A 128,689-nucleotide genomic window follows, 5' to 3' on the forward strand; every position below is an offset into this window, starting at 1 on the left:
GGAAAAAAAAAATAAATCAGTTACTGCAGTTTAATGTCTGTAGGAAAGGACAGGGATGCTCCAGGCAATACACAAAGCAGGGAAGGGGACATCCCTCTCCACAGGGCAAGCTGCCATTGACACTGATCATGAAAAAAAGAAGAGAAGATGGATGTGGGGAAGGTGACGGTGAGCAGTGGGTTTACAGAAAGGCTTGCCCAGAAATGGGTCGTGCTGCGTAGAGACAGAACAGCTGAAATAAGTTGAGAACATTTTGTTTCAGGTTTTATGGGAAAGGCAGATTCTTGAGGAAGACTGTGAAGGTGAGAATGTGCAGTTACTAGTCTCCCCTTGTGGCCTTTTCAACTCTCCAGTGTTATTTTAAGTCCTAGACTCCCGTGTGAAAATGCTCCCATGAGCAGCGCTTAATTTGCAAGTCGTGCCACATAATACGGATTTCCCATACAAATGCAATCAGTTCTCAGCTCTCATGTGAAAGTCTTGGCTTGTCCTGTATTTTGATAACAGCAACAGCTTTTTTTCTGGACTTCAGCAGCCTGAAGAGCTGAGCATCCAAAAAGGGGATCTTAAGTACATATGCATAAATCACTGCTGTGCTCTACACTGAGCTCACCAGGCTCCTTGTGCGCACAAGCAGTGACTCTGTGTCATGGGCCAGAGAGTTTAAGCAGCCTCACTGCCTTTGCACATGCACATTAAACCTGACATGCTGGGTTTGCATGATCTTTGCAGGGCTGCACGTGGGAGACTTACCACTTCAAGGCTGCAGAAGCCACCAGTTTAGCATCAGGGCGCAAAATCCTCCAAAGTGCTGTGTACAGTCTGGAAAATTCTATCCCGATTCTGCTGCTTGGGGAGTTTCATTCATCTGCTGTGGCTGCAGTCTGGCCTGGCTCTTTCGGCTCTCTTATAAAGATACTATCGGAGTGGTGAGAATACTTCATAAAATTGCGTCTTCTTCCCTGAAAATAAAAATAAATATCCTTCCTAAGGAAGAGAAATAACCAAAAAGCTCCTCACCACCTGTCACTGTCAGGGAGTAAAAATGCATGCACTTAAATATGTTTGAGGAACTTGCAAGTGAAGTAGTCCTTCTGAGTAGATGTGTCAAGCCTGGCCTCTTATGAATGGATAAAGGCAGGGAAATGCCCCCGGGGAATCCTGCGCTACTCGGCGCTGCGCCCATTTATCAGCATTGGTGGACCTTGTCAACGCTGAGAAATTTGCTGGAGGGAAAAGATAGGGGCCAAAAGAGCAAAGAACAAGAAAAACCAATATAGTGACTCAGAGTAGCTCCTATTCGGGGTTACTCCTGGTGACTGGAAGTGAAGAATTGTAGCTGTGATCCTGACCGTGCTCCCTACTGTGAAATCGAGATTAAACCCCCCCAGCTCTGTCAACAGGCTGACATCTAGTGGAGGTAAAATAAGGGACTGCAGAACTCAGCCTAAAATCATCTCTCTGAATGACTATACCGAGTTCATATTATTCACTGCAGCTGTTCAGTTCATTTAATTTGTTAATTACATGCGTGAAAAAGAAAATAATTTCATGAGTGCATCTATGAATCTTTATCGTAAACTGAAATCGCAGGAGAGGGTAGGGAAATTTGCAGCATTTCATCTAGCCTACACAGAAATAAGCTCAGGATCTAATTAAATCGCATAAAAACAAGACTTAAAAGGTTTTCTGTACTTAAGAGACTGTGTCAGCAGATAAGCTTTATAAGATGAGGGCAACAGGACTGGGATTTGTGTCTTAGGTGTTAGAAATCAAATACCTACAAAATCTGGTTTCAGAGAATGTGAGAAAGTCAGTCACCTTACAAAGTACTTTTTTAGAAGATGCTGTTGGTAACTCAGAAGTTGCAACATACATTCTGCCTCTCTCTCTAAAGACAAAATATATCCAATTATATGAGGGAGCTGTTAGAATGACAGACACAGAACTGAGAAATAATGGGGTCAAGCTTCAATTCTCCAGAATCTTTTTATTTAGGCTTTTTTTTTTTCCTCCAATTTTTGCAACTACAAGAGGAGTTTAATACTAATGAGAAAAGAATAGTGAAAATTAGTGAGTATTAATTTTGATATAATGATATGAAACAGCTGAAGATCAAGTTACACATTTCAGGTGTTATTTTCCTAGAATTTTCCTACCCCACCTTTATATTCCTTTGAAAGAAACACGTAACCTAAACTTTGAAAAAAGAGAACAAATATTGCTATTAAAATAACATCTTCAGAAGTTGTGGGTATGAGGACATTTTATTGCCTTTTAATTTCAAAACTTAACACACCAAAGAAATATCTGATGAAACTGATGAAACTGTTATACCTGTGGACCTGAAAAAAAAGAAAATTGTATTTCTTCTAAACCAGTATGTAAAGGCTGTCCAAAAAAAGCTCTTCTAATTATGTATGTGAAGGGAAGTTTTGATCCATTCACGCTTTATATGTTTCTCCCACAACATCATGTCAGTAGACTAAAGTTAAGTGGTACATAGATCTATTTTTTTTGAAACTTCCTAACTTCCTTAAGCAGCCACAAATATAAATGAAATCTGATAGTTTCCTTCTGCTGATTATAAGATTCGGCTTCTGCTGAAGTCATTATTTGTATTTACATGAGAGGATTCTGATTTTCTGATTTAAAACCCCCGGGACTCTCTAATGACTGGGAGAGTAATGCTATGGAGCTATGAATTTCCCAGCTCATGTGGAGACAAAGGCAAATTTTGAAGGAGGAGGTTGCCCATCTGTTCACCTGTGCAGTGTCCTCCTTAAGCCCCAAACTCATATAAATAAAACCAGCCCACTCTCTCTGCTTCTGTCTGCCACACACTATCCCCTACATGGGTTTTATTAGCTTCTCCCCACATAATTTACAAGCCTCTGGGCGTGCCTGGTACCTCAATAACACCGCGTGCAGTTATTAAGTAATATAAATTAATAATTAAAATAAATATTAACTATTAGTGCCATGCAAACACAGACATGTTCAAGACACTGTCAGGGATAGGCGAGCCTGCTTTTTGATCTGAGCAAGTGCTGATATTCACCAAATACAAACACCGGTTTCACTGGAGGGGTAAATAAGGAGAAGACACAGTGGTTGAGTCAGAGGTGGAACCTCGGTTGGCAAGAACTGGCTCTGGGAATGTGTTAGTCTAAAGCCCCTCGTGGCTTCTCTCTTCTCTTTTCTCCTTGTCCATGATTTCTGTTACCTGGGACTCTGCAACTGTGCAAGACTCTGGGTCTTTCCATTAGCCTTGGGAAAACACCTTGTCTCCCTTTCTGGGTTGTCTGGTTCAGAGGCAGGAGGAGAAGGGGAATAAAGCAGAATATGGCATTCGTGTCTGCTAGGTTTTGGTTTTGTCTTTGGTTTTGTCATCCTGCACTGATGAAATATCCATCTTTGCCCGTGGGGTGACCTGGTATCGCAGGCTCATCGCACCCCTGGGGCTCTGCTCAGGGATAACAGGCATTGGGGTTCACGCTGTTGACGGCCCGGGTAGCTGCAGGATGGAAAGCAGGATGAGCTATTTCTTGAATAATGAATAATTAATGCAAGATAAGAGGCCTGAACTCGGTGGGCCACAATCTCTGCTCTGCTGCTTTTTCTGTTTTATGCCAACGTCATCAAAAGCCAGAGACGTTATCTTACACAACATCTCTTGAGTTGCTTTCCCACTGTTTTGTGCCAACGTCATCAAAAGCCAGAGACGTATCTTACACAACATCTCTTGAGTTGCTTTCCCAGCTAGAAGCTCCATCCAACTGCACCTGGTGGAACTTGCCAAAGTAACGTCCCCTTAACCTCCTGAAATGTGATTTATACCGGCGCACCCCTGACTTCTGAACACAGGCTGTAGTTTCCCAGCACCATCACACTCAGTTGGGCAAAAGAAGAGTCACTTGGTAAACCAACAGCAGGTAATAGAGTCAGTTTTTCCTGGAAGACAAAGGTTTCTAAGACCATCACGTTAGGCATGGTGTGTACCTTCATTCCTGAAGCAAGGAGTGCCTGTACCGAGGAATCTGTTATAAATCACATTTTTAGTGAGACTGGCAAAGCTGCATAACTCTGGCCTCGGGGAATCTGTCTAATTTGTCAGCTAAAATTCAGTCTCCTGATGGAAAACTAGTCCATTCATGCTTCGTGAAGGCTAATTACCCATGGAAGGAATCTGCTCAGGGAACTGTCAGCAGTGATGTGGTGTGGCACCAGCACCCGTCTCGGAGCTTCCCAGGGAAGGTTGGTGGAGTGACCCCTTCTCCTTGTGCCGTGCCTGAGCTGTGGAGCCACCTCCCCCATCTCTCCTCTCTACGTGCACGTCCCTCCACGGCATGGTCACCAGGATGTCCCCAGAGAGAAGCATCCCAATGTGGTGCTTTTGCAGGGAAACTCCTTCTTGCTCCAGTAGCAGGCTGTTCTCTGTGTCTGGAAGTAGCGGGAGTTTGCTGTAGTCAGGAGAGCCTAAAAGAGGCAAGATTTGCAAGAAAAAAGGGTGTTTTCTTAGACGTTAAGAAAGTTGCAGAAACCAGAGGAGTTCTTATGTACCCGTGTCCTTCAGCAGGTGTTTACAAACTGGCTGTCACTTACGTTTCAAGACAGAAGGGAGGCAGATAACATAGAGCAAACAGAAGCTTTCAAAAATAATCCTGAGAAGAAACACTACTAAAATTCTTAATAATTCAGTTTTGTGACCATTCACATACACTGTGAACTGGAAAAACTGCAGCATTGAGTAAACTGCCACAGATTTAATACTTCTCATATCAGAGAATAATTTTTTTTCCTCTACTGGACTAATGAAAGTAGTTACAAAGATTTTCTAGCAACAGATGATAGTTTAAATCCATTCCATAGTGTTAGGCATGCAGCGTATTCTTTTTCTTCTGGGAAATAATTCTGTGTTGTTGATCTTAAACTTTGATGAGCTAACTACCTCTAGCTCTATTTGTCCCATCTTAGTAGCATTTTTAAATGACTGTGTTTTAGCACCACTAAATAGCCCAAACTTTGAGTATGTCACTAGAATAGTGATTAAAACAGGAAAAGATGTTGGAACAATGGTTGGATCTTGGGATAAAAATGATCATTCACAATTACTAGCAAGCATTAGAAACTAGAGGTTTAGTACTTCTCAATGCCAAGTCATGATTCTGTAAGAAATATCTTCAATTGACTATTTAACTTACTGTAAGAATTATTCATCATGCAGTTATGAACAAGTCTCCTGGACTGAATTAATTGTATTAAACAAGGAAAATAGGGTATGAATAAGAAGATAATTGCTCGCAAAACAGTTATGTCCAGCCCCAACCTATCTATATCTACTTTTTCACTTGTTATTATGAAAAGAATTAATTAAAAAGTACTGTTCACTGCAATTAAAAAGTATAATGCACATGGACCAAGTAAGCCTTAATTCAGTAGGGTGCTGAAGCCAGTGGAAGTTTGCAAGAAACTGAGCAGTCTTGGGATGACTAGCATTAAAATAATGCCAGTGTTTAAGTTTCTTGATGTACCAAGGCCCCTCTGTTCTGTTTGACTCCATCAAGTTTGTGTTTTTTTTCTATTAGACGGCATCAATAAGCAGTCTCTTCTCAGAGTGCTGTGTAGAAAAGGGAGCATAATTGTCTGAAAAGAGGCCTATTAAGTGTTTGCTTTTAAATCAAAGAACACTTTTGAAATATTAAATAAAGAGGGACTACAATATATAAGTCACTCCAACCCATCTTAAAAATACTGATGCACATTAATGATTTACTTTGGGCTTATACATCTATTTGCTTTCGTATTCAAAACACTGCATCGTTACCTTGGTAACCTCAATATCTCACAGAATTTAGCTTATTCTCCATCTAAAGTACACCCTCTTAAGGAAATTCATACAGGTTCTCATGAGAGCACTTTTCCCTTTTCTCCCCATTGTTTGTAAAGGAAGACATAATGGTTTGGTTTTGTCATGAATGGGCATTTTTGTATTTTCTTCCTCCCCTCTCCCATCCCATTAATGAAAGCTGAGATTTAAACCCGATGGCACATTCAGCTGGTGTTCACTGTTTTAACAACGGCCCCGGTCTTAAATGAGTTGGGCGTCTTTACTCCCATATTGATGTGTTGCAAAGAGCCTTTCTAAGAAATCCCTCTTTGTGTTTTAGAGGATATCTTTGTTCTCAACAAACTGGCTCTTCTTATATCCCTTTAAAGAAGGGGAATGCAGCTCTGTTCTGTTACGCAGGCTCTGTTCTGTTACCCCATTTTACTGGGGTGTCACTAATTGGGACATATTTCAGCTCTTCCTACCATTCAGGGCCCTTTCAGCCCTTGGTACGATGGCAAACATCACGAAGAGGTTGCCAATGAGCCTCTCAGTCCCACTTCTGCCCTGTGACATGCCCTAGCAGGTAAACAAGGATGTGGGGGAGAGCAGTAAAAACCCTCTGGGAGACTGTACCTCTCAGAAGCCAAAGATGACTTAAATCACCTTGAAATTGTCTGGCCTCCCTCCTGCACTGGTGGTGGTTGCCAATGACCCAGCTCAGGGACTTAAGCCAGGAGAACATGATGGCTGCAGACTGATGTTGGAACTGACAGCTCTGGGAAAGGGGCAGCCCCGCTTTGCTCGAGGTGTCTGTTCCTACCCTTGCACCGTTGTTTGAGGTCTAGCAGTCACCCAGCAGAAGAATGAGCTGATTCAGAGGGCTGATCCAGCAGGAAAGCTGGAAGCCAACTACAGGACTCTCTGCCCTCCTTCCTCTTGCCCACTCTTGGTTGCCAGTGTCCCACACCTCCTCATCTCCCATGCAGCCGTGCTGCTGCGAGTGTTTCTGCAGCCACACATCCATCTGGGTTGGTCACCTGGTTGGCTTGGTTTTGCCACCTTCTTTCCATAGAGATCAGTTGACCACTTTTGCCACCTTCTTTCCATAGAGATCAGTTCCTGACACTGGTCCACCATGTGGTGGCTCAACACTCACCTTAACACAAGGGAGAAGGTGGGACCCTGCAGGAATGAAGGGCAGGGACCAGGAGAGGGCAGAACATAGAATCATAGAATTGTAGAATGGTTATTAGGGTTGGAAGGGACCTCAAAGATCATCCAGTTCCAACCCCCTGCCCTGGGCAGGGACACCTCCCACCAGACCAGGTTGCTCAAGGCCCCATCCAGCCTGGCCTTGAACACTTCCAGGGATGGGGCATCCACAACTTCCCTGGGCAACCTGTTCCAGTGTCTCACCATCATGATTAACTGGCATTGCCACCCTTCCTGCAAAGCATGACGGGGCTGATGATTTTGGGGAAGCAGGTCAGAGCCGGAAAGCACGATAAACTCTGCAGTCCATCCTAGGCAGATGGCCACCCATACTGGTATGACATGGTCTGGAGTTACAGCAGATCTAGCCCAAACTAGACCCTGAGCAAGCACAACCCTTCCTGCAAAGCATGACGGGGCTGATGATTTTGGGGAAGCAGGTCAGAGCCGGAAAGCACGATAAACTCTGCAGTCCATCCTAGGCAGATGGCCACCCATACTGGTATGACATGGTCTGGAGTTACAGCAGATCTAGCCCAAACTAGACCCTGAGCAAGCACAAGCAGCTCCTGGACTGGAAAATGCCACCTGCATCCCTTCTGTCCTCTCCTGGCACAGGCCAGCGTGGGGCTGCCCACACCTGTCTGAGCATGGGGCAGAAAGATGCCAGTCAAGGGAAAACTGTGGAAAATAAGGTCCAGGGGAAAAAGGTTCCCAAGAAGGGGTGGATGAACAAAACCCTACAGCATCCCCTGAGCAGGTATAGCTCAGGCATAGCCACGTGCTGGCCCACAGCACTCCGCGAGTGCCCGAAACAGCAAGAAGACTTGTTGAGCACTGTGGTTTACATGACAAATCAATGTTTGTTCCAGATGTTGATTTTTTTAATGAAGAAGATTTATTCAGAATGATGTGGGAGAAATGAAAGAAGTAAACGCAAGCTTAAAGCTTCAGAAAAGTTTAAAAGCTTGTTACTCAATATTATTTGCTTGCTGCGTAACATCATCACTCATTGACCTGTGGCAAATAAAAGAGTTGAGCTGACAGCAACTTCCAACGTACTTCCTCAAGCCAAAGTTCTCAAAAATACCTTCTTTTTAAAGTTGTATTTCAATCTCTGTCCAATAATCTCTCTCAAGAGCACCATCCTGTTTGTCTTTTGTATTTAAGAATCTTGCTAAGCGGACTTCACCGTAAGGTAGATTATTTTGTTTAACAAGAGTAAAGGGAACAAATTCCAAAAGAAGCAAAGCCAACCTGCTTGTATAAAGGCAGAAAAACTCTTGCCTTGATTTTTTTTTTTTTCCTTGGATTTATAAAAATGTCTCGTTAATCACTGCAGGGGTTCTGAGGGAAAAAGTGTCTGAGATCCCTACGCAACCATGTAACCTGGACACACATGAAGCGGAAAAGAAAAGATTGACTGATTTAATGATTAAACAAAAAGAGGATGTGTAAATGACTGAGGAATGTGTCAGGGAAACATATTAACTCCACTTTCTCAATGTGTCTGCCTTTATATTCTTAATAATTCACTTAAAAGAGATGCTCAGGTGGACTATCTCAGTTAGCTCTCACTACCATTAAATGTTTAGAGACTTTAGCTATTTCAATCTCAAAAAACTCAATCAGACTATTTCCACCTTTTGACAGCTTATAAATCTATCTGTTTCAAAGCTGATCAAAGCTTTCCAGGTTTTGGATGTTGTTATCCTCTTAAAATGTTGAATTTGGATGAAATAAAGTGTGGGGTTTTTTTTTTATTTTTCATTAAAAGCTTTGCAGTGTTTGAATCATAGAATCATTGAATGGTTTGGGTTGGAAGGGACCTCAAAGATCATCGAGTTCCAACCGCCCTGCCCTGGGCAGGGACACCTCCCACCAGAGCAGGTTGCTGAAGGCCACATCCAGCCTGGCCTTGAACCCTTGAACCCCTCCAGGGATGGGGCAATGGGGGTTTTTTATTATTTTTCATTAAAAGCTTTGCAGTGTTTGAATCATAGAATCATTGAATGGTTTGGGTTGGAAGGGACCTCAAAGATCCTCTAGTTCCAACCCCCTGCCCTGGGCAGGGACACCTCCCACCAGAGCAGGTTGCTGAAGGCCACATCCAGCCTGGCCTTGAACCCTTGAACCCCTCCAGGGATGGGGCAAACAACAAACAAACAAAGACGTGTTCTGTAGCAAGGTTAATCTGAAACGGTGTGATAGAGTGGTTTGGCGCCTGAAGCAACTAATGAGCTGCAGAAGGCTTTGACTTGATGGTCAGCAGTTCAGATCTCACCCAAGCTGGTAGCAGCCAGGCTCCCCAGACAGAGACTCTCCTGTTCTTGGGTGTCTTTCACAGGGTATTGTGGCTTTCTCACCGTGACCCCAACATCCAATACAAATAACACCTCCCTGCCTGGTAGCTTGCCTGAGACAGACTGGTCCTGCACCAACACAGCCCATAATTGACAGGGACATCCAGGGACACCTTATAGCAGCCTTTCCATATCTGAAGGGAGCCTATAGGAGAGCCAGAGAGGGACTCTTTATAGTCAGAAGTGTAGTGAAAGGACAAGGGGTAATGATTTTAAACTGGAAGAGGCAAGATTTAGATGAGATACCAGAAGGAAATTCTTTGCTGTGAGGGTGGTGAGGCACTGGAACAGGTTGCCCAGAGAAGCTGTGGCTGCCCCATCCCTGGAGGGGTTCAAGGCCAGGCTGGATGGGGCTTGGAGCAACCTGGTCTGGTGGGAGGTGTCCCTGCCCAGGGCAGGGGGGTTGGAACTAGAGGATCTTTGAGGTCCCTTCCAACCCAAACCATTCTATGATTCTATGATTCTAAGTGGTGTCAAGGTGTACCTGTCAAGAGTTGGTGGGATCATAGAATCATAGAATCATAGAATTGCCCAGGCTGGAAGGGACCTCCAAAGGCCATCTAGTCCGACCCCCCCGCAGTCAGCAGGGACACCCCCAACTAGACCAGGTTGCCCAGGGCCTCGTCGAGCCTCACCTTGAATATCTCCAGGGATGGGGCCTCAACCACCTCCCTGGGCACCCTGTTCCAGTGCTCCCCCACCCTCACAGTGAAGAACCCTCTCCTAATCTCCAGTCTAAATCTGTTCCCCTCCAGCTTGAAGCCATTGCCCCTCGTCCTGTCACTGCAGGCCTTTCTAAACAGGCTCTCCCCAGCCTTCCTGTAGGCTCCCTTCAGGTACTGGAAGGCTGCTATTAGGTCTCCCCGGAGCCTCCTCTTCTCCAGGCTGAACAACCCCAGCTCCCTCAGCCTGTCCTCGTAGCAGAGGTGCTCCATCCCCCTGATCATCCTTGTGGCCCTCCTCTGGACCCTCTCCATCAGGTCCATGTCCTTCTTATATTGAGGGATGTAAGAGGGGAAGCTGTGGCAGCAAGTTAGAAGGGAGAAGCTTGAAGTGCGCTTTCCTCCTTGCCTTACCGGTTTGGAAATGGAGGGGTGGGGGAGAAGGTAGTTTCTGTTTGTGGTGCACGTTTTCCTAGCCCAGCTTAGCTGGAGTACGCATGCTTGGGGTTCATCCTCACAAATGCCATGTCAAAGCCCTGGGCCAATACAAACACCAAGTCTGTCTTCAATATATATAGTGAAAAAAATCATTCCAGCGCACTCCAAACTAGAGTGTGTTTGCAGAGAGAGGGAGTGGGAGACGTGGGAGGGAGAAAACGAGGAGGGCTCTGGTATAGCTGTAGCTGAGTTATGCTGGTCTCTGCCCTTAGTAGGTTATGCTGAGGAAAGCACAGCTATTTTTCCTAGCTGGCATGCTTTAGAGTTGATTTTAATTTAAAAAAAAAACCCCACATACATATTCAAACGCAGCAGGTCAAAGATCTTGAAGGAATGTATCTTAATTCTGTAGGACAGGAGTTTTGACAGGACTGTGTTGGAATTAAGGTACCAGCAGGGCCCTCAGTTTCAGGGAGATAGAGGTGCTTTATGCCAGATGCCAGTGTGAAACATCCAGTGTTCATTCCTGTTAAAGACAGGTTAACAAATATCACAATATTTGTTGATTTTTTCTATAAAATATTCCCACGTTATAAAAGTCTGCAAAACCACCTCTCCCAAACCCAGGTGTTGGTAAAAATGTGCAAACCTCACATTTAAATAGGCTGAGATCTTGAATGTTTTCTAGCTTTCTTGCTCGTGGAGAACCAGTCATCCATGAAGCAGAAATGGCATGAATAGAATAAAATAAAACAAGAACTTTGCAAGGAAGGCAGCAACTGAAATGGATCCCGACGAGTGTTTGATCACAGCTGAAGATAGGGGGAAAAGAGGAAAGTTAACTTTGTTTGCAGGTGGTCAGTCACTAAAAATTAAATTGAAAACAAAAGAGACCATATAAATTAATAAATTATGCATGGCAATTAGTTTGCCAAGCATAAATCCATGCAGTTTTCACTGGGAATAAAGATCCCAGTCTGGTTTCCTGGCCCGGTTCCAGATAAGGTAATTATGTTGTGCCTACTTAAATTTCCCCTTCAGTTCAGCATGATATATGTGTCTTCCTCTCCGAAAACTGTTGTCTAACAAATCTAAAGCCTGCCACTTTCCTTTCGATGGTGGATAGCTTGGGGTTTTGCAACCGTACTCTTTTTACCTCTACCCCAGTAGGTTTCATGTTTCTTAGCCTGATAGCATTAAAAAATAGATCTCAAGCCATGGCGTTGCTAACTCCTAACATTTCTGAGATTTTCATACAATTAAATATTTTAATGCCCTTGAGTGAAAAGTTTCAGCCATGCCACAAACACACAATTTAGACCAGAAAGGGCACTGACTTTACCCAGCCTCCAAAAGCTGCTGTGTGTTTTTATCATGAGTTAGGATCCAATTTTCAGTCAGGCTACCCTCAGCAGATACAAACCTTGCATCTTAATGCTTCCCTGTGGGCTGGGGATTATTCACACGTGACTTCAAGTTTTGGAGCAAGCTTAAAAACATTTCAAAAGCAGCGGAAGGCTGTTCCTGCAGCTCCACCTTTTGGGAGCTGGGGATCAACCAGATTGCTTAAATCAGTTATTATATAGAAAAGGGCTTAACCTTGTTGTATTTGTGGGTTATTTCGTACTAGAAAAGGGCTTAACCTTGTTGTATTTGTGGCTGACATTAATCTCTAAAATAGAAAGAATAAAGCACCTTGGAGGTTTTAAAGATGTGTTGATTCCTCACACAAAGCCCTAAAATGCATTAGGCTGGAGGTATTTTTATTCTGAGTAGCTTCTGAAGGCTGCTCAGTATCATCAAGGACCCCGGTACATATACTTCATCGTCATCAAAATGTTTTCATTTGGCCTTTGTGCTTGAGATTCACTTGAAATCATTGTGCCAGATTGAGATGTGGTGCGAGTAGGCCATGTCAAATATAACAGGTCCACATCAAATTCAGTCCTATTCTTGCACGTTTTGAGTTGGGTTTGGTTTCTAATCCTCCACTTGCACACTCACAAACGATCACAACCTGGAGACTTCATGCAGTGAGGTGCAGTGTATCTGTAGCACTGTAATTTCTGTTCTCCTGTGGGAGGTCAAATTATCTGGTACCCTTTAAAGAGGGCCCAGCACACGCAGGAGGAGGAGTTGATACTCTGTATTGATGGGCTGAAGACACTTGAAACCTGCAGAAAGCAACTTGGATCCCAGGAACTTCCAAAATGCGCGGATCTCGACTAGAGAACAAGTCTACCTCTGCTCTACAAGCCTATCCCCCTCCTGCCAAAGGGACTGATCTGGATCCCACTGGAAGTTATGGCATAGACTGCTTCCACTGGGACTTGAATCAAGTCTGCTGTGAGTTTTAAGATTAAAAGATACTGTGGCAGCCAAGAGTGACCTTCAAGAGAAGAGAATCCCCTCAGAATAAATATCCTGAATTGCTGGTTCCAGAAAGTGAAGGGATGAGTGAAAAAAATTAATAACTCGCAGATCAACAGCATAAAATCCTTTTTACCTCTTTTCACTAGTCTGCTGTGAATTAAATTGCTTTGATGAATATCATGCGTGTATTTGCCTTTCATCACTTTTCATGTCCTAAGCCTTGCCCCCAGACTCAGAATCTCTGTTTCAGACTGCTCCATATTATATGTGCACAGGAGCAATTTAGCGTATATAATGATAGGCATGATTGTTAAATTGGTTCCCAGTGTCTTTCAGGCTGCGTCCCTGCAGAATTGCAATTAAACACTTGACAAACCACAAGGCTCTGCTAATCATGCTTTGAAAAATCTCTGATGGCAAGGATGGCAGTCTGCCTTCCTCCTCCACTCAAAGACCAAGAGACCCGGCGTTACTAAGGCTCTTCTTAAAAATAGTCTTTTTCCCCTTTGGCTCAGTGGTTCATGTTTCAGCTGTAACATTCTGCCAGAGTTTGCTATTGCCATGTAACAATCTCCTCTTTGTTTAGCCCTGCTACCTCATTTCTCTCTATTAGTCTTTAATCCCTGTCAGGGTTTCACCTTTGCAACAATGAGGTCACAGCTCACGTTGATTGGGAAAGGAAATCCTGATGATTGTTGCCGACAGAAAGCTGATAATGCTGGTTTGGGCAGCAATAAATTCTCAGTCTCTAAATGAAGACTAATCTTTGAGCCAGAAATCACCTCTTTCAGGAGTTTTTTGGGCCTCATTCACAAATATTTTCCCATGCTCAAGCTGCTTGACCTTTGGAGCACTCAATGCACCTATGTTATTGTGCAGAACTGTTTTTCAGGGATCAAAATAAGCAGCCATCTATCAGTGAGAGGCAGGTGAAATTATGAAATAAATCAATGATGTTATCCTCATCGGGAATGCAGCACTCGGAGCCCTCTGTAGCCCCTGCAAGTCTAAGTGCAAAACTGGTATCTGCTGCTGAGCAGTTCTGTCCTGTCAGCATTTTTATTCCTCCAAATAGCTGTTGTTGCCTGGACCAGCTTGGTTTTGATTTTTATTTTTTCAGGACAAAACTACATCATGGGGAGAGATAAAAAGAGGTGAGCAGGACTGTTGTTGCCTGGACCAGCCTGGTTTTGATTTTTATTTTTTCATGGGGAGAGATAAAAAGAGGTGAGCAGGAGGGGTTTGTGCTCCTAAATTCATCTTGCTGACCCAATGAGCGATTCAATATTGTTCTTAAATAACCCTGAGCAATGCAGATGCTGCTTTTACACCACCATAAATGCTGTCTTTGGTGTGGTTCACCACTTTAAATCAAGTATGGCCATTCAACGGGCCATTCTCTGCTGCAGTATCCATTATATGTATAAACTCCTTGCACCTCCTGCAACGACACAGCAACAGGAAAGTTCATCAATGGTTGAATAAGAACAACTGTATTGGAAATCCAAAAATTCAAGTAATTGACAACACTATGAAAATTTAACTTCTGCACATTATGTTGTCTTTTTGTTCCTGCTGCAGTTCCCCAAAACAGATGCACACTTCAGCACACTACAATCTAACCTACTCTTAGGGTCTTATCTACCTACCAGAGCTTCAGTGTTCCCAAATACAGCTTTTTTTTGTGCATTAATTCACTCCTGGACAGCAGTATCCAGGCTCAACACTCCAAGAAATGAGAAGCTGGTGGTTGAAAGTTTCAGCTCCCTCTCTGCCAGTCCAGCCTGGCTAGTGTTTCTGTCTCCGCAGCAGGCTCTACTCACTCCTTTGATCAAAATAACCCTGGACTTTGGCTTCAATGCAGATTTGAACTTTACAAATTGGGTCTCCCCCAACTAACAAAGTGGGTATTTTACTCCCTTTCCTGCTAGCGTTAACAAAACTCCCTGCTCCCGTGCACAGCTGGTAGCATTTTAGTCAGGCAATCCCTATGTAATCTATTATAATTTTTTTCTTCCTTCCACAGCGTGTCGGTCTTCCCAATGGTGAAAATCCACTATTGCCTGGCCTTAATGCTCTCTGAAGATGGGCTCCAGCCAAAGCTCCGGAGGGCAGCAATTCAGGTGCCTGAAGGCAGATGTGCAGGGCCATAATAGATGGTTGAGTCTAGCCCAGATACCCTCAACAGGCTGGCAGATGTGATGAAGGAGCCTGTGGAAGATACACACCTTTCCAGAGGGGCAGGCAGAGCCCAGGCAGGCCGTGATACAGCCTTGAAAAAGATCTCAGCTAATTTCAGAGACCTGAATCATTCCTGCAGCCTGTCCAGGAAACATCATACCATCAGAGGGGGAGATTGCTTCTGTGCTCATCAGGTGAATGGATAAGTAAGTTTGCCCCATACATTATCAAGGGTCAAAAATGGATCATTACACGATGGTATAGAAACCAGCACTTCAGTGTTTATACTGACATTCCCACCTTTGCAAGGACAAACATCAGTATGTTTTTATTATAATCCTTATGCCTACAGGTAACTACTTTAGGTATCTCATACATGTCTGCATCTGTCTGCATGTATCAGATTTTCCAATCCTTTTGTCAACTAAATCTATTGGCCTGTGGGTTAAACTCTTCAGAGGAGAAAGGGAAGCTTTGTTCCTTGAATTGTTTTGACTTCAGGATTCTTTCCCATCTTGGTTTAATGAAAACTCTAACATTAGCTACGCTGTGTGCAAGAGAATTTCTCCTTAGAGGAATTTGGCTGGACCAAGACTCTTAAACCTTTCTCACATCCCCAGCCAAGAAACCCTCTTCAGGCATCTGCAATCCCACTTTCTGTCAGGGACAGCTCAGGAGCTCGATGGCAGCGACAAACACAAGGGCTGCAGGTCAGACCAAATATCTAGTTCTCTGTCTCAGATCACAGAGGATAAGCAGATACCTGGGAAATGCTGAGGTAACCTCAGCCCATGGTCCAGGGAAGCACCCTTCTTGGAAAGCAGAGGCTGAGGAGCAAGCACACGTGAAGGGGAGACCCAAACATCTCCTTGGGGCTGAGGGAGCAGTAAGGAAGCAGAAAGGGTAAAAGCAGGAAAGCAGCTGCAATACAGAGAGCACCAGCAGAGGTGGTGGCCTCCTTAACTTGGTTTCTGTTACCTGCCTTGGCTGAATAAGAGTGAATTTCCTTAATTGCAAGAACATTATGTCTGCAAGGCGTTGGGCTGGATAGCCTGGCTCTTATTTCTGTCCTTTATTTGTATGCCCCGGGATGTTGGCGAGACAAAATATTGCATAAATGCATGGGTAAAAAATGGGAGATGCGTGTGGAGATATGCTAATTGTTGATGGATAAAGTCCCAATAGATGGCACTTATTTCTCCTAGACCAGATCAAGCTTCCTTCCATGCATTGCAAGCAGCTTTTTGCATGTATCCCTTTACAAGCAGCACTTAACAATAAACACACTATCTGCTTTTCCTACAGCTCTGTTGCTAAAAAGAACGTGTATTATGGTTTTAAAGTCACTTTTTTTTTTTTTGACATCTTACCTTTTTCATATCAGTGTAACATGAAAGCTGAATTAAAAACGAAGTAATCCTGATATTGCTGCAACATACCTAACTCATCCAAACTGGCATTCAGAATGTTATCACAAGGGAAAAATAAGCACATCAGGACATGGAAAGCCCTTTAGGGAAGAAAAAAATGGGATGTCAACTACAGTGCTATTATTCTGAAAATGCCATTTTAATCTAGTTACACAACTAGAACTCACTAACTGAAGTCACCACAAAGCTTTCTCCAGCTCTGCACTGAATTTATTATTCCCATTTCAAAACATAATTGCTTAAGGTAAAGTAACCACACTATTATTGTCACAGCTTTGTGCCTCTGCAGCTAGATAGGATACCTTTAGTCTTTCTCGAGCAATATAGCTGAAGGCAGACTCTTGCAGAAGAGGAACTTCAGTGCCACAATTACATGACAACCTTTGGGACTGAGAATTGCCTCGGGTTTGGGAAATTTCATATAAATAGGTGGTCTTTCATGAAAAACAAGGTTAATTTCATCAGTACTTTAAGCCCATTGGCTGCAGGCATTATTCCTTCAAACCCCATTTTCCATTCTAAGGTTTCTTCTTATCTTTTTATCATCTCTTTTTGTTCAAAGGTTGTGTAACAGTTAGGAGCAGGTTCCCTGCAGAATACTTGGCCTATCCTAGAGGCATCCTGTAATGAGTCTCATCTTGGGCCTGAGAAGAGAAGGGCCTGGCCCAACTGACAAACTGGGTTTTCCAGGGAACCTCGTGAAGTTTTAGCATCTAGCATATCCCGTAGCAAGGAACCCCACAGCTTAATTACCCATTGTGTGAAGAATCCCCTCCTCCTTGTTCATTTTCTGTGTAACTTCTGCTAATTTTGCACCTACTAAACACCATCCAATCTTTGCTTGCCTATTACAGAATCACAGAATCACAGAATCTTCTAGGTTAGAAGGGACCTTAAAGATCATCTTGTCCAACCATCAACCTGACTGACAAAAATAGACACCCACACAACAAACAAGGAGCATCATCACTAAACCAGACCTCCCAGCACTACATCAACCTGTCTTTTGAACACCTCCAGGGATGGTGCCTCAACCACCTCCCTGGGAGGTGTCAAGTTAATGCTGAAATAAAACATACTATCACATCTACTGTCATTTTCATAGTAGCTAAACAAGTCACACATAAATGAATGTAGCATAGCAATATTCCTGATACAGCAGGAGTGAAAGGATTATCTGCGTTTCAGTTTGCACCTTAGTGCACTTCTGAAGGTGATCTCCTGGTGGTACCCCACCTTCTGTACTTTGGTTTATACTGCGGAGAGGTCAGAGAGCAACAGCTGGATTCACACTGGATGAAATGAATTCAAGATGCACATCAAGAGGGCTCCTAGTGTGCTCCAGCCTTAGGGATATTCAGTACTAAGGATCAGACTAGACATTTTTTTGGAAAAAAACAACTTTGTAGGGTTTGTGTGTGTGTGTGTGGTGAGCATCAGCTCCTGACCTTCAACCATTTCAGTGTCCAGATCTGATCCTTTTCTGCTTCACTGCTTGCTAGTGTAGACAAAGCCTATTTGCTCAAGGCCATAGAGAACATCAAGGGCAGAAAAGATAAAGCTCAGCTGTCCCGAGCTGCTTCTGACCTCTTCAAGATAGTTAACACAATTAAGTGTGCAGTTATTAATTGCCGCTTCTAAACATCTCAGGCCTGTATATACTATATACTTATAGCCTCGTATCAGGGTGCACATCTGATCTGTCACCAGCTGCAGTCAGACAAGATGTGCCCCCATCACATGGGCCTGTCCCTCTCTGCTCGCTTTCTTTCCCACTGAAAAGTGCTTTTATTTCCATCAGTGAGCTCCACAGTGACCTGGGACAATTCCACCCACCGCCTTCTGACAAACCAGCTCAAGTCACGGATGATGATATAACTTGACTAATAACAGGTCAGCAGTGCAAATACCACGAGGCCAGAAATAATATAGCGTGGCGATGACAGTCTGTTGGTGCTGAAAGGATAAGTGGGCAGTATTACTTTTCAAATGAGATTTATTGACCGTGAGCTGAAGGTGAAGAGACTGCAAACCATTGCATCAGTAGACTTTCTTCCACTGCTTAACAAGTGATCGTATGCTCTGCTGTGTAGGTGGCTTACAGTTAGTGGTATCTTACAGAGTATCAGCAATGCTATTCCTCAGTCCCAGTTGAAGAGCCAACATCATTGTCAATTTGCTTCAAGTTTCACATACATAATCTCTAGTTTAAATTTAAGGGTGGGCAGCAGGAAAGTGCCACTTGACTTTCTAGCAAGTCCAATATATTCATTCCACGTTATTCATGTTCTAGTCAGGAAAGAATGGTATTTTTAAAAAAAATGCCTTAGCACATACTTTCTTATTTGTTTTACAGCCAAATATTGAGAAGATTAAGGATTAAAATTAAAGATTAAAAAAAGCATTGACATACCTAAATATCACATACAGTTAATCTGTCTTGACTCTTATGACAATCTCACTAGGCATCTGGAGATCTTCAGAAATCTGGCCATGTGGAAAATGGTTTTGGATCCACAAAGCCTATAAAATATTTGTTGGGGCTTTCCCCCCCCCTACCAAGAGTTTCCATTTTGGTAAATAAAAAACGGGATTGATGTGTTATAGAGGGTCTAATGCATTTAGGTAGAAGAGTCGAACAAAAAGAAAACAGAGGTTGGGGAGAGAGAGATAGAGAAAGAGGTCCAGTCATTAATGAAATTCTCTAGTCAAAACTAATGGCAATTGACTTTCAGAAAGCAAATTCAGGCCATGAACTGCAATTGGAAGAAGAGAATAAAAACATATTGTTGGAACAACACATATGTGTAGTATAAATTCAGAGATGGATGCTACTCAGTTATTTTAGCATGTGGCATTTATGAGCCAAACCCAGGGCTGCAATTACCTGAGTGCTCCTTATTTGACTGAGAATTAAGTTTTATATAGCTTTTACTAGCTGCAGAACAGAGTGGTGCTTGTTTACATCAACGCTGTAAGTTTAGACAATATTCCAAAGAAATACCAAAGAGCGTGGCAGCTACTAAAGAGCTGGGGAGGGCAAGGAGGAAGAAGACTTGTGTATGCATTTAGAATTGCAGAGGAAATTAAATAGGCAGAACATAATTGCCAGGTTGGTATTTAGCCTGTAAACAGGCTATAATACACAAACTCCTCCGTCAAAAAAATATGATGTAAACTCGTTAAGGTACAGCAAATAATTGCATTCTTGGATTTCCTTTAGTCTCACATGTGTGGGACTTAAAACTTTGAGTGAGGCATCTGTGGTTTGAAGCTGATTTGTTGAACTTACCTGGATCTGATAGTTGCCGACACAGCACTGTAAATTAGTCACGACTAATTTGATTATAGCTATGTTTTATCTCTTCTTTTTTCATTATGACATCCTGTGTCTCAGAATGAGCACTATCCTCATTGCATTTACCCCATCTTTGTTTACTTTTCTAGGTGTTTGTGACCTAGAGCAGAAGTGAACCCTGTTCCCTTCATCTGAGCTGTGAGCACAGAGAACATTCAGACTTCCAGCCATTTCACAACCACTGTTAATAAAGATAGGAAAAGAAGTATTTTTAAATGTCCCCCCCACTCTCTGGCCCCATCAGCCTCTCTCCCAGTCTGGGGATCTGTCAATAGAATAACATTTTTTCAGACTCCTCTTTTTGACTGAAGTCCTCAAATTCCAGTCAAATGGAGCAGAATAGGACAATTTAGAGTTTTGCATTTAAAGCTCAGACCAGTTTCTGTAAAGCGACCTTGATACTGAAGTGAATCCAGTTCAATAGCCTTTTTTGAGAGGATTCAGTTACAGACCCTTGCTGGCACTCTGGTAAGGTGCACTGGACAGCAGAGATTAGAGATAGAATTGAGTTTCTTCAAAGACAGTTTCCTCTGTCAAGATACTGATGGTCTTTATTTACTTACAGCATACAGTTTATGTAGTTTCCTATATTGTTCTATTAATTATATTTTTATTTTTGTAAAATGTGTCTATGCGTATTTTATATGTATATTTTAAAAAATATTATTTTAATTAAAATATGCAAGTTAATTGAGACTAATAGAGAACGACTTAAAAGAAGATGGAGAATTGCTTCACTCCAACTCCATAGGTAAATCATCCTGAACCATAATATCTGTGTGCTTTCTGTGAATGATGGCAGGGGGGGATAAACAGTAATTTAGCTCTGCTTTTTCCTACATAACAGAAGAATAATAGGATTTAAACTTCCTAGTTACTAGTTCCTACTGAGAGTGCCACAAAGATGAATCCCAAGAGACCCTCAGAGGTACTTCACACAAAGGTCTCCCTGGGTGCAGCTTTTCCACAGACTCATTGTTTTTTCCTGCCAAGAATCAGCCAAGTAATAGCACCTCTCATTCATCCATTGGAGTTTGTGGTCTATAAATAACTCATTATCTGATTTACATACAGGTAGCTATCAAATGCTCTTCTCTCTCTGAGCAGTTGCACTGATACTATCTGGCAGCCACTCAACCACCGAGACGTAAATCCACTGGGCTGAAATTAATCAGGTGAAGAAGGGGGAAAGCAAACCCCTGAACTGCCAACTCTACCCCAGCTCCTACTTCAATCTTTCTTTCTGCCTACGCTCTTCTTCCATTTTGGTAGTTCTTAGTCGAACATTTTCCACTTTTTTTTTTTTTTGCCCAGTCAGTTCACAGTCTGCATTTTCCATCTGCCAGCTAAGTAAGATAATACTGAAAAATCTTCCCTTCCAGATTTCCTTCATTGCTTATAGACACCTTCCTCTACTGATAGCATATGCTTTTGCTTATCCTCTCTGACGAGCGTGGTGAGATGACATAAACCAGCTTTTTTTTTGGTCTACATAATTCTGTGTTCTCCTCTTACCTCCCTTACATTAAGCCTCATTTTCCCTTTTAGAGTAGCTTGTAAACAAATGGTTATGGAAGCCCATCAGCGTGAAACTCCGCTGGCTTTTGTTTTGCTGAATTCAGTGGGGAATTTCCTGTTGACACAAACAACTGGATCCAGTCCTTTTCATAGGCCTGCCTTTTAAGCCTGTCCAGGTCCCTCTGGATGTAAACCAGCTTTTTTTTTGGTCTACATAATTCTGTGTTCTCCTCTTACCTCCCTTACATTAAGCCTCAACTAGCTTTTTTTTTTGGTCTACATAATTCTGTATTCTCCTCTTACCTCCCTTACATTAAGCCTCATTTTCCCTTTTGGAGTAGCTTGTAAACAAATGGTTATGGAAGCCCATCAGCGTGAAACTCCGCTGGCTTTTGTTTTGCTGAATTCAGTGGGGAATTTCCTGTTGACACAAACAACTGGATCCAGTCTTGCATAAATAATGCCAGCTCTTGCCTATTGGAGACTGAGAAGAGCACCACCAGTTTAATGATGCCAACCTCGTGCCTCCCCACCAGTGCAGGCCTCAGGAAGGCTCAGTGCTTCAGGGTGCCCTGGACCTGGCACTGGGTAGGGTTCAGATCCTGAAATCCAGGCAGTTAGTGACAGCCTAGATGCCCCCCACTCTCCATCCTCTTCCAGAAGGGTGCAGGTCCCAAGTCACATACGGATGTCTTGGACACTGAGACATTTAAAAATGGAGAGGAGACTGAATCCCACTTGTCAGGTCCGTGCTGATAGGTGTATTTCAGACTGAACATCCACCTTCACACACCTGGAGGGGAGCAGAACAAATTCAAACAAGACTGTTTTGCTTACCAGCCCACCCGGGGTCATCGTGACAGAACTGGGTGGGCTGTTTCCATGAAGTTTCGGGTTATGATTTAAACTATTTCCACAAGCTGTCTTAAGATCTTTTTATATAGCTAAAGCTACATATTAAGATAAACCAATTAACAACAATTTTTGTTCTCCCGTGGAGCCTTGCATTTATTAAAAAGACATCAAAACGTGGATTTTCGAGGTACCCATCTATGTAGTCTTCATAGACAGAAGAAATGGGTAATACATGGCGTAAAGAGGCGAAACATTTGCCCATGGTCTCTTTATAATGTTGGATGCCTGAAAAAGTATGAACTTTTTATTAAATGGAATAGACACCAATTTAGGCTTTTAGTATTATTGCCAGGAGATTAAATAAAAATCAAAGTGTCCTGACCCCAGTGCAGTCATGGAGAGTATTTGGATAATATTGCTCTAAATAGCTTGGGAATCCCTCCGTCAGGCCTCCTTGGCTTGCACTGGAGAAGCCATCCAGACCCATGCCCTAGCAGCCAAACAGATATTAAGCCAAGTCTGGTACCATAAGCACAGTCAGTTGGAAGTGAGCAGAGCCAGCATGGTTACTCTGCATACTTGGTGTTGCATAGAAAGCAAAGACACAATGAGCCCTTCCTCTTATCAAAATCACATCCCTCCCCTCTGGGCTGCAAGCACACATTGCTGGTTCACATTGAGCTTCTCATCAACCAATCCCAAGTCCTTCTCCGCAGGGCTGTTCTCAATCCATTCTCCACCTGAGCTGTATTTGTGCTTGGGATTGCCTGGACCCATGCGCAGGACGTTGCACTTGACCTTTTTGAACCTCATGAGGTTTTCATAGGCCTGCCTTTTAAGCCTGTCCAGGTCCCTCTGGATGGTATCCCTTTCCCTCCAGCATGTCAACCGCACCACACAGCTTGGTGTTGTTGGCAAACTTGCTGAGGGTGCACTCAATCCCACTATCTGTGTCTCCAACAAAGATGTTAAACAGCACTAGTCCTAGTACTGGCCCCTAAGGACCACTCATCACTGCTTGCTACTTAGACATTGAGCCATCGACCAGAACTCTTTGAGTGCAACCATCCAGGCAATTCCATATCCACTGAGTGGTCCATCTGTCAAACCCATGTCTCCAGTTTAGAGACAAGAATGTCATGAGGGAGAGTTTCAAATGCTTTGCGCAAGTCCAGGTAGATGATGTCAGTTGCTCTTCCCTTACGCATCAACACTATAACCCCATCATAGAAAGTCAGATTTTTCAGGCATAATTTGCCCTTAGTGAAACCATGTTGGCTGTCGTCAATCACCTCCTCATTTTCTATGGGCCTCAGCATAGTTTCCAGGAAGATCTGCTCCATGATCTTGCTGTGCACAGAAGTGAGACCGTGGAGCCTTGCATTTATTAAAAAGACATCAAAACGTGGATTTTCGAGGTACCCATCTATGTAGTCTTCATAGACAGAAGAAATGGGTAATACATGGCGTAAAGAGGCGAAACATTTGCCCATGGTCTCTTTATAATGTTGGATGCCTGCAAAAGTATGAACTTTTTATTAATTGGAATAGACACCAATTTAGGCTTTTAGTATTATTGCCAGGAGATTAAATAAAAATCAAAGTGTCCTGACCCCAGTGCAGTCATGGAGAGTATTTGGATAATATTGCTCTAAATAGCTTGGGAATCCCTCCGTCAGGCCTCCTTGGCTTGCACTGGAGAAGCCATCCAGACCCATGCCCTAGCAGCCAAACAGATATTAAGCCAAGTCTGGTACCATAAGCACAGTCAGTTGGAAGTGAGCAGAGCCAGCATGGTTACTCTGCATACTTGGTGTTGCATAGAAAGCAAAGACACAATGAGCCCTTCCTCTTATCAAAATCACATCCCTCCCCTCTGGGCTGCAAGCACACATTGCTGGTTCACATTGAGCTTCTCATCAACCAATCCCAAGTCCTTCTCCGCAGGGCTGTTCTCAATCCATTCTCCACCTGAGCTGTATTTGTGCTTGGGATTGCCTGGACCCATGCGCAGGACGTTGCACTTGACCTTTTTGAACCTCATGAGGTTTTCATAGGCCTGCCTTTTAAGCCTGTCCAGGTCCCTCTGGATGGTATCCCTTTCCCTCCAGCATGTCAACCGCACCACACAGCTTGGTGTTGTTGGCAAACTTGCTGAGGGTGCACTCAATCCCACTATCTGTGTCTCCAACAAAGATGTTAAACAGCACTAGTCCTAGTACTGGCCCCTAAGGACCACTCATCACTGCTTGCTACTTAGACATTGAGCCATCGACCAGAACTCTTTGAGTGCAACCATCCAGGCAATTCCATATCCACTGAGTGGTCCATCTGTCAAACCCATGTCTCCAGTTTAGAGACAAGAATGTCATGAGGGAGAGTTTCAAATGCTTTGCGCAAGTCCAGGTAGATGATGTCAGTTGCTCTTCCCTTACGCATCAACACTATAACCCCATCATAGAAAGTCAGATTTTTCAGGCATAATTTGCCCTTAGTGAAACCATGTTGGCTGTCGTCAATCACCTCCTCATTTTCTATGGGCCTCAGCATAGTTTCCAGGAAGATCTGCTCCATGATCTTGCTGTGCACAGAAGTGAGACTGATCAGCCTGTAGTTCCCCAGGTCTTCCCTTTTCTCCCCTTTTTGAAAATGGGGGTTATGATTCCCCATTTCCAGCCAGTGGGAACTTCACTGTACTGCCACAACTTCTCAAATATGATGGATAGTGTCTTGGCAACTTCATCCGCCAGTTCCCTCAGGATCCATGGATGAATCTCATCAGGTCTCATCTCCTACACCTGGTCATCTCCTACAGTTGTGTTGTTCCTCGTTTTCCCAGTCCCTGCCTTTGTCTTCTGTGACTTGTCCAGGTCCATTCTCCACCTGAGCTGTATTTGTGCTTGGGATTGCCTGGACCCATGCGCAGGACGTTGCACTTGACCTTTTTGAACCTCATGAGGTTTTCATAGGCCTGCCTTTTAAGCCTGTCCAGGTCCCTCTGGATGGTATCCCTTTCCCTCCAGCATGTCAACCGCACCACACAGCTTGGTGTTGTTGGCAAACTTGCTGAGGGTGCACTCAATCCCACTATCTGTGTCTCCAACAAAGATGTTAAACAGCACTAGTCCTAGTACTGGCCCCTAAGGACCACTCATCACTGCTTGCTACTTAGACATTGAGCCATCGACCAGAACTCTTTGAGTGCAACCATCCAGGCAATTCCATATCCACTGAGTGGTCCATCTGTCAAACCCATGTCTCCAGTTTAGAGACAAGAATGTCATGAGGGAGAGTTTCAAATGCTTTGCGCAAGTCCAGGTAGATGATGTCAGTTGCTCTTCCCTTACGCATCAACACTATAACCCCATCATAGAAAGTCAGATTTTTCAGGCATAATTTGCCCTTAGTGAAACCATGTTGGCTGTCGTCAATCACCTCCTCATTTTCTATGGGCCTCAGCATAGTTTCCAGGAAGATCTGCTCCATGATCTTGCTGTGCACAGAAGTGAGACTGATCAGCCTGTAGTTCCCCAGGTCTTCCCTTTTCTCCCCTTTTTGAAAATGGGGGTTATGATTCCCCATTTCCAGCCAGTGGGAACTTCACTGTACTGCCACAACTTCTCAAATATGATGGATAGTGTCTTGGCAACTTCATCCGCCAGTTCCCTCAGGATCCATGGATGAATCTCATCAGGTCTCATCTCCTACACCTGGTCATCTCCTACAGTTGTGTTGTTCCTCGTTTTCCCAGTCCCTGCCTTTGTCTTCTGTGACTTGTCCAGGTCTCCTGTTTCCTTCCAGAGAGAACCCACATTTCCCCTAGTCTTTCTTGTAACACCAACACACCTGCGCAGGACGTTGCACTTGACCTTTTTGAACCTCATGAGGTTTTCATAGGCCTGCCTTTTAAGCCTGTCCAGGTCCCTCTGGATGGTATCCCTTTCCCTCCAGCATGTCAACCGCACCACACAGCTTGGTGTTGTTGGCAAACTTGCTGAGGGTGCACTCAATCCCACTATCTGTGTCTCCAACAAAGATGTTAAACAGCACTAGTCCTAGTACTGGCCCCTAAGGACCACTCATCACTGCTTGCTACTTAGACATTGAGCCATCGACCAGAACTCTTTGAGTGCAACCATCCAGGCAATTCCATATCCACTGAGTGGTCCATCTGTCAAACCCATGTCTCCAGTTTAGAGACAAGAATGTCATGAGGGAGAGTTTCAAATGCTTTGCGCAAGTCCAGGTAGATGATGTCAGTTGCTCTTCCCTTACGCATCAACACTATAACCCCATCATAGAAAGTCAGATTTTTCAGGCATAATTTGCCCTTAGTGAAACCATGTTGGCTGTCGTCAATCACCTCCTCATTTTCTATGGGCCTCAGCATAGTTTCCAGGAAGATCTGCTCCATGATCTTGCTGTGCACAGAAGTGAGACTGATCAGCCTGTAGTTCCCCAGGTCTTCCCTTTTCTCCCCTTTTTGAAAATGGGGGTTATGATTCCCCATTTCCAGCCAGTGGGAACTTCACTGTACTGCCACAACTTCTCAAATATGATGGATAGTGTCTTGGCAACTTCATCCGCCAGTTCCCTCAGGATCCATGGATGAATCTCATCAGGTCTCATCTCCTACACCTGGTCATCTCCTACAGTTGTGTTGTTCCTCGTTTTCCCAGTCCCTGCCTTTGTCTTCTGTGACTTGTCCAGGTCTCCTGTTTCCTTCCAGAGAGAACCCACATTTCCCCTAGTCTTTCTTGTAACACCAACACACCTGTAGAAGCTTTTCTTGTTGCCCTTTTTTCTCCTCCTTGCTTCAGTAGGACCATTTTCTCCATTTCACTAGAACAGAACTGACTACCATGGAAAAGAGGCTGAAGCAGGTGCTTCCCAGTCTGTCTTGCCAACCTGATACCTCCGTGTTTCAGAGGAGACAGGAGGGTGAGTTTTACTGCAGACATATTGGAGAGGACCTGCCCACCAAACTGCTCTTTGAACTGCTCATTCTCCCTCCTGTATCCTTACAGAAGGGCTCCTGCAGAGGCAACCTACTAGACCAAGCATCAAGTACAAAACCACCAATGAAGCACAGATCTCTGGATCCAACATCAGTTGACCCCTTGTGCCTGTTCAGAGTCCTTCTGCTGCTGTCTAGGTAAGCCCACCTCTGGCCTAGATGTGGACCTCTTGTAGCTTCTCTCTAACCCTGTTTCAGTAAACTGTTCATCTGCAAATCTAGGAAGTCTTGTGGGTTTAGAAAAAAAGAAAAAAAAGCTCATTTTGTCAGTGCCCTTCAGTGAGAGCAATCTTTCAGCCACCCACACCTATCAGATGTGTTTGGCCAGACATCAAAAACACAGTCAAGCCTGAAACACCAATGATTTCAGTCTAACTTTCGCCTAGGAGGAGCTCGGGGAAGCCCACATGTTTTCAGACTGCATTAATGCCCACTTCTTGGCTTGCTAAGAGAGATAATTTCCTGGGTCTATCTGTCTGTCTCATCCACATAACATTCTTCATTGGGTCTCTGTCTGAAGAACCTCTACAAAACATACTGGCTTAGGGGGGTGGAACATCTCATTTCAGTTTTACTGACACAGACATTGGCAGCTGAAATACTCTTTCCATGTTTACACCTGTTCCACATCTGAGAAACTTAAGGAGGGGGAGGCGGAATGAGGGGTCAGGTGCAAAGCTTACCCAGGGTAGGGGTAAAAAGGAATTATAGTCATGAACATTTATAAAGAGATCAGCAGCCAAAAGGACACGAGTTGGAAAGAGCAGAGTTGTCTGCATGAGTTGAAGAGACATCACTGAAATAACGTGTGTACTCACAAGGATAATTCAAGACAAAATGAAACTCACTATTAAAGAAATCCCAGTTTACAATGACCTGTGACCTGATGGAGTCTGATAAAAAAAAAGTATGAAATTTAGTAGCTGCAAATGAGGTCTCTATTCCAAAAGAGGTGACGTGCATCCTAAGTTGAGGGCTACAGAGTCCATTTCCCTTATGTTTTGTGCAGTTGTTTTCCAAAGTACTTTTTCATCTGTTGATACCACAGATAACCTGATGCTTCCTGGTAGAGCTGGACAAACGGTCACCAGCTCAATATGCACAAACGTACAGCAATTTTTCCACTTTGGAAGGGAAAAAACATTCTTTTCTAATTTCTAAATACTAGACAGCTGGCCACAGTTAAAGCACCCTCTAGTACTTTCTGGTTAGCCTTACTTAAACACATATTTGTAATTTTCAAAACCTAAACTGTAGTTACGGAGTTATGATGGTATCCATTACACTGGTGCCTTTTTATCATTATTACAACTTCTGCCCAAAATGTTGGCAGTATTAAGACAATTCAGCAGCATGTAATTTAACTTACCTCGCATCCAGAGTTGAGGGTGGTCCCTCTGATCAGGTCCGAGGTCACCGATGGGGCAGGTTCAGAGAAAGTTGCTCCTGCCTTTGCCAGGGTCAGTCTGAGTAGGGGAACCTAAAAGTATTTCTCTTTTATCAGCTCTCTCCCACCACGACTGTGTGACCTGCACCACACCTCACTCATGTGAGGACCATCAGCTAACGGCATAATGAAAGAGCTAATTACCACCTGAGTAATCAACCTGCAAAGGTCATTCTGCGAGAATTGTGGTGCTGGACACAACCGCTTTTCTTTCATTTAATTTTTTTTTATTTTTAGTTTAAATGGGGTGAGGGAATCTATTTCCATCAGAGCAATGCCAACGCTAGCCTTAAGCTTGGTGTTGATCCTAAAATGACAGTGCTTTGCCCTCATGGGGTCTCAGACCCCTTGTGCACTGCTAAATCCTGCATTGCACCTCTGCACCAGGTGAATTGTCACCTACTGGGGGGTGACCTGCTCCTCTCACCACAGAGCGAGCTCCTTCAACCCAGTCACTGCTGATGAAGCAAAGGGGAGCGAGTTGTGACTGCTGTCTACTTGATCCTCGTGGTCGGTGGCTCAGTGAAGTTATGAGGTTACTAGAGGTTACCACTAGCAGATGTGTAAGTGAAGAAATGGAGGGGCTGGATGTGATATACCCAGTTACCAGAATAGCACCGAGTAGCCCAGAACCTTAATCATCACTTTTTATCACTAGCAAACATCATTTCGGCATGAGCTGGGGCATAACTCAATGATATAATCATAACAATTCCAAGTTGTTCATAGTTACCTACGTGACATTTAGTTAACCTAGTTCAGGGATGAAGTGCAGCTCCAGAGAAGAGCTGTTCTTGTGGTTTTGGACCCCAATCCACCCAGAGAGCAACCAGCACTGCTTGCAGGAGAGGAGTTCAAAGTCCCAGGTCTTCTGATGGGACAAGCCAGCTCTGCCAGCTGTCTTTCAACAGAGGCAGACCCAAATTGTTTTCTACGGACCTGATTGTAGCATGAGTTGGTGAAGAAGCCATGCGATTTGGTGGCAAGTGAGAACACGCTCTCAGTAGGACGTGGGAATTAGTGTGGGGAACCTGTGTCTGGAAGTGGTTCAGACCCCATGAGGTGGCTCCTCACACCCCTGACCCACTGCCCCTTGCTGCAATTTGTTAGTCTGGGCCCATGATAAGGGATTACCCCTTTGCTTCAGCGATACTGGCAAAAGTGTCACCTGGGACCAAAGCTTGCAAAGAGCATGGTGGGTCCCCCCAAAGGGCCATGTTTGCAGATGCAGGGAGCTCAGTGACCCCCTGTGTGGCCTCTGTCTTCCTATAGGGAGTGACAAAATACCATCTCAAATGGGAATATCTTATAGAAAAGGGCTTTTGAGTCTTCTCTGTTGCCCCATGCTTCATGTTGCCTCTCGCACCTTGAAGTAATGAGGTAGATGGACTTAATTGTAAAAAAAAAATTTAAAAGCAGGTGGCCATAAACTGTCCCATGCAGGTGTCCACCCTGGCATAATCTGGATGTGACACAGAGTGCCATGGTAAAACATTCAGGGTATGAAAGCATGACGTGCCTCTCTCTGTCTGCAGTGACCCCAGGATAGGTTTTCTTTCTGTAGCTCCTGGAGATCTCTCTTTGGGGTCCGGTGGACATGTTTAACTTCAGTTGCTCAGTTACAAGTAAACACTCAGTGCTGGAAGAAAAAGAAAAAGATGGATGCAGGGAGTGAAAATAAGGAGAGGGAGAAGAGAATCCAATAAAGGGGAATGGAGAGAGGGAAAAAAAAAAAAAAAGATGAAATAGGATAAGGTGAAAGCAAAAAAAAAAAAGGGCTCATTACAGAACAGATAGCGCATTCTTAGCCACAGCAGGAATGAAAAATCTTTCATCAGATCAATGATTTTGGAGACTTGGTGGGTGTACTTTATGTCTCTCTTGTCTCGTAGCAGCAATTTCCACGCAGCCTCACACCTCTTGCGCTCACCACAGGCAGCAGGGAACAAAAGAGGCTCAGAAAGCAGAAGTGCTGTTGGGAAGGGCTCTGGCATTCCTTGCCGTGGCCGAGCCGGGAGGATTGTTCGGCGTCAGACCAGAGGGGTAATTTGAGGGAAGGGCGTCCTCCACAGGCACGCGGGGCCGCCCGGGGAGCCCCAGCCGTGACGATGGGCAGAAGCTGAGGTGGGCAGGGGGCAAGGGAGGGTGCAGGTCTGCCGACGGCCAGGTCTGAAACCTCAGCCAAACTCGGGACCCTGAGATATAAACCAGATTCTGGTCCCTCTCATTCTTTCTCCTTAGGAGAAATGCTATTTCCTAAGTGCACGCTGGCCAAGCAGAAGTGGCTCTGGCAGTTTTAGCAAAACTGCCCTCGCTTTCAGCCAAGAGAGAAGAATCAAGCGCTATTTTTGAGGGTGACTGACTGCATGCCCTTGGAATGAGCATCCTTGGGAGACCTCAGCTGACATCTTTTAAAGAGCTAGCAAAAAAATCCCAACTGAGAGAAGCATTTTATTTTTTTTTTTTTCCTTTCAGATAGAATGGCCTTTTCTACAACTCTAAAGGAGTATGTTTAGTTAGTTCTGACTGGCTGTTAAATGCTAGTCCAATTGCCAAATTTGCAAATTTGCAATTGCCAAAAAGCAAAAGCAAAGTGGTAGCCAGTGGACCCAAACTCGAATCATGCGATGGAAAACAAATACTGTTCAAATGAGAAGATACACTATCAAGACAGTAGGTATGGCCACAGTAGAAAAAAAAATGCAGAATGCTTTTATAAGCAGATTTTCATTTTCTCAAAAAAAAAGAAAGAAAATAATATTAAGGAGCACACTTATTTGTATTAATTCTACTGAATTCCAACAGCTTTGTCTTAATTTCTGCTTGGAACTCCCTCAGATTCATTTTGAATAAAAAAAAAAAAAAGTTGCTCTGCTGACCATCGTTTGCTTATTTTGAGATGTACAAGATCATTATGCACAAAGTAGATAAAAGTGCAGTTTTTCCACAGCTTGAATATTTTTCCTGCTGTTCTTGCAAATAGTATCCTTGCAATTCACTAGCAAAAAAAGTTAAATCAAACAGATTGGAGGAGAGGGGGGGACACACCAAACCATTTTCTACATTAACACTGACTTTTGCACTGATCTAATACAGCACGTGGATCATATACAAAAGACAAGATCATTTTCCAGACACTTTACAATCTAATTTAGACAAAGACAAAATGCAGACAAGGGACACACTTAACTGCAAGCAAACCACCATCCCTCAGCCATTTGGCCATTTCCGTAGAGGAAGAACGAGCAGTGTTTGCATTCACAAAAGCTCTCTGAAATAAGTCACTGTCCTGGGTTGAGAGACACAGGACTAATTTTTTTTCTAATGCTGGGGAAAATTGCACTTCTAGAAGACTCTAGTGTCTGAATTTGTGAAAATATTTACTTCATAGCCAGCCAGGCTCTGCGGGATTCAAGGTTAGTGTTCTTGAGCCTTGCCGGGCACAGGGACGAGGAGGAGAAAGGCCTGGGCATTTGACCCAGGCTGCCAACAGGATTATTTCATACCATGAATGTCACATTCAATATAAATTAGAAAAGTTTGCTGCGTAGCTCTCTCTCCCTTGATGGCGGTGGGTCCAGACAACTCCTTGCCCCGGTGCCGGAGCCCTGAGGCCTTCCCTTCCTCCTGAAGCCATTGCTGGCAGTGTCCGCCATTTGCTGTCCCTGCTGGGAGGGCACGGCTTCTGCTGAGAGAATGGGCTGGGGATAATTCTTGGATATCTTAGATCAGTGTCGGGATTCATACTGGTTCCTTAGTATTATTGTTAATTATTTGTCTTAGTCTATTAAATCTATTTATATTTCAACCCTTGTGTTTCTTTGTGTTCCCCGATTCCCCTTCCCGGGTGGGGAGGGGTCATTGGGTGATAGAATAATTGTCTAAATGACAATAGATTGTTATGAGTTTTCTCAAACCGTAACAGTCACGGAGACATTATGGAAGGGGAATTACTACTTGAGAGCATGTGGAGGAATCTGTGCTCATCTGACATGGATGGCAAGGTCGGACCCTGAGCCCTGGGACAACAGTCTGTTGTGGGCTGTGGGTTGTGAGCCCTGGGACTTCTCATGGAGGCAGTCCTCCCCATGGCCTGGGCTTGGCCTTGGTGCTTCCAGCAACAGCAATATGGGGTTACCCAGGCCAGGATTTGATGTCTTGGATTCAGCTGGCCAGTAAATGCATCAAACTGTCAACTAAGGTTATTGTCGTGTTCAAAAAAGATATAATCTGGCAGTATATTTAATGGGGATGTGTCACGCTTACTTCTGATGAAATAAATTTTTATCTAAGTGCCTCTAAACCTGGAGTGTAACAGGAAAAACTCAGAATGAGCTTCCCCTAGCTCATCTGTTGATAGGAATTACTCCCAACTGGATACAAGCTAGCCTTCGCTAGTTTGGAATATACATGACATTAAAATGGCTCTGTATGTAACATACCTGATTGCAAAGTAAGCTGATGCTTTAACTTCCAGGACTACCTGCCTGGGAAAGGCCATCCCACAGGTAGCATATCTGGGGTGAGTTTCTTGTCCCATGGCACTAGTGATCTCGCTAGTGTCAAGAGTCAAAGTCGAGTCGTCAGGCTCAGATGGGCAATATAAAGCCAATATGGTCATGGCATGAACACCTTCTCCATTCCAGCAGGTGGGAATTGCTCTTCAGGCATCAGCACAATCATTCACAGGACGTTCACAGAGGCTATCATTCACAGAACACATTTCTAAGAACCCATGCTCCTTTTTAATCTGCCACAGCTGGCACTTACTATCTTCTGCATCAGTAACACTTTCACAAACAGGCCAAAAATACAAACACTCATTTAAAAAATGAAGGTAGCAAGATCGCAATCATTCACAGAACGTTCACAGAGGCTATCATTCACAGAAAACATTTCTAAGAACCCATGCTCCTTTTTATCTGCCACAGCTGGCACTTACTATCTCCTGCATCAGTAACATTTTCACAAACAGGCCAAAAATACAAACACTCATTTAAAAAATGAAGGTAGGAAGATCACATCACTGATGAGCAGAGCGTGTCCTCTGTGTTCAGTGAAATGAGCAGTGTATTTAATCATCTCCTTACACTCGCTCCTGGAAGGAGTTGTCTTCACAGTGGTACCTACGTACTACCTGATACAAGGCAACTGATGTTGCATTGGTGTCTTTGTGCCACTCTTCAGAATTAGCTATTAAATAACAATTGCATCCACTTCAGTTACCAGTATGCATGTGTTTAACTGGCTCGAAATACGGGCTGTCATCCCCATCCACTTGCTAATTCAACCACAGATCATTACAAAGCGTTACTGTATTTAATCTGGAAACTGTCTCTGTTTTAATTCCCTTATACCAGCACGGATGTAAGAACGTGCAACTGCCTCAAACCTGCTTCCGTAAAAAGTGCAGTCTGTCACGTGTCGTTACCCTGGTGTAACTCTGTAACAGTCACGGAGACATTATGGAAGGGGAATTACTACTTGTCATGGAGACATTATGGAAGGGGAATTACTACTTCAGAGCATGTGGAGGAATCTGTGCTCATCTGACATGGATGGCAAGGTCGGACCCTGAGCCCTGGGACGACAGTCTGTTGTGGGCTGTGGGTTGTGAGCCCTGGGACTTCTCATGGAGGCAGTCCTCCCCATGGCCTGGGCTTGGCCTTGGTGCTTCCAGCAACAGCAATATGGGGTTACCCAGGCCAGGATTTGATGTCTTGGATTCAGCTGGCCAGTAAATGCATCAAACTGTCAACTAAGGTTATTGTTGTATTCAAAAAAGATATAATCTGGCAGTATATTTAATGGGGATGTGTCACGCTTACTTCTGATGAAATAAATTTTTATCTAAGTGCCTCTAAACCTGGAGTGTAACAGGAAAAACTCAGAATGAGCTTCCCCTAGCTCATCTGTTGATAGGAATTACTCCCAACTGGATACAAGCTAGCCTTCGCTAGTTTGGAATATACATGACATTAAAATGGCTCTGTATGTAACATACCTGATTGCAAAGTAAGCTGATGCTTTAACTTCCAGGACTACCTGCCTGGGAAAGGCCATCCCACAGGTAGCATATCTGGGGTGAGTTTCTTGTCCCATGGCACTAGTGATCTCGCTAGTGTCAAGAGTCAAAGTCGAGTCGTCAGGCTCAGATGGGCAATATAAAGCCAATATGGTCATGGCATGAACACCTTCTCCATTCCAGCAGGTGGGAATTGCTCTTCAGGCATCAGGATTCCTTGTTCTAAAGAGCCTACCTAGCAAGCTACACCTAATGCATACATATACACACAATTTTCTTATGCAATATGGATTAACACCACCAGAAAATACAGAAAAGTCTTGTGTCAGCATCCCTGCAAAAGCCTTTTATGGAATACTAAATCCAAGCTGCTGAAACATTGCAAGAGGCAATCATTCACAGAACGTTCACAGAGGCTATCATTCACAGAAAACATTTCTAAGAACCCATGCTCCTTTTTATCTGCCACAGCTGGCACTTACTATCTCCTGCATCAGTAACATTTTCACAAACAGGCCAAAAATACAAACACTCATTTAAAAAATGAAGGTAGGAAGATCACATCACTGATGAGCAGAGCGTGTCCTCTGTGTTCAGTGAAATGAGCAGTGTATTTAATCATCTCCTTACACTCGCTCCTGGAAGGAGTTGTCTTCACAGTGGTACCTACGTACTACCTGATACAAGGCAACTGATGTTGCATTGGTGTCTTTGTGCCACTCTTCAGAATTAGCTATTAAATAACAATTGCATCCACTTCAGTTACCAGTATGCATGTGTTTAACTGGCTCGAAATACGGGCTGTCATCCCCATCCACTTGCTAATTCAACCACAGATCATTACAAAGCGTTACTGTATTTAATCTGGAAACTGTCTCTGTTTTAATTCCCTTATACCAGCACGGATGTAAGAACGTGCAACTGCCTCAAACCTGCTTCCGTAAAAAGTGCAGTCTGTCACCTGTCGTTACCCTGGTGTAACTCTTTCTGCTCCAAAAGTCAGCTGGTGCCACGCTTTTCATGCCGTCCCGCATCGCACGAGGCAGGGGATTTCAACAGGGCTGTCTTCCAACAATGTGCCCTTGGGGCCAAGGAGGCCAATGGCATCCTGGGGTGCATCAAGAAGAGTGGGACCAGCAGGTCAAGAGAGGTCATCCTGCCCCTCTGCTCTGCCCTGGGGAGGCCCCATCTGGAGTACTGGGTCCAGTTCTGGGCTCCCCAGTTCCAGAAGGACAGGGAACTGCTGGAGAGGGTACAGCAGAGGCTACAAAGGTGATGAGGGGCCTGGAGCATCTCCCTTATGAGGAGAGGCTGAGGGACTTGGGTCTTTTTAGTCTGGAGAAGAGAAGGTTGAGGGGGGATCTGATCAATGCTTACAAATACTTAAAGGGTGGGTGTCAAGAAGATGGCACCAGTCTTTTTTCAGTGGCGCCCAGGGACAGGACAAGAGGAAATGGGCACAAACTTGAATCTAAGAGGTTCCACCTCAACATGAAGAGGAACTTCTTTCCTGTGAGGGTGGCAGAGCCCTGGAAGAGGCTGCCCAGGGAGGTGGTGGAGTCTCCTTCTCTGGAGATATTCAAATCCTGCCTGGGCAAGCTCCTGTGCAACCTGCTCTGGGTGGACCTGCTTTGGCAGGGGGTTGAACTGGATGATCTCCAGAGGTCCCTTCCAACCCCATGTGATTCTGTGTTTGCAGCACTGAGTGACTGCATACCTCGCAATCACTGAAGCAGTCACGAACTGTATGGGTTTTGCAGCACTGAGTGACTGCATACCTCACAATCACTGAAGCAGTCACGAACTGTATGGGCGAAGTGGAGACTATAATATGTTTCGTGGGCCCATCTCAAGTGTAGTGTGATTTTTGTGGTTGAGACAGGAACACATTAATGCTGCACGAGCTCCAAAGAATGGACGTATTGACAGCGCTGGCAAGCAATTTGCCATGTTGGAGCATTACAGTCAGTCACAGCTGATTCCAAGGGTTACCATATGCTGTAGTTAGGACAGCTACCCTGGAAAGGCACACAGTATTTCTCTCCAAATCACAAAATAACTTTTGCCATCACAGCACAAGCTTATCCAGCTATTGTATGTGGAAGGTACTGATCAGAACACCCTTAGGCAACTTGCTTGTTCTTCATTGCTATTGTCCTTAGCTGTCGTGCCCTTCTTCTGTAGAAGGAGTAACTATGCAAACACTATGCTATTTTGCCTTCTCTATCTGCTGATAAATTACAGATCCATCAGGAATTGATATTTAAACTGAAGAAGTAGGAAGTAGATCAGTATATCAGCAAATTCATCTGAAATAGTCCTGGTTTGTTATTATTTTATTTGACTAAGGCAACGGCCCCAATTAGTCAGAACTGTCTTAAGTACACTGGATGCTTACTCAGGCGAACTGTCCTAATCCCACTAGAAATAACTCTGAGGCAGTTTTTCCTGCCATAAGACATGTCCAAGAAGCAGTCCCTGTAGCACACAAGAAGTCTTCTCATCTATGCAGGATACCTGACTTGGCCGAACAACCTGAGACCTGATGCTGCTCCCGTTGGGAATCTGAGTAGCACCTGTGAGCCTTCGCTCATTCGAGTGATTTTTGTCTCTCCATACTCATCTAGTGTCAAATTAGACAGTTTATCAGGTAATTTGATCCTATGTCGTATCTGTAATTGCTTGTTATTATTACTCATTCTTTTAATGGTGTGTGATTGTTTTTCCAAGGCGCATGATATCCTTCTGTGCAAATAACTCTTAAAAAAAGAGCAAACTAATGAACACTCAGCAGTCTGTACTTGTTCTCATTGTTTTCTTCTAAATACTCATTTACTTGTGGTTCTGTTTCCCCACAATTAAAATGATTTGAACTTAGATCTAATCAATCCAAAGAAAGCACAGTATAAGAAAAGCCCTCAAAGTGAGTGGATCTCGGTGACAATTTCATAAGCGCATTCTCCCACTTGAACAGCTTTAATGCTTTGCCAATGAAAACTCCAAATAGTTTTACTTTGTCCCATTTGCAACAAATGAAACTTCATTGTCACAGGTTTGGATGAGACAAATATTTAATCTTTCCTATTATTACTGAATTACCTAGTTTTTCTATGCTGATCTATTAAATGTTGAGACACGTCACACTGACCATGGCATTAAGCACTCTTTAATTTTATTATACACAGAACATAAAATCATCTACTGGATCAACGTTCTCATATGACATCAGGATTATTTAAAAAGCTGCTTGCAATTTGCAAAGATTATTTGGGACAATGTAGGAAAACAGTTTTCCAGGAAGTAGTGGTAATCCTTCTTCTATCCTATTTTTACTCAAAAATGCAGGCAGAAGAAGGGGAGAGGAGTGTGTGTGGTGGTGTGTGGTTTCTCCTTTACAGAAAGAAGTTTGTAAATTAGTTTGTTCATCAGTTGATCCTAAAATTAGATTTCTGCTGTCCCAATGTTCCTTCCACTGCAACTAAATACCACTTACAGAGCAATAAAGGATCAAAATTACAGTCTAGAAAATCAGATGGAAACAGTTTTTGTATTTTTGGTACTATGGCTACTTACTTTTCCTACACTGGCAACTTGGCGAGGAGAGTCTTCTGTCCTCTTTTTCTTGGACTTTGTTTACATAATAAAAAGTTTTACCTTCCAATCTAAATCAGAATTAAATAGGCTAGTAATACCTGAAGTCAACAGTATCTCTTGTACTTTGGAGTTTTCCAACATCTCCATTAGTTAGTTGAATGATGAAGGTCCCGTGCCATAAATACTACCTGCTTCGTAGCACTTTTCAAGCAAATATGTAAATATTTATTGAAATGGTGAGAACTGTAGAGGTGGCCACTAACAAGACTGAAGATGTTTTAAGCTGATGGCAGCCTGAAAACCAGGCTATGTATGGGGTTGGGATGCTCTGTAACTGTGGAGGGGACAAACACCTTCAAGAAGGTATCCTTTAGTCAAATTCTAGTTATGAGAATAGGTTATCATAAAATCTTCATTGAAGGAGTGAGAATGCTGCAGGCAGACAGGTTTTCCTGCCACAGAGAATGGAATGAAGACTCCCGTATGTACACAGTCAAGTTGTTATGGTCTTTTATTTGCAAAGATCAGAGGGGTGGGTCTTTATTAGTCTTATTCAAAGATCATTCAGGTCGATGGAAAGATTTCCCTAAGCTTCAGCGGCTTTTATATAAAAGGAAGAGACACATACCTAGTGCCAATAATGACCAATGAAACAGTGGAGACTGTTTTGAGTGGGGAATGTGTAATATATAACAGAACTAATTTGCTAATTCATTAATTTACAGGAGATGTATTTTTGTATATTTTATGATTTTTCTGGTAAGCAGAAACCATAGCATACATTAGAGTATTTCCCATCTGACTTACTTTATTTCCTCATATCTTAACAAACATAACAAACTGAAACATGGAGATATTTATTTTCCGTTCTGTAATAAAAAAAGATATGTTACTTTGGTGCCCGGAAAATACATTAAACATTCATTTATTTGTGAGTTTCATTATATTATTACATATGGCTTGGCTTGGTGCATAGGAAGCATATAGTTTAACATGCTGATTTTATTACCAATTTTTAAAACACATGGAGCTTTACTCTCTAACAGATAGCAGATACAGGTCTGAGTTTCCCATGTATTGCTGAGTATGGATGAGATTGGAATTTAATAAAACATGCCTTAATTTCAATGAGAGGTATTTGTTTAATTAGAATCAAACATAATCTTACAATCAAATAATAAGTACAAAAAAAGGAGTATTTTTTAATATGTGCAATAGCTTGCTAGTCTCTTACTATTTCTAATTCCTTTTGCACTTCCTCTTATGGCCGTAGCTGAATGGTGCTTTTTTTTTTTTAAATATCTAAGCTAAACTTTTCAGACATCATTAGCAAGTCTGGGTGCCTATTCAGAGTTATCCCACTGGGACCCAAAAAGCGAATATTTGGCACTTTCTGACAGTCTGATTCCATCAAGGTAGTTAATATTGAGGTGAAATTACTAACCCTTACCAAACTTCTTCCATCCAAAGATACCATATATTCATCCCAATGAACTCTGACATCTACGTTGTTCCACATCCTCAGTCGCTCTGGTTATCCAGCCAAGGAGCAATAATTAAGATCTGCCTAAACATTTAGAAAAGTTTTAATTTTCACTAGGCAGCCGAGCACTTTTACACACTACTTATTTATACAGACAACTACTACAACAGGCTCACTTAATTTGCTCCACCCTATGTCTAATCAACATAATAGCTTGTTATTTGTCTTAAACTATAAACCAAATATTTAAAAATAAAACAAAAGAACACTATTGGGTTTTACAAACAAGTATATGACATAATAGCTTGTGGTAATGGTTTAGGTTGGAGTGGCTGGCTTGCCTGGGGATTTAAAGGCGCTCTCAGAACCAGTACTCGGAGACAAAGATGTGAACGTTGACAATGTTACGATGAGACACCACTCCACCCATGACGTAGTTCATCTCCAGTTTCAGGATGGCATGGAAAGGTCCAACAATGGGCCTCACCTGGCGAACTACACCTGTTGAGATAGAAAGAGGTTGCTGAGATTAACAGGGCTTGGATGAGCTACACCTCGCTCCACTTCAGCAAGAGAAAAAACTCCCCTTCGTTTTCAGTATTGCTGATGGAAAGTTATTTTATCTATTGGATCTGTAAACGCCTTGCAAGGAAGTTCACACAATAAGAATAGAATAAAACTTTTTAATCAAAATATCTTGTAGAAGATCTGGAAAGAGCACTAAAATGTTGCTAATGGCAGAAAAGCTATACATTCTGAAATATAACTTTTTTTTTACCTTTTATTCAGAGCAATAAACTCTTTAAGAAGTCCATGGCACTGCTTTTTTATGCAAGACACAAGGAGACTTGCCCTAGGTAAGCCAGCACACACATTGCCCTGAGGAGCACATAAGCACACACACCTGGGAATGCCATGCAATTTCTGGTACCGGGTTGAAAATCACTTTGCATTTGGAACAGTAGAGATTATTTGTAATGGCAATTATGATGCAGCAATGTAATCAACGCTTTCCTTATAAATATGTGATAACAGTAATTTGTAAATTGACAGTGTGTTGCATCACGGATGGATAACCCCCACTGGAAGCAACTGGAATAAAAGCTGGCAAGTTTGATGAGGAAAGGGGGGCCATCACACTGTCTGTCCCTGTGTCATTCTTCATATGGATGGTGGCCATTCCCTCCCCAACACCAGGGCTTGATAACAAGGAAGAAAGTGGTAAAGGAGAAGTGAGCTGTGGGCTCTGATTCTTTGGTTTGTTTTACACAGAGGAACCCCAGTGCTGGGACGCAGCAGGACGGGGACTGCTGGGGTCTGACTGGTGAGATCCTCGGGGGAGTTGCAGGGCAGGGCTTCTCCAGTCAGGGCATGTCCCACCACCCCAGCCAGGCAGCTTGGCAGGCCAGGAGGCAGCTGGGTTCAACCAAAGGCCCAGATCACTGGGCAAGTTAATGGTGATGACACAGGGATAAAGTCAAACTAGGACGGCAACTTATGGCTCAGGTGCAGAAGAAGAGGGCCCACAGCTGTGGTGGAGCTGGGGACCAGCTCTCTTCCAGCAAAGCTCAGGCAGGGACTGAAGCTGAAATGGGTCTCCAGGCATTGGGGCAGGGTGTGAGGGAGGAACCTGGGGAGGCCCATCTGGGCCATAAGGTCTTATCGGTGCCTTGACGCGATGTGGCTAAACAGAATAGTGTCACAGCTTCAGACCTACATGAAAGAAAGTCAACGGGAGCTTTGCCATTGACTCCAAAGGCTCAGGATCCGACTGTAAACATGTTCTCACTTCACAGTTATTTCTTAGGCCCAGTGTTATCAGAGTAGGGAGCTACCAAACGGCTCACATCTGAAAGGATGTACCCAAAAGGTCAAAAATCACGTAAACCCGAGGTCAGTCAGCAGGCACTGGGAGTCTGGCAGAGACCCCCTCCTCAGATCCCTCCTCCTAACAACTGACTTAGCCTGGCAAGGCGTTCCCATTCAGAGGGAAATACTCAGTGTAAGAAAGGATTATTTAAGATGTATTCCTTCTGTATGCTGGGGGTTATGTTTCACAAGCAGGCAGCACACCAGCTGGGCTCTGATTCTTTGGTTTGTTTTACACAGAGGAACCCCAGTGCTGGGACGCAGCAGGACGGGGACTGCTGGGGTCTGACTGGTGAGATCCTCGGGGGAGTTGCAGGGCAGGGCTTCTCCAGTCAGGGCATGTCCCACCACCCCAGCCAGGCAGCTTGGCAGGCCAGGAGGCAGCTGGGTTCAACCAAAGGCCCAGATCACTGGGCAAGTTAATGGTGATGACACAGGGATAAAGTCAAACTAGGGTCAGGTGCAGAAGGAGAGGGCCCACAGCTGTGGTGGAGCTGGGGACCAGCTCTCTTCCAGCAAAGCTCAGGCAGGGACTGAAGCTGAAATGGGTCTCCAGGCATTGGGGCAGGGTGTGAGGGAGGAACCTGGGGAGGCCCATCTGGGCCATAAGGTCTTATCGGTGCCTTGACACGATGTGGCTAAACAGAATAGTGTCACAGCTTCAGACCTACATGAAAGAAAGTCAACGGGAGCTTTGCCATTGACTCCAAAGGCTCAGGATCCGACTGTAAACATGTTCTCACTTCACAGTTATTTCTTAGGCCCAGTGTTATCAGAGTAGGGAGCTACCAAACGGCTCACATCTGAAAGGATGTACCCAAAAGGTCAAAAATCACGTAAACCCGAGGTCAGTCAGCAGGCACTGGGAGTCTGGCAGAGACCCCCTCCTCAGATCCCTCCTCCTAACAACTGACTTAGCCTGGCAAGGCGTTCCCATTCAGAGGGAAATACTCAGTGTAAGAAAGGATTATTTAAGATGTATTCCTTCTGTATGCTGGGGGTTATGTTTCACAAGCAGGCAGCACACCAGCGCCTTCCCAGAGTCCCAGCCGAGCTCCTGCAGCAGTCCCCTACCAGCACATTGGCTTGAGATCTGATGGGAGAGATAAATGTTTGCTTATGCAGCCTGTCAGCACCTTTTGCTAAGGCAGTGATGACATTACAGTTTTGTCCTGTTTAAATACCAGCTAATATCTTCAGCATGCAGTAAAATTGCAAACTTTTCACCACATTCACTTCGCTTGCCATATTTGATGAATACACTTTTTAAGCATCCTTCCCCCTACAATTTATATGTACATACATATATAGAGTTATATATATATATTTTTTTTTAGTTTTCTTGGCTATTCTCCTTCACCTTGTAAAAATGACTGGGCTTGGCAGACGATATATTGAAAAAGAAAAGCCTTGCTAAAATTGCCCTCCCTTTAGGGTAGCATTTAAAGCATTTTGCTAATGACATATCACATTATTGCAGGCAGTGCTTTAACTGACAACCACGGAAACACACAGCATTGGAATCACTCCGTATTGGCAAGCTGTTTAACCCACCCTGTTAGCGGCTCCTGCACCGAGCCTGAGATGGCAAAGGTTCCTGTTTCCATTTAGCAATCTATTTACAGTTGTTCTACGCTTTCTTGCTCTGCTCTGGTAGAATGTGCTCTAGTCTAGAAGTGGGATTACAAATTGTGGTTTTTTTCTGACATGATGCAATTCCACTCAAGGTGGTTTATGCCACAGTATGGCATCTACCCATATGTTATTGATGTAGCATTCAGAGCAATTAGTGACTTTCTCATTCTTGTTTGGATGCCTTCTGCTAATAAGCAATAAAACTGGAACACTCATTTTCCAGGTGGAATGGGAAAGCACACTGTGATCCATGTGGCAGTACTCTTCCACACAGTTCTTTTGCTGCAGTTTTAAAATCAAGCCTAATAATGGTCTGAGAAGCTGCACATATTAAGACAGCTATATTGATGCAAGAAATTGAAGGAATGTACAAACACAATACTCTCACAATATTTATTCATCCAGTTTGTTGTGCCAATGTCCTAGATGGTCCTGAAATGGCCACCAGTACAAAAGAACTATTTCCCTTCCTCTCCTATTAAATGAAGAGGATGTTGCAGCCAGATGGGTTCGCACTACAGCATGTGTATAAGGATTTCAGTCATTCTAAATGGGCAGAAATTAAAAAAAAAAAAACAAGAAAAAGAAAAAAACCTTGAAATGTTTTGCTGGACAAAAGATACGACAGGTTTTCAGCTCTTGGCAGATTTATTCACCGAGAGCTTTCCATTTTTTTTTGGTGAAAAGTGCTAAAATGGAAAGCCTGGGCATTTTTCTCCACCAAACTCAAGGAGAAATGTGGGTGCAAACCATGCAGCAGCAAAGCTGCTCAGACCCTGAAAACCTGGATACACATTGATCCAATTCCCAGGGATCCTGTTGCAGTGGTCCTAGGGCTTGTGTCAGAAACGCTGTTAAAGGCTACCTGCCATAATGTGTCACTGCTTTCTGTGTCCCATTCTCTAATGTCTTGTGCCTTTCGTGTCAGGTAGGAGGGAGGCACAGCTATTCTGTACCCAAAGAAGGCCACTAGTGCCCTGTGCCTACTCTCACAAACACATGGCTAAAGAAAAAGCTTGAGACTCGAGCCTGGTACGTGTAATTCACATAACATGGCTCAATGAGTCAGTCAGCCTTGAAATGTTTTGCTGGACAAAAGATACGACAGGTTTTCAGCTCTTGGCAGATTTATTCACCGAGAGCTTTCCATTTTTTTTTGGTGAAAAGTGCTAAAATGGAAAGCCTGGGCATTTTTCTCCACCAAACTCAAGGAGAAATGTGGGTGCAAACCATGCAGCAGCAAAGCTGCTCAGACCCTGAAAACCTGGATACACATTGATCCAATTCCCAGGGATCCTGTTGCAGTGGTCCTAGGGCTTGTGTCAGAAACGCTGTTAAAGGCTACCTGCTATAATGTGTCACTGCCTTCTATGTCCAGTTCTCTAGTGCCAGTCTTGTGCCTTTCGTGTCAGGTAGGAGGGAGGCACAGCTATTCTGTACCCAAAGAAGGCCACTAGTGCCCTGTGCCTACTCTCACAAACACATGGCTAAAGAAAAAGCTTGAGACTCGGGCCTGGTACGTGTAATTCACATACCATGGCTCAATGAGTCAGTCAGTATCCCAAGAGCAATTAGCACAAGACACATTTGAGGATGCCATGTGTAATAATTCTGGATGTTTTTAAGCGACATGGATTTATCGGTTACTGCAACGTTTGCATAAACATGTTGTTTCACTGTGCCTTTTGGCAGACTCATGTTGGGTCCAGGTTTGTGGTCTGGCATCCTTCAGCACTTATAGCTGAATATTAAGTATAAAACCATACTTTATAGTAATAAGAAGGTTACAATTTTTAAATGTACTGAAAAGTCAGGAAATGTAGAAATTAAGCAGCTGCTTTTTGATCTCTTTTTTACCAGTCTAAATCCAAAGTAGCTGGATGGAGCCACTCCGATTTGACATGGGGATAAATGAAGCCTGGGACTTGGTCCTGGATCACTGCAGCAGTAGACACTGTCCTGTGCATTACTCTCCAGAGGATGCCAGAAGAACAATGGTGTTGCTCATTAAATGACCAGAAAGCAGAGTGCTCTCCAATGCCACCATCAACTGGTGCTCTCTGGGACCAAAGCTGCAGACTCTACAGTTGGTAAGTGGGATGAGTTTATTTAAGCAAGTTCATCCAAATCCTTTTTCTGACAAAATTAGATTTTAGCTAGGTTAGCATTTTGCACAACAACGACAACAAAAAGCCAGGAGAATATTTGCCCTTATTAAAACAGGGTGAATCACTGACAAAGGACATTCACACTGCTGGTGAATCCCATGTGCCAGGCAATCTCAAGCATCGGTGTTGTCTTGCCTACAGGTACATCTGTGCAAGCACGGGCTGTTACCCTCCAGTCTGATGTGCTGCTGTGGCTGTTTGTACTCTTCAGTTCATAATCTGTGACCCAAACACAGACTCAACCTACAGAAAACCCTACGTGTCACTGGCCAGGCAGACTACTTTCCATCAGCTCACCTTTGTTTGCTTTTGCTTTTTTGTAAACTGAGCAGAGATGTTATAGCAGGTCTGAAATCTGCTTTGGGTATCTTCATGGCTTGCTGACTTCTCCTTTTAGAAAACAATTATAAGGCTTCTTTTTCTTGCACACTGTGCCCTTATTGTAAACAGGATCTACGCCAATCCTTTCCACCTGCTGATCTGTGTGAGCAAACAGCCCTGGCTTGAGAGGCAGAAAGATTGTGGATGTCACAGTTATTTCTGCAGTGATTGTCTGACCACGGCCCAGAACTTTTAAAGCTCTGTACCTAATACACCGAGCTGCTCTCTTGCCCTCTTTCTTCTTCTTTCATGTTTCATATTTCGATTTTGTCCAAGGTACAACTATGTCAGCATGTGTAGTGAAAACATTAACCTAAATAATACATAACGCTTATTTTCAAGTGAAAATAATGACAGCAACTGGTATTTTAGAGCCACTCTCATTGGATTACTGAGGCTTTGCTTATCAAAGAAGATGGGATAAATAAGACAGCAAGGTTAATATTGTTAATCTTCCTAAGCCTTTCAGCAGAATTTCTATTATTGTAATCAGATGCCACAGGTATTCCTTGGCTTGTCTATACCTCTTTAAGATATCATTACATTTCTCCGCTTTGAAATATGTGAGACCCTCAGGCAATTCACCTCTGTGTCTGGTTTCTGCTTGTATTTTTGCATTATGCAGCTGATTTGCTAAGAAGCTCCATTTTGAACTAAGGAGAAACACTGCTGTTTTGTTAGCACATTAACCCGTTCCGGATGACGAGTCCCCACGTTATCATGCATTAACATTTTGTCTCCAGAAACCCCTTCACCTTGTAAAAATGACTGGGCTTGGCAGACGATATATTGAAAAAGAAAAGCCTTGCTAAAATTGCCCTCCCTTTAGGGTAGCATTTAAAGCATTTTGCTAATGACATATCACATTATTGCAGGCAGTGCTTTAACTGACAACCACGGAAACACACAGCATTGGAATCACTCCGTATTGGCAAGCTGTTTAACCCACCCTGTTAGCGGCTCCTGCACCGAGCCTGAGATGGCAAAGGTTCCTGTTTCCATTTAGCAATCTATTTACAGTTGTTCTACGCTTTCTTGCTCTGCTCTGGTAGAATGTGCTCTAGTCTAGAAGTGGGATTACAAATTGTGTTTTTTTTCTGACATGATGCAATTCCACTCAAGGTGGTTTATGCCACAGTATGGCATCTACCCATATGTTATTGATGTAGCATTCAGAGCAATTAGTGACTTTCTCATTCTTGTTTGGATGCCTTCTGCTAATAAGCAATAAAACTGGAACACTCATTTTCCAGGTGGAATGGGAAAGCACACTGTGATCCATGTGGCAGTACTCTTCCACACAGTTCTTTTGCTGCAGTTTTAAAATCAAGCCTAATAATGGTCTGAGAAGCTGCACATATTAAGACAGCTATATTGATGCAAGAAATTGAAGGAATGTACAAACACAATACTCTCACAATATTTATTCATCCAGTTTGTTGTGCCAATGTCCTAGATGGTCCTGAAATGGCCACCAGTACAAAAGAACTATTTCCCTTCCTCTCCTATTAAATGAAGAGGATGTTGCAGCCAGATGGGTTCGCACTACAGCATGTGTATAAGGATTTCAGTCATTCTAAATGGGCAGAAATTAAAAAAAAAAAAAACAAGAAAAAGAAAAAAACCTTGAAATGTTTTGCTGGACAAAAGATACGACAGGTTTTCAGCTCTTGGCAGATTTATTCACCAAAAAATTGATCCAATTCCCAGTGATCCTGTTGCAGTGGTCCTAGGGCTTGTGTCAGAAACGCTGTTAAAGGCTACCTGCTATAATGTGTCACTGCCTTCTATGTCCAGTTCTCTAGTGCCAGTCTTGTGCCTTTCGTGTCAGGTAGGAGGGAGGCACAGCTATTCTGTACCCAAAGAAGGCCACTAGTGCCCTGTGCCTACTCTCACAAACACATGGCTAAAGAAAAAGCTTGAGACTCGGGCCTGGTACGTGTAATTCACATACCATGGCTCAATGAGTCAGTCAGTATCCCAAGAGCAATTAGCACAAGACACATTTGAGGATGCCATGTGTAATAATTCTGGATGTTTTTAAGCGACATGGATTTATCGGTTACTGCAACGTTTGCATAAACATGTTGTTTCACTGTGCCTTTTGGCAGACTCATGTTGGGTCCAGGTTTGTGGTCTGGCATCCTTCAGCACTTATAGCTGAATATTAAGTATAAAACCATACTTTATAGTAATAAGAAGGTTACAATTTTTAAATGTACTGAAAAGTCAGGAAATGTAGAAATTAAGCAGCTGCTTTTTGATCTCTTTTTTACCAGTCTAAATCCAAAGTAGCTGGATGGAGCCACTCCGATTTGACATGGGGATAAATGAAGCCTGGGACTTGGTCCTGGATCACTGCAGCAGTAGACACTGTCCTGTGCATTACTCTCCAGAGGATGCCAGAAGAACAATGGTGTTGCTCATTAAATGACCAGAAAGCAGAGTGCTCTCCAATGCCACCATCAACTGGTGCTCTCTGGGACCAAAGCTGCAGACTCTACAGTTGGTAAGTGGGATGAGTTTATTTAAGCAAGTTCATCCAAATCCTTTTTCTGACAAAATTAGATTTTAGCTAGGTTAGCATTTTGCACAACAACGACAACAAAAAGCCAGGAGAATATTTGCCCTTATTAAAACAGGGTGAATCACTGACAAAGGCCTACAGGTACATCTGTGCAAGCACGGGCTGTTACCCTCCAGTCTGATGTGCTGCTGTGGCTGTTTGTACTCTTCAGTTCATAATCTGTGACCCAAACACAGACTCAACCTACAGAAAACCCTACGTGTCACTGGCCAGGCAGACTACTTTCCATCAGCTCACCTTTGTTTGCTTTTGCTTTTTTGTAAACTGAGCAGAGATGTTATAGCAGGTCTGAAATCTGCTTTGGGTATCTTCATGGCTTGCTGACTTCTCCTTTTAGAAAACAATTATAAGGCTTCTTTTTCTTGCACACTGCGCCCTTATTGTAAACAGGATCTACGCCAATCCTTTCCACCTGCTGATCTGTGTGAGCAAACAGCCATGGCTTGAGAGGCAGAAAGATTGTGGATGTCACAGTTATTTCTGCAGTGATTGTCTGACCACGGCCCAGAACTTTTAAAGCTCTGTACCTAATACACCGAGCTGCTCTCTTGCCCTCTTTCTTCTTCTTTCATGTTTCATATTTCGATTTTGTCCAAGGTACAACTATGTCAGCATGTGTAGTGAAAACATTAACCTAAATAATACATAACGCTTATTTTCAAGTGAAAATAATGACAGCAACTGGTATTTTAGAGCCACTCTCATTGGATTACTGAGGCTTTGCTTATCAAAGAAGATGGGATAAATAAGACAGCAAGGTTAATATTGTTAATCTTCCTAAGCCTTTCAGCAGAATTTCTATTATTGTAATCAGATGCCACAGGTATTCCTTGGCTTGTCTATACCTCTTTAAGATATCATTACATTTCTCCGCTTTGAAATATGTGAGACCCTCAGGCAATTCACCTCTGTGTCTGGTTTCTGCTTGTATTTTTGCATTATGCAGCTGATTTGCTAAGAAGCTCCATTTTGAACTAAGGAGAAACACTGCTGTTTTGTTAGCACATTAACCCGTTCCGGATGACGAGTCCCCACGTTATCATGCATTAACATTTTGTCTCCAGAAACCTAGACTCCTGACTTCTGTACTCAGCTCACTGCCCAGCATGGCAACGGAGCACTTGAAAACTCTTTAAAAAAATGCTTTAAAAAAACCCACTCTTCCAGACTCCTGATTCTGACTTCTGTACTCAGCTCACTGCCCAGCATGGCAACGGAGCACTTGAAAACTCTTTAAAAAAATGCTTTAAAAAAACCCACTCTTCTTCTTTATGTTTTTTTTTTTCCCCCACTACTAACCACAAAGTCTGCAGCAATTACACCTGCAATGAATCTGGGTCATTGTGTTCCTTACACCTCTTGCTGAACACGGCATTTTCATTTTCTCTAGAGAAAGTTCCTCTAACAGGGATCGCCACAGTTTGCCAGAAAGCAGAACCAACGAAGCTTATTGTCACACTGCCATTAAAATTGGCTGGTTTGGGTCGGTAGAGACATGCATTATGTTATGTTTTCTGTTCCAGAGGTGAAGGTTGCAGGACTTTCCACGGGGATTGACTGCGGAGTCCAGTCAAACAATTAAATCTGTATCATTGTAAGAACGAAGTTCAGGCGTAAGTTACACCCATTCCTCAAAAAGAGAGCCTCAGATAACCTAAACTTATAAGGACCCCCACAAAATGAAGCTGAGAATTGTTGGTGGAGCAGCCAAGGAATCAGAGGCTGAAGGGAGAGGCAACAGGGACTGCTGATCACTGGGGAGCTGTATCTGATGACTGCTAGAAGAGGGGATGTGCTGAACTAAACCTCCTCTTGCCTTACCTGCATATGCATATGCAGGCATATGTATTTGTGTATATATAAACAATCCGAACTACTGCCAAATCAAAAGTTGTTCGTCCAAATCACCTGTGGGCTATGCTCAGGAAAATACAATAAACACAGTTATCAAAAATGTGATCAATCCCCTCAACCGCATTTCAAGCTCGGTGTTAAGTAACAAGCAGAAGAGCTCTTTTCCTCTTACCACTTTTTCATCTTTCCCCCCCATGTACTGGGTTACAGCTATTTTGTTTTGTTCTGGCCATCACATGCTAAAGGACAGTAACAAAACTACCTTGGGTTTTGGTTTTTTTCCTTTGGAGTCCCAGCAAGCACACTGTCTCCTTTCTGTGATTATTCTCCGGTGGCAAGTTAACAGAGAATTGTGGCTTTTTACTACCAGTTGAATCTAACAGTATTGCTCCTTTTTCATTAGTGCAAGACATAACCCTTGACATTATAGGCAGTTACTAATTTAGCCAGTTTTCTGGGAAGAAACAATTTATTTCGGAAAATTTGGTGATTTTTTTTTTTTACATTGTTTAATTGTATGATTGTGGTCAGGTAAAAACTGTCCACAAACTGACTAAACTTGAGATGGAGTTACTGGGAGAGCATGAAGTGGTAAGAAGAACAACAATCCACTTCTCCAAATCATTTATCTATAGTAAACATACTAATCCAATCCTAAGTAGAACAAAAAACTTTTTTTTTTATTCATTCTGAGATTTATTTCAAATGAAACACTCTGCAAAAAGTATCTAAAATAATAAGAATGGGTTATATATTTGAAATACCAGAGGTAGACAAACAAGTCTGAGCACAGCTCATTGTTCGCTTTTCCTTCAAACTATGCACACACTGCTATTAATTATTTTTCTTTCATGTGTGCATCCTGGTCATGCATTATTAAAATAAACTTTCACAAATCAGAAGCTAATAGGACAACTGAGAATGAGTTTTCATTCACTTGACTGCAAGTGGAACTGCTGACCGTATTTAAAAAAAATAATATTTTCCATTAGTTAGAATTAACAGCAGCTTGCTATATGAAATACGATTTGTGGGGTAAGGCTCCGTAAGAATGTTACTGTCAGCTCCATTGTGAAATACAGTCATAGACAGCAAAGAGTCTAAGGACTGAGGAAAGCTGAACAATCTCCTAGGATCTTCTTGGTGACTCCCGTGTGGGACGATGTTTCACTGGCTGCCTAGCTCTGAGGGCCCCAGGCAACTTCTGACCAAGTACACACCAGCAAGGCAGGCAGGAGAGCAGAGTGGAGAAGCTGAGCAGGGTATGAGGCTTAACCTTTCCTTGGGGGGCAGGAATACATACCAGGGTTGAAAAACGCGTAGCTTTTTCACGCAGAATGTATGAATACACTCATTTCTAGTCCTTATGAGATAAATAAAATCCCCCTGTGAGATGCGTAAGAGCCCAAGCGAATCAGTTTCCCCCCTCCCCCCAAATTCCCTAATTCTCAATCTGTGAGTCTACAGATCTGACTGTAAGTGAAAGCTGAAGTCCATCACAAAATGTGTCCCCTTTGAAAAAGACCACAGGGAGGCTTGCCAAGAGAACATGCTATTACACTGCGAGAGGTCGGTAGTGCTGTCTGTTTTCACATGGAACTTTTGGGATGAGCTGCTAGTGACACCTACAAGAGAGAGATTTCAATGACATAAAACCCACTTAATACTTTTTCCTCTACCTGTTTTCCTTGTACTTTAAATGGATACTTGGAACATGAAATGATTAATTTGGAAAAATTCACGTACCAGAGAATGTGATGAGAGCTTTGGAGCTGGAGCCTAACCCCAATTGAAAATCAGGTAATTTATGGGGCTTTATATTAACTTCCAAGTAAACTCAGCCTGTGTTCTGAAGTCCTACATTTGGCTGCTCCTAGATCTCTGTTTCATCACAAAAAAACCCACTCTGGTCCCTTTTACAGCCTTGTCAGAGATGAACAGTCCTAGCAGCCATGACACAAAATTAACTATCCCTTCTTAAGCAGTGGGTCTTTGGGAATCAGAAAAATAGCCTTTAAATAGTCCGCTAGTTTGTGCCCGGCCATGGGTATCTGTCAGTATGTACAAAGGCTCTCCTCTAATGTTAGCAAACTTCTTTAATCCCAGGTGGATGTTGCAGTAATGAAGCCGAGAGGTTATCTCAGCCTCCTGGAACCTAAAGCCATTGCATGGCCATTAAAAGAAAGTAGCCCAAACCACCAGCATGCTAGTGGTAATGTGTGGTGAACAACTTTTTGTAGGGGAAAGGCATGTTTATGAGTTTCCCTTAAGCAATGCAAGAAGACTGATCTCCTCATGTTAATGCAAGATCCTGGACTGTAATTTCAAATTTGCTTTTCTCCTCAAGGCCTCTCGCTTTATACTGCTGGCCAAGATTTTCAAAATTAAGAGTAAACATCTCAGATGCATCAGTGTTGTATGCAACAACAGAGCCTGGTCATAGCTTCAAAAGAGATGTTCAGGCAATTAGGAAGTTTAGGACGAAGGAAGTGATCATTGTAGTGGCTATTTTAAAAGGCAAAGTTGATAGGATCATTCCAGAAATGAGCAAGAGAAAAAACCAAATCCAGCCATGAATAAACGCTTCCTTGGATGAAACCATAGACAATGAGTTGCAGGTTAAACTTGAATAGCATACTATCTCAGTCTACAACATGTAAATACATATCTATAGTGTGAAGCCAAAACTACGTAGCCAAAATGGTTTTTGGCTCTGTAGACCTCAACTCAAAGTAAGTCATGTTAAGATTTGTAAGAAAAAAGTTATTTCTTATTCTGTATTCATTACAAATATATGAAGTTCATCAATAAGGTTAAAAAATAATACGCATCTTGGTCATAAATAGAAAACATGTATTTTAGGCTATTTTATTTGGTATGTTTTTCTGTAAAAAGCTTTGGGGCTCTGCATACGTTAAAGTTTAATTAAATTCCTTTCCTAAAGGCTGCTCTTTATTCCAAAAGGTTATGCCAAAGTAATGATTTTCAGTGCTTAAGTTGCTCTGCCAACATAGTTACTGGAGTACTTACTGACCGATACCATGCCAGGGGAGAAGGGAAGTGAATCAACTGTTGGGTAATTGCTTACTGTACCCTAGCTTTGAAAATATAATGCCTCAAACGTTGCACATTAGGGAATGTCTTGCTGCATTTGGAAGAGTGAAAGCAGAAAAGCTTTTCCTTTTGTAGCAATCCAGTCCTGTCGTGTTTTCAACATCGCCACAATCCAGAATCAGAATCACAGGAATTGTTGAGGCAGGAGGCACCTCTGAAGACCATGTATACAACCCCTTGCTCAAAGCAGTCACCTAGAGCATGATCATAGAATCATAGAATCATAGAATTGCCCAGGCCGGAAGGGACCTCCAAAGGCCATCTAGTCCGACCCCCCCGCAGTCAGCAGGGACACCCCCAACTAGACCAGGTTGCCCAGGGCCTTGTCGAGCCTCTCCTTGAATATCTCCAGGGAAGGGGCCTCAACCACCTCCCTGGGCAACCTGTTCCAGTGCTCCACCACCCTCACAGTAAAGAACCCCCTTCTAATCTCCAATCTAAATCTGTTCCCCTCCAGCTTGAAGCCATTGCCCCTCATCCTGTCACTACAGGCCTTTCTAAACAGGCTCTCCCCAGCCTTCCTGTAGGCTCCCTTCAGGTACTGGAAGGCTGCTATTAGATCTCCCCGGAGCCTCCTCTTCTCCAGGCTGAACAACCCCAGCTCCCTCAGCCTGTCCTCGTAGTAGAGGTGCTCCATCCCCCTGATCATCCTTGTGGCCCTCCTCTGGACCCTCTCCATCAGGTCTATATCCTTCTTATATTGAGGGCTCCAGACCTGCACACAATACTCCAGGTGAGGCCTCACCAGAGCAGAGTAAAGTGGCAGAATCACCTCTCTGGGCTGATGCTCTGGGCTGTGTTCAGTCTAGTTTGTGTGGCAAGGTTTCGGTAGCGGAGTGGGGAGGGAGGGGTGTGCTACAGGGGTGGCTTCTGTCAGAAGCTGCTAAAAGCTTCCCCCATGTCCAATAGAGCCAATGGAGTGGGCTCCAAGATGGACCCAAAGCTGAGCCCGCCATCGTCAGTGGTAGCACCTGTTGTAATAACATATTTAAGAAGGGGGAAAAAAACTGCTGTGAAATGGCAGCCGGAGGCGCAGAATGAGAAAATATGAGGGGAGCAACTCTGCAGACACCAAGGTCAGTGAAGAGTGGGCTCCAAGATGGACCCAAAGCTGAGCCCGCCATCGTCAGTGGTAGCACCTGTTGTAATAACATATTTAAGAAGGGGGAAAAAAACTGCTGTGAAATGGCAGCCGGAGGCGCAGAATGAGAAAATATGAGGGGAGCAACTCTGCAGACACCAAGGTCAGTGAAGAAGGAGGGGGAGGAGGTGTTCTGGCCGCTGGAGCAGATTCCCCTGCAGCCTGTGGTGAAGACCATGGCGAGTCAGGCTGTCCCCCTGCATCCCATGGAGGTTAACGGTGGAGCAGATATCCACCTGCAGTGCATGCAAGACCCCACACCACAACAGGTAGATGCCTGAAAGGAGGCTGTGACCCCATGGACAGCCCACATTGAAGCAGGTCTGCTGGCAGGAGTTGGCAACCAACACTGGAGCAGTCTGTTCCCAAAAGACTGCACAGTCCTGAAGGACTGTGGAAAAGACCCACGCTGGAGCAGCTTGTGAAGAACTGCAGCCTGTGGGGAGGACTCATATCCTTCTCTTTGGCTAAGTTTGTGGAGGCCTGCATCCCATGGGAGGGACCTCATGCTGGAGCAGAACCGTGTGAGGAGAAAGGAGCAGCAAAGACAACTTGTGATGAATTGACAACAAGCCCCATTCACCATCCCCCTGCGCTGCTCAGGGGAGGAGGCAGAGAAAATAGGAAGTGAAGTTGAGCCCAGGAAGAAGGGAGGGGTGGGGGAAAGTGTTTTAAGATTTGGTTTTATTTCTTGATGTTGATTTGATTGGTAATAAATTAAACTAATTTCTCTATGTGGAGTCTGTTTTGCCCATGTCGGTAATTAGTAAGTGTCTCATTCTGTCCTTATCTTGACCCACGAGCCATTTGTTGTATTTTTGTTCCCCTGTCCAGCCAAGGAGGGGGAGTCAAAAGCAGCTTGGTGGGCACCTGGTGTTCAGCAGAGAAAACCCACCACAGAATCTCTGAGGATGGAGATAGTCTCCAGTGTTAAACCACCACTACAGCAAAGAAAATAAGTTTTTTCATATGTTTAAAGGAATGGGATTGTCCTGTATTTCAATTTGTGCTCATTGACTCTTGTCTTTTCCACACCACTGAGAAGAGTCTGTCTCTGTCATCTTTACTCCCATTACATTGATCAGATTCCCCCTAGGCCTCCTCTTCTCCAGGCTGAACAGTCCCAGCTCTCAACCTCTCTTAATATGACAGATGCTCCAGTGCCCTGATCATCTTCATCACCCTCTTCTGGACTCTCTTCACTATGTCTATGTCTTTCTTGTACCAGGAAGCCTAGAACTGGACACAATGCTCCAGTGGCGACCTCACCAGTGCTGTGTAGAGGGGAAGGATGACCTTCTTCAGCCTGCTGGCAACATTCTGCCAAAAACAGCCTAGTGTTAACTTCATTAGCTTATGATCAACCTGCTGTCCACCAGGAACCCCACGTCTTTCTCTGCAGAGCTGCTTTCAAGCCGGCAAAACCCCAGTGTGTACTGGCACATATGATGATTGCTCCCCTGGGTCAGGGCTTTGCATTTCCCTTTGCTGAACTTCATGAAGTTCCTGTCCACCCATTAATCCAGCCTGTTGAGGTCCCTCTAAATAGCAGCACAACCCTCTGGTTTCCTCTTCAAACCCGTTAAGGTGCACTCTGTCCCATCACGTAGGTCATTAATGAAGAAATTGGAACCAGTATTGATCCTTCACATACACCACCAGTGACTGGCTGCTAGCCGTGCTGCTGATCACAACCCTCTGAGCCTGGCTGTTCAGCTGTTTTTCAATCCACCTCACTGTCCACTTGTCTAATGTACGTTTCCTCAGGTTGCCTATGATTAAGGTGTTGAAAGCCTTATTAAAGTCAAGATAAGCAACATCCATTCTTCTTCTCTCATCCACTAATCCAGTCATTTCTTTGTAGAAGGCTGTCAGGTTGATCAGACGTGATTTCCCCTTCATAAATCCTTGCTGACTACTCCCAGTCAGCTTCCTGTCCCCAGTATGTTTGGAAATGTTTTCCAGGTGGATTTGCTCCATCACCTTTGCAAGAATTGAAGTGAGGCTGAACAGCCTGTAGTTCCCTCGATCTTCCTTCCTGGGCTTCTTGAAGGTTGGCGTGACATTTGCCTTCTTCCAGTCCACGGGAACTTCCGATCACCACAGTCTTTCAAAGATAATTGAGAGTGGCCTCACAATGCCATCAGCCGTTCCCTCAGCACTTGTAGGGGCACCCCACCAGCTCCCACGGGCTTGGGTATGTCCAGTTTGTTTAGATGTTCCCTAACCTGATCCTTCTCCATGGAGAGTAAGTATTTCTTGCTCCAGATCTTCCTATTGCTCCGAGTGCCCCAGGACTCCTGAAGGCCAGTCTTATCAAGAAAGAGTAACCTAATAAAGGCTTTGAATGCAGTCCTTTGGATGCAGTCCTGAGTAACATGCTCTAGCTCTAGGCAATCCTGCTTCAGCAGGGGAGTTGGACTAGATGATCTCTATGGTCCCTTCCAACTCTAGAAATTCAGTGAATTTCAGTGAAATACTTAAGCTTTCTCTGTGTCTTTTTCACCAGGTCTCCTGCCCCGTTCATAAGCAGGCCCACGTTTTTCCCAGTCTTCCTTTTGCTGTTGATGTACTTCTAGAAGGCCTTCCTGTTGCCCTTCACAGCAGGGGGCTGTGCCTCCACAGGTAGTCTCACAGGCATTACCTTCTTCCAGTCCTCTCTAGTTCATGACTGTGCCTAAAGGCGCAATCTAGCTGTCAAACTGCAGGCATTTCCCAGACCACCAGATGTCTGCTGACTTCAGAAAGTTAATGTACACCTTAGATTCTTCCATCTCCCAAAAGCTAAATAGTTCATTTTCTCTCTCTCTCTTTTTTTTTTTTTTTTTTTGTGAAAGCTATCTAAATTTCTCTCAATTATTTGTGACAACAACAATGTAGGCTCCTGCTATGCGGTGTTCTATAGTTTCTGATATAATCTGTTTTATTAATAAGTGGCTGCTCTTTGGAAAATGAAATATTTCTTGGTAATCATCACTGCAGGCATCAAATCATATACAGAAAAATAGCTCTGAAGATATCATTAATCCTTGAGCTGCCACACCTGACAAACATAAATATGGTTAAAGGATTCAGAAAACTCATTAATCAAAATACAAGTACTGAAATAGATTTCCTCTTGCTTTGAAGTGTATTGCCCTCATAACATTGGGAATTAGACCTTCATTCAAGTTTGATAGTGAACACTTCACAAAATAATAGATTTGGAGAATCAAGTTAAAGTTGGATGTTAACAAGGTTTCTATGCTGATGGAGAACTGCTTCAGAGGAATGTAGCTGGCTATACATATCTTTGTTGAAGTACCTGGGAACAAGATTTTCAAAACCATGTATTTTTCAAACATGGACCTTCCAGATCTTCATTCAAATTCTAAGCAAATGGCCTAATTTTCAACCGTTGAATAACCAAGTGCTTATAAAATGCTTTAGAAATCAAGTTTGGACACATAAGATCACACTTTCGCAAGCTACGTGACACTCAGGGCAATTTCACTGTGGGTTTAAGCTGATCAAAAATAGTAGTCCTGTTATATCCTCCACCCGTTCCCTCGGATTAACACCTGAAAGAAAAAAAAACCCAAAAACATAGCTTGCTGCACAAGCACTAATGCTGGCTACAGGAGAAGGGCTGGAGTTCAGAGGTAGACAGGAGAAGGGGATTTCCCTTTTGAGCACCAGCAAAGCTCCAGATTGCTTAACACAATCCCAGTGCTCCCTATGGGGGAAGAGAAAGGCAGCTGTGATTTAAGTACTGTAACAGCCAGTATTGCACCAGCGGCATAAATGGGACTCCTGCCTGTGCCCCCAGAGCAATTCAATAACCACCACCCAACAGTGCAGCTCAGAGCGGTGCCATATCCTCTCCTGAGAGGTGTAAAATAGACCAGAGGTAGGGTAAGACACCCCTCAGAAAAAAAGAGGAGGGCCTGCACCTGCCACCATAAGCCACAGCTCAGATCTACTTCCATGGTCACCATATCTGTTGCCCACAGTAATCTTTTATAGACCACGTAAAGACAAAACTCTCATTTAAAGACTGTTGAAACAATTGTGTTTAAAACTGTCCAGCCCTTGAAGTTTTCACATGGGGTACAAGTCTCAGTTTCAGTTTAGCTAAAACTGAATCTGCTTCTCTTTTTGCCTTCCCTTTCACCTCTGAAGAAAAAAAAGAAAAGCTACAATACAGAGTTACATTTCAACATGAAAAAGGACCTGTCTGATTAGCCTATTCCACAGATCAGAAATTTGGGATTCAATTTATTATAAATGCTATCCTTATACAGCTCAACAAAGTTTAATTTCATTAACACTTGGACTTCTCTAGAAAGCTTTGATTGCTGAAATGCATCAAATAAAGAGGCAATAAAGAGGACTCATGGTATTAATACATTTTTTGGCCAGAAACAAATGGTAAATATTTTCAAAGCTATTATCTGTCATGTTGGATCATATGGAGCCTTGGTATTATTAAAGAATTAAAAACAACCTTTGATTTTACTGAGGTTTGGCTAGTTTACAAATACTGTGATCTTTATTAAGGATACGGAATAACTTCAGAGAGATGTGCTCTTATCTTGGTTTGGCAAACGTGAAGTGCTTTTAGATCTCTGGTTTGCCTTCCAGCCAAACCTCGCAATGGGTTTTAATGTTGACAATGCTGCGAAATCACTCATGCCTAAAATGCAATAACTGTACTTGAAGTAGCCTCATTAAAAAATAGTTTCCAACATATATTTTTTAATCCTTCCTGTTCCACCTTTGAGAACGTGACATGATTTAGGTAGCGTAAGAATCTTACACATTACACAAAAACAGGTGGAAAAACTTCAAAGGTGAATATCCAAAATGTGCAAAATCACATATATCAGCCTCCTAATTAATATTTTATTCCCACTACCTTATTTACAGGGGGTTTAGTGTCCATCACATGATATCATCACATACACGCAATCTCCATTAGTGAGAGTGGTTTAGTTTCCCCTACCTGTCCCACAACCACATTATTCAGTTTCAGCCAAGCTTTGATACAGTAGCATATCCATGACACCTGGGCAATTAATTATTGTGACCTTAAGCATTGCTTGGCAAAGAGCCACGTATGGCACACAGCCCAATATGGCTCTGCGATTCAATTTACCATGGAAGAAAAAGTACCTAATCCTGAGGATTTGACATGAAAGCCCTTATATAGCTGCTCAGTCATCACCTGGAGGCGACAGCTCTGCTGGTATTGTTAGCAGATCTTCTGAGCTTTTTGAATTTTGATGTGCATTAGTTCCTGCCCAAATTCTCCAAACAAGGCTGAAATAAGGGGTCACTTCACCACATCTGACCCCTTTAAAAATAAAAGTTAAGGTGGTTGTTTTTCAAGTGAGCCGTGTATCTGTGCATCACACTGGGAAAGATTTACGATATGCCTTGAGTCTCTTATCTTCCGTTTCCAGTTTTATAGGGTGTGGAGGCACTACTGCAGGAAAGAGAAGGCTGCTATCAACACGTAAACTCAGGAGCAGCAGCAGAAGCAGCTGAATGAGTCGCACGAAATATTTCACGTTTGGAGATCCTCAGAAAAGCAGGTCTCTGACTACTCTAAACCAGCACAGAGCACCTCAGAGGACTGAATTCAGACAGACATCTTTCAGATGAATTGTTACAGTATGTTTCTCAGTGTACTGCATTCCAAATCTGCCATTATTTGCTCATTAATGTAATATCTAAGCCCACAGTTTAAAATTTAATACCAGAAAATGCATGCTACACAATTTGAATCAAGGAGCTTCAACGATCCCCTTAGCTGTTCCCTGACTCATTCCATTTCTTTCCCATGTTTTTAGGTTTTACACTTCACGCCACAGTTCACGAAACTTCAGCAGAGTTGCAGTGTGATTTATTTGTCTGCTGGCTTTATGGAAACTGTAACCCAAGGTGGTCTGTATGAATGTTTTAGTAATACGTTACACCTCCCTACCCCAGGGGTGAGACGAACATTGATCAAGGAGAAGCGTTTGATTAACCAGATACTTGCGATGTGCTGGAGTGAAATTTGGCATCAGAAAGGTTGTTCCACTCAAGCACGAGACTCATTCTCACCAGAAAAAGCACCTTCAGCATTTCTTAAGATACAAAATGAAAATTCACCTCCTCCTGCTCGAGTTGCTTGTTTGCCTCCAGAAGAGCTCTCCAGCCTGACATTTTTTTTCTGGAGGGGAGGGAGGGTGTTGAGAGATTTGACTACTGAACAGCACAGTCATCAGCATCCCGAAAGGGCAGGTTCAGGCAATAAATCTACGATCCCGTTTACCAAATGGCTTCTGGGCACCCTCGTCTCAGATGCGCAGCTACTAATTTTGACAGGGCAACCTGGCATAGAGGGGAAAACTCACAAAATATTCTTCGCTGAGGGGCTCCTCTTGTGAACGGGGCAAGCCTAGAGGAAGCCAGAACAAAGATATACTGAAAGGGACTGTGTCTTTTTTAACGTAAGGCTGCAAGAGCCTGTCGAAAAACCTGCTGAATTATGTCCCTGCTCTGTGTGCTCCCTGCGAATGACTGGGCAGCACCGGTTTTGTATCGCCAGACACCATTGTCGTTTCATGCTAATGACATTATGGTCATGACAAAAGGTGGCTGTTGTTGCTTACTTTCTGTATGAGTATCCACAAGGGGAGATGATAACGTATGTGATGAAATCCTCGCCCCCCCTGAACGGCAGAGCTCTCCTGGATGCCTACACCGAGACTCCATTTCCCCACAGAAAAGCAATTGTAGGTGAACTGCTACTTTTAGAGTTACAGCTGTGCCAGGAAGCCCCAATCAGTCCAGGGATCTCATTAAGCTAAACACTGTAACAAATGCATGGTAAGAGCCAGCCAGCCTTTGGCCCAAAGATAAAGAGTCTAGAGCAACAGAGGATAAGGGAGAAGCAGAGAGGAATGTGAAGGTACTTGCCCAGCACTGCAAAGTAGGTCCAGGGACAAAGTTCAGAACCAAATCTTTTGCAATCTCTGAATTTAATGTCAGACCGTACCACAGACAGTTGCGTGGTGGACCCCACAGAGAATGGCCAAACTTCTTATGAGATGCAGAACTACTACCCCCGTGCTAAGGACAGGTTTCTCCAAAAGTCAAATAAACCTCCAGTCTCCTTCTCCTGCCCCCAACCAATATGGGATCCCACAAGCACACTTTCTTATGGTATTTGTTTTTATTTACCTTCTAATCATTTTTTAAAACCCTCTCCCCAGCCTCTGGAACACACTAAACAATCATGATACCATAGTGGACTCCTAATAAATCCAGTGTTGTGCTATCTATCAGTAGTTGAGACACTTTCTGTAATGGTTCAAAGGTAACATCATGAAGACATGTGAAAAAAGCTGGAAATTCATGACAGAGATAGCATTGAAATCCTTGCAAATAACAATGGAGAGCAGTAGTACATATCTGTAAAATTAAAAGCAACTGTTGATATCAGTGTATTCAAGCACCAGCTCAACACCCCCGAGAATCTCTGCAGGTACAAGTGAAATTTTCTAATTGTATTTGCTTTGGCTGTTTTTGCTAAGAATAGTATCATTCTGCTTAATAGGCAAGAATATATGCTCAGGTTAGTATCAAATGCGATATGGGAGATTTCACTATTTTATCTGCATTAAGAAATTTTAAAACCTTCCTGAAGTTTACCAGACTACAAGGTGGTATTACAGTCACCCAAGGAAATGAATGTATAGCTGAGGGCGGAAAATGTTTTATAGTATCTGATAATACCTTAGGCATTGATAGGACATTTTTGTACAGGTTGAAAATGCATTCTTCATTTTTCACTGACAGCTGGTTAAAGGAGGAATGCAGTGAAAAGTCTATAAAAACTTTAAAAAAAACCAACCTGGATAGCTCTGCATGTCTGTTTTTCTCCTGCTTATGCTAAGAAGTGATGTGCAGTTGTTAACAGTATTTTTTGGATTCAGTGCCACCTTGGCCTATAACCACACCAGGCAACAAAGAGCCTACAGCACTTCTTGAACCAGGAAAGAACAGGGGTTTGCATCTCTTTTTAATACAGTAGGGCAGAAAAATTGGCGGCAACTTTTTATGCAATTCTTTTTCTTCAGCTTGCACTTGCACTTCAGTCTACGTGCTGCCACTCCAGCAGACTGGCTTTTGTTCCTTCTCTTCCACTGGAAGATACTTTCTGTAGGGCAGCACAGCTAGTTTTGGGGTCTGTTCTTATTTCTTTTGGTTCTTCCGTGTCAGATAGTGCTGATCATTGATTCCCACTCGATATATTTTCTTTCCTTGATTTTACAATACTGTCCTTGTCTCTTTCTTCTCCTACCTTTGTAGCTGCTTCTCCTACATCTCCTTTGGGAGACTGTGTTCTTTCTTTTTCTAACATTCTCTGGGCCAGCTCTTTCCTCTGTTTCTAGTGTCTTCTTTTTTCTTCCTCACAACCTGCTCCTACTCTTATCTCCTCTTAGGACCTCAGCTGCTATTTCAGCCTGATCAGCCGCTCTCCATCCAATCCTACATATTTCTCAGCTTCAGTAACATCTGCTACTTGATGTCTCAGTGTCTACTTAAAGGTATAATGGCTAAAGCCAATGATGTGACTCTCTTCAGTCACAATTCTCTGCCAGTGTTGAAGTCCTCACTTTCCTTCTGTAATGCCATCTCTAACAGCTCCTCCCACTCTCTAAACCTTTAACAAAAGAAATCTGTACCTTTTAGCATTTTTTTAGTGTTACACTTTTGAGAGCATCTTGTTCCTTTGCGTTCACACAAACACAGTTTAGATACAGGTCCTTCCTAAGCATCATCTCGCTTCTTGTTTGTGACAATCTAGCCAAAAACAGTTCTACTAATGAAGGACTTCCTGCAAGAGTATCTTCATTAATCTGTCCTTTCTCCCTTTCCCAGTGCTCCCTCCTTTCTTTGAATCTCTTCAAAAAAGAAGACTACACAGATTAAAGAGGCATACGTCCATCAGTAGTCATCAAGCATGATGGTCCAGGTGTGCTTTCCCAGAAGTGTATAAACTGATGATTGCAGCAAGTTGGAACGTTATATTTGGAGAACGATTCCTGTACACCTGTCTGTTACTGGCCCATATGTTGGACACTGGTTACGGGGCCAGTTGCTCTGCTAAAGTCACCATGTTATATCCCCAAAGTTCTCCTATAACTTAATGGGATAACAAATACATTTTTCTGATAACCAATAAATCTTAGAATCATAAAATGGTTCAGGTTGGAAGGGACCTTAAAGATCATCTAGTTCCAACTCTCCTGCCACAGGCAGGGACACCTCCCACTAGACCAGGTTGCTCAGATCCCCATCCAACCTGGCCTTCAAAATTTCCAGGGACGGGGCATCCACAGCTTTTTAATGTTATCTATGACCTTTGTCTTTTTCCTCCCTTACACAAGCACTTCCCCTTTCTTCACAAGAAGGACTCACTTTGCGAACTCCTGTGGACTAGGATCCCATCTTATTTATTTGTCTTGAAAACTTCCCAGCACTTTTATGGGAACACCTAACGTGATGATTATTAATAACAAGAAAAATGATACTATGATGAGAGCAGCAGAACTGCTGCTGGCAGAATTATTTGCAATCCTAATTTCACACATACAACATGCTGTCCTGAGCTTCTTCCCTTTAGGTAGTATCAGCTGGGGTTTTGTTTTGTTTTGTTTTTCCTTTTCCAATTCTGCTGCAGGCAGTTTACTTTGCAGCTTCCATCCATTAATCTCAAAGTACTTTAACACAGAGGAATTAATTAAGACTCTTAGATACGAGAATTAATTAAGACAGTAGTAGGCATGTTTTATCATCTCCATGTTGCACATGGGGGAACTGAGGTGAAGAAAGAGTTGCCCAATTCTTTTGCAGAGCTGGAAATGTACTTAGGCATGTATCATATCCTCTCAATTTGGTGTATAAGAATGTCCTTTCTCTCTTAACGTTGTGAGGCAAATATCCAGTTTACCAAGTAAAATACCACTGACACGCAGTCCTATTATTCAAAATGGAAACACTTCCCTCAGGCAAATAACTTGGCCAGTCAAATTTCTAAACACATCCTTCTTTCTTATTTCAGACAGAAAGAAGTACACAGCACGAAAAGCAAACCACTGTAACTACTGTGGGATCTGATAACATTTATACTCCTCTAAAGACTCAACCCGATACCTGAAATCTGTAATCTTATCATTCTCCTTCAACAGACTCTCCCTCTTTCTCAGCATTCACATGTATACTTCTGTTTGATAAAGAAAGAAATATAAACCTAATGACTTATGATTTTTATCTGCAGTTCATGAAACCTTTGCACAGCTGACGCTGTACTGCCACGCTTCTGAAATGCAAGAGTGCCACCTACAGAGGATGCTAAAAAATGACTTTTTCACAAACCATCAGTACGGAAAAAGCACAGCAGCGATATTTCTTTTCCAGACAAGCCCTGCTGGGAAACTCAGAAGCACATCCATAAACCTGAGCAGAAGCTACATATTCACTTACTGAAGCCCAAACGTTCACTGGGAGCAGCGGTCCTTTATTTTCATAAATAAACATTAATAAAGAGCAATCAAATACTACTTTTTAATACCTGGCATATGTATTCTCTAAGTATGAGAATCACAGCATATTTCCCTACCACTGCACTAGCCACTCACATTGGGCAGAGCAGCACATCAGCTGGGATCTGCCCCTGCTCTGCAACCTCCATATAATTTGCCAACTGCTCTTGGGTATGCTGGACACTGGAAATCTAGATCTGTATGCATATATGTAGATATACTAGAGACACTATACACATTACATACTGGATACAGTCTGCATGATATCCCCCACAAGGGCCCTGCTTGGAAAGAAACCTTCCAGAAAGTATGACCCCAGGTTGTGTTGCAGCCCCTTCCTGCTATATGAGGAGATGCAGGTCTAGCACACAACCCATATACACAAGTATTATCTCCTTCCGCGTCTCCTCCCTGCCAAGTTGAGACTGTGAGTCACATCTATATGTTCCATTATGAAGTTTCTTCTAAACCACAGTATTTGGCAGGTCCCTTTTACTCTCAACAGAGCTATTTACTTAAAACTGAACCAGCCTGTCATTAAATATTAAAAAAGGTAACAGTTTTAGTATATTCAGTCCTTCAGCCCTGCTTTAAAAATTTGAATATTATCCAAAAATTGGTGCAAAGTTGTTTAAACAAGAAAGAACAGTTAATTAAATTTAGTCTCTATGCTGACGTACTACATTTTTTGTATTTGGGCTGATTATAATGGGCAAACCTCATTATTTTAAAGCTAAGCCATTTGCATTTGTAATTAGACCCAGTTCTGAAAAAAGTTGAAATACTTCTCAAATTACAGTTTAGGCCTCTGGTATTTTGACTAAAAATTATTTGTGATATTAGTTCAAATTACACATGTTGGACTGGAGAATATTAAATCAATACAGGCTTGAAAACCAAGGTGGGAATTAATTACTTAGTTAATTTCTCCGACCTTGTTCTACAATATTACTGAGAGAAGGAAGTGAATAGAAAACATTCTACTCACCCACTGTCATACCATCCATGTAACGCTTGATGATATCAAAGGAATCTCTTAAATTTCCTTCTGTTATGTCAAATATGATATCTGCCTGGTTGGCCGGATATGTAGGTGTGATGGCACGAAGAAAAATAATCTCTGCAAACAAAAAGTATGACAGAATGTACTGAGAAGTATTCGAAAACATCACTGAAGAACCTGACAGCATTTGATCCAAAATTACTTGTCCTCAAAGCTGGAAGAGGACACCACCCTACCCCCAGTTTGTCCTTTAAAATGGAAAGAAAGAACATCTGGGGTAAGGGAGGATTTAGATTTATTTTCTCCTCCTGCACCATCCAGGAAGCCCTGAAGCCAAACACTATGACTTTGAGAGTTCAGGAAGACCAGTCTTAGAAACCAGCTGGACTTTCAGCAGGTACCTAGAGGATCACACTGAGGATCCACAGGGCGGGCAGTGGAGGGGCATCAAGCAGGGAAACCCCTGAACTCTGATTCCCTTAGGCAGATACAGAAAGTATTGCTATTACAAATTGCAGAGTCCTTTTGAGTACTGGAGAGAGGGTGTTAGGTTAAGGAAAAAAACCCCCAAAAAACCCCAAAAACCCAAAAAACCCAAAAAACAAGTGAGACTATTTTTCAAGCCTCTTGTGAGCCAAAAAAAAGTGAGACTATTTTTCAAGCCTCTTGTGAGGGAGTTAAGTACTATTATTCTCAGTATTACCCTTGCTCCTTGGATGATGAAACTAAACCATGGGCCTGTAAGAATTCACCCAAGGCCATGCACTGAATTACAGTTTAGGAACATCTTCTGGGCTTCGGTAGTACTCTCGGATTACTAGGCCTCATCTCTCTTTATTAAATAATGAGGATGGACTAATGAGGGAACGGTTTGGGAAGGATCCTGGGCCAAATCCTTAGCTCTGCTGCCAGTACACCTGGTGAAGCTGACGGGGTGTGTATGGCAGCAGAAGTGGCTATGGGGCATTCCTCCGCTCCCTCTGAAGTAGGGCCAGCCAAGGCCTGGAACAGGCCTGACGCAATCTCCAGCAGCTCCACGTGGTTAAGTTGCTGGTGGTTAAATTGTTCCTATATGAACAAGACTTGGGATGTCTCTTGCCCTGCTTGTATGGCCTGGCACAGAAGTGAAAAATCAGCTTTGGGTTTCATTTAGGACAATTTTCTGAGGTGGCAAGGCTGAGACTCTAGGTACCTCAGAACCTAGGATTTAAGATCTTTCAAAACCCCTCCAAAGTAATTTTCCTTTCCTCTTTCCCCTTCTTCTCTCTCTGTGTCTGTGCCACACCGTAAGTTGTGGAGTGGCAGCCTACTCTCCTTCAGAGAAGCAGAAGGCAGTCACCCCACCTCTGGATGTGCAGGCAATCCCCAGTGCAGCTGCCAGAAAGCTAATACAAATGCCAAGAAGCAAAAATTGGCTCTTGATCTGTAAGTTTATACGTGAACTAAGCAAAATGAGTGCGGTCCTTATGAAACTGCAGGATTAGAAACTGGCAGGTACTGCAGAGGCTGAAGGAACAGCCACTCACTTGGATGCTTCTTGAAAATCTTAGCTTAAAAGCTTCCTGGCCAGTCCTTGGAATGTCCCTTCTTTTATTCCACATTTTAAAAAACAGCACTTATTTTTTCATAGGTCAAAAATAGGCAAATCACAGTACTAGATAATATAATGATTTTGTGATTAACGTCTGCACGTAGATAAAGGCATATTTTTGGAACGAGTCATCTGTCACTAGCAAACAACAGCCCATATATAGATGAGAGAAATATAACAAGCACCTACTTCCTATGGCAAAATCTGCAAAAAAGGAATGAAGTAAGTCATGGGGCACATGGCTATTCTGTGAGTAAATGTGGTAAATGGGAATTAGGACTCAGTATTTCCTTAGACTGGGAAGCTGCATGAGTTAGAGCTCAGAATGACTTTCTTTGCCCCATAAAATTAAAACTCCTGGATATTGAAGGTTTTAATTAAATGAACACTACACTATAATTTGGAACTGTGCAAACATTTTACTGTACTGGTGGCTAGTCTGGCTTTAGGAAAGGATTTCCGGTGGAGGTTTTATATGTTGTAGTCTATTAAACGGAACAAGGAACAAACCACTTACCTTCAGGTCTTGTAAATTCTCTGAACGTGGGCAGTGAAATGACAGTGTGGGAAATTGTGTGGACTGGATCCAAGACACAGTTGACATCATTTGGTCGACACGACTTAATGCAACGGATCGTATCTGTCTTTTCAAGTCTGACACTAAGAGAAACGAGAGAGAGATGCATATATATATTCTGAAAATTAATTACTTTGTGTTTTCCAACCTGGGGAGCTAGAAACTATAATTGATGTAAGTGTTCATTCTTCACTTCAAATAAAGATAGATCATCAGAACTGCTGGACCACTGAAAAATTTGCCTTGGCTAAAAGCTGCAATCAAAACCCCCTCAAACTCAGTTCTTCAAGCCAGGCAGGTAAAAAATAGAGAATTGTAGCACATAAGATGACACGTAAAGTCGCTTTCCAAGTACAAACAGGACTAAAGGACTGTTTGGCCCAGATCCTCAGCTGCAGTGCACTGGCATGGGCTCACTGATTTCAATGGAGCTATACTTTTTTGCACAAGCCTTTTTGTACTCCATGTGGTATCAGTCATATAAAGCAGAAACAATTGTTTCCATTCTGGAAACCTGGCAGGAAATATCTGAAGGGACAACTTACTTTCAAGATATTCAGTGCAGCAGTGCCAGAAATGCCTCTCTTAAGTCTTTTTTTCACAGCCCCCCTGTCCATCTAAACTGAGAAAACAGAGAGGAATGGAAACTGGGGGAGGAAAAAAGCTAACCACATTATTTAAAACCTCAAAGATTGAATTCTGAGTTTGGGGAAATGGTAAGGGTCATTTCATATTCCATCTCAACCAGCTGCTTATTCGTCCTTGAAAGTCTATTAAAAGTTAAATGACTTCTTCTCACCCTTGTCCACTAGAGTGAATTTAAAGTCACTTACAGTTCAAGAACTTCACACAATACCCAGTCTGTGTTCATGAGAGATGAAAGGGCTGTGCTGGGACTTACAATGTGACTAAGCCCCACAAATGATCTCAACTTTGACCTGCCCATTTCTTCATATTTCTATGTGGAAAAAAGAAAAGACTGCAGTGTCAGAGGGGGGGAATTAAAAGATTAAAAGGAAGAAAAATTCACTGAGTAAAAGGGAAACAAAAATGGAAGCTTTACGTTGTCAGACACTTCTAGAAAGAAATGGTTCTTGCTCCTTTCCAAATGTGTTACCCAAGTCCACACCTACAAGCCATCCTTTTTCAGATGTTCAAAGGGACTTTATGGCTCTATTAATAATAAATACATCAGTAACTTCTTATTATATGCTACCCACATTCGCTCATCAAAGAAAACAAAGCCAAACACGCTGATATTGTATGAAGCTAAAATAAAGATAAAAGAGAAAACATGAATCAACATTAAGGAAATCATGCTTCAACAGATATGAACTGGCATAGTCCATGGGAAGGCATTGAAGCTGGGTTAATTTACACCAGCTGAGTATGGCTTTTTATTCCCACTCCAATGGACAGGAGACACAGGCCAGGAGAGACCTTTTACTTCACACCATTGTCTAGGTACAAAATCTCATCATTTCCTAGACATCTCACAGGGAACAAAATAGGGCTTTCTGCTGAAACGCCTTATGCTGGTCATTTTAGAACAAATTAATTCTGGATATATAGACATAATAGTCTGACCTAGAATAACTGATTACATCCCTTTATTTTAAACCTCAGCTGCCAAATTTAGAAAGGACTTCCAGCTAGCTGATCCTCACATCTGTGCAACAAGGATCAGGTAAATTACATAGTCTAATTCCAGTGTAAAATAGTCTGTTTCAAAATACATAACAAATATAACTGAGGCATAAGGTACATCATTCGTGTTTGTTTCCCTCTCTCCTTTTTTTTTTTCCTTATAGTCTACAGAGGAATTTAGTAGACATTTACATCTATACAGCCATACAAACAAACACTGCACCTTTCCTCAGGATCCTGCTGAGCTGGGGTCACAACAACAAAGTAAGACTGGTTTTACTTCCAATAACTTGTTTACAAATTCTGAAAAAGTTCTTTAAAAGTTTTTTTTCTTTGCCTTATATAACACATGAATAATAACGATAGCATCCAAAGGTTTTAGGGACACCAACAAATAGTAGCTTGCAAAACTCATTTTTGGACATTACTACTAATGAAGTACTGATACAATACATACAGCATCTTAAGTTTTCATAGCTGTATTTAGATAATAGAATTTGTATGCAAATTGTGATGGGAGTGTCTGAAACAAAAGGGGATCAGTATTTGTTTGCCTTTGTTCCTTTCTGGGAGGAAAAGGGAGCTTTACTCCCAACTTCAGCTGGAACAAAACTTGGCAAATACAAACATTTCTGAAATCCTCATCCAATAAAGCCATTCATTTGTTTAAGATGAAGTCCTAAGTAAGATTTACACATTCATAATCCTCACTTCTGATTCACTGGAGTAAAGGATTCTGACATGAATTAGGCACCCTACATACAAAAATGGGGGATCACAATGATCACAAGTGATTTGAGTTAGTTCCTAGCTAAAACTAGTTTCTAGATCCATCCAGCTTGTAACTGTACATGTGACAGATAAACCAGATAAACGTTTGTCAGCTCTATTTCTTGGCATCGTTTCTCTCTCCTCTTAAAAATCCTACAAGCTTTTTTTTTTTTTTTTTTTTTTGCATGCTCTGTCCATACTGGTAAACTTGAGTTTGTGCTTTCATTTTGCCCTGCCTAAATATTCATTCTCTGATCTCCCTTCTTTTGATATCCCTGTTAATTGCTTCAGCATATCCAAGGTGTAGCTGGTAACACTTTGTTCTCTCATTGCTTCAATGGCACCTCTTCAGACATCTTCTGGAGAAATTTATTTGACAACTAGCATCTATTTCATCTAGCATCCTGATATTTGCTATTAATTATGTGCTCTGATCTCAAAATAATTCTTAATTTTACTCTTACACATCATTTTTGCATTTGATCTTCTGATTAACTGACATTTTCCTTTTGGCTCATGCCTTCCTATAGTGGGGACCGCAACTGAAAAAAGTTTCTTCCTAAGCTCTGAGAACTTCCTTTATTCAAATCTTTCCTTCAAGTTTTCCTCCCCTAACAAAAATTACAGCTTTGGAGCTGGTACCTCCAGGCTTTTTTCATTTAAAAGAGAAAAAAAAGTTAAGAAAGAGCTCAGTTGCTCTGATTATTTTGCACATAATCCTTTCCCGAATATATTTTATTCTTTCTTCTCGGGTCCTGGTGTCAGTCCTTTTCATATTCTCTGTTGGATTCAATTAGTAAGTTCTCTGGACCAGGAGCCATGATTTCATTTTCATTTGGAAAGAACCACGCACATAAATGACGGTACAAAATTACATACATGTTCTTAAAGTTCAAGCTCCACTACAGCATGAATGCTTCTCATAGAGGAGCATCTAAGCTCCCTGTTCTTGAATTACTTGCTGAATGCAATTAATATGGTAGCAATTTACAATACTGAGGGCCAACTTCTCACACTCCCTTCTTTTCCTGCCAAACAAATATATATTAACGCTTGCAAAAATGAAGTTTATTTTTGAATCTTTATCCTACTTAATTATGTCTGCATAATGAACTGGTAGCCAGAGGGCATTTATATACAAGCATCTTCTGTGGCAGTAAGAAACCCCATTAGCTCAAGTAGCACGGGCTTGTGCCTTCAGTATTTAAAACTGGGACTCTATCCCCACTGGCAACTTCTGGCAGCTTTCTAAGTATGTGTCAACAGACTTATTAAACATTGGCATTCCTCGTGAGACTTGAACTCCTGTCAGCCAGCTGGGATAAACTTTGCCTTAGGGAACATGTAATACTCTGGCAGAGTGCTGCGATCATGCCCCAATCTAGTCCTCGGCTGAATAGCTTGAAAGCCCGCAGCTTACAGCTAATAGAGTAATTCCTTGTGTTCAGGTGATTAAGGCTTGTGATCTTGGTTTAGCAGGTTCCCAGTTTCTAACCTTGTACCTTGCCTGTGCTGTCTGTATGACATAGTGAAGCGTGGTTTTTATGTGTGCATTCAGATAGATCATTCTTCATTCATCTGTGGACTGATTATTATGCCTGTGTACCAGGCAGCAGAGATATCTGAGCCCAGGATGGTCTGAAAGAACATTAATTTTTAGATCGTACCTCTTCAATACTTATCAATACAAGGACTGAAGAGTAAAAGAAATCCTTTTCCAGCTCACAAAACAGAACAATTCCACAGAAATTCCAGTTGTATTGTCTACGTTGTCCTTGATTGCGTAAAAGTAAAGGAAGAAAGTCATAGAAGTAAAGGAAGAAAGATTTGGATATTTGAATTGTGGCTGACTTTTCAGGGCTGCTAGGTCCTAAGTGCCTCGGTTGTGCCCTTTTAATAGATTTTCAGAAAATGCACAGTATTTGCCCCGTAAGTGATTAAGCTCTTTAAAGATGTTTCAGTTGAGATAGCTCAAATTAGGTACCTCCTTTGTTTTGAAAATTTAGACCTAAACATATGCAGCTGTGGATCATCAAATGAGACCAACTCGGCTACTGCGTGAAGTAAATTTATAGCTTTCAGTCCTTGGTATATTCAGGTAATAAGGTCTTGGACACCAATTTCTGCTTTTGATAATGATGCAGAGTACACATAAGGATCTCCCCAAATTGAGACATTCAGTAATAGGGGAAAGTGGAGAACTGTAATGATGATGGCAAATAAAATCCAAGTGCAGCATGCAACAGATCAACTAAAACTTTATTGAAATTGAGAAAAAAAAAAAGCTACTCTTAGAAGACAAAAAGTAGCCAATGATGCCTGTAAGTTAGGGATCAAAGCTGTGCAGAGACAAAGATAAAAAGTTTGGCAATAAATGTGTTGACAGTTCCATGGCGGGAAAGTTGCATTTGAATTGTCAGAAGAAGGTCTCTGGGCTCTGTGATTTGCCGCTGCATGACCACAATGCCACTGTGGTTGTTCAGTTTTTTTGTGGTGAAAAAACCCTCCTGGTTCCCGCTGATGATGGACAGCAGAATTTTATCCCCAGGGACAGCATTGGAAGGGCCCATGCGGAAAATGTCGGTGGGTACTTGAATGTTGGTAGGAAAAGAGAGGTGATAGTAGGTTATTCTCAGAGGCAGGCTCTGGCACTCCTTATTTTCATTACAAGGCAAGCGCTCACAGCGACTGCAAGAAAAGTGAGAACACAAGACAAGAGGAAGATTAGCGTACATTTAGCAAGCGTGATAGGAGAGCAAGGGCAGTGGGGTTGGGAAAAGTTATGTTCACTTTCACACTGTATCCATTCTTCAGCCTGGCACCTCAGTCATATTCAAATGGACATTTATTAAGTATGAACTGGTGCTTTTGGAGAAGCGTTCCCATTTTCAGAAGTGCTGCCCTTTCTTTGCACGCACAGATGGATTGAGTCTGGCACCTCAGTTGTGGGTGAGAGTTTATTTGCATTTAGATCAGCTAAGCTCTTCCTAGGGAGAAGGAGTTTTATTCTTTTGTTGTTTTTATTTCCCCCAAGTTTTATTCTTTTCTTGATCAGACACTTATTAAATAAAGAAAGAGAGTTAGTGAGTTGACTGTGTCCTACTTGGGAAGTCTGGGTGGATTTTAAGACTGAGCAAAGTACTCTGAAAAACAAAAATGTACAAGGAGCTGGTCCTTCTGAGAGAGAAAAGGCACTCTAGATACTACACTATCTATGTTCATCATCTGACAGCATACAGAGGAATGTAAAGCTTATTTCCAATACTGCCTGCATGTTAAGGTTTATTTGCTTTGAACACAAACCTTCTTCCTCCTGATGTGGCACAGTAGAATCATAGAATCGTCTAGGTTGGAAGAGACCCTTGGGATCATCGAGTCCAACCATCTCCCCTACTCTACAAAGTCCTCCCCTACACCATGTCCCTCAGCACTGCATCTAAACGTCCCTTAAACACAGCCAGGGATGGGGACTCCACCCCCTCCCTGGGCAGCCTGTTCCAATGCCCGACCACTCTTTTAGTTCTCTGTGCTACCAGGAGAACCAACCTGAGCCAGACAAACCCCCTTCTAGGCAAGCCCTGAACACAAGATCCAATGGCCTGATGTCTCCACCATGTACCCTACACATCCAGTCCACTGCTAACGCATCCTTGAGACACAGGATTGATGCTGGTGAGTGAGGAAGTTGCCCTCTGCTGTTTCCTTCCCTTATCACTAGGCGCTGTTATTACAGCGTCAAATCCAGAGAACTAGGAAGAGATCATCCATACAAGGCTGAAAGTGAAGAATCAACATGAGAGCTAGAAATCATCATCTGCATGGAGGGAGCAAGCTCCTCCCTCTCTGTTACTGAGAGAAGTGAAGTTTGTCCAATAAAATACGGCACAGACAGGTATGAGCATTAAAGTCACTGCTACTCAAGAATGCTGTAGTTTACGAGCACATTAATGAAGATCTGACATGTCATGATACCTAGTGGGTTTGAGAAGTATTTCAAAGATTGCACACAAGGAAAGCTGATACGAATTTCAGATTAAAGATATGCCCAAATCACCACATTCCAGTTGGTATCCAAACATCCTCTCAGACAGGTGCGTGGAAGTAGAGATAGACATGACGATCTCAGGTGGACGTTGACTTTGCAAAATTTAGGAATGATAAGGTTGTGCATTTAGCTCTAAACTTGCCTCATGCACAACTAGGGAACAATTAAATTACATACATTCCAGTCAAAAGCAATATTCAGTTCATGGGCTGAGGTTTTGGAACCTAAACTATTTATTTGTCTCTTTGCTAAGAAATGCTCCAGCATGAAAGCACGGTTTGATTCTTAATACCTCAAGGAAATTTAAGTCCCCATTTCATGTATTAAACTTTGACAAATAAAACTGAGCTCCTATCAGGAGTATCTGGTATCAACAGAACTCTGGCTTATAAGCAAGCTCCACTTTGTTGCCAGTGCATGGTGGTGACCTGAATTCCAGGAACTTCTCATTATATGCAAAATAAGCATTTTCAAAAAGAGTAGTTAAAAGCACGCTCAGTTCTTCAGTTAATGTGTTCTATATTTTCTTTTAATACCACTTGCAAATGAAAGTACAAAGCAATTCTTGCTTAAATGCATTTTTAATTTTATTCATGTGCGTAAAGAGCATGCACAAGTCTTCACATGATGGCCGGCTAATTAGGTGTGGATACTCTTGGAATATATTCAGCTATAGTGAATTCTGCATTCTTTTCTGAAATGTCATCAATAACTCCTCTAAAGAGAATTACTTGGTTTTGTCGAAATCATGAGGCTACTTGGTTTTGCTGAAATCCTGAAGCAAGTCAAGACAGTTAATTTCTTAGTTGGAAATTTTTTCTTCATGTAAATCTTTTTGGAAGCATGTACCTACTCATGAGCACTTACATGCTCATAATGATGGCCTGATTTATTCTTTTATAAAAGTAAAACACATTTTATAATAAGCCAGAATTTTTAAAGAGAACAAAAAGCCAAAGCTCCCAGGTTCCTAAGATTTGAAAAAGGACATTCTGCTGATTCAGAAAGTTATTTGTGGAGACAGGTGTGCCTGCGGCTAGCAGCTAGAATTATTCAAAATTCATCATCTTTTATCTTATTCTTTGGTGGTGCACACTTCACACTGCACACTTCACTATAGGTTTAGTTAATATGCACTAATTGTTCCATCAAATTACCACAAAGGAGAGATAGCAAATATTATTGCTTTCAAGAACCCGAGTTCATTCTGGGGTCAAGCACCACAAAGGCAATAAGCAATGAGCTTTTAAATCCCAGTGTGCTCTCTAGACCTTATTTAAATGCTTCCCTTCAGTGGGCAGCAGAAAATCATACAGCAAAGGGAATCCAACCATCTACTGCTAGTGAGCGAGCAGCCCAAGACTCTTGAGTGCTGCTCCAGCCTGGTGGCATCTCAGGAGGGATGAGATGGTCGTATCCTGCCACCACGCCGTATTGCTGTGGGAGAGAGCATGGGGTACCTGGCAGGAGAAGGGGAGTGCTGAGGAAGCAGTGAGATGCTACTAGAGAAACCTAATGCACTTGTTTGCAGTGAAGCAGCTTTACAGACATCCTTGCAAACCTCTAAAATTAGGCACATGGGCTAGAAAAATAAGCACGTACTGCTGCTAAATGCTTATTCCTGACTTTGTACTTGATTATTTTAGTTCACTTACTACTCCGTTCTCTTAGGTTTACTTATGTGGCTGAAATACTGATCTCAAATAATTACTTCTAGTTCAAATTCCATGCACCAAACCCTGGTTACTCATATAGGAAAAGAACACTACCAAAACTAGAACAATTCCATTTTAGATAACGAATACAAATTTTCCTAACCCATGCTAGAAACAGCTTTCTTGCCCACGGCATCTGGGTGGTCCTTGAAATCACAGAAGGAACAGGCTCTGGGGTTGTCGGGGCCAAAAGAACCTGTCCCAGGACCAAACTGGATCTGACACCAGGAGGAAGATGAGGCTTCTTTCCTGTGGCCGCATATGGGGGCAGGCTCAAACAGGCTGTGGAGTTGGTACCTGCACATTTTAGACTGCTCTAAAAAGCCAGAAGCAGCTCAGGTCTGCTCAGGTCAGGAATGTTTCTTGCTAAAAAAGACAGACAGACCTCTCTACTGATAGGAAGAAATAAATTGCACTGAGGAAGACAGTCAAACACAAAGACAGATTGGCACCGATGCTATGAAATCCTTATTCGAGGACTTGTAGAAAAAGTTAAACAACTCTCAGAAATACTCCAGGTAGACCCGATCTTTTTGGCACACAGTGGTGGATTAAGATTATCCATTAAGGTCCTCGTTTCCTACAGTTTATGAAAAAAGGCTAAATGCAATTTTACAAACTTCGCAATTTCAGAAGTTTCAAAGGTTTTTGGAAAGGATGACAAAAAGCGCAAAAGTAATCTCCTAACAAATTTCAGATCTCTACTGCAAAACATGACAGAAAAAAAAAAAAAAAAAAGCATCAAAATGTCTTAAACACACACTTGGAAATGTGTGAACTGCTTTGGCTGAAATTTGCCAAAACTTGAGCCCGAGTCAGGCACCTGGCATGTAAAATTTCAGCCGTTGGTTATGTTTTGGCAAGATTGTCATAATGAGAAGCAACAGGCAAACTTAATAACACACAGACATGTCTAGAATATAAAAATATTTCCCAGTCTGGCTCAATGCAGCACTGATTTCTGACACACTGCCATAATCACTTCTTTATCTTTTCTACTATTTTTCTTGGCTTAAATATTACAAATGTTTGACTTCAGTGTCACATAAAGAGAATTTCATTGTTATGCAATTTGGAAACAAAAAGTGTTTGGCAAGGCAGTACAGAAAGTTAAGTCCTATTGTGAGTAGCAGTAGATCTTAATTATCCTTGGAAAAATCCCAAACCTATAGGCTGATCAAGTTTTTAAAAATGCAGAATTTAAGCAAAAGAGGTAAGACCTTCAGTAAAATTGTCACCATTAAGGATTGGACCATGCCGGCCACTTTGCTGGTCTTTGGGGAAGATTACACAGGCTGTTTGCTCCTGAAGCTCAGAATATCTATAAAGCACCTTGAGTTTTCAGCCTGTAGCATGGCACGATCCTGCGATTACTTCACCTGATGACAATCACCACTGCAACAGCCATGCAAAAATCTCTGCTTCACAGGTATTGGGTAAGGAAGCTTCTGAGTCACTGAGGGCTGTTATCTGCACATAAGGGTTTTAAGGAAAAATAAAAATGAACAAACGTGGATTTGCAGGACTGGGGCCTATTAAATTATTTCCAAAGAAAGTATTGGAGAACAGGGTAAAAAAATCATATGAGGTGCCAACTTGATGAGAATGGAAAATGTGTTGTCTTTCTTATGATGTGCCAAGTTGGTGAAACTGGAATGTGTTTTGAATAGAAAGGAGAGGAAAATGGTATCTGTAATAGATACGATGTTATGAGAAGCCAACTGTTTTGGTTTTAGAGTCCTGGCACAAGGCTGGGTGAAAAAGTGATTTAAAGTCATTATCATGGAAAAGCTAATGAAGATATGCTAGCTATCAGCTATCTTGGGCTATATATGCCAAAAAAAAACGATTCAAGAATATGTAAATTAGTTTGGATGTAAAAAGGCTGCTAAAGAGTTGTCTTATGAAACTGTTCCCCAATGGCCAGAAGGTAACCCAGCACATCAGCCCTGATTCTGGCATACTGGTGTAATACTTGTATACTGGCTAAGTCTGAGAGTATGTAACTCCCTATTGAACTAACTTGGACTTTTTGCAATAAAGACAATGAACTCATATTCTCTGTTTTATGCAAACACATTTTCAACAATAAATTTAGTAACTGTATGTAGCTGTTGAGAGGGGAAAACCTAATAAATCCAACAAGATAATAACTCAAGGAATTAAAATAATTAGAACTTCACTGAGCAGCTACAGGATTTGTGTCTGACTCATAGCCTAATTATAGCCCTAGCACATCAGAAGAATCTCTCCCTATGAGTCTGTTCAAGTTGGGCAGAGTAAGCCATTACAGGGCCCCAACAACTCAGACACAGAAAAACAATTCAGACATTCTACGGCATCCCCCAAAGATCCCTTACATCTCAAATAGCCATTAATTTCAATGCATGCATAAAAATATAGATAAGAAAGAATATTAAATGGAATGTGTGTGTGTGATGCGTATTTTATAAACTGGACTTTGCAAGTCAGGGATGTCCCTAAGAGTAGAAATTGGCTAATTGTGCTTAGTGTCCCATTGCAAATGACTTTTTTGGATTTCAAGATACAATTGAACCCACAATATTAGAAATAAAGAGAACATCTGCATCACAAAGCACTGCTTGTTTATTGATGTGACAAATATGATTTAAAATTTAATTATTATTGACACTTCTCAGAATACAAGCATATTTATAAATATCTTGTTTTATACCATGAACTCCCTCTACAGCATTCAGATCAAATTCATCTGCTGTGCCACTTACATGGCATTTCACAGTTTAAGGTTTAAATGCAGACTAACTAATCCCCACAAAGTCCCTCTTGATGAAGATCAGCATTAGCTTCATTCTATGGAATGAGGCACAGAGTACTCCATTTTATCTAAAAGATGGAGGGCATATGAAAAATGGCTGTGAAAAGCAATATCAGGCTGATGACAAAGGTGATTTATCAGCTTTCCTCCCCAGTTGGTGGAGCATACACCTACCTGGGTATGGGGCACACGGTGGGGGACCATGGAGCAACCTTTGGAAGAATCGCTGGAGGACTGGGTGGCCATACAGCCCCAGGGGGGGAAGAAAAGCAGTCATCCACATCAGCGATGACTATGCAGCTGAAATTTTGCAACAACTTCCCACTTTGCTGGCACCATTTGATGGGTATAAATGAACTGCCAGATGCATCCCCTCTCCCATACCATATTTACAACACCAGAACGCACAGACTTTCTCTGAGCCAGGTTGAGATACAACCACGGGCAGCAGCTAATGTACCAGCCTTGCTAGGAGTCCCAGCTTTTTTAACAGAGGTGGAATTGGGGAACACATTCTTAGAAGTAAGACATTCTCGCAATGCCTTGCAACAGAGAAGGAGCTAAAAATAACTCTTCCATTGGAGTGTAACAGTAAGGAAAGACTACGTGTGAAAGGAAGTAAAAGTCAGAATTTTGAAGTTGAATGTAACCCTCCTAACAGGCTGCCTGCAAGGTAGCTTGAGAGAGAACATCAGCTTGTGGCTCTAGAGATCATTACGATGCAAACCACTGACACGTGTCATTTTTAAAGGGAATATTTTTTTTCCTTAGACTGAAACAGGAGCATGAGAAAGGGACTAGACCTGTGTGTGCAAAATATAGGGTAGGCCTACCAAGAAAGTACATGTTTGCCAGAAACCGTTATGTATTCAGTCAGCAGTGGCACGACATAAAGGAGATCATGTCACCCAAAAACTGTTTAACCTTGAAAAAGAAAGTACTTACGTATCTCCCGACTTGCGGTAATTTTCTGGACATTCCAAAGACAGACAGCGAAAGCCCCCCTGGATGTTAAAGCAGGTCTCATTGAAAGAACAGTTGTGGCTTTCTGCAACACACTCATCAATATCTGCCAAATGGAAAAAGGTGAGTGGATTAAACACATGCCTTTCCTCTACTTGCAGGTGCCAGAGGATGAAAGTTTCATATTAGGTACTGCAGAACATGGGATGCAATTAAACATTATTACAGGATTGGAAGGGGAGGGCAGGAGAACACAAAAAAAAGAAGAAAACTAACCCAAACAACAGTCAAGAATTGGAAAAGGAAGAGCAGCAGTGCCACTAAGTGGACAAGACCTAAATATTTGCTGAAATGTGTACATCATGATATTTCCTTTTAGTAGCTAAACTAACTCATACCACTTCAGAGTGGGAATCTTCATCTTCAGAATTCGGTGGAATTCTTTAATAATGTTATAAAAATATTCTCTACTGCTTTCTATAGTTTATAAGAGAAATTTCTGGTACATTTATAATAAAATACTGGTTTCTCCAAATATCAAGCTGATGTCTACTGCTTTACCAATGCTGTTGTAGAAAAGGCATATTTTTAGACATAAGAATTCGCTAGAACTTTTTCACATGTCCAAAATCCATTTAGGTTTCCCTGCAGTTATTGAACTCACCTTGGCAGTTGCGGGCATTGGGTGCCAACCTGTAACCAGTGGAGGGACAAGTACATTGAAAGCTCCCAGGAATATTAATACATCGAAAGGAACAGATATGCCCTCCAGTAGGTAAAGCACATTCATCAATATCTGCAAGAAGAAAACACCCCTGATTTACTATGTGTCCATGACATTCAACCAAGTACGGTGTTCCCACTGCGAGCTTCTAACACAATTTCATGATTCTAATTGCTGGGCAACATTATTACAGGATTGGAAGGGGAGGGCAGGAGAACACAAAAAAAAGAAGAAAACTAACCCAAACAACAGTCAAGAATTGGAAAAGGAAGAGCAGCAGTGCCACTAAGTGGACAAGACCTAAATATTTGCTGAAATGTGTACATCATGATATTTCCTTTTAGTAGCTAAACTAACTCATACCACTTCAGAGTGGGAATCTTCATCTTCAGAATTCGGTGGAATTCTTTAATAATGTTATAAAAATATTCTCTACTGCTTTCTATAGTTTATAAGAGAAATTTCTGGTACATTTATAATAAAATACTGGTTTCTCCAAATATCAAGCTGATGTTTACTGCTTTACCAATACTGTTGTAGAAAAGGCATATTTTTAGACATAAGAATTTGCTAAAACTTTTTTACATGTCCAAAATCCATTTAGGTCTCCCTGCAGTTATTGAACTCACCTTGGCAGTTGCGGGCATTGGGTGCCAACCTGTAACCAGTGGAGGGACAAGTACATTGAAAGCTCCCAGGAATATTAATACATCGAAAGGAACAGATATGCCCTCCAGTAGGTAAAGCACATTCATCAATATCTGCAAGAAGAAAACACCCCTGATTTACTATGTGTCCATGACATTCAACCAAGTACGGTGTTCCCACTGCGAGCTTCTAACACAATTTCATGATTCTAATTGCTGGGCAAGAAAAAAGTTCATCAGATAAGGGTGGCAGGAATAAATGGAGGTGTGACGAAAATGAAAAGCAATGTAAGGGCCCAAGAGACCAAGTAACTGGATAAGAGCAAGCACTTCACAGTGATGTGTATCATAATACTTTACAAAAGGGAGGGAGAGGAATAGTTTTATCCATGTTCTTACAAAAAGGAAACTGAGATGAGGTGTTGTGCCTATAAGTCCTCAAGACCTAAGTCCAAATTTAGGATCTTGTCCACAAGGTCACACCCACATCCTCCTTGTATTTGAGGATAACCTACTTATACCTCAGTTCAGAACCAGCCACAAAAAGAAGATGTATAAAATACTACCAAGCAATATTATATATTACATATGTAACATATAAACAGGTTTGCATTTTCACTTGCTGAAGAGTAGAAATTCTGTTAGTTCCTCAGAAAAAAAACCCCAAAACGTTTCTGGCACGTTACAAAAGTATGCCAAGCTACAATTGGGTATATACAGCAAAACTGACACCACACAAGCAGAGCTATCTCTAGGCTAGGACATAGGTGGGAGACCTTCATTAAATACAGTTTCATAGTTTCACAGGAAAATGCCAAGGAGAATCAAATGTTCAAAGGAAACAGAGGTACATGGAACTGTTCATGCATGTAACGGTGAGAATAAGAAATGCTCACTCATCCTCCATCTGCAAATTGATAATGCTTACCTTCACATGAAATCCCATCTACATCACTAAGTTGAAAGCCACGGCGGCAGTAACACTGATAGGAGCCATACACATTGGCACACTCTTGACTACAGGGGCTGCTCTCACACTCGTTTAAATCTGAAATGCAAAATTATATACCTGAACCCCAAATTTCTTCCCATAGTCATCACTCCTATTACAGGGCTAAGGCAAAAGTTTGAAAGACTTTTTTTTTTTAAAAAAAAAAAAGGATGGTAAGCATGTCACTGAGTAAGCTGGAAATGTCTTCTCCCAAGTGAATAATGACAGGAGCAGAGGAAATGGTCTGAAGTTGGGGCAGGGGAGGTTTAGATTAGATATTATGAAGAATTACTTTACTGAAAGGGTGGTCAGGCACTGGCACGGCCTGCCCAGGGAGGTGGTGGAGTCACCATCCCTGGAGGGATTTTAGAAACGTGTAGACATGGCACTTCAGGGCATGCTCTAGTGCCTGAGATTGTTGGTTTGTGTCTGCCTGTGGGTGGGTGTGGTGTGGGTGTATTTTTTGCCTTTTTTTTGATTGTTTTGTGGTTGGACTCTATGATCTCAAAGGTTCCTTCCAACCATGAATATTCTGTGATTCTGGGGGGCTTTGGGTATGTTACTCTCAACCAGGTCTGGCAGTACAGGTTAATCTGCATTGTGCTATTATTTCCCATTGTCCTTCAAGGTGTGTGACTTGGAGAAAGTCTTTAGGACCACACTTGCATTTTTATATCTGGATACCAGCAAGGCTGGTTTTGAAGGTCTTGAATTTGATTTAGCTGAATCACTCTTCAAAATATAATAAATGCAGACCCATACACTTCTGTGTCATCTCACCAAAGGGCAGTATATTGGTACTGTGGACTACCATGGTCTTGATTAATCATAACAGCATTCATGCAATCAGAGAGACGACACTGGATTGATTTCTCATGCTATTCCAGCGCAGCCTTACAAGCTAAAATCAAACAGAAATAGCTAAAACAGCTACAAGCTGTATCACTATATGACAGCCATACCTTCACACGACCTGCCATCAGTTGAAAGTTTGAATCCCATGGTACATGTGCAGTAGTAGGATCCAGGAGTATTTTCACACTTGTGAGCACAAAGGCGGCCAGGATAGCGTCTGCATTCATTGATGTCTGCAATGATAAATATATACAGAGGTCTACGTATGGCTGGCTACACTGCAGTAGTAGGCTGGACAAGAATGTGGTCATAAAAATTTGATTTTTATTTTTGTACCAGAGAGGGAAGGACTTGCTCAAAATGCTCATTTAGAAGCACCCCGTGCATAAATGCATCAGATCTATAAAGAAGAAAGTTACTTTGATCTTCCAAAGGAATGTTTTGCTGTAGGTGCATATAAAAATATCACAGAAAACAATTACACACACTCTCACAATCTTACCTTTTAACAGGATAACAGATAACATGTTGACAATACTAATACAGCTTCCTTTGAAGTACCAGCAGCTCTTTAATATGGTATTAGATTTATACAAATAACATAGTAGTCAATTTTACATTCAGATGAAAGAGGTTATGCAGAGAGCAATAACATTATTTACACAGGCTCATTTTTTTAAAATGCCATGGCTGTGTGTAAGTCAATAGGTGCAACTTACCGATACAAGTTCTACTGATGACATCAAAAGAATAGCCAGATTTGCACTCACAACGATAATTGCCTGGGGCATTTATACAAACATGTCCTTCTCCACAAGGCTGACTGGAGGATGAGCACTCATCCACATCTAAAAAATGGAGAGAAAAAGGAGAGAAATGATTGAAAGTACGCTTCTGAGCATGCAAGTTGAGAGAAGAGCAACATGTTCATGTGTTTCTGCGACCCCGAGTAGTTAGAAAGTGTTTTGAAACAGAAAGCAAGATCTTGATCTAGCTCTCGGCTTCTGTAAGATCAGACACACAAATCCAAGCTATTCTTACTGAAACACGTCATCTTGGGTGTCCTGTTAATATTGATGGACTTGGGAGAAAAAAGGAATCAGGAAATAAGAGTGTCTGGAGGAAATCAAGTGCAAAATTGTTTTATCATGCACACCCAATACTCATGGATTAGATCTTCAGCTAGAGCCAGATGCCATAGACCCAAAGGCAATAGTGTTTTGATAAGCCATTTACGAAAATCGAAAACACATGCAAAAACACCTCTCTTTGCAAAAGGCACCTTCATTAAAAGCCAGCCAAAGGCATATATGCCTTTCAACGCTACTGGAATGGCTTCTGTGGGACATGAAGTGGGCCTTGTGTTATACCTCTGTATTGGGGAGATTTGAGACCACACAATATTATTCCAACTAAGTGGGCCTTGTGTATATGTATTGGAGAGATTTGAGACCACACAATATTATTCCAACACAATAATATAGTCATAGACAATGCTATTTTTGGGGGGTGATTATAATTTCTCCTCTTTTCAGAATACAGGGTTTCATGAGTTATATGAAGGACAGAGAGTAGATACTTGTCATTCTTCACTTGTTGGGACTGCCATGAGGGAAAGAACAGCATCGAGAATCGACTGTGAAAATGAGAAAAACTTGGACAAAGTGCAAGAAACTGGTATACTTAAACAATAGATGCAATTAATTTTCTTCAAACTGTTTTTTTCTTTCAAACTGTTACTTACTTACCTACGCATCTTGTTCCATCTTCATTGAGATGATAACCTCGACCACAGCTGGGTGAGATTCGCTGGCAGGTATAGGAGCCATCAGTGTTAATACATATCTGTCCAGCTGGGCATGGCATGTTGGTGCTCAGGCATTCATTGATATCTACAAGGGCACAAGAAGTCAGTGTAACCATCTGCTGTCTGAAGATGTTTTAGGTAAGATGCTTTCTTTCTGCAATCCTTCAGAGGATTACATTGTGTCATAATCTTTCAGAGTTTGAGAACTTGTGCCCATGGGAGAATACAACTTTTTTTGTGCCATTTAGCTTCATGGATATAATGCTTTCAGGGTGAAGATCGGGAGAGGTATGAGAGGCCCAGATCCCACTGAAAAGCAGAGGAAATCAGGTATAGAACTTGCACTTGTTTAAAAGCCTTTGAAAGTTCTCCCTTAAACCTATGAAGAGATGATCAACAATTCAGCTCACCAGCTCAACCAGTTACGCTGCAGTCTGTAGGTTGTGGCTCACAGTGAACAAACTATTTGGTAGTCCATGCTCATAGAGGTAGTAGCTGACTCCATTTTTACAGAGAGATAAAATACTTCTCACAGGTATTCGTCATGAATACCTTACCTTGTTTTATAGTAAGTTGTCCATGTAAACACCTAAGAATGAGAATTATATATTCACAAGACTATGCAGCCCTCTACCATCCACCAAACGTATGTCTGATTTTTTACAAACTGGGCATCATATCACTTTGTGACAAAGATATCCTTTGCTTCACCCACTGTCAAGTAAAATCTCAGAAAATGGAATGAGATGAGACTAAATTGTCTTAGAGTACGATCTGGTACAGTGTATCTAGCCAAGAAGGTAAGGAACCCGCTTTTATGCAAGGTTATCATGTGCAATTAGTCTGGGGGAAAGGAGTTGCAGAGTTGGGAATCAGTGGAGGTACTGAGGCAGCTTTTGCTACCTGGAAATGTTCATGTAACCAGGCTCTGACAGTTTGCAGGAGCAGCACTGTTTGAGTGGATAAGCTTGCATCCCATAACCTTCAGCAAAGTCCAGCTTCACATCTGTATTTCTCTTGCTAAAATTTTCCCAACTGTTTCACTGGGATATTTTCACCATTTTTCACAGTGGTACTGTTAACTCTTGAAGAGCTACTGCTTTCCAGCTGTTACAGTATTAAGTACAGCATCCAGCTTGCAAAATGTTGGCTGCTTGAGGGTGGGGAAGGGGACATATAAGCTTATAAAGGGGGGAGGTGTCAGGAGAATGGGGCCGGTCTTTTTTCAGTGGTGCCCAGGGACAGGACAAGAGGAAATGGGCACAAAGTTGAACATAAGAAGTTCCACCTAAACATGAGGAGGAACTTCTTTGCTGTGAGGGTGGCAGAGCCCTGGAAGAGGCTGCCCAGGGAGGTGGTGGAGTCTCCTCTGGAGACATTCAAAACCCGCCTGGACACATTCCTGTGGGACCTGCTCTGGGTGGACCTGCTCTGGCAGAGGGTTTTCACTGAATTTTTAAGAGTTGGAAGGGACCATAGAGATCATCTAGTCCAACTCCCCTGCTGAAGCAGGATTGCCTAGAGCTTGTCAGAGCATGTCACTCAGGAGCATCCAGGCGGGTCTTGAAAATCTCCAGAGAAGGGGACTCCACACCCTCCCTGGGCAGCCTCTGCCAGGGCTCTGTCACCTTCACTGTGAAGAAGTTTTTTCTCATATTTGAGTGGAACCTCTTATGTTCCAACTTGTGCCCGTTGCCCCTCGTCCTCTCACTGGCAACCACTGTTCATCAGTGGGCCACATTATCCCTAATGTGCCTTTTACTGTTTACATACTGAAAAAAACCCCTTTTTGTTATTTTGTTATTCTTAACTGTAGTGGTCAAGATGAGCTCAGCTTGAGCCTTGGCCCTTCTAATTTTCCCCCTGCATATCCTCACTGCTTCCTGGTATTTCTCCTTGCCTGCCAGGCCCCTTTTCCAAAGATCATAAACCTTCTTTTTGTTCCTGAGCTCCAGCCAAAGCTCTCTATTTAGCCAGGCTGGTCTTCTTCCCTTCCTGCTTGTTTTTGGGGACTTGGGTATGGCTCTTTCCTGCGCTTTTAAGAGTGCCTCCTTGAAGTACAACCAGCCTTCCTGGGCACCCTTGCCCTTACGGACTGTCTCCCAAGGGACACTTCCAACCATGCTCCTGAAGTGGCCAAAGTCTGCCCTTCGGAAGTCCAAGGTGGCAGTTTGCTGGCCCCCCGTCTTGCTTCAGACGGCCTCCAACATTTACATCCCCCACAAGACCTTCTGAGTTAACTATCAGCAGGTCCAGTAGGGCACCTTCCCTAGTTGGTTCCCTCACCTGCTGCGTTAGAAAGTTGTCTTCCATGCACTCCAAGAATCTCCAGGACTGTTGCCTCTCTGCTGTGTTATATTTCCAGCAGATATCTGGGAAGTTGAAGTCCCCCATGAGTACAAGGGAGATTGATGGCGAGGCCTCTGCCAGCCGCTTATAGAATATTTCATCAGCCTTTATATCCTGGTTTGGGGGTCTATAACAAACTCCCACCACGATGTCTTCCTTACTGGTCTTCCCCTTGATTCTTATCCATAAACTTATCCATTCAACACTGTCATCACGCGTATTGCTAAGTTCTAGGCATACAATACTGCTCTTAACATAAAGGGCCACCCCACCACCTCTCTTTCCTTGCCTGTCCCTTCTGAAAAGTTGGTAGATATCAATCAAAGCACTCCAGTTATGCGAGTCCTCCCACCACATTTCTGTGATGGCAACTAGATCATAGTTTTCTTGCTGTATGACTGGGTTGGGCTGGATGATGTCCAGAGGTCCCTTCCAACCCCATATCATTTTGTGATTCTGTGACGCAGTATAACGTGAAACACTTCAGGCAGGCCTGTCCCAACTCGTAGAGTGTAAAAATTTCAGCTTACAGAGACACTGGAAAGACAGGAAAGTTTTCGTACTTTTTTCCCTCAATACCACATAGGGCAGCATTTTGTTTCCAGTGTGTAAAATCAGTCTCTGAAATTGTTTTGGCAAATATTTTGAGCAAACACATTTCAGGGGACTTAACTATTGCCACTGCAAATTGATGAGGCTTTACTAATATCAGTGAAGGCAAGCTGCCTACTAGCTGCCGTGGACCTGATGCTACCTATGGCAGATATATGTCTTCAAAGGGTTTGTTGTGTGCAAGCACTGGCCCCCTTCATTTTAAAGGCTGCAATTTTGTTTTCAGTCTCAAGTGTTTCCAGTGTCAGATTTCGGCACTACAGGGTATGATATAGTCAGGAGAACGAGGGGTTGACAATGAGCTAGACTTGGCAGTTGGTGCCGCTCAGCCAGTTCCACAAGTCCAAGACACGCTACGCCCATGGGGAAATTCAGTGTTAAGTTGAGACTTGAAAACACTACTCAAGGGAATAACTGATAGATTTGTAGGTCACATTCGACAATTCCATCTGGAGTCTGCTGAAAACCAGTAATTCTAACGTATCAAGATACGTTAGTTATCATATAAATATCAAGGTTATAATTCTGTTTTCTAGGAGTCCTGGGAACAAGGCATTAGCCCGATAGATTACAATCAGCCTTTAAAATAAAACTCTTCTCCACAGTGTGTGACAACTGGCCCATCATTCTCACACACAGTAAGATTCTTGGTAGGCTGTAAGTAATGGGGGACAGGTCTGGAAAGACCTACATACCTGTAAACCCTCGTGTATGGATATCAACAAAGCGTGTCACAGAGGATGTCATAAATTACAGTTTTTATACTAATCTTTAGCTAAAAGCTTTTGGATAGAGGGAGATAAAGCACATCACTTTTTTTTTTTTTTTTGCTGATTTTCTTTCAGATAAAATGCCCAAAGACGTAGGGGAAATGTTCAAATGCAACTTAGTGCCTTAGGTAACCAAATCTCATTAAAAATAGAGATCAAGCATTTAAGCCTTTTATTTAAATGGTTTTCATCTGTAAATCTCACCTGTGGGACCGAACCTGCCTTTAAAGGAGCAGAAAAAACACACAGCAGAGCAACGCGTGCAGGCACAGAGAATGACTCGAGAGGCTCAGAGCTCACCCAGTGAAACTACAACTTATCTCGTGGGCAACACTTAAGTATTGAGTGAGATAAGGATTTCTGTCTTACCAATACAGTTGCCTAGCGCGTCCTGTATAAACCCATTCATGCACTGGAGCTTGGGTCGGCAACGGAAAGATCCTGGAGTATTCTGACAGATAAAATCGGGGGGGCAGTTATGAGTACCAGTCTCACATTCGTCAATATCTGGTACATCACACAAAAAAAAAAAAAAAAAATTGTTAGCGGGAGTTTGACAGAAGTTTTTACATCACATTTAACACCTGAGACATAGTTAAAAATGCCAGACACGTTAATCCTCGTCGTACCTTCATACAATTCAATGCAGTGACCCAGGATCAACCTGACTCACTACCTCAAACAGAATCTCAGTAAAAACAAGTAGAATAAATTAAGGTTTTTTTATTATTATTATTTCATTATTAACATTATATATAGGGGCGTGTACGTTTATTATGCTTTACAAGTTCAGTTCTCACAACTAAATGATTCAGGATTATAGAGCACTTGAAGCATCATGTTCAGCCTTGATTCAGCAGTGTGCCTGTACATGGGCTCAGCTTTGAAGTCAGAAAGATTTAATTATATGTCCAAGTGCAATTTTAATTTTAACCTTAGATCCAATGCGGACAGTTCATTTCTTTCATAAGTGAATTAATTGGCCTTGATTCTCATCCACATTAAGGCTTACAATATCCTTGCATTATTGTGCTTTAAAATGCACATAAATATGATTTCTGCTCACTTTAATATTTCATTCCAGCTCAGAATAGACAATAAGTATTTGTGAATAAATTACGGTTCAGATAAAGCAGATAAGGGTTAAGAGGCTTCATTCATGAATGTAACCCTGTCCACATGAAAGCATACTAGCAACTAAAATTTAATGCTTGCCACCTTGCAATGGGATGAAATCTCCTAAAGCTATTAAAATACAGAAACTTTCTAGTAATAGAATGCCTCAGCCTTCCCATTTATGCAGCTGACACAACAGTAGACGCAACTGCTTATCCCCAGAGCTTTGTGAGACTTAAATAATAATTGTGGAGCCGATTTTAAGTTTAGGATGGATTAACAGTGAATTAAGTTCAGCAGGATTTTACATGTTGCACATCACAGTCATTTTATTTGGCATTTAAAAATCATACATGAAGATTATTAATTTTCTATTTTCATCACTATTAACATAAAACATTATTCATTAACCTTATTAACATACCTTATCCAGATATGAAATTTCTAACATTAATGGCATGCATAATTTACTGTCTGTATTCCTTTTTCTCCAAGAGGATTGTTAATACTTGCTGGTAAGCTATTTGTTGGCCTAAATCTGATGTCATTCAAATCAGCAGAAATTTTACTTCAGGGAATCAAAGTTAGACCATGATACTTTAAAAACATTGTCTGTATGTTCTGCAAGTTTTGCGTTGGAGTTTGTTCATCAGCTTTTTTATTCAATCAATATCAGTTTCTACAATAAAACCTTATCCAGAGTTTTGGTTAAGGTAATTTACTTAGTGGAGTGAAATGACTCCATTTATAAACAACTCTAAGCTCTGAGGGAACAGACCTTCTCATAGCGGAAACTCATTCCACATCAAATGGAGTTTGCTGCTAATTTATATCTCTGTGAAGGTAGCATGTCAGGTGAAGTTATAGGTGCACGTAACAGCATACTTTGAGCTAGATGCAAGTTGAAATTATTAATTTCTTTAGTAAAAAATGAACACTATTACCCTTGTGTTCAAACATAGCTAGTCAAGAACAGTCCTCCAGGAGCAGGATTTAAGATACTCTACTCGCTAATGAGCAACCAATTCACAGAACCAGACTAGAGCTAGCCAGAAGTAACCACCAGAAAAATGTGTATATTTTGAGTGCTGGGCCTTCAAAATCAACTGTTTCAGTCCTCAGACCAGCTTCTACCACGCAACACAAATCACCAGTGTAAAATAAATGTGGTTCTCTCTCCTGGAAGTCTTTGTAGTAGTCCATAGACAGTCTGATCTGGTACCTGCAAGGTGGCAGGTGGGAAACTACAGTCTCAGAAGAGCTAGCACTGTCTGTGTATCCCTGTGCAACTACAGTTTACATGTGTGTTTATCAGAATTAAAAGACCCTGACATGACGATGTACTTATTTTTTTTTTACTTAAGTCTGGAAGATTTCAGTTTCTCTGCACAAGGACGTACCTTTGCAACGACTGTCATCTGTTAGCTCATAACCAGTTCCACAGCTCGTGTCCCGCTGACAGCGAAAGGATCCTAACGTATTGACACAGGTTTGTCCAATCCCACAGCTGTGTGTCCCAGTGATACACTCATTAATATCTAGAGTATGCAAAATCATTTGGGGGAAAAAAAAAAAAAAAAGAGTAAATAAGAAACATGATATCGCCGGGAAGAGATGAGGTCAAAGGCTAGCTTTGAGCACACCTCCAACCAGTCATTAGTTTTAGGATTAGAATACAAAGAAGAGTGTGGATTTGACCTCACACTCACACACCCACAACGTGGCTACTCATCTCTGTTGTCAGAGCATGAGCCAGTAAAGACATTTTGACCCCATTGGTAACCGAACTTATGACTGCTGATTCACAGTATTGAAGAAAGGGGAGGAAGTTGTACTGAGGGACAGTGAAAGGCCAATATCATCTGACTGAGACCAGCAGCAGATGATTCTGTGAATGAGGGATACCTTCAGAAATCCTTCCCTTGCTTCTGCAACACGTGGCTTCGGGAGTCCCTGAGCCACAAGTAGCAACTTTCTACTTTATAGCTACCGATGGGCATTTCTTTTGTGATTCTTTTCATCTTCTCTTTTAATACATAAGAAAATTTGGCATCCACGTGCATCAAAAGTAGAAGCTCTTCCCTTTTATTTCACACTAGGTTAATCTGTCCATTTATCAATGTCTATTTTATATTTGAAGTTTGTATCTGAGCTACTTACCTAGACTCCCTTTTCGGTCAGTGACAGAAAAAGACACTCCTGTTGAGAAACACTTTTAATCCTAGAAGAGCTATGCAGAACAGGCAAGATGAACTGTGCCCTGAAGTGCTTTTTTCTCTCAATTAGCAATGAAAGGAGCCTAGGCTGGCTAGCTCAGAAGCCAACGTCTACACTGCACATGTCTGAAGCCAAGACCAATGAGCTCTATCCCAGCCCATTTCATTTTATGTCCCTTTAGTTCTTCTGGGACAAACTTAACAATTCCTTCCCATGACTATTCCCATGCCACTCACAATATCCAGGAATTTCATGCTTTCTGTCAGTTATGTCCTTAGCAAGCTGAAGAATCCTACCCTACTTCATCTGCCTTATCAATTACTATCTACTATTATAAAAGAGGACAGGTATTTTATTTTGGCGTTATTCACAATAATGAATTCAAGAAATTCTGCCTCCTCCCCACTCTAAATCCTCCATCTCTTCTACTGATTCTTTCTTAACTCCATCTTCCCACAACTCTTATTCCAAGACTCCATTTAAATCGACTTTTTATGATCTCAACTCTTTCACCAGCTGGCATAAGTTTATTCTTATCTCTTCTGTCTGGATCTTTTTTTATCCATTCTTGCTCTTTTAAAACAAGGATGTTAGCAACCAAGGCAATGGTTTTATTTCTTTTACCTTCACAGTTGACACCATCTGGTTGAAGCTGATACCCAACGAAGCAGGAGCAGACATAACTGGATCCTGTGTCTCTGCACTGCTGAGAGCAAGGTCCACCACCTAATTGGATATTTTAACAAGTCTTATATAATAAAGAGGCTCTTCACAGAAACTTAAACAAGCCATTAATTTACAGGATGCTTGCTGATTTATTTAGAAAAGCAGATAACTAAATACACACACATAAAAGAAGGAAAGGGCTAACCACTAAAAGAAGTGTTTGGAATCACTGGATTCTATTAGCTCTAAAATAAATACAAGAAGGAATTAAATTAAGGAGTCACTCATAGCCCATTATTGATAGAAGTTGAAGGGAAAATGCTGATGAGCTCAGACACCTCCTCAGCTTTTGGCTAGGAAGTAAAAAACTTTATATGGTGATTACTGTGAAATAAGGAAGATAAGATGCCTCACCATAAGTTAATGAAACATTTTCACTATTAGCTGCATTAGGCTTTATTTTTAGCCCATCATTATTAGGACCGCACTCCTGAATGAGCTGCAGCATGTGGTCTTTTCCTACTTAGCAGGCAGGAAACAACGAAAGTGAGAAGAGGGTATTGAGGGTGACAGAGAACCTAAAGGAACCAAGACTTACTACTGGGGTAACTAAGGAGCTACTGAGTCACAAAGGATGTGAAAAAGAGGTGGGGTTATTCTGGCAAACATAAAGAGAGGATACTACAGGAAATTTACACAAAATTTGGCTCATCGTTAAGAAAACTTACTTTTTCTGATCCTGTTAAAATTAAATTAATATTAAAACCACTTAATGTTCTCAAAATAGAGAAATGGTTATATGCTTCCAACTATTTGTTGTAAGAGTATTTGCATTAGTACAAATAGAACCTGTTGTCTTCCATTTTTCAGAATAGCAGGATAGGTATTAAAAAAAAAATTGAAATAAGCATAATCAACATGGGCAAATGCAGCTATAACATTCTAAACTTCTGAGTGAATTAAAGTAACTTTTTAAAGTGCAACAACTTCTAATGAGGACAGATCCATTAATACACCACACAAAATTAGCTCTGTATGCAATACTGGCAAAGGGAATGACATTAGAAGGAACAGTAGTCTCATGGTTGAGATGGACAGGTACCGCTTCCTGAACCTCTGCTAATACTGTGAGCTTCTGTCAGCCACAGGAAAACCTATCGTGGAAGCGATGGAATAAAAAATTAAATTTCCTCATACACCATGAAGGTGCTGCATAACAAACTGCTGAAGTTCCACAGCCTAGGAAATTCAAGTTTCCCCTGGTGAAGATTGGAAAATCACAAGTAATTCTAGCATGCCAAGTTTATTCAGAAAATATACTGTAGACAGAAACTATAATTTGTAATTAGTCATACCAATCCATCTCTTGCAGGCAGCTGATTAACTGACAAATGCAACAACTGATTACATAAAGAAATAATACTAGGAAAATATGTAACACATTTTTCTATGTCATCTCTTGTAATTAGCAGCTGGAGACAAGGACAGCCAGTGTTGGCTTTGACTAGCTATAATGACCTAGCAGACGTTTCCATCCTCTCTAGAGTGTAACAGCTATACAACACACAGCACAGTAAATCATCTCTCAACTGGAGTATAAGTCTATTAAATTGATTTTATCCTTTTACATACAATACATTACTTAGTTATGAATTGCTTGTAGAAAATAATAAATCACTGCTGTTTTAAGTTTATAGACATGTAAATCACATGTGACAAGCAATAAATCAGGATACTTAGCAGAACAATATTCCAGTAACACATTCTTCCCAGGAGGCAGAATAGCCTGACTAATGAGGACAATAGCCCCCTTTCTTTCTTTTTTTCACATGATACATCTCAAAAGGAAACAAGTTTCAGTTCGTATTCAATCACCCTGATCATCCCAGGAGGAGAATGAAAGAATGCACATAATTAATATAGGATCCCCATCTTCTGAAGAATCCAGAGTACTCCATGGGTTCAATGGGTAACACCTCTGAGGTATTACCCACTAGAAGTTAAATAAAAGTTAAATGTATAGTCTAAGCTTCAGTTGGGTAAGACGAACTCTGCTATGGGAGACAATGCTTCCCTTGTATTTAAGAACTACTGAGGCACCACATAATGATCTACTATTTCTTAGAAAAGATCTTCATTCTTTTATTTTTATCCATAACTAGCTTAGGCAAAAGGTTTTGGCTAATCTCTAGATCTAAGTTTGCTTCACTTTTATTGGAGGCAATCACAAAAGAGCTGGCTAATAAGACTAGTCACCTGACTTACCTCTGCAGCCATCATGCAGATAAGGATCTTCTTGGTCTAGTTCCTCCTTTGAAATTTCAACTAGAAAGAGGAGAGATAGGCATTAGAGGAGAAAGCACTTTTCTTCTCACAGTAAAAAGCTGCCTGCTTGGGACAGGACTCAGACCAGGCTTTTGGATAAACCAGGACAAAATTAAAGAGCATTATTTACATATTTTACAGTTATTTCATGCTTAAATTTGACATTCAAATGCACATGACCATGGGGCATTTTCCATCTGACTGATTCAATATGAAAGTCACGCTGTGATCACAGATTACATATGGGCTGAGATCTTCAAATTCAGGCTCTTAGCATTAGGCTTTTAACCAGAGCTTAACCTCATTTTCGTAAGACATGTTGTTGAGGCATGCTTGGCTTCCACTGACTTTATAGTAGCTTGGGGTACTCACAGTTTTAATGAAAATCAGATTAACCTCAGTTACTTATTTAGACTTCATTCCAGAAAGAACTCCACACCCAACTTTTGGGCACCTATTTATGGCATTCTTTCAAATGTACTTCATATACCTTAACTCGCAGAGATTTGATCACACGTCTGCTAAGTACATGTCTCCTGAGAGTTCCTTCTCTCCACACAGAGGACATCAAAGGGCTGAATACATCCACCGCCTGAAGCCACTGCTTGTCCAAAGGACTAGCTAATGGACTTCCTCCAATCCCACCACTTTGAATGCAGACAAATTGGTAGGCTGGTAGTGAACTGTATAAAAGCACGGTCTCAAAATACTCTGGGTGATTGGAGAGGAAGCTTAGCCTTATTTCAGTGACCGTCCATCAGCCTATTCAACCAGTGGTCACTTACAAGCAAATAATACATCACAGATGTGAAAGCAAGTTTTTGTGCAGTGGCACAAATCTGGGTTGGTACATTGAGTCCTAGAGGTACATTTTAGTCACACAGCAGCTAAGGAAATAATTTTGCCCAAGTCTGTGTTTTTTTTTAGAGGTCTCTGGGGACACAGTTCCAGGGATTACTCTTTATGTGACGACAAAAGCAACATACAGGGAGTCAGCTTGCCTTACTCTCTGCAGCAGAACGCCTTGCATGCCTTGCTATTGCATAACACAAACACGAGGTGCTAGTCCAAAAAGCTGCCACACAAAAAGGAGACTGATCTCCCCTTCACAACTAACAAAGGTGTCTGTTCATGTTGCTTACCCTGCCTTTCTACAGGCAATTTTTATTGTTGATAGTGGTAGTTGACATACGTTCAACCAGCTTCTTGCTTCTCAGTTTAATGATGAGGACATTGTCCTGCCCATCTTGTTGACATAGACCCATCTTTGCAATGCATAATGGTCATTATGTGTGCCACTTGCCCACACGGGTAAGTGGGGAAATACTGTATGCTGTGCCCACAATTCTGGACTTTCAGGTGTTGCTAGATTTCTCTTGTCACGCAGGTACACTGAGTCTGCAAATTTTTGTTATTAGCAGAGTGGTCTACGTACAAGACACTTACCAGTCCAGTCACTTCACCCAGTGCTAATGGACAGGGGGAATTCCTCTGCTGAGACACGGTACACAAAGAAACTGGCAGGATATTTTTGAACATTGCTTGATAAGGGTGTGCACCGACAAAAGCCAGGTTTAAAGACCTGAAACAAGTTTGATAACACGCTGGCTCAAGCAGACCAATGCAAGCTTTTATGGTGGGGTTTGGGTTTGAGTTTACATGATTGGTTAGGATGATGTCTACCAAAATCTGTCACTGGTGATCTGCAAGCCAGATTGCATGTTTTCAGCGCTCAAGCGCCCATGAAGGAGGCAACACCATGCAGCACGACTTTTCTGCAGTTTCACATCTGTCTGCTACGTGAAAAAGTGGAAAAAAACCAAAACAAAACCAAACCCAGGTCTGTGAGAGTCACCACATCCACGCTCATTCGCTTCAGCTCTGTGACTAGGTATGGAGACGGATGTCAGGAGCCGCTGCTATTTAGATGCCCTTCTCTTCTGATAATTTCAAAAGAAATGCAGATATCATGTTTCTGTGAAATCTTCAGTTCTCCCAGACAGTCCACACATTTCAAATGTCTTCAGTTTGTGAGCATTTGCCTCTCACATAAAAGGCAACATTTGAATTCTGGAGAGCTGGCAAAGGCCATCTGTTTTTTAAATCCAACTAGAAGAATCATTTCTTGATTTTCTTTTTAATGAAAAATTTATCAGTGGGAAAAATGCTACGAAAAATTAATAGCTTGTACTCAGTTTCCAAGATCAGATCATTAGCAGCCAAAATAATCTGTCTTATAGTTAAGTTCTGACACCAAAAACTGTGCAACTGACCACTTTCCAGCTCTTTTAACCTTCTGTGGTATACAACATATCTATCGACTACCACTAGCCAAGAAAACATGCATCATTAAGTTACTCAGAGGAGATATCAAGTTAGAAGAATTCCAAAAGAAATAATTTAAAGTTCAAGCATCCCTTCTACCCCGTATCATTTTTTGTCTTGCTCTTTTATAATTGGCAACATAAAATACCTTGTTCCTTTTTAGGAGCATCATCGCTGATGGACACATCAATGCTGCCTTGACCCTTCACACAACAATCTCTGAAGACAATTCCACATTGGTATCCTATCTTCGGGCTGGGTTCACAACTCTGTCCTTGAATTTGGGCAGTCCTTCCCAGCAAACAACAGTAACAACATACCTGTTAAAAAAAAAAAATTAAAAATAGGTAAAATCCTAGCCCTGAACACTTCAACGCAAATTTTGTCAGTAGTGTCAATAGTGTTATCTCACCTTGGCAAACTGATGGAAAATTTTCTGCAAACTCCTTAAGAACTGGTTTTTAAAGACATTTTAATCTGTAGTTGGCATTCAGTGAGCTCTGCATCTGACCTACATCGAGCCAAGGGCAGAACGTGGATCCATTTCTCACAAATATTGTGTGAATGTGTGGGCAGGGTGATGTGGAGGACCAGAACAGTCCACGTACACGTATGGAATTTCATAGCTCCCTGCGTGCATAGCCCAGTTTCAAACATTCAGTGAACAGTGGGAACTCTTAACACCTCTGCTTCCCTTTTGGGTCCAGTTCAGTTAAACTGAGACACAATCAATTAAATGCACGACTCAGTTGATAAAGTAATGCCTACTGAACTTCCCAGCAAAACATCCCCCTCTCTGAGCTAGCAGACAAACAAGCAAATAAACATGATTCATCCAAGGTTAGTGTTAACAGGTCATAAAGAGAAACTATCCTGCTCTGAAAAACAGACCACAAAGTCAAACATTATTTAAAAGCATCATGGCCTGGACATGGCTTCCAGCAATGAAACATGATCTGCCTCTTCCAGACCTGCTGAACTACAGCCCTGGAACACACCACAGAAGTCAAGACAGGAGAAGTTAATCCCGTGGAGTTTTCCATTTAATTTTAAATTTAGGAGACACTGTTCAAAAGGAAGGAAAATTCAGTTTTCCTTCCTTGCTGTTAGAAAACAGCAAAGATGCTTGGTCCTCTGGAATTGCTTTCTGCCAATTGCTACTGTCATGTAAAAGCAGATTTAAGCTTTTATTGTTCATTTTATTATTCTTCCAGACTCTTTTTTGCTGGAAGAAAATAGCCTTAAACAGAGCAGTGGCATATAAAATAACACTGAACTAAATTTCTGTAATTTGGTGCTTTAAGCACCACACTTATGGAGCAGAAGGCAACTATTAAATTTCTTTCACTGTTTGGAGATGCATACCCTGTCTATATACTAAGCTTTCCTTTATAAGGTATTATTTATGTTTCTCTCTCTGTACTGCAATGAAAGGTTCTTTTAAACCTAGAGCAGCATGAAAGTAAAATAATAAAATCCTTTTTCCTTGTTTCTTCAATCTTTTTTCACTTTATAGCATTTTGAAGTACGTAAGTATGTTATTTTTGTACTTTGCCTCACTTTTCACTTTTTCACTTTTGAAGTACGTAAGTATGTTATTTTTGTACTTTGCCTTTAAATACACAACTAAATCCTTTCCCTGCTGCAGAATGCTGTATGGCAGGAACTCTTCCTTCCCTCCTGGCCAGTGTTGGGGTGTTGATTTCATGCCCACCATAATGTTAAGAAACATATTTTCCCTTATTAACTGCTGTTTGGTGGGATGGTTCCTCACTACCAACTTTTTTTACTCTGTTCTCCCAACTACTTCCATCCAATGGCAGATGTTCTGATTTCATCACTATTATGTCTGGGATATTTCCATCTTTTCTGGCTTTTCTGGATGACTTTAGAAAAAAATACTTGGTGATCTCTTCCAAGAATTGCAACATTTCTGAATATTTATTCTAACACGTCTAACATTTTCCCGAGGCATCTTTCTCAAAGTTTTTAACATCTGTCTGCAATTCTGTTAGATTTCCAATTTTCACAACCATAAACTACAAGACAGAAATGAAAACTGAGCTGAAGGTTCATTGTTTAAGCTTGCGTATTTTTGATAACCAAATCTTGTTTAAGTTACTGAATGCAGCTGATCCTTGCCAATTTTTGTCATTATGTACTTCTGGAAATCCTCACTGGCTTCTACTGTCAGGCATATGAATTGACTCAATCTATTTTGTTGCCTGGTCACACAATGCTTGAATTGGGAGTTACAGAGTTTCTCTGGATTTTTTTATAAAGAGTGATCATCAATCTTGCCATTCTTCAAGTGTTGAATAACTTCACGTTCTTTACTTCTTCCAGGTTGAGCCACAACTTGAAGACCTCTGTCTCCACCTAATGTGAATCTTCAAGTACGGAGCTTGCTAAGTTGTGCAATGTCTGTAAGAAACTGTATCTTCATTAACATAATTGAATGCATCGAACCATTTGTTCCTACCTGTATTCGTTCTAACTGTGCATGATGCATCTTGATTTAACATCTTGATAATAAATTATGTTGCTAAACCATAGCCAAAATGATCCAGAGATGGAAAGTGTCAAATGTTTTCTTAATTGACGTTTACGGTAAGTGGCTTTTAATACTGACTCTGGAAGATTCCACACTGGCAGTCCTAAAGGCTAGCACTTCCTTTTCAACTGAAGAAAAAAGGTGGAGAAGCTGATGAATGGCCTTTTGCTCAGAGTACACCCTGGACCCTGTAGACCTGCATACATCTCCACATATCTTACCTGTGAACTTGGAAAGTCACCTTTTCTTTCAGTTCTCCCACCGTGGAATGGTAATCACAGCAGTGATAAGGTTAGTTTAACTCATGTTCACAGAGCAACCTGGTATTCTCAGACATAAAGCAGTATGTCACAATAACTATCAATATCCTGGGTAAGATTAATCTCAACATTCCCTTTTTCGTGCTAATTTTTTCAGGGTTACCCTGTTCTGCAAGACTTTGATCCTTCAGTCAGGAGTGCAGTCTAGACTCTGTATTAGTTCAGTTCTTGATGTGTTTGCAGCCATTTTCCAAAGGTTGCCAACTGCCCGGAGGCAGCGATGACCATTCACCCATTTGCTAGAACCTCATGGATGGTACAACCTAATGATTGAGTTGTTATTACACTTTCCCTGCCTGGAAGCCTTTTCTTCTAAAGTGATCCCGATAATAATCTCAAACATATTTTCCTTTGCCTCTCCCCTGTTATTAGCAAAAGCCCATGCAGCTTCAAAGCCATGCCTTCGTCTTTGTGTTTGGATAGAAAGATGTGTCCTGCTTGAAGTCCTATGATCCCCTGACTGCACTTATACCTTGCCTTCTCACAGAAAGGAAAAAAGATGTCAGGAATAAAGAAATAAATCATTACATGTGAGCAGTTTGAAGATTTAGTTTTGGTATGATTAGGGAGCACCTGAAACACCTTTAATCAATAAGATCTCTTAATTAGTTAAATTTTACAACAGTTCTTTATTATTTATAATGTCATCATTTAAGTTACCAGATCTGGAAAGGTGAACCATGTATTAACACTGCTTTTGCATATCTGTCCACAAGAGGTCTCTCGCTTGCTGAAATCCAGACTAGCTAGCAGAAGCCATAAAAAACTGACTGAAAAAAATACAGAATCACAGAATCACTGTGGTTGGAAGGGACCTCTGAGATCATCAAGTCCAACCTTAAAAAAACAAAAAAAACCTAGAAAAAAACCAAAAAAAACCCCCCAAAAAACCCCAAAACACAACACCCCACTACATCACACCCACCCCAAACCAATAATCTTGGGCACCAGAGCATGCCATGAAGAGTCATATCTACATGTTTCTTAAATACCTCCAGGGATGGTGACTCCACCATCTCCCTGGGCAGGCTGTTCCAGTGCCTGACCACCCTCTCAGGAAAGTCATTCTTCCCAATATCTAATCTAAACCTCCCCTGCCCCAACTTCAGGCCATTTCCTCTGCTCCTGTCATTATTCCCTTGGGAGAAGAGGCCAACCCCACCTCTCTACACCCTCCTTTCAGGGAGTTGTAGAGGGCAATGAGGTCTCCCCTCAGCCTCCTCTTCTCCAAACTAAACATGCCCAGTTCCCTCAGCCTCTCCTCATATGAGTTATTCTCCAGACCCCTCACCAGCTTCATGGCTCTCCTCTGGACACGCTCCAGCCCCTCAATGTCCTTCCTGTAGTGAGGGGCCCAGAACTGAACACAGCACTCAAGGTGAGGCCTCACCAGTGCCCAGTACAGAGGCACAATGTCTTCCCTACTCCTGCTGGCCACGCTGTTCCTGATACAGGCCAGGATGCTGGTGGCCTTCCTGGGGATGCTGCTGGCTCATGTTCAGCCCACAGGCCACCAACACCCCCAGGTCCTTTTCTGCTGGGCAGCTCTCCAACCACTCTTCCCCAAGCCTGTAGCGTTGCCCGGGGTTGTTGTGACCAAAATGCAGGACCCGGCACTTGGCCTTATTGAACCTCATCTCAATGAGCCTTGGCCCATTGATCCAGTCTGTCCAGATCCCTCTGTAGAGCCTTCTGACCCTCAAGCAGATCAACACTCCCACCTAGTTTGGTGTCGTCTGCGACCTTCCTGAGGGTGCACTCAATCCCCTTATCTAGATCATCAATGAAGATATTAAACAAGACCGGCCCCAAAACTGAGCCCTGAGGGACACCACTGGTGACCGGTCGCCAACCGGATTTCGCCCCATTAATCACAACTCGCTGGGCACAGCCATCCAGCCAGTTTTTTATCCAGTGAAGGGTACACTTGTCTATGCCATGATTCACCAGTTGCTCCAGGAGAACGCCATTATACGAATAATGTTATACATTATACGCCCTTATATGAATAACTCAGCAGAATTTTTCAGAACTTTTGAAGATCTGAGCAAAAAAAATATATGTATGTTCAGCAGTCCAAAGCAACAAAAGTTCACGCTCACCTAACATACAAAACCAAGTATTCTTGACAAAACTGGGGAGATAAGACTGTATCTCCATCTTCGGAAAAAGAAAGTATGTATGATAAATTTGGAGGAAAGTGTCCAAGCACCTTAAGCAAGGTCAAATTTCTACAAGCTTTGCTCCTTTCTACAGGGCTGCTGTGGTAGAAAGTTCATGAAGCCATTTCTATTTCTCCTGTATCAGCAACAAATCTGGAAATCGATTACTGTCTTTTGATTAACATTTTAAAGATTAATGATTAATTTTGCATTCCTTTTTTTCAAAGCAAAAAGAAGCTGTGCTTCCAAGAAAATGGAGGAGTAAAATTATTCCCATTATTGCCTATGCCTACGGCCTTTAAGTGTAAAAGCTAAGGCAAGTGTTTTCAAAATATGGTCTTTTTATCTTCTTTCCAATCGCAAGTTTTGGATTCAGAAGAAAGATTAGCTGCCTCATTTGCTGCGAAGTGCTGCGATTAATCCTACTAATTGAATTACTAAATCACTCTTTCTGCTACCTAAGCTAAACTAAAATGAACCAACTTAGGCAAAATGAGATTCAAGCCCATGTGAGCTGGAGTTGGTGTGAATGTAAAAGTTCACCACAGCAGGGCAACATTGCCAGATAAATTGTACATCTCACGGTCATCAGATTAAAAAAGCATTCGACAAAAGAAATCATAATTGTTCACAGATATGAGATCATAAATCGTCTGTGTCCATCACGAATCAAAGAGATTATCTACAAAGATACTCCTACAGCTATCTCAGTAGTTATTAAGCATAGGATGTTCCTACTCGGGAGCGGAGAGGCAGAACGGGTTCACAAAGATTAAATAACACTGACTATGTTTATCCCAGTAAATTAAACAGGGACAGAATGTGGGCTCAGGCATTGTCCCACAATCTTCTGTAATCTTTAAATATTAGCAAGCTCTACTGGCAACTAACATCCCTCAGACAACGCTGAAGCATATTTCTGGGGTTAGCAGAGGCCAGCGAGTGCTCCCAACAGCCCTCATGCACTGAGTTTTGAAGGGGAAAGATGTCAGTTGCATGACATGAGCTGTGCTGAGCCATTTATTCTTAGGGTCAGAGATCAAGGCCCAGCCCACGTTGTTTAATAGCACAGCCGTCACCATGAAAACCTGCTATCTTTGAAGAAATCTGGCCGTTTTTAAAAAACGCCATCATTAATTCTTCTTCTTCCTCATACTGACAAGTCCACATAGGGAAACACCAGCTAATTGATGAGAAAGTGGGTTTCCTTGAGCAGTTGCATTCTGTTTAAAAGCTGTCCCATGGCATGTGTTTCAAACAGTGCTGCTGTTATAAACCCATCTCTGGTAGCAAGCACTTGAACCTGCAGCGTGCTCACCAGTGCAGTCCCTCTTCATCTGTTCATAGCCCTTCAAAGTATTGCCACAGGGGTCTAAATATTTTTTCATGCTACATCCAGATTGGGGTGGAAAGGCTTCTAATGCTACAGGCTGCAGAGAGGAATCCACACGCTAGGAGCAGGGCACACCCTGGGTCAACAGATGAAATATGTCCCCTCTGTCAAACATGCTCCACCATGGGAATAAATCACAGAATCACAGAATCTTCTAGGTTGGAAGGGACCTTAAAGATCATCTTGTCCAACCATCAACCTAACTGACAAAAATCACACTGCACATGCAGAAAAGTTTAGGACAACCCAACAATGCCAACCTCATCGTCATGTGTTACCTTTCTTTTACTCACAGCAAGAACACGGATTACTTCACAGCCCTGACATCAGCACCATCCTACTGCCAGGAACATGATCAAGCCAGCATTTTGAAGATATGAAAATTGTGAGTCAGACATTGTCTCCCTTCTTCCATATAGTTGGTTTTTTTTTTAACTGAATGAACTGAAACACTCAGCATCTTTGAGCAATGGGAAGAATTAAAAACACTATTATTAAAAACACATCTGTTTTCATCACCACTGAAAGAAATCTACAGTAGGACCAGAGCTGTTTGTGCCTGGGTCATGGTCAAGGTCAAGGTCATGATCTTACTAGTGGAACTTTTTTCCAAAAACACTCTGCGCAGTGGTAAGAATACGCTCCCTTTTAAGAAATGGGAGACAAAATCAGTAATAAAGGTGTAGGGCAGGGCACAGAATAACCAAAGATGCCAATGACAGGCATTTTTCTTCTAGTATCAAATGCTATTATCACAAGCTTATAGATGTCTCCATTCAATTGTAAATCAAAGCCGTATTAACTAAGGACATGTACACAAGCTGGAATTATAAGTATACCGAGAGGATTAACTTCAGCCCTACGCCTTTGGACCACCCATACTGAAAACCACGCAGTTTGACTGTAGGCCACGAAGGTCTAATGAAAGCTCAAGTCTTTCTGACTTTCTGAAACTCCCATCTGAGTTTCCCATCCCTTCCGACAGCATTGATGTCTTCTCTTCATGCCAAAGTAGTTTCCTAGCCAATTACCCATTCAAGACTTCCACCCTTTTGCATTCTACCCTCTGCCTCTGCTAAAACAAAATGAGACAGTCTGCTTCACTCAACGAGGAACCGTTTCTCTCAAAGAAGCACAAAGTGGAGAGCCTTAAAAAGACAGGAGGTGCAGGGGGGCAAAAAAGCTGTCTGTATGCATCAAACCGAGTACAGTGACCTTCAGTGTCAACCCTTAACAACCAATCTAGACAGAATCACAGAATGATATGGGGTTGGAAGGGACCTCTGGAGATCATCCAGTCCAACCCCCTGCCAGAGCAGGTCCACCCAGACCAGGTCCCGCAGCAATGTGTCCAGGTGGGTTTGAATGTTTCCAGAGAAGGGGACTCCACCACCACCTTGGGCAGCCTCTTCCAGGGCTCTGCCACCTTCAAAGTAAAGAAGTTCCTCCTCATGTTTAGGTGGAGCTTCTTATATTCAAGTTTGTGCCCATTTCCTCTTGTCCTGTCACTGAGCACCACTGAAAAAAGACTGGCCCCATTCTCCTGACACCCACCCTTTAAGTACTTATAGGTGTTGATCAGATCCCCCCTCAGCCTTCTCTTCTCCAGACTAAAAAGACCCAAGTCCCTCAGCCTCTCCTCGTAAGGGAGATGCTCCAGGCCCAGACAATCAATACTATTTCTTAAAGAGGAACAGGAATAGCTCTGAGGTCTCACCTTGAAGTATTCAGCTTCACAGGTGGAATTTTCACCAATATGTGAGTCACACTCCTCACGCACGTTGGCAAATTCAATCCCATCTGAACAGTACTGCTTCTCCAACTGGCTGCGGCAGCACTGTACCTGAGTCATGCTGGCGAAGGGATGGAAGCAATAGGAGAAGGATGTCATATATAGGTCAAGAACAGATAATCTGAATTTTGACAATTAGCACTTGTACTAGTGCCATGGACAGAGGTTCCTGCGCGCACACATTTTATTACGAAGTAAAAATATTCTCTAGGAGTAGGCAGAATATCTAGGTGGTATGTTCAATACAGTCATAACTGCCTGTCTACCTTGCAGTCTGTCCTGACTTTTTTTTTTTAAGCAAATGGCTAATTTCAACCCCATTTGGCACAGGGCTCCAGGGCTTGCATTCTTGCATGTTTTGTGACAGCTGGCGGCTGCGGAGAGGATGGTGAGAACCAAGTTGTTGCTCCGACTGGCAGAAGGGACAATTCAGGCCCTGGACATAGTGAGAATCTGCAATCCCATGGCCAGTGTAGACTGTCACGTAGGGCATGTTGAAGGAAGCTCAAAGGAAGCACAGGTTGCCCTGTGGGACAACAGGAGACACGGGGATAAGTGGAGATACCAAGGAAAGCCATAGTGGGAAACAGAGCGTATTGCAAGCAAGAGGCAAAGAAAGACAAGGGAGGGAAGAGTATTACAGGGCAGGAAGATGTGAAGAGGAGACAGGATCAAAATCTGCAGGAAACTCAGCTTTGTTAGTTCTACTGCTCATAAAATCATTCTATTTTATCTCAGTTCCAATGAATAAATTGAAAAATCCTTCCTGTGGAAAAAAAAAATCTGTGTGAAGAGGCTTTAAAATCCTCCACTCTTCTTGCTTCTGTGACTTGCATGCAAAGCACCTGAGTTGCTAGAGGGGAAAGGAAACTATCCCAAGGGCAATCCAAGCTGATAAAATCTATTTATAGTGTAACAGGGGCACCAAAAAAGCATGGCCCAGTATGTTAGAGCTCTAAGAAATGCACAGAAAAACCTTATAAATGCACTTTTATACCCATCACCATGGGAAATCTTATGCATCTTACAGACCAACAACACTGAGAGCATTCTCTTTGCTCTTAAGAGCATTCACTTTTTTTTTTTTTTTTCCTCAACTCCAGTTATTTAAACTGATGAGTCAAATCTTTCCAAGGGTTACCTAGAAACACATACAATTACATAAAGATAAGCACAAACAATTCTGTAAAGATAAACCAATCAGCAAACCGATACCCTTTACTCTTAAAAATCCCTTATTTACACTGTTGGACATTTTGCAAGTATAAGGAAGAGGGGTGAGTTAGATGCACTGCTGAGGTACCGGCTTCTCCTACTGTCATCTAAGTGGACTCCCATTCATTACCTCTGGAGGAGCTTGCCTGCTCTCGATGACCATAGGATGAGCATGAGGAACCCCCAGAGCTCCAAGGCCAGGCCATCCAGTCCAGCCCACTAAAAGCAGGGTACGTGTGGGTACTGGGCTCAGATTCTGCATCTCTGGTGAGATACTGGTGCATATTGGTGAGGCAAGGCTGTCAAGCTACACTCCTGAAGATTCCTGATTCTTATTTATTGGATTTTTTTTTTAATGGTCTGACTGTGCAGTTTGCACTTGGACAAAAACAGCTCTGAGATTTCAATGCATAGGAACAAAACCCAGTTATGTTGATGAACAGATTATACAAAAATAGACTTTGAAGTCACAGCAAGAAGTTAAGCCCAGGACAGTAACTTTATTTGGCAGAATACTTGAAGTTTTTGATATTTGATTTAGTTCCAGTTTGGAAGAATATGTAGCTTTTTTGTTGCTGAAATTCCCTCTGAAGCAGAATTTCCATTCCCTGCCCAGCTCTGGGGTGGTCTGACTGTCAGGACTTTGGAAGCCAGTAAAACCTGAACTTCTAGCCCAAGAGTGTGGGAGCTGAGACTTTCCAGCTCCTTTAGCCCTCCAAGTCCTGTGGAGAAGCTAGATATGTTAGCCACAGACAAACAAACAAACAACAGCAGTCTTTCAGTAAATCTGTTTGATTTCCAGTGTGGCTTTTTTTTTTTTTTTTCAAATACCAGTCATCTCTTTGAAATCTCTGACAAATTTCACCTCCACAAATTGGCGATTTCAACCAAAACAGTTTCTTAAAATGTTTCCCACAGCTGTATTCGTAAGTCATGTGGCCCACCCCAGCTGTAAGAAGGAATTAAACATCAATTGAATGCTAGATTAAAATACCATTTGTTCATTCTCAGAACAACAACAATAAAACCACACTTCACTGCCCAAATCCTACAGCGAAGTCGCACTGGTAGCGAATACCACTTGAGTCTGTAAACACTGGTGTGGCTGTAACAGAGGGAGAAATCCCTGAAAGATGGCAGAGAAAAATGCTAGAAAAATCTGCACAGGACAGGTCTTTGGTCTGCAACTTCGCCATCCTTTTCCTTTTGCACACCAGCCCACCTGCTGATGGTCGCTAGGGCTTGCCACCACAAGCTCAGCAGAGTCCAAGACTTTTGAGATGAAAAAGCATCTCTCCCTGCCTTTGCTAAATTGAAATTGTGTGTCTCCCTGGCTTAGACTCTAACATGATACATACTCATTCTCTACTTCACAGCAGAGTAAAGGAGACAACTCTAATGGCTAATAGGACACCTAGAGTTGTCTCTTCGTGTAAAACATTTCAACTCTTCCTGTGTAGCATTCCTATTAACTTCGTGTCCACGGACAGCCTACAATATTGGTCTATAAAAAGAGAGAAAGTAGAGGAGTACTTTCCTATTTTATTACTCCCAATAAGTAAAAAAGCCACATTCTTCCTTGTCTGCCACATTCTGATTTTCAGTTAAAACAGTGCAACACCAGTTTATTGAAATAAATAGGTATTTACAATGTAACTGAAATCTTGTAACACTAAATACAGAATCTCTAGGAGCATAAGACCTCATAACTGATGTTCAGTCAGGATATTTCAAATAAAATCAGGCATTTCCTAGTTTCTCTGAAAGATGAGTTTTAGTCATGGTTCACTAATGAACAGAAATCAATCAGACATTTAAAAAGTCCTTATTCTTTGTTGCACATGTTGATCTAAAATTAAAGTTATTTCATTACTACATAATTTGCTTATAAATAAATTTTAGAAATCATGGTTTATATTCTCACTTTCACCTTCTGTTAAAATTTAACCAATGTTACAGATTTTCATGGAATAAATTTCCAGCTGAAAAGCTACATGTTGATTTACATCCACAGTCCTTTCACATCTATTATTCTCCTTCCCAGCTGATACACTCCTAAACCAGCAGAGTTTGTAATTTTTAACTTCTTCCCATAAAAGCATTAAAATTTAACTTTGCTCTGAAAACAATGTCTTTTCTGTTAGCTTAATTTCATTACCCTCTGCCTCTCTCCTTCCACTTACTAGCCTGTCTAAAAGTTATGTCAGTGCTATTCATGCGCACAGTGGAAGGCCTTTCACCAAAAAATATTAAAATTAAAAAGGGAATGATTCAGTTCCAGAATTATTTTGCAAAAATAAGCTGGGTCTTCCACCCTTAGTCCTTTCAGTTTGCAGTTTAACATGCAACAGAAATGAACTTAGGAAAATTAAGAGCAAGATCTGGTCAACAATATGAAAATAATAAAGAGGGCCTCAACAATGAAAATACATACATTAGAACACGTGTTATAAATTAGCAAGGGACTCAAGTAAAAATAACTGATTCAAACCTCAAAATCAATCAGCTGCAATCCATAAATAACTTTGTTGTTTACTTAATAAAAGTTTTCTTGAGGGTAAAGAGTAAAATTATATTGGCATCATATATTACGTGAAGAAACAATACTGGTAACATTGTGGCAGAGAAAGAACTGAGTTTGACATTATTCTCAAGGAGAAGTAAGCAAGTTATCCTAAATGAGTGGCGATAAAACCCTGACAACATAGCAGATGATTGTTCTTCTATCGCTCTGACTGTGAAGCCAAAAACCTTAAGTGAGTGTGAGGCACACTCAGCAGGCTACAGAGAAGAGGTAACAATTAATAAAGACAACTTCTCCAAAAACAACTTTAAACAGCTTTTTTTCAGACAGACAAGTGCCACAACTTCGATGTCTGAAATCTCAGGCTCTGACAGACTTACAATGGCATAAATCAATAAACATCTACCTGGTGCCTATCACTCCACACACTCCTGTCTTATTACTTCTGAGTCTGCATCCAAGTGCTGCCACTTGTCTCTGCTTGGGAAGGCAGATCACCTTTTTGCTCTGTTTTTGCACAGCACCTAGCAGAGCGTTCTGTAGCTCCTTCTTTCATGAAGTTTTTGCAACACTAATAATAAATAATGTTATTCCCAATGTAACTCCAAAAAGACTTTACGTAGTGCTAAAGGCATGCAGTTCTCATATGGAGATATGCTGTTTCTGGCCCAGGAATTAAGTTCACTGGCTAAGAGCTCTGGGCAGGGGAAACTCTTAATTTTGAAAGGAAGAAGATTTACTGAGCAGGTTGAGTTCCAAAAATAAATGGAAGCTGTTTCCAGCTGCTGTGAGTTTAACCACATCACAAGAAAATGGATGAATGGGCAAAAAGCTGCTGTTAGGACAGCCAAATATATTATTCATTAAAATGCTACACTCATATATTTACTGAGTCATGAAGACACAGAGAAAAATACTGTCACTGTCCTGAGTGATAATATAATGAGGTATACTTGTTGGACAAGCAACCACAGTAACAGATTGCAGAAATGACTGGATGTCGAGCCAGAAGCCTTGTTTCGACTTAAATGCAACCGAGTAACAGTAGCCAGGTAGACCTTACAAATTCATGTCAACTTCAGACAGAGGGCTGGCTCACCTGGAGCAGGACAATAAACTTAGCACGTCTGCACTTTGAACTGTACCACATTCAGCATATTTTTTGCCAAGAAAGGTTGGACCAGATGATCCTTGAGGCCCCTTCCAACCTGCAATTCTATGGTAAGTGATGCTCACATAGATGGTAAGTCCACAAGAGACTTTGGGGGGAGGATCCTAAAAAGTTGGTGAAACCCAGAACTGTCAGCTTGTTTCTAGGATGCACAGTACATATGAGAATGTCAGTGCCTGCGTGGAAAGCCTTCTTGATTATTATGACTGTGCTTTAAATGGTTGGGAAAAGGCCAAGGGGGTGCAACTCTTAATTCAATAAAGCAGAATAAAGCAGCTTGTTTCTCACATGAACAAAAGCAAAGCAAAAGAAACTCTAGCACTGGGCTTGCTTTGAGGGAAGGACTGAATCTCAGAGGCCGTTATGTTATTACTATTCTAAGCAGAGGACTCAAAACCAGCATGCAAATTCTTATAATCGTGTTGGGGAAAGTACCCACATCCAATCTGTTCTGTGTTGCACAGTCTTTGCAAACATAACTGCACAGAATCAACTTTACTTCAGCAACTTCATCAAATCTGCTCACTTCACAATGTATTTTTTCCTTTGCATTCAACTGCTAACCTTGCAAATCCAAGCTGAAATATGCAGGGGAAACAGCTCCATCTGGCATGAAGTAATACGGGTTTGTACACCCAAGAGGCCATGTCTTTTCAGAGCACTCAAGTCACTCTCCAACCCCGTGCTGCACTGGACAGCCAAAAAATCCCAGCTGGTGTTCAAACAACCACATACGTGGTAAGTCTCTGTCGCCCAGGAGCTCCCACTGCATGTAGGTGTCTAAATAGGAAGCAAATTCTTTTGACACTCCATCACCAATAAGGCACTGCTTAGACCTGAGCAAGTGCAAGGAACCTGGTTTTGCTTGTGTCTCTCTGCAGTAGGAATAAATGCACAAAATCAGTGTCATTGCCCTCATGTGCTTGCAAAAGGAAGCATGCTCCCTCGCTGTTCGTTCTGGCTCCAGTCACACCAGCCATTAGGAGTAGGATTTAGTCCTTACTTTTGTGTCTAGATAGCATCATGAAATGATTTTTCTGTACCTCTCACAGATATGCCAGCTTGCAATCGTAACTGGAGTAAAATAATATTCCCTTTAAAGAAAGTAGTCAAACGTGCCAATTTTACGTAGTCATTTTTAGGGTGAAGCCAAGCTTCAGGGGTAGCTACATTTATGTATTGTATAGTCATGAATACATGCCACTGAACTGCATTTATCCACTTTTTTTTTTTTTTCTGCTAAGTGCCTCTCACAGAATATGTGCTTTTACCCATTTCTTATTTACCATTACGTCACTATAATTTTAATTATGTATTGGTTATGCACAAAAGGTAGAAGAAGCATTATAGTTCATAGCCTATGAAGTCCTAAAGACTGTCTAAAATGGCAATTTTTAAAAGAACAAATTACATTTACAGCAGAATCGCAAATCACATTGATCAAATGATCATTAAATCATCAAGATTCTCACTCCCAGATTGTTCAATAAACTTGGTTTCCTGTTTTTCCTGCCTCTGTTTTGTCTGTAACTCTTCTGACTCTCCAAGTATTTCCTAAATTGCGATTTAATTTCTATCTGTCAATTCTTCTGCGTAAGAGAGCGTTTTCAATGCCAATATAAATGCCTAAGTCAGAAAACATGGACAGACTTGCCTGCAAGACACATTCTTTCCATAATAAAGACCAATCCAACACTTCTACAATTACCAAGGTTAAATCACTTTGCAATCCATTTGAAAAGATAGAGGGGAGCAATGTAATGTGTTTTAAATACAAAACTCTCCTATGACACTGCCCCTCAAACTACCAGTCACAAATCGTTACCTCCACAAATTACATCTAACTAGTGCATTTAACAGCAAAAATAATGCAAACTATCATTGACGTAAAATATATGAATGCCCCAACCATCTAAGAGATTCAGTATAACCAAAATATTACTGTGGGAAAAATTTATCATTTAACTTCATTATTTCATTTTCTAGATTACATTAGTATCCTATAAAATGTCAGCAGAATTAAGAAATCTACTTATTAACTAAAGGTTACTATTTTCTACCATCACATACATTTGAAAGATGTCAGATATTCCACATAACTAGGAATCTCCTTGACTTAAGCTCCAAGTTCCCCCCCATCAGCAACTAAGAACTCCAGGACAATTATCTGGGTGGCACCACACAGGAGAAACAGTTTTAAAAGGCTGTCTTCCATACACACATATGCACATATTCAATCCATAGATTATTCATGTAAAGGATCTGTTGTGTTTCCTGACAAACTTTTGCCCAAGAATTTTGACCATCACGGGGATAGATTCATAATCCATACAAACTGAAGAAGCTTTGCTGGCATTAGTGGAGCCACACTGAGATATATTGACTGTAGGCAGAGTCCAAGCCCTGTGAGTAGAGTAAAGCAGAAGAACTTCTAATAGACAGTACATGTCAAGCAAATTAGAGCTGGGTGACTCTACGCTAGCTCAACAGCAAAAATTTAAAGGACTTAACGGAGGAAAAGTAGGTAACCAGTAGGTACTCCCCAAGGCTAGATGTGGATTTTAAACACTTGGATGTAAGTGTTGGTGCTTCATCTTCTAAATCAGCTTTCATACCTGCCATTCCCATGGTTTTACATGAACATATAAACTCTAGTTTAATATATAATACACAACTATATACCTGCATTCTCTGGACTCGGATATTAATGGTAGGGAAGTACATATTCTGTTTTTATTTGCCCATTCAATACCCTTGTCACAGCATTCTTCCATTGAAGGATCTGCAGAAACAGCGGAAGAAAGAAAAACACAACAATATATTTAATAACAACCTTAATAAATGGCATTGCATCTCCCCGTTAAAAAAACAACAAGCAAACCCACAAACCAACCAAAAAATCCACAACAAAACAAAAGAGAGTTTGTCTTCCCCTCCCTAATCTACACAGAATAGTGCTCCCATCCAAAAGGCAGATGTGGCCAAATGAGGCATCCATTAGCACCTTCCAATCAGCCCTGGTGCTGGAGGTGTTCCTTCCTTGGTGAAGCAAACTGCAGTTTCCCTTAACCTTCCACATAAAGACACAGCCTAGGGACTGATACTCCACCAAAAAAACAGTTCCAATAGACAAGAGTCCTGCACAATAAAGGGATCTGTCATATTGTACTCTTTTATTACCAAAACCGGTGGCAGCAATAAGCAACCTTTTAAAATCATGGAGAAAAAAAGGATAAATCAAATAACTGTCTGATACAAAAAACGGATGAATCTCATTACAAGTTAATTTGCAGAACTATTTTTCCCCCGAGGTTGTTATCCAATTAGTCTATTTTACTCAAAAGTATGTCTGCAAATGCAAAAGTACTGTACGGAGAGACAGAAAGGTCTACGGTATTTTGATCACTTAACATATGAAAGAAAAATTAGTATAGATACCAACTGATACCAACCCTGAAACTAAAGGGAAAAGCAGACTGAAGAGACTTATTTGTGCAGAGTATGAATTTGGCAAAAGTCTCTAATTTAATAAAACTAAATACTCCTAATGAACTGACAAACACTACTTGATACTCCAAGTGCAAAAGTTCACTGCACAGCAGGTGTATCACAACTTGGAATAAAACATGAGTCACATTTTCCTATTATTTTGTAGGCTGGACACTGAACAGCCCCTTGTATGACAAATAAGCAACCTGTGTAAAAAACCATCTGATTATCAAGAGGGACAGCTTTCTAATGTTTTCTCTTTTGTTTCATAAATTTTTTGACTGATGGCCCTGACAGGCTGCACCCACAAGTGCTGAGGGGCTGAGCTGACTACTCACAGTTGTCTTTGAGAGGTCATGGCAAATGAGAGAAGTTCCTGAAGAATGAAAGAGAACAAATGCCCTCCTGTGTTCAAGAAGGACAAGAGAGAAGATCTGGGAAACTACAGACACCTCAACTTCTTCTGTCTGGGAAGGTGATAGTGAAAATCCTCCTGGAAACAATACCCAAACACATGAAGGACAAGAAGGTGATCAGGAGAAGTCAGAAGGGGATTTATGAAGGGGATATCATGCTTAACCAAACCCACGGCCTTCTACAATGAGGTGGCTCACCTAGCTGATGAGGGGAGAGCAGTGGATGGTGTCTACCCTAACTTCAGCAAGGCTTTGGACACTGTCTCCCATAAGGCCCTCACAGACAAGCTGACAAGGTAAAGGTTAGGTAAGTGGACAGTGAGTGGGACCAAAAACTGGCTGAACGGCCAGGCCCAAAGGGGTCTGATCAGTGGCACAAAGTCTGGTCAGAGGCCAGTCACTACTGGTGTACCTCAGGGCTCAATACTGGTTCCAACACTGTTCAGCATTTTCATTACAGACACCGGGAAAGAGTTCATCCTCAACAAGTTCACAGATGATACAAAACTAGGAGGAGTGGCTGATGCACCAGATGGTTGTGCTGCCATCCAGAGGGATCTCAACAGGCCCTCACAGACAAGCTGACAAGGTAAAGGTTAGGTAAGTGGACGGTGAGTGGGACCAAAAACTGGCTGAACGGCCAGGCCCAAAGGGGTCTGATCAGTGGCACAAAGTCTGGTCAGAGGCCAGTCACTACTGGTGTACCTCAGGGCTCAATACTGGTTCCAACACTGTTCAGCATTTTCATTACAGACACCGGGAAAGAGTTCATCCTCAACAAGTTCACAGATGATACAAAACTAGGAGGAGTGGCTGATGCACCAGATGGTTGTGCTGCCATCCAGAGGGATCTCAACAGGCTGGAGAAATGGGTGCTGAGGAACCTCATGAAATTCAGCAAAGGGAAACGCAAAGTCCTGCACCTGGGGAGGAATAAGCCCTATGCACCAGTACACACTGGGGGCTTACCAGCTAGAAAGCAGGTCTGCAGAGAAGGACCTGAGTGTCCTGGGGAACACCAAGCTAATTATAACCCAGCAATGTATCTTCACAGCAAAGAAGCCAACCCCATCTTGGGCTGCATTAGACAAAGCGCTGGCACCACACTGAGGGAGGATCTGATCCTTCCCCTCTGCTTAGCACTGATGAAGCCACACCTGGAGTGCTGTGTCCAGCCCTGGGCTCTCCAGTTCAAGAAAGATAGGGACTTACTGGAGTGAATCCAGTGCAGGGCCACCAAGATGATTTATGTACTGCAGTATGTTTCTTATGAGGAGAGACTGAGAGAGCTGAGACTGTTTAGCCTACAGAAAAGAAGGCTCAGGGGGGGATCTGGTCAATATTTATAAATACCTGATGGAAGGGGATGAAAAAGAGGGAGCCAGACTCCTCTCAACAGTGTCCACTGACAGTACAAAAGACAATTGGCATAAATTACACCACACAATGTTCCATCTGAACAGAGGCTGTGAAGAGTGTCCAAACACTGGATGATCTCAAGAGGACCTTCCAACCTAAACATTTCAGTAACTGATTACTTAAGGAAAAATAAATACGGCCCTTTCACCTGTAGGTAGCTGTGCTCCACAGAGAAAGGTAAATCTCACTTCTTTTTGATGGAGAAGCTGAAGTATAGAAGGATGAAATGACTTGCCCAACTTATACAGCAAGCTAGCCACAGAACGGGGAGTGCACACCAGATTATTCCTAAACCACCTCTCTCCACTGGATCATAAAATGCCTGACATAATTGGGGCATTCTTAGTTTTGCTCCAAGCACATGTAAAGGGACGAAAATTCATTGAGCAGCAGCACTCTATTCAAGAGTATCCATCTTCCTGCAGAGTCCACTAAGGACAGGCATCTGGCTCCTCTGGCTCCACCTACAAGTTACAAAGCCATCATTCCCCAGGTGCTCCTGATATATGAGGGTTATAGACTCCTTCCATCTGTCCATGTATCCACCTCCTAACCTGTTCTGCTCATGATCACGCTTACTTTGACACATATCAGACAAAGTTTACCAGAGTACCTCAACTGGCAGATCTTCATATGTGGGAATAAAAAGCAGCTGAAAGCCAGTAGGGAAGATAACCCCTGCCTGTAATTCAGTTGTTTCCAGGGAACAACCTACATTCCCTAGTGATTATAATCCAATAACCTAACGCAAAAAAAAGAAAGAGTTAAAGTAGATTTTAGGATGTATCAGTCATCTTAAGGTAGGCACTCTTAAAGTAGTTATCAATTTTAAAGTTCTAAGCTCTGCAGCACTGAGTGTAAATCTGGCTATCCCTCTTTAGGAAAGATTACATTAAAATGGAAAATGTATAAAGAAAGGCAGGGCAATCAAATCCCTATTATATGAGAAGAAACTGGAAGAAATAAGCCTAGATAAGTAAAGCTTGTGAAAAGGTGTGGTTTCTGTCCACAAATATTGCACCAGTAAACAATAATCAAAATAGTGGGATCAATTAAACCAAGCATTTTTAAATAAGAAAATCACTACACTTATAAATGGGATAAATGGGATGTTAGTTTATAACAGAGCTCTGTACTCTGTGACCCAGGTCACCCTTCTAGTCTTACTTACATACCCAAAACAATGGTCAAAATTCTGTTATTCTGAAGTCAAGGCAATATTTCTCTTGAATTCCTCAGTGTATCCAGAATTCATGCCAGTGTCTGAAAGCTAATTGCTGCTTATAATGTTGCAGAGAAAACCAGTCTTGTAAATAAAATATCTGTCTGTGGTGAAAGACGTGAATTTGCGTCTGATTTCTTCTTTGGGAATAGGGATCCTGTCTGGTGCTCTCTGTCTGCCAGTGTACTGCTAACAAACATTATATCCATCAAATTTCATACAATGTGTTACAAATAACCATATTTTTAGTGCTGTTGTCTGCAATTAATCTTAACAGTGTTGAAAAATGATACACACTTAACTGAAGTGCAGAGTTGGCTGCAGGTTTTTGCAGGGCTTTGTACAAATGGGTCTTCGGCCAAGTTCCTCCCCAGAAGGACAATCCCTGGCTCTGGACACCAGTTCTTCCCTCCCAGCTCTGGCAACACACCTCTACTCCAACCAAATAACTCAAGAATTCAAAACAGGCTAAGCTCAGCAAGCTCGTCTGTAGGAGTGCATCCAGACAAAGAAGGATTTCGGATAGCTTGTTGAGGGAGAACTGTGGTCCAGACTCATTTTTTTGATGACATCACAATTCATATCCTCCAAAGATCCTGCCAAAAATCTCTTGAGAATAGAGGGAAGTGAAAAACAAGCAGTAAAAAAAAAAAGGACTCCACCCTCAAGGCCATTCTTCTAAAACATAACAATAAAACAGTGAAAAACATTTTCTCCAGCTTGACTTTGCAGTTAAAAATGTTCATTTGTCGACAAATCTCTGCTCTTTCAAAATCTCAGAAAGTACGTGTCTCAGACTTTGGGTGAAAACTCCTGATTGCACTGGAATCGATTCTGACTACTTTGGCATCAAGAGTTGTTAATGAGTATTTAGAAACCTACTGTCTCATAACCATATTTTTCCAGTGTTGTGGATTCAACTGTACACGTTCATATTCATGTGGTTCCTGGTTGGAAATCTTTGGGCAAGCAGTTCATACTGAGGCCATTTGTGTTTCCTTACACCCTCCTCAGACGACCAACAACGTGGTCTCCCTACAACCTCCTCAGGGGACCAGCCATGGCCTCTCCTCAGCTTCTCGTAACTAGAAGTTTGTAATGGAGAGTGTCTGAAAGGAGGGGGTAGTGGAAAGCAGATGGTAGAAACCACTCTGATTACAGCATCCTGAAGAATCTCACTTACTGGGCAGAAAATGATGGTTCATTTTTTTCTCTGAGCGTGACCATGTGTCTTTTACTGCAGTTGATGGGCTCGTGAGCTGGAGTTCCAAAGATGACCAAATAGGAATTTGAGTACTGCTCTTCTGAACCTGGTGCCCCTTCAGCTGTTTTGCCAAGTCCGTAATGTTTCATGCAAATCAGCCAAAGAAATATCAAGCATCTGACAGACAAGCTACTTCTGGGAAAGGCTGACGATATTGTCAGCATTCAGCCAAAATGTGGCTTTTTATTTGGAGGGAGAAACCCTACAGGAAAGCTGTAACGTGCAGGAATACACTGTCTGGTTGATTTTGTAAGTTCGTGAAGCAACTGTTCAGCTTTTTGGTATCATGAGACAGAAAAATATGAAGATAACTCTGAGATCTGTTAAGATGGTAGCACGTTTAATTCCTTTTCATTCAGATATAATACTTTTGCGTGCTAATCAACTAATTGAGAAAATTGAAGGCTATTTTGGATAAAATAAAATGCAGCTTCATCACTACTTTGTCCCTGTAAAAAAGTATGTGCAGCAGGGCATCCAAAAGAACTTGAGTCGTGTTAGTATGATAACAGCAAGGATACCTGTCCTGATGTTAAGGTGGTATCCGTAGTATTATGAGAGAAATTTCAGGATTCTTGGGAAGAAGACAGTAGAAACACAGCTGGAACTCAGAACTCTAATTTTACAAACGCTGCCATGAAGACCTATCAGATAAGAAGTGATTAAAGGTCACACAAATTAAAACATTTTAAGCATTCATGTGCTAGCTATGCTTACATCGACATAATGTGTACGAGCATATGGCTGTTTTAAAAAAAGGTAGTTTACTGATCTTAACAGGATTGCCATGCTGTGTGGGAGTTCAAAGCAAGAAATCTGTATAGCCTTAGACTTCTATGATGTAATAATTGCTTATGCAGCTGCTGCAGTGAGTATTTTCTGCAAATGAAAGATAAGCTTAAGAATGTTACCCAAAAGTATGATTCCTGGAATGAGATAACCTGAATTGCTTCTGGGAATTGTGCAAAAAATAAGCAGAATTAAAAAGGACTTGGATAATTTTCATGGCAGTAGCATTGCAGCTAGATCAAAAAAGGGACAGATTTTTAGTAACAATCTACAATAGCAATTGTACAGTTCCGTACAGCTGCTGCTGATGGAAAAGCCTATGTACAACCCAGGATTAGACAGCTGTTCATTACTCAGCGCTGAGTCCCCACTCACTCCTGAGACCCCACCTGGAGCTCTGTGTCCAGCTTTGGAGTTCTCAACACAGAAAGGACATGTCTATGCAACAGTTACAAAGCTGATGATAATACCAAGCCAAAGCTACACCTGAGCACAGGTGGGCTTATCAAGCCAGCGCTAGTAAAGCTTTTGAGTTCTTCAGTGCAATAAGTGATGCAGCACTCCTGAGACCCCACCTGGAGCACTGTGTCCAGCTTTGGAGTTCTCAACACAGAAAGGACATGGACCAGCTGGAACAGGTCCAGCGGAGGGTCCCCACTCACTCCTGAGACCCCACCTGGAGCTCTGTGTCCAGCTTTGGAGTTCACAACACAGAAAGGACATGGACCAGCTGGAACAGGTCCAGCGGAGGGCCACGAAGATGATCAGAGGGATGGAGCACCTCTCCTATAAAGACAGGCTGAGGGAGCTGGGGTTGTTCAGCCTGGAGAAGAGAAGGCTCCGGGGAGACCTTATAGCGGCCTTTCAATACCTGAAGGGGGCCTATAGAAGAGCTGGAGAAGGACTCTTTGCCAGGAAGGGTAGTGATAGGACAAGGGGAAACGGTTTTAAATTGGAAGAAAAAAGATTCAGATTAGATATCGGGAAGAAATTTTTTACTATGAGGGTGGTGAGACACTATGACGGGTTGCCCAGAGAGGGTGTGGATGCCCCATCCCTGGAGGGGTTCAAGGCCAGGCCGGATGGGGCTTGGAGCAACCTGGTCTGGTGGGAGGTGTCCCTGCCCAGGGCAGGGGGTTGGAACTCCATGATCTTTGAGGTCCCTTCCAACCTAAACCATTCTATGATTCTGTGATTCTAATTCACTGACTTTCCTGCCCACATAACCAGCTCCAGTTGGTTATGGATTTGGAAGTGAGTTCAGGTCAAGGGGTCAAAGTCGCACCTCCTTATTAAGACGTTTTCAGTCTTTTAAGCACATTAATTCATTAAGTTTGGGAAACATGGTGTGGGTCTTGCCCTTCACTCAATTTACTCTGTAAGAAACTCAGCGCTATGGAATGTGAGAAACCAGAACATGATTATCACTTCTCAGCATATGCAGATACAGGCAGCAGATGGACTCTGTGAAAGCTCAGCACTAGTCCAACACATTTCAGTAACAGGATGTCATCCAGAACTCTGGAACTCATGCTTACAACAGACATGCATTGGTTTAGGTTTCCAGGAGGAAAAATGCCGTCGACTATCACAGCGTATCCTTCTGATGAAGCCTTTCTTGTCACGTCAAGAAAACTATCTTACTAGAGATTCGCATCCATCTAACTGTCGGCTGAAAATAAACCCCAAGTCTACCCACAGAATTTGATTTTCAAAATGACAGATTGGCCATCTGTGTTATTCAGAGTCACATTCTTTGCCTTCCAACCTCCTTTTCCATCTGCACTCTCCTGACACAAAACCAGAGCAACTGCATATCCCTTTGACCAAGGCTCCACTGCGCTATACGTGCAAGGCAGACAAAAATGTGCCTGGCCTGATCTGCGATGCCAAACCAACTGTTCTTGCAACAATGACACCTGGCTAATATTAGGTGGACAAGTCAGCTGCCTTTGTAGCAGGGAGAGCAGTCGAGTGGTGGCAGCTGGGATTTGTAGTCTTGATTTTCTGGCTGTCCTTACAACAAACTGGAGAAATGCTGTTTCCTGGCAATGCAAACACACTCTGGCTGGCCAATTAAGACAGCAAATAGACCCAGAGACCCATTTAGACAAGAGGGAAGCCAGCTGACTTCAAAGGTCCAATGGGCAATAGACTAACATCTTAAGTACAGCTCTGTTGCATCTTCATCTTGTGTAAGCCTAGGGATTAGGCACACAGAGTAGAAGAAAGGGTGAAGGACACCTGAAACTCTGAAAGACATACAACAGAGTACCTGGCTTCATGATTCCCTGAAAAAAATGCTTTGAATTGGGAGCAACGGAGTGATGCAGGAAAGCATTACCATCCTCTAGCTGAGATGATGCGAGTATTTCCTGGATCTCTTCAGAATGTAGTTGGAAGGAAGACGCCCCATCTCCATTTTATATGCAGAGGAAGAAGTAAAATGAACAGGAGCTTTTCTTTTTCTGCAGAGACATTCTTGTTTACTACAAGACCGTGCATCAGATATGCCAATATACTGGTGGGGTGAGATGAACAGACACAGCTGAGCTGTAGCCTTTGTCACCTTTGGACAGTAAGCTATTCTTAGTCCTTCCACTAGGTCATTCTTATACGTTCCCTTAAAGAATTTACAAGCTTGAACTTCATAACTAATGCATGAAACTTGGAGTCAGGATGCTCTCTGTTGTCCCCACAACAGCACAAGCCAGAAGGCAGTCTCCAATACATCTGTTGCAGCCTGCAAGGCTGTGTTTATCACCAGCTCCCCTTCTCTTGTACTGCTCTAGACTACTCTCTGCCCTCAGAGAGGGTCTAAGACAATGGTCCTTCTCTCTCCCAATCTTTATGGGCTGACAGATAATCACTCAGAGTTCACGTGCTGCTACCAAATACGCTATTCTCCCTACACAGGCTTCAAGGGTTTGAACCTTTACCTTCAGATGAATTCTCAGCTGAGCGTGACTATTTCAGGACAGCTAAAATCACTGAAGAAACCCACTTAGCACTCTTACTGAAGTAGCAGTACGAGTAGCAGCACCCTAAAGGAAATGCCTGGTAGACTAGTGTGTTTTGTGGTTGGTTTTAAAACAGCCAACATTTTACTGGAAATTTTCTTGGGTCTGGAGAACACTCATTTATGGGGAATGCAGCTCTGGTAGCACCAGCAGTGGCATCACACAATTAGGAGGATTTTTCAGGCATGGCCAAACCTCATTTTATGAGGTGTCTGTTTGCAGTTAATAGAAGAAGCTCTTAAAATCATTCACGGCAATAGGTGGTGATGAGGTAGCTGAGGTTTGGTGATAAGGTCAGGCCTAAGGGAGGCAATAGTCTATTGCAACACATTTTTTCTGGTGGGGAAAACAAGTGCTTTCTTGGGGGTGGGGGGTTTATTTTGTCAAAGTTTTTTAAAAAAAAAAAAAAAAATCTTTCAAAAAGGGCAACTGGCTACTTAGAAATCAGAAAAGAAGACTCCATCTATTGCAGGAAGACTGTAAGGCATCCTATATACCGACCAAAATACCACAGAAGACAGGGATGTAGGAGCTCTCAAGAGGTTGTTTTGTCCTACCCACTACTCTCAGAGTTGTTCATAACGATATCAAGTGAGGCTGATTTCACAACCTCTCTAGGCAATGTGCCCTTGTGCTTCGATGTCCCTAATGACAGAGAATTTTTCATAATATATTACCTCCCTGTCTGCTCCAGAAGCCCATTCCTTTGTTGCTACCTCCTACACACAGGCTCTTACACACTTCAACAACCTGTACCCGAGGACTGCTACTTCACGTGAATGTTTTTCCTGTCTTTCCAAATTAACTTGGATTTTTTTCATCTTTCTGGACAGGTTATTTTTTGGACTTCTGTGAGGAGGCTGGAGTTTGAAAGACAACAAGACAAGAAGACTGAAGACTGTTCTGAAGATTTCTAGAAGACATGAAGAAATGGAGAGAAATTTAATACTGGAGTCCACTGAGTCAGCACTATATAAACAGCTGAGTATAAGTAATGTCTGGCCTAGACTTTACACTCTCACAAGAACATGAAACAGCTCTGATGGACACAGGTGATCCAAAGAACCCAGTCCCACCAAGATGACACAGGTGGACCTACAAAAAAGACTCATAACTGGAAGAAGAACAGGAACTACTCTTTCTGACAAGCACGTGCTAAATTTTGTCCTTTACTCCCTGCTGTATGAAAAAATCACATGCAAATAATGAAATTACTTCACAGGGTGTCGATAGCCTGAAGTGGCACTTTTCCTTTCTCACTTAAGAACAAGATTTTGTCTTCTCTCATTTCAAATCTTTAAAAAATGTGCGATTAGAAAGTTTTATATGGGATGTTACAATTAATCTGTTGTCAGTCCTGTTCATTTCTATAAAGGCCATGATCCAAAAAGTACTGTAGTAAATGACAGTCTTCAGACAGACCTTAAAGAGCTTTGGATCAAGTCCAAAAATATTTATATATTTAAATTAAAGCAAATGAAATAGGACGTATACAAGAATATGACAGAGCAGCACCTCTCAAGAGTAGGAAACATAGAAATGCTCAAGCATTTCTATGTTTTCTCATGGGAAATGGTTACAGGAGAAACACTTTCACCCTGGGATTTCTCTACTTTCATCTGACCAGAAAATTAGCAAGAATAACCATGCTTTTATATACTGCTTAAGCAACATGTATCTACTGTGTAGGAATATTTATTGCCGAATTTAGGGGAAAAAAAAAAAAAAGATGGACAATGGACTACTGCCATATTGAACCAATACTCTGGAAACACTACATAGATGGGATAAAATCTATAGCACAACAGGACAAGGTTCAAGTAACTAATGAACATAGAAGGAACTGCAGACTTTACAGAGCAGGGAGCAAATAAAGATCCATTTTTGTACATATTTATATAGCGATGATTTAGGAAAGGTTTTCTTTTTGGAGAAAATGTTACTAAAATTCTTCCAGGAGATTTTCCTTATTATTGAAATGGTGTATACTAAGTTGCAAATTGGTATGTAGCTCTTCCCAATTTTCTGCCAAATTATTCATATTAGAAGTACTCAGTACTCTGCGTTTGGAATTTAGTCAGTGATAAGAGCTTCACATCTGGAAGACTGTAGTATTCCAAACAGATGGGATGTTGGTAGCTGGTAGCATTTGTACACAATATCCTTCCAGTGCTTACTAAATTCTAGGTAACAGCCTAAAAACCTGGAATATACCAGACAAAGTATTTCTATATCCATACACTGCTTTCAGCATCATACGGAAGATTTTTTTCTAGATATTACTTTCTGTATTATTTCACCTAAAGTCTCAATCCAGATTTTGATAATACTAGACCCGAAAGTGAACCCGTTAGCAGGGAATATCTTACACACTTGTGCAGCATGGGTCGTTTGTGGATGCCACCACAGTCCAGAAAATAATGTACTTCCTACACTTGTGTGGCAAGTACCCAAAACTTTACCAGAGATGTCACTCAGCTTGCTTTGAATGAGAATTTTAAATTAATTTGATTAACTGAAAAGAATTGGAATGAGAATTCCTGAGAATCTAGAAATTCGGTTTAAGACCCAACAGCACACGTTTGGAATCTGAAGGGCAATTTCTCAAAATTTTTAAGAAGCCTAAAGTAGATTATACTAAGTATAAAGCAGAGACAAAATAGTTATAAGTTCTGGGGGAAAAAAAGCGATACTCATTTAAAAAAGTGAAGGCAAGAAGCTTCATGAACTGCGTTGAACAAAGATGTGCTGGTGTATTCAGGAAAGCATTAGCACTGGAGATCCTTCTTCAGAACCCTTGCATCCTGTTGATCAGAGAAGACTTTCAATACAACCCAGTGTCTTTCCAGAGATGATTTCAGCATGACAAGAATCACCACCCAGCCCGATAAGCAGGCAGGCACTTTAACAACTGTCCCAATTTCTCCTTTACTGATCAGGCTTCCCCTGTGACTGCCAATTACCCAGGACAACACCTCTGTAGATACTACTTTGACTATTCCTTCTCCGCTCACCTGGCATTACTCTGAGCGTTTCTAAACTGATTTTTACTCATAAAATAATATGGCCAGTAATATTGCTTCTTGTGTCCTCTTCCACTATTTTCCCTCTTGCTCCTAATAATTCCTTCAACTGACTTTTTTGTGGACCATTTTTCTATTCTTTCTCACCCTGAAGTCTTCTCAATCTTCTGCCTCCACTCTCCTAGTTTAATTATACGTGATGACTTAACCATTAAAACCTTAACACCTGGCCTACCTCCATCGAATCTACACATAAATATGTATGCCTGACATTTCCTGAGTGTTATAAAAACTCTTGCCTGTTCTGGCTAAAATGATCTGCTTATTTTGTTCTTTCTTAACTCTACTCATTTTCCTATTCTCTGTCACTGTCAGTCATCACTTTTTGCTACCTTTTTCACAAAAGCTTTTCTTCATTTATCTCTTTCATATGAAACCACTCATGCTACCATTAAAATTCTTGCTTGTGCCCTGTTTTTTTTTTATTTAGATTTCAGCTCGCTCTTTCTTTGACCTTCACTGTCTCATCCCCTTTTATTCTCTGCAGACATTTTACTACATCCAATAAACCCATACTCCGTTTACTGAATTAATTTTGCCACCAGCTTCTTTAGGTCTATCCATAACTCGCAAAACCAAACTTAAATTCTTTTATAGTCACAGGCAACTCTATTTCTGTCAAGTCCCAGAGGTCTAAGGCTCATCCCTCATTTCAGAAAACGTTAATAACAGTATTGTAGAAGAAGTTGGTCTTAACACAACTCTTTACTAAAAACACATGTAAAGCTGGTATGAAACTTGCAGAATGGGCAACAATAAATAACTTTTGAAAATGCATTGACCTCCTATCAGAGAGTGCCCGAAGTCTGACAGAACAGTATAAATATACTGCAGTAACTTGATAAGTTAGTTTATGGATTTTCATCTTGGATTTCACTAACATGTCTGCTTTTAATTACACACATGAAAAACAAGAGTTTAACATCTTGCTCTTCCCTGATTGCAATAAAATACCATGTTTGAGAATGGATGGTTAAACAGAAACTCAACTGAAAACTAATGTAGAGACAGCACTCATATTTTAGAACCGTATTTTTTGGTAGTATGTGATTTTTTTGAGGAGATTTTATCAATGCTAGCAGGCAAGAAAGCACAGATTTAGCCTTTTGTAAGTCCTACCTCCACCCATATACTCCTTATAAATTTACTTCTGTAAAAGCACATGTAAAAATCATAATCTTAAAATAAAACTCATTCCACAAACTCAGTGGAACATTTTTTTTTATTACAAACTATAAGCTCACCCTGAAAAGACATGTTTCCAGATGTTTAGTGAGTCAAACTGTCTGTGCCTGTAGCACCGAAACACGCCAAAGATGCAGCTAGAGGATGAACTATTCATACACTGACTGGACATAATTATGTGCCTAATTCATCTGCTTCAGTAGATAGTAGTTTACATCATAAGCAAAAGTATATATATAAAAAAAAAGAGAAATGTTTACAATAGACCCAAGCTGCATTAAAAATGTAGAAGGTTTGTAAGACCTTTACTTTTGCAAAGAATGAGGTGCCTGTCTATATTCACATCCAGTGGGGGCAGTCCCTTCCAGTTTTTCAGAACTCTAATTAACAGATACTGATTTGACGATTCATTAGTAAAAAGAGGCAATTAAGAAAACTGATGGTAACAGGCTTAGGAGGAAGCTGTTATTTCAGAAATGTGTTTCCTAGTAACTTGGCAACTGTATCACTAAAGCCCCTTAGAATTCTGCTCCTCTTTGCCTCAAGCCCCTTTATACTCTGCCCCAAAGAGCCTGCACTTCAGTAACACCATCTCACAAAGTAATTACTACATTTGCCTGCAAAACACAGACGGCCACGTGAAATAATGCAGAAAAAAAAAAAAAAATCCCTTCTTACAGCAATTACAATTACTAGCCATTATTAAATTGAGCAAGGATCCTCGTCTGCTTTTTAGACATTTAAATCTACTTTTATCCAATGCACTGTTTTCACAATTCTAGAGATGTAACAATTCTAAGTGAAATTAAGACTATGGATTATTATTTAGGAATAAAAACTTGATATACCTTTTATTGCCAGATTTGGCTATACTTTGTGTCAACAAAAACCTTTGAAAACCTGAAGTCCTGTATCTAATTACTTAGCATTTTTCTAAAAGGTAGTCCAGTAGTGAAGGTTAAATGGACATTGCGAGTACAAAAGGAAATTATTCAGTGTTTTACAGCAATGTTGACTGCTTGAAATTGACTATAACTGTTCACTGTGACACATCAAAGCCAGGGTTTTGCTGATGTACCCCGGTGCCTGAGAGAAATTAGGAGTTTTCTTTGGATTCTGGCACTAAATGTTGCTTTTCTAACCTTCTTTATTCCGCCTCTCCTTCTTTAAAAGGAGTGGCTAATATCTGTCAAAAGCAAATCTTTTGAAGGATATCTGGGACAAGTGCTCTGCTATATGAAAACCTAAGAGCCAAAATGTCGTGATAGTAACAAGTAATTTACTTCAATGTCTTTTGTTTGCCATTGTGAGGCCCAGAGCAGAGACCATATGTTTGTAAATGCCTGGAGCACGGCACAATCAAACCTCAGCTCTGAACGTCCCCTTTGGGGTCACTCTGATAGAAAAAAAGTCATTTATCTGTTAGCTAAGATCAATTCCTCACCGTCACACGAAAAGCAGTTTGTTTGTCACGTCTTATCAGTTACATTTGCACCGAATTAAAGTAAAGCTGAATGAAATCGAATGAATATTGTCTTTTTAGGCGGTATTAAAAGAAGAGGGGGAAAAAATGCAGAGTGAGGGCAAGGCAGCCAGGGCTCGGGGCCAGATCCCTGCTTCCAAAAAGCCACCACATGGCACAAACCATTCACAAACGGCTCACATCTGGTCTCCAAAAAGCCTGCGTCCTGTGCTCCGCGCTTCTTCCTGCTCCTCTGAGATTTCAACTAACTGCTGAGCCCCTTTCCCTTTTTAATTTTATTTTTTTGGGGGGGGGGGCAAGAGCACCATTTGGTCCCCAAGCGGATCAGCCCCGACCCCCGCTCCGCGCCTCGCCGCGTAACCCACCGCCTTTCCCCGCGGAGGGGGGCACTGTGCGGGGGTGAGGGGGGGGGTCTGCAGCGCCTTACACCCCCGACGTGTCGCCGTTCCCGGCACCCCAGGCTGCGGAAACCCCCTGCGGAAACCCACCGGGGGGGTCCAAGGCAGCCCCGCCGGAGGGAGCCCCGGGGGGGCGTCCGGTGCCGGGAAGGGCAGACG

At 42.0% G+C, this 128,689-nt stretch overlaps 1 protein-coding gene across 3 annotated transcripts; it reads right to left on the reverse strand.

Annotated features, from left to right (window-relative positions):
• Positions 1-38,799: 38,799 nt before the first annotated feature.
• On the reverse strand, positions 38,800-113,544 carry FBLN1 (fibulin 1). 3 transcript variants are annotated; one of them, XM_014938411.1, is made up of 17 exons: positions 113,445-113,544; positions 105,778-105,913; positions 97,780-97,951; positions 95,247-95,306; positions 92,940-93,041; positions 91,499-91,636; positions 89,352-89,489; positions 85,193-85,336; positions 84,164-84,292; positions 83,552-83,677; positions 82,527-82,646; positions 81,581-81,712; positions 80,210-80,333; positions 68,230-68,372; positions 66,107-66,238; positions 40,131-40,290; positions 38,800-39,873 (listed from the first exon to the last, which is right to left on the reverse strand). In XM_014938411.1, the coding sequence occupies exons 1-16, from the start codon at positions 113,534-113,536 to the stop codon at positions 40,151-40,153; spliced, it is 2,028 nt and encodes a 675-aa protein (XP_014793897.1). In that variant the 5' UTR covers positions 113,537-113,544; the 3' UTR covers positions 38,800-39,873; positions 40,131-40,150. The 3 variants fall into 3 exon arrangements, with proteins under 3 accessions (XP_014793897.1, XP_014793896.1, XP_014793898.1); XM_014938410.1 differs by having other exon boundaries at positions 38,800-40,290; XM_014938412.1 differs by lacking the exons at positions 38,800-39,873; positions 40,131-40,290; positions 66,107-66,238; positions 68,230-68,372 and adding an exon at positions 72,949-73,395.
• Between the last annotated feature and the right edge of the window lie 15,145 nt (positions 113,545-128,689).

The sequence above is a fragment of the Calidris pugnax genome, unplaced genomic scaffold, assembly GCF_001431845.1.
Source record: "Calidris pugnax isolate Ruff unplaced genomic scaffold, ASM143184v1 scaffold47, whole genome shotgun sequence".
Lineage (NCBI taxonomy): Eukaryota > Metazoa > Chordata > Aves > Charadriiformes > Scolopacidae > Calidris > Calidris pugnax.

What these genes read in the sequence shown, in the direction of transcription:
- FBLN1 (XM_014938411.1), bottom strand. Translation starts at nt 113,536, where the DNA reads ATGGAAGAATGCTGTGACAAGGGTATTGAATGGGCAAATAAAAACAGA. An exon ending in TCCGAGTCCAGAGAATGCAG is followed by an intron (nt 105,914 to 113,444) that starts GTATATAGTTGT and finishes TCCCTTCGCCAG; the next exon opens with CATGACTCAGGTACAGTGCT. An exon ending in CATGGATGGTATGACAGTGG is followed by an intron (nt 40,291 to 66,106) that starts GTGAGTAGAATG and finishes CTATCTCAACAG; the next exon opens with GTGTAGTTCGCCAGGTGAGG.